The 138,904-nt window shown below is 46.6% G+C and overlaps 1 protein-coding gene across 3 annotated transcripts; it reads right to left on the bottom strand.

Moving 5' to 3' along the window:
- Positions 1–58,791: 58,791 nt before the first annotated feature.
- On the bottom strand, positions 58,792–138,483 carry ZUP1 (zinc finger containing ubiquitin peptidase 1). Of its 3 annotated transcripts, none has more exons than XM_075340028.1 (12): positions 138,411–138,483; positions 124,996–125,663; positions 120,120–120,227; positions 100,505–100,614; positions 95,139–95,307; positions 90,275–90,384; positions 82,633–82,801; positions 80,207–80,395; positions 73,301–73,469; positions 70,006–70,160; positions 66,412–66,632; positions 58,792–59,425 (listed from the first exon to the last, which is right to left on the bottom strand). In XM_075340028.1, the coding sequence occupies exons 2-12, from the start codon at positions 125,597–125,599 to the stop codon at positions 59,378–59,380; spliced, it is 2,052 nt and encodes a 683-aa protein (XP_075196143.1). In that variant the 5' UTR covers positions 125,600–125,663; positions 138,411–138,483; the 3' UTR covers positions 58,792–59,377. The 3 variants fall into 3 exon arrangements, with proteins under 3 accessions (XP_075196143.1, XP_075196141.1, XP_075196144.1); XM_075340026.1 differs by lacking the exon at positions 138,411–138,483 and adding an exon at positions 138,261–138,379; XM_075340029.1 differs by lacking the exons at positions 58,792–59,425; positions 66,412–66,632; positions 70,006–70,160; positions 138,411–138,483 and adding exons at positions 71,378–73,115; positions 138,261–138,380.
- Positions 138,484–138,904: the final 421 nt, after the last annotated feature.

The raw sequence follows: 138,904 nt of genomic DNA, 5'->3' as shown, positions 1-138,904 counted from the left end.
CTGGTGCCACAGCTAAGCACTGATGCACCCCCCTTTGCCCAAGTCCAGGAATGGGTTCGGGTGACGCCCACATGGGCCATGTAAAAAGTTCCTTACCCCGCAGTCCTTGTCACGGGTCCCAAGTCCGGGGACCCCTGGCCTGGAGGATAGTCACCGGTCTTGGTGGTGACTGGGCCTCGGCCTACTTCACTGCAGGCCCTTCCTCCAATCAGCCTTTCCAGGGGCTGTGCTGGTGCTCAACAGGAAGGTGGAAGGGGACTATTTACAAGGCCCAAAAGTTTTTGGGTTGGCCTGCCAGTTCTCGGCCTTGGTCCATTTTAAACGGTAACTTTGCAATGAGGAAAATGCATACAACTGAGGTAGCCGGGAACCACTACCTTTTCTAATCAGGTGAAGTATTCGGTTAATTGGAATTCCTTTTCACACACAAGACTATATACACAGCAAGCGGGCACCACTCACTAGACTACAGTTTCCCTGTATCTGAGCGGTGGCTGACCCAAGTTAGCGCATGTGGACCTTCTTAACCTTATGTCCTCACCTGAGACTGGCGGGGTAGGTTAACTTATGGGTTCCTCACTCCTAGTGTCAGGTACAGCTGGTAAGGATCGACGGGGGTGTGGTGTAGGTGCATCCCTGAGCGCAGGTGTTGGGGTATTGCTGATAGACCTCTCTGGCTCTGTATCTTACATGGATTGTGGGAATATTATAACGGGTACAATCACCGCTCCATTTTGCATGGGCCAGTCAGCTGCAAAATCACCCATCACAGTGTGGATCACCTCTCTTCTCTTCTCCGCACCTGGAGTGGGAGCGGGAACCTTCTCCACTATCTTCAGGGGCTCTGGACACTTCTTCAGATGGTCCCTGAAAACAGTGGCCGTAGTTCTCCCCTGGTCATGACTGACAAGGTACGTCTTCTGATTCTCCCAGTAAGTGGGCTAGATAACATAGGGGGTCCTCTCCCACTGGTCATCCAGCTTGTGCAATCTTCTTTTCCTCTTTAGCACTACATCTCCAGGTTCAAAGGGGGCAGCTTGGGTTTGTCGGTTGAAGCGCTGCTCTTGTCTTTCCCTGCTCTGGCGTAGGTTCTTCTCTACATACTCTTGGATCTGTCGGTACTGCCTCTAACGCTTGACATCCCAATCTGCAGTTGGCGGGATGGTCTCAGACACCTCAACATCCAATTCCAGATCTCCCGGCAGTCTTCCAGGTCTCGCCCTCATCAGGTATGCAGGTGTGCATTTAGTGGAGCTGCTAGGGATATTATTGTACATATCCACCAGATCAGGCAATTTTTTGGGCCACAGGTTCCGCTCTTCGAGGGGCAAGGTCTTGAGAAGATTGAGGACCAGGTGGTTCATCTTCTCACACATCCCATTGGTCTGGGTGTGGTAGGGCGTGGTGCGGATCTTCTTGCACCCATACAAGTGGCAGAACTCCTGAAAGATTTCCGCTTCAAAAGCAGGGCCTTGATCTGTAAGCACCTTCTCCGGGTAGCCATGTGGTCAGCAGAAGTACACTTGGAAGACCTTTGCTGCTGTGCGAGCCATTAGATCCTTGACGGGTACCACCACCATGAACGTGGAGTAATGGTCTACGATGGTGAGGGCGTATGTGTACCCGCTCCGGCTTGGTGTGAGCTTGACGTGGTCCAGAGTGACGAGTTCCAGTGGCTGGTGGGTGACAATTGGCTGCAATGGGGCCTTCTGGTTGGTCCCACCTTTTCTTCTTAGTACACAGGGTCCACAATCCCTACCCCACTCTTCGATGGACTCTCTCATTCCAACCCAATAGAAGCGTTCTCTTAGTAGCTTCTCTAGCTTCTTCCAGCCAAAGTGTCCAGCTCCATCATGATAAGCCTTCAGAACCATGGGTACATACGTTTCCGGTACTACTATCTGAAAGACCTTCTCATGCATCTTGGTGTTAATCAGCACCCTGTATAGTTAGCCCTGCTGCAAGTGCAAGCGGTCCCTTTCTTTCCAAAGCCACTGTGTTTCTACAGGGGCAGTAGGCTCCAATCTGGAATCGGCTCGGTAGATCAGCATCTTGATCAGTCGGACTGCAAGCTCCTTATCTTGGGCTTCCTGCCAACCATGGTGGGGTAATGGGTTGAAGGCTGCCTCCTGTTGACCACTAAATGGCCTTGCATCTTTCACGCTGTCAGGTTGATGGAATGCAGGCAGTTCAATCTCTTCCAACTCATCTTCATCCACCCCTCCATCAGTTGGTGCGGCATCTGGGACAACGCATCGGCATTGGTGTTTTTACGGCCGGCCCTGTACTTGATGGTAAAGTCTTAATTCGCCAGCCGAGACACCCAGCGTTGTTCTAGGGCCCCAAGCTTTGCCGCATCCAGGTGAGTCAGAGGGTTATTGTCCTTGTAGGCCGTAAATTTTACAGAAGCCAGGTAATGCTTGAACCTTTCTGTTATTATAAACAACATCTAAACATAACCAAGTGGGGGAGATTTTTGGTGGTCACCAATGATCACCATAACGGATACAAAATCCCTGATAGTGACTCCATATATACAATTGAAGAACCAAAGAAAAGAGTCAGTAACACTACCTTCATGCAAAGAACAATATTTTATTAGACAATTATATAACAAACACGATTAAAAAGGTTCAAGGTGTGCTGGTAAGGATACAAACAGTAGTGGAACATGCACACCATTGCTGGCTATAAATATATTAGGCAAAGCAGCCTATAGCTGGGACTATGTGTCATAAGTAATAATTTACAAAAAAGCAGCACTCAATGGTTAACCAGAAAGATACATACAGTGCAACGTAGTGCAGAGATGTAATTACTATTAGGCAGACAGTCAGTAAATGATCGCTATTAAGTGGAGCAAATCGCTCACAAGATAAATGAAAGGAGTGAAAAAACATCACTTTCACTCCTGCCCAAACTGGTAACCAAAGGAGGCTTGAAATTACACATAGTTAGGATGACACATACCCATAGTCGCCAAGTCAGCAAGGGAGGTGCAGTTCCACAGACCCCGACGCGTTTCGCGAGGGCTTCTTCACAATGGGGGTCGCAAAGAATAGTGTCATTCCCAGGGTATAAATACCCACATATCAGCTGTTACAGGTTGCGCGCAATGGCGACGCATATAGCGGCGCATGCGCGGTCGGCCGCAGCGAGTCGCCCGGAAGCTGCGTCAGCACTCCAGTATCTGGGTCCGGGAGGGAAAACCCCTTCAGACGTCACATCCGGCCCATTACCAATAGGAGGCATCTGCAGCAACAAGGCGACGCTGGCCAAGCGCGCATGCGCACAGCGTCACCAGTGATAGGAGATGAATCCCACAGCAGCCATCATGGGAAGGTCGTACCCATCACAGATACAAACCGACGCCATGATGGGAAGGTCAAAACTGGGGAACATATAGTGTCAGCCAAAATCCGAGTCCTGGGCACAAATTACATGAATCAGTGCACATATATACAAAGCGAAGTGCAGTACATCATCATGCCTGAAAGTGCATATAACTACAAAAGACAAAATACAAGATACATAATGTTGCACTGATAGTATGCGTCCAGGCAAACGGCTGACATTTCTAGATGGTCCCACAGGAAAAAATGTTGTTGTTCCATCATCCAAAGAATCATAGGCGGAGTCATATGCAGGGGAAAAGAATCCATTGATGGATAATCACAGCACTAAAAACATTAAAAAAACAGAAAATGACACAAAATTAAAATTGTGGAAAGGAGAGACTCAGCATATCCCTAGTGAAATAAGTGCTGAAAGAACACCCTAAGTTTGGGAAAATGAGATCTTACATGTATGTATTAAAGAAAGGACGAGGCAAGACAAAAAGTCAAGACTAAACTGAGGGGAACAATTTATGAAAATCTATAAAAACTTAATAAAATTTTTTTCCTAAAAATTCATAAAAAGGGGGCAAAAGTGAGCTTTCCATTGAGGCCATATGGAGCAACAGATCCCACGAGCACAATCCAGCGGCACTCCATCTGGGCTAACCGTCGTTGTAAATCGCCTCCACGGATGCCTCCATGTAGGCAATCAATACCTCTGATTTTCAAAAATTTAGGATTGCAGTCGTGGAAACTGTAGAAATGCCGGGGCAGGGTTTTCAACGTTGTTACATCTTCAACATCGCGTGCTGCAATAATGTCCCTCACGTGCTCGCGTGTACGGACCCGCAGCTCACGTGAGGTCAGACCAATATATATCAGGCCACAATCACATGTGGCATAATATATTACATAAGTTGATTTGCACGAAATAAACTTATTGATCTTAAACTCACGTTTTCCATCTGATGACGTGAAGGTGGTGGCCCGGATGATGTTCCTACACCCCATACAATCACCACATGGAAAACAGCCCCACCGAGGTTTCCCCACACCAGGAATGCAGGGCTGCTTTACCACGTAGTGACTCCTCACGAGTAAATCCCTCAGGTTCTTACCCCTGCGGGCTGTCATTAAGGGTTCAGATGGCAAAGACATAGCTAATGAGGGTTCAGTTGTGAGGATAGACCAGTGACGTGACATAATCGTCCTCATCTGATCCCACTGATGATTAAATGTGGATATAAAACGGACTGGTGGATTTGAGTCCTCACCCATCCTCCCTTTAAAGTTAGGGTTCAGGAGGTCACTGCGTTGGCATTTCTTAGCACGCTTATAGCCATCGTTAATTGAACGCTTACTATATCCCATTTCTAGAAATCTCCTTCTCAGATCCATTGCCTGATGTTCAAAAGAAGGGTCCGAGGAGCATATGCGTCGCATCCTCAGAAATTGTCCTCTTGGGACTGCCCTGATGGTGGAAGACAGGTGCGCTGAGGATGCATGGAGGAGAGAGTTGACGGAGGTCTCCTTCCGAAAGACATCCGTCTCAATTCTGCCATTGTCCTGAACCGAGAGACGGATGTCCAGGAAGTCAATAGACGATGTATCATACCTATACGTCAATTTGATATTGAAGCTATTGCAGTTCAATTCAGACATAAAATCCTGCAGCTCTGGGATGGTCCCGTGCCACACCATAAGTACATCGTCTATGTACCGGAACCATCCCGCCACCATGGAGGAGGCGTGGGCGCCACCCCGGAATACCTCCCGCTCCCAAAAACCAAGGAACAGGCATGCATAGGATGGCGCACACGCCGCCCCCATCGCGGTTCCACGCTGCTGTAAATAAAAACGATCCCTGAAAGTAAAAAAATTATGAGTAAGAATAAACTGCAGCAGTTCCACGACCAAATCACACAGTGTCGCATCCAAATTACTCATTCTGAGGAAGAAGTCCACAGCCATTACTCCATCCCGATGGTCGATGCATGTGTATAGTGATTCAACATCGACAGTCACCAAAAGTGCACAAGGATCAAGATGCAATCCATCAACCTGTCTTAAAATGTCCATGGTGTCTCTAACATAGGAGGGCAGCGTCTCGACCAAAGGTCTAAGATAGTACTCTATAAATTTACACACGGGATCGCATAGCCCTCCTATGCCAGAGACAATTGGACGACCAGGGGGATTCAGTCGATCCTTGTGCACCTTTGGTAACAGGTAAAAGGTGGGGACAGTAGGGAACTTGGTCACTAGGCCATCCATGACCTTTTTAGTAATAACTCCATCTGTCACAGCCCTATCCAAAATGGCCAATAGATCTTCCATGTAACCCCTCAGTGGGCAGGATGACAGTAAGGAGTATGTGTCCTTTTGCCTCAGCTGTTTAAGTGCCTCCTTCTCATATTTTTCAACAGGCCAGATGACGACGTTTCCCCCTTTATCAGCAGGTTTTATTACAACATTATCCAAAGCTCTAAGTTCGTTCAAAGCACGTCTCTGAGTAGATGTAAGATTATCATGTTTGCATGAATTTTTCAATTTACGAAATTCATTAGTAACCAGACGCGTAAAAATCTCAACTTGAGGACACAAGGAGAGGGGGGGAAACGTCGTACATCTAGGCTTAACACTTGAAGGAAATTTACCTCTTGAGTCGCTTTCAGACTCGCATGCCAGCTCCTCCAGAGTGCGCAAAGCAGTCTGTTCCTCAATTGTATTAAAACCCAGATCCATGGAGGGTCTGGAGTGGAGCTTTTTCAATACGAGTTTGCGCGCAAACAGATGTAAGTCCTTCAGTGCTGTGAAGAAATTGAATTTTTCATTAGGCACAAACGTAAGACCCAAACTCAAAACCTCATGCTGCGCACTAGAGAGGACAAGGGAAGAGAGATTAATTACCTCTAGTCGGTTGGATTTCGAATCATGTGGGGGTGGTGTAATCTTACGTTTGTTTCCCGACTGTCCCTTAAAAAAGGAGGAGGATTGACCCCCATGGTCATGCCGAAACTGTGTAATTTTTGGGGTCTTGGGCCTGACCACCATGGATTCTTCCATGGATGAGATGGACGTCTGAGATTCAGAGCGACTCATGGACATCCTGCGTGGGGGTTGACGAGATCTCCTCCATTTATACGCCATACCCTTCTGAAAATCACCAGAATCTCTCAGAACCCTTAATGACAGCCCGCAGGGGTAAGAACCTGAGGGATTTACTCGTGAGGAGTCACTACGTGGTAAAGCAGCCCTGCATTCCTGGTGTGGGGAAACCTCGGTGGGGCTGTTTTCCATGTGGTGATTGTATGGGGTGTAGGAACATCATCCGGGCCACCACCTTCACGTCATCAGATGGAAAACGTGAGTTTAAGATCAATAAGTTTATTTCGTGCAAATCAACTTATGTAATATATTATGCCACATGTGATTGTGGCCTGATATATATTGGTCTGACCTCACGTGAGCTGCGGGTCCGTACACGCGAGCACGTGAGGGACATTATTGCAGCACGCGATGTTGAAGATGTAACAACGTTGAAAACCCTGCCCCGGCATTTCTACAGTTTCCACGACTGCAATCCTAAATTTTTGAAAATCAGAGGTATTGATTGCCTACATGGAGGCATCCGTGGAGGCGATTTACAACGACGGTTAGCCCAGATGGAGTGCCGCTGGATTGTGCTCATGGGATCTGTTGCTCCAAATGGCCTCAATGAAAAGCTCACTTTTGCCCCCTTTTTATGAATTTTTAGGAAAAAATTTTATTAAGTTTTTATAGATTTTCATAAATTGTTCCCCTCAGTTTAGTCTTGACTTTTTGTCTTGCCTCGTCCTTTCTTTAATACATACATGTAAGATCTCATTTTCCCAAACTTAGGGTGTTCTTTCAGCACTTATTTCACTAGGGATATGCTGAGTCTCTCCTTTCCACAATTTTAATTTTGTGTCATTTTCTGTTTTTTTAATGTTTTTAGTGCTGTGATTATCCATCAATGGATTCTTTTCCCCTGCATATGACTCCGCCTATGATTCTTTGGATGATGGAATAACAACATTTTTTCCTGTGGGACCATCTAGAAATGTCAGCCGTTTGCCTGGACGCATACTATCAGTGCAACATTATGTATCTTGTATTTTGTCTTTTGTAGTTATATGCACTTTCAGGCATGATGATGTACTGCACTTCGCTTTGTATATATGTGCACTGATTCATGTAATTTGTGCCCAGGACTCGGATTTTGGCTGACACTATATGTTCCCCAGTTTTGACCTTCCCATCATGGCGTCGGTTTGTATCTGTGATGGGTACGACCTTCCCATGATGGCTGCTGTGGGATTCATCTCCTATCACTGGTGACGCTGTGCGCATGCGCGCTTGGCCAGCGTCGCCTTGTTGCTGCAGATGCCTCCTATTGGTAATGGGCCGGATGTGACGTCTGAAGGGGTTTTCCCTCCCGGACCCAGATACTGGAGTGCTGACGCAGCTTCCGGGCGACTCGCTGCGGCCGACCGCGCATGCGCCGCTATATGCGTCGCCATTGCGCGCAACCTGTAACAGCTGATATGTGGGTATTTATACCCTGGGAATGACACTATTCTTTGCGACCCCCATTGTGAAGAAGCCCTCGCGAAACGCGTCGGGGTCTGTGGAACTGCACCTCCCTTGCTGACTTGGCGACTATGGGTATGTGTCATCCTAACTATGTGTAATTTCAAGCCTCCTTTGGTTACCAGTTTGGGCAGGGGTGAAAGTGATGTTTTTTCACTCCTTTCATTTATCTTGTGAGCGATTTGCTCCACTTAATAGCGATCATTTACTGACTGTCTGCCTAATAGTAATTACATCTCTGCACTACGTTGCACTGTATGTATCTTTCTGGTTAACCATTGAGTGCTTCTTTTTTGTAAATTATTACTTATGACACATAGTCCCAGCTATAGGCTGCTTTGCCTAATATATTTATAGCCAGCAATGGTGTGCATGTTCCACTACTGTTTGTATCCTTACCAGCACACCTTGAACCTTTTTAATCGTGTTTGTTATATAATTGTCTAATAAAATATTGTTCTTTGCATGAAGGTAGTGTTACTGACTCTTTTCTTTGGTTCTTCAACCTTTCTGTTATTGCCTAGATGAGTGCCAGGAACTCCAGCTTGAAAGAGCTATAGTTTTCAGGGTTTCTTTCCGTCGGCCAGAGCTTCCTGCTTACATAAGCAATTACCTTCTCCCTGCGATCTTGCATCTGGGACATAACAGCACCCAAGCCCACATTGCTGACGTCTGTATATAGAATGAATGGGAGACCATAATCGGGATAGGCTAGAATCTCTTCTCAAGTCAAAGCCGACTTTAGCTGCTGAAAGGACTCGTCCTGCTCTTCACCCCAGGTGAATGGGGGGCCAGGAGTCTTGCCATTCTTGGTTTGTCCCAATATAGAGGTCCTACATGGAGGCTGCCATCTTGGTATAGCCCTTGATGAAGCGGCGGTAATAGCCCACCAGGCCCAGGAACTGCCTCACTTCTCTGGTTGTGGTAGGTTTTGGCCAGCTCTGAATGGATGTAATTTTTTCTGGGTCCGGTGCCACACCGTCGGCACTCTCCACATGCCCGAGGTCCTGTACTTTGGGCTTCAACAGATGGCACTTAGAGGGCTTCAGTTTCATCCCGTATATGGAGAGATCCTCAAACACTTCGGCAAGATGCTCCAGATGTGCTTCGTACATCCGGGAGTAGACAATGACATCATCCAAATACAGCAGGACTGTTTCAAAATTGCGATGTCCCAGGAAGCACTCCATCAGCCTCTGGAAGGTTCCTGGCGCGTTACACAGTCCAAAAGGCATGCTGTTAAACTAGCAGAGACCCATCGGGGTAGCCAAAGCAATCTTCTCCCGGTCCTCCTCTGCGATAGACACCTGCCAGTAGCCACTAGTAAGGTTAAGAGTAGAGAAGTAATTTGCGGTTCTCTGTGCAGCCAACGACTCTTCAATACGGGGGGAGAGGGTATGCATCCTTATGAGTTAATTGATTAATCTTCAGGTAATCCACACACATCCTCATAGTGCCGTCCTTCTTCTTTATCAGGACCAACAGAGCTGCCCAGGGACTGCAACTATCACGGATGACCCCTGCCTCCTTCATGTTCCTCAACATGTCTTTGGCACACTGGTAATGTGCAGGTGGAATCGGCCTATATCTCTCCTTGATGGGTGGATGTGTACCCTGTGGGGATGTGGTGCTGGACTCTCTTGATCCTCCCGAAATCTAACGGGTGTTTGCTGAATACCTGCTCGTACTCCTGCACTACCCTGTACACCCCTCCCTTGTGATGTGCAGGTGTGGAGTCGGTGCCTACGTGTAGCTCTTGACACCAGTCCTCCAGCTACTTTGGTGAACTGTTACTGTCTGACTGTGATGTAGTAATGGTGGAGGCTGCTGGCTGGATGGCATTAGTGTCTACTGTGAACAGTTTAGCGATGGTGGCGTAACGGGGTAGCCTAACCTCTTCCTCTCCGCAATTCATCACTCTCCCGGCACTCTCCCCTTCTGGACATCAATCACCCCTCTGGCTGCCATTACTGTAGGCCAGTTTTCCAAAGGCAGAGGCTCCACTACTGCCAGGTAATCCTGTCCATGGGGACCTACTGCTGCCCTGCACCAAATCATCATTTCACTCTGCGGAGGCACCACAAGAGGCGCTACATCCATCAACTGAACACTACCAATCTCTCCACCTGACATGTTCACCTGTTGCCACTGCAGGAGAGCCCGGATTTCACATTGCAGAGCCTTCTGCTGGCCCTCTCCTGCCGTGGCAGACAGTTGTTGTAATAAATGCAGCACTTCTCCCATGCAGTTCTCAATCACATTTGTCCCTAGGACCATTTTCGGGTTACGCTTACGATCACTAGGGTCATTCTGCACCACAATGAGTCCTTGATGCTTCAGCTCCACTTGCCCCACCTTTAGAGTCACTTCCTTAAACCCTACCTGGGTCATAGGAAGTCCATTAGCCACAATGATAGTCAGGCTGGCATCAGGTGGGGTGAGTTCATCATCGGACCAGTAACGTTTGTATAGTACATAAGGCATTGCTGTTACCTGCAAGTCAGTGTCCAGAAGGGCGAACGTCAGGATACCGTCCACAGGAAGGGAGATGATGGGGCGACCTCCGACATACCGCTCACGCCAATCAGCTGGGCCTTGAGAATCTTTTCCTGAGGATTGGCCCTTGGCCTCAGGGGTTGCTCGTTTAAAGGACACCAGCGGAAAATATGACCGGTCTTGTTGCACTTGTAGCAAATGGGCTGTCCATACCGGTTGTTGTTGTTCCTCCTTTGCATCCAGGGGACGTCTTCCGGGCTGTCGGCGAGCTGGATATTTTCTGCTGGCTTGGTCTTTGGTGGGAGCTGTAAGGCTGCGAGGATCCTCGCGATGTCTTTACTCATGCACTGGACTTGTGATAACTCCTCAGGACTCCCGGGCGCTGCTGCGGGTGCCGGCAAGGCTAACAAAGGGGTTTTCGCTGAGACATGAGCAGTATCAGCCGGCCAGGGTGGTGGTTCAGGGGCACCAGCTTTGGATGATTGTAGGGCTTTAATGGCCCGGTCCTTTAGGACCACAAAGTTTAAGTCCGGATGCTCGAGGACCCACAGACACAGCTGCTTGCAGTCTTCAGCGGACCCCAGCCCTTGCAAGAACTGCTCTACCAGCATTTTATTACTCTCCAGCTCATTAATGGAGTCTGTCTGCATCAGTCTACGCAAGGCGGTTTGCAGCCTAAAAGCGTAGTCCCGAATGCTGTCCTGAGGACGCTCTCGGCAGTTGTAAAACTGCATCCGCAATTCCGCTTCTGTGCGGGTTTCAAAAGCAACTTGCAGCTTGTCAAAGATGGCGGACACCGAGGCCCGGTCAGTATCGGCCCAGGTCTCTACCTCCTGCTTGGCGGCGGCGGTCAGCTGTCCCAACACTACCGATGCACGCTGCTTGCCGGTCATGGCGTACATATCAAGAACGGTACATATCTTCTTCTTGAAAATCTGCAGGGCATCGGGTCGTCCATCATACTGAGGCAACCAGGCCGCTCCGGGTATGTAAGGTAGAGTGATCGGCATTACTTGGGTGATCGCCGGCTCCACCGCTCCTGCGACCGTAGCGGGAGCCGCCACTTCTCCGTCATCCGACACGTTTGCGGGCGCCACCGCTCCACCATCACTATTGGGCACCGACATCTTCCCGCTTTTCCCCCTTGGTTTTTCTGGAGCAAACCTTCAAGAAGTTGTCCAGTTACCAAAACTGATTTTTTTTTCTCATAAATCTTGCTATTATGTGCCTCTCCACACACCTATTATGTTTTTTCAGCAATATTACCTTTTATCGTGCTCTAGCAGCACATCCTCATTGCTGGCTCCAGCTCCGATGGGGTTAATGTATCTTCGGACTTCCTACAACTCCCATAATTCTTTGTGGCTCTAGGGCTGTATCTAACACACCCACTGTGTCTAACACACCCACTCAGCTCTCCTCTCCACCCAAAGTCTCCTCCCTGCCTCTTCCCAGTGTGGATGCACTCAGAGCAATCACACAGAGACAGCAGAAGCTCCCAGCTCTGCACAACCAGGGAAAGAAAGCTTCTATCTTCTGCTTGTTCTCATATAGTTCATAGTGTGTGTGTGCGTGTGTGCGTGTGCGTACAGAAATTATGATTATTAGCCGGCGCAACATGTGAAAAAAATAATTGGGGAAAAAAAAAAGAAGGGGTCATGAGATTGCTTTTTTTCCCTCTTGCATAGTCTCTGTGTGTCGTCCATATCATCCGTGTGGCATGCATTTTGCAGACTACTTTCACATCAGCGTTTTTTTGCCTGTAGGCAAAAAAAATGCAAACCGCATATGACCGGATCCTGTGGATTAAATGTGCAACGCATGGAACCGTTATTTTACCGGATCCTTCTGCAGCGGGACACAGAATTTATCGGCCGGCACTGGAGTCAGCTGACTTCTGATCTTACAGCCCGCACACGCTGCAATGGATGCAGGTTAACAGCAGTCACTGCCTGCTGCCGATCACGTGTGACCGTGTGCGGGTTGTGTGTACAGGATTTCAGCTGAGTTCAGATCAGCTGACTCCAGTGTCGGCCAATTAGGCTGGGGCCACACGGGGATTACTGCGACCCCCTCGCATGACACTCGGCTCATGCTGGCAGTACAGCAGAGCTGAGTGTCATGCGTGTGTCTCTGCGACAGAGGTCTGACTGTGAGAGCGGACCTCAGCTGCGGGGGGCGATCCGGCACTCAGGAGGGGCGGGCCAGTGCTGCGGAGGGGCGGGAGGGCCGGGACAGAGGAGGGGAGGGATTTATCTCCCTCTCTCCTCCGTAGTCGGCTATTGCGATTCTCGCTCTGCACTCGCGTTACACCGATGTACCGCAAGTGCAGTGCGATTTTTCTCTCACCCCATACACATGAATGGGTAAAAGAGAAAGAGTCTTGCATTACAATTGCAGCATGCTGCGATTGTATTCTCTGTCCGATAAGGGCTGAGAAAATAATTGCTCATGTGCGCTGATACACAGGCTAATATTGGTCCGAATGGAATGCGATGCTTTATCGTACTCCATTCGCACCATTTTTCTCGCCGTGTGGCTTAGGCCTTACTTGTTCTGTGTCCCACTGCATCCATCGCAGTGTGTGCGGGCTGGAGTTCAGCTGAGTTCAGATCAGCTGACTCCAGTGCCGGACTGAACTCAGGTGACCTCACAGCCCGCACACGCTGCGATGGATGCAGGGGGACACAGAACAAGTAATCGGCTGACACTGGAGTCATCTGATTAATTGTTCCGCTGGCTGTGTGGTGAGGAGTAGGCATGAGTGAGCAGTAAAATGCTCTGGTGCTTGATGGGCGAAGCCCATGTCGATTTTTTTTTTTAAAAAAAAAATTCATTAAAAATAGGGGTAAAAAAAAAAAAAGTGTGGGTTCCCGCTGCATTTTCTATTGCTAAGGGTAACCCAAGCAGCTACTGGCTGCTAACCCCCACTGCTTGGTGTTACCTTCACTGGCAATGGAAAATCCAGGGAAGTCTTTTTTTTTTTTATATATATATATATATATATATATAAAGGTTTTTGCCTAAAAACATTTTTAAAAAATGACGTGTGCTTCTCCATATTTTTTTTACGCTAGCCAGGTAGAGCAGGCAGGTACGGGCTGCCTATTTGTACCCGGCTGGGAACCAAAAATATAGGGAATAATTTCATGAAATAATTTAAAAAAAAAAGACGTGGCCTTCCCTCATTTTTTTGTGTCCAGCCAGGTACAACTAGGCAGCTGGGGATTGGAATCCTCAGCGCAGGGTGGTCCAAGCTTTCTGGGCCCCCCGCTGCGAGTTGCAGTCCACAGTCGCCCCAGAAAATGGCGCTTTCATAAAAGTGCCATCTTCTGGCGCTGTATCCAACTCTTCCAGTGGCCCTGGTGGCAGGTGGCACGCCGGGTAATAAGGGGTTAATACCAGCTATGTTTTACCAGCTGGTATAAAGCCCGAGATTCTTAATGTCAGGCCAAGTTTGACCCGGCCATTAAGAATCTCCAATAAAGGGTTAAAAAAAAAAGACATCAGACAGAGAAAAATACTATATTAGAAATAAATACACAGACACATTAGAGACTCCATGTTTATTACTCCCTCTCACCCATCCACAATCGAGAGATTTCTGTACTGACCATGCCAGGAGAGAGAGAGGGAAAAGAGAGAGAGAGGGAAAAGAGAGAGAGAGAGAGAGTGAAAAGAGAGAGAGAGAGTGAAAAGAGAGAGGGAAAATAGAGAGAGAGAGTGAAAAGAGAGAGGGAAAAGAGAGAGAGGGAGAGAGGGAAAAGAGAGAGAGAGGGAAAAGAGAGAGAGGGAGGGAAAAGAGAGAGACGGAGGGAGGGAAAAGAGAGAGAGGGAGGGAGGGAAAAGAGAGAGAGGGAGGGAGGGAAAAGAGAGGGAGGGAGGGAAAAGAGAGGGAGGGAAGGTAAAGAGAGAGCGGGAGGGAGGGAAAAGAGGGGAGGGGGAGAGAAGAGAGAGGGGGGAAGAGAAGAGAGGGGGGTGAAGAGAGGGGGTAGAAAGAGGGGGGTAGAAGAGAGGGGGGAAGAGAAGAGAGGGGGGAAGAGAAGAGAGGGGGGGAGAGAAGAGGGGGGGAGAGAAGAGGTGGGGGAGAAGATAGGGAGAAAGACAAGAGGGGGGGAAGAAGAGAGGGGGAGGAGAGAAGAGAGGGAGAGGGAGAGAAGAGGGGGGGGGAGAGGTGCTCTGTCACCAACTTGCTCCACTCTGTGACTTGTGGTGCAGGTGACAGAGTGCAGACAGTTGGTCCCATGCAGCAGGACAGGTGACAGAGCAGAGCGGTGACATGCTCTGCTCTGACACATGCGGTGCTGCATGTCACCAGCTTGTCAGTCTCTTGCTGCGTCTTGTAGTGCTGGTGGGAGGAGCACATGATCACACTGCCCGCTCTCCTGACATCGGAGCAGAGCGGGGCGGGTGGAGAGTGAGATCAGTACTTACGTGACAGGGGGGGTTTCAGCTGATTAAACCCCCCCTGCACTCCACACTGGTGCCCCGTACCTCACCATCTGCCGGATGCTCAGCCCTCTTCACCGCTCCACACCGGCGCCCTCCGAATCCTGTAGCATCCGGTCACCTGTACAACAAGTCCTAGAGTGGAGACAGTTAGTGACATATAGCACACTATGTGTCAGAGCAGAGCATGGCACTAACTGTCTCCACTCTGGGACTTGTTGTGCAGGTGACAGAATGGAGCAGATTGGTCCCATGCAGCGTCTCACCTGTGCTGCTGGTAGGAGCACATGATCACACTGCCGACACCGCAGGCTCTCCTGACAGCTGAGCACAGCGGGCGGATAGTGTGATCACATACTTGTGTGACAGGGTGGATTTCAGCTGAAGAAAACCCCCTGTACTCCACACTGGCGCCCCGTACCTCCCACAGCTGACGGATGCTAAGCGGCGCGCTCTTCACTGCTCCACACTGGCGTCCTTCGGATCCTCCCCTCGATGCTGGGCTGTGACGTGCTGTAGTCAGCACCCACAGCCCTGTCAATCAATGTGAGTGGTGCCAGCATCCTCTGACGTAACCGTCAAGTTTGAGAGCCCGGAACTTGACGGGACGTAAGAGGATACTAGCAGCCACAGCACCAGGGAGTCATTTGACAAGCACTGAGCATGCAGGATAGCGCCGCTCAGTGCCAGAACTGCAAATAGAAGCCAATGAAGAAGTGACCTAAAATGGTAAGTTACACTCATAGAGAATATAAAAAAAATGGGTGAACCACCCCTTTCAGCGCGTCTCTCTGGCTTCTTTTCCAAACTCCGGAGCACTTCCTTCCGCCCGCGTTCCCAGGGGGTGGGGCCTCGTCTTCGTACTCTTTCTTGGGGAAGAAGACGCTGGGTTGTCGTTTTCTGCGCCCAAAAATGGTGGCAAAATGGCGGATTTTCAAAATATTTGCAGCGGAACACCGCTGACAGTCCAGAGTAAGGCGCACTTAAACCAGGTAGGTGGATGGGTTTGAATTCTATTCATGACTCCAAGTTTCGAGGTGTGCCGCCCCCACACCAGCAGCCAAGCTGCTTGGATCCGGATCTGCAGTGTGGCTCGAGGGGTCTCCGGACCCTGGGGGGTCTCGCGGACACTTCGAATAAAAAGGGGATGTTTATGTACGGGGATTTCGGGACGCCACCCACGGTGTGTGGTGAAATGTAGCACCACCGCTGCTGTTGGGGAGCACCCGGGGGCGATGGGCTGGCAGCTGGATGTTAACCCCTCTGTGGGTAGGGATGGATGCCCCGGAGCTCAATGTCTCTGTGCTGAGGATGGTGACTGCAGGGGCCGGGTGCGCCCGGGGGATGTCAATGTACTCACAGTTGGAATAACTTCACACAAGTCCAATCGGTAACCCAAGGTGTTGGTGGCCGGCTGCCACGGCCGGGTGTACTCTGCTCCCAGACCCGGGCTGGTTGTCTGCGTCACCCTCCTCTGCACTGTGTTTGTAGTGTGTGGACTTCCCAGTGTGGAACACGGGAGTCTGCTCCTGATACTTTTGGTTGGGAGACGTGCCCACTGACGCTGACCCTTGGGATCTACGGGCCCTGGCGGATGCCCTATCCCCCTCGGTGGGTGGTTGTCTGCTTTTGGGACTTTGGTTGGGACAGGACCTATAATCCTGCCCTCAAATGGTTAATTAGCTAGGCCATTGGTTCCGGTCCTGGCTTCAGGGTCCAAGTACCCCCTCTGTGCACGGTTTCCGGTTCGGTTCTCCGGTATCGGTACCGGCGGGCGGCGGGCTCCAACTCTGCCCCGGTCCACCTCGGATCTCCCGCAGACGTCTTCCCGTCTCCTGACAGACACGGACCACCGTCTGCCACCTAGCCAACACCTAGTCTAGCCTTCTCCTTCACTTTCTCCTCACTCCACTTCCACCTTCATTTCAACTGCAACTTTTTTCAACAACTGCCTCTTTTCCCACCCCGGGTTCTCCAGACCCCTTGGTCGACATTCTCCATCCGCCTGGTCCTGGCCACTGGTGTGCCTTTCCTACCCTGGGGAAGGGGGGTGACTAGGATTTGGTTGGCTTGATGTAACCGTTTGAGGGAAGGTGTTATGCGGGGAACTACTCTGTGTGCGACACCTGGCGGTGCCAGGGCGTCACAGATATACATTGGTGATAGTGTTATTTCTATATTAATTATATCAATGAATGTCTTATATATGTACTGTATATAGCACCAGTAACCATCTGCAGTCCCTAATCGCCACTGTGATCACTTCCCTCCTTGATAGCGCTCTTGTGTTGCAGAGGTGCGAGGTACTGAAGTAAAGGGAGGCGACTGAAGATAAGTGTGGCATAGTTTTAACACAATCTCATAGTGGTGATAACTGTAGCTGTTTAAGAAGAGAAGAGTCGCCGTAAGCTGATCGATTGCTGGGACTTGCCGGGTCTCGCTGTTTGAGGACATCGCAAAACCTGACGGCGCGCGACTTTCGCCTGTCATACGCTACATCAGCATTATGGAAGAGAAGAAAATCCACATGGTCAACTGCAACACATGCTACATGTTTACGGATCTGCCGCACAAGAAATTCAACTTCACCTGTCAAAAGTGCAAACTTGTTGCCCTCTTAGAGGAAAAGGTGCGGGGACTGGAAGAAAGAATAGCAACTTTGAAGCTAATTAAAGAACATGAGGACTTCTTGGACGAGGCAGAAGCAACAATTCAGGATATGGAAAGTGAGAAAAGCTTCAGAACACATACAGAGGCTGAAAAGTGGACACATGTGACCAAAAGAAGCCAGCGGATCAAGTGGTCGGCACCACCCACACAGCTTAGCAACCAATATGAAGCCCTCATGCTGGAGAACGAAAATGGCACAGCTCAGGATGATACCGTCTCTACAGGAGAAGACACAGTATCATCAAAAGAAGTTACTTTGTCAACAAAAGCAGAAACAAAAGACACTCAAAAGCACTCAGGAGCAACAAGCAGTGCGTCCAGAAAGAAAAGAAGAGTGGTAGTTATGGGCGACTCACTACTAAGAGGCACGGAGGCAACTATCTGCAGGCCGGACATAACCGCACGAGAAGTATGCTGCCTCCCTGGAGCAAAAATCAAGGATGTGGCCAACAGGATACCAACTATCCTCGGATCCAAGGACGAATACCCGTTCCTATTGATACATGTAGGAACAAACGACACGGCAAGAAATGATCTGCCAACTATTTGTGAAGACTTTGAAATTCTGGGGAAGAAAATAAAGGAACGGAACGTACAGGTTGTTTTCTCATCAATCCTCCCAGTCGATGGCCATGGTGTCAGAAGATGGAATAGGATACTAGATTTGAACAACTGGCTACGACGGTGGTGCAGGCAGCAAGGATTTGGATTCTTAGACCATGGAGTGAATTACCTCTACGATGGACTTCTCGCAAGAGACGGGATACACCTCACAAAACCTGGGAAACACACGTTCGCCAGAAGGCTTGCCACACTCATCAGGAGGGCTTTAAACTAGAAGAAGAGGGGATGGGAGAAAAAACAGCAGACAAGAACATGCAGCAGAAGGACAAACTAATCAAGGATACTAGATGCCGTAAAGAGGACCCAAGACAGGGTACTAAGAAGGAAGCTGAGAAAAGGGGAGCAAAACTTCTTTCCTGCATGCTGACCAATGCAAGAAGCCTGACCAATAAGATGGAGGAACTGGAGCTGGTAATGTATGAGGAGAAATACGACATAGTAGGAATAACTGAGACATGGTTAGATGATAGTTATGACTGGGCGGCTAACCTGCAAGGATATGAATTGTTTAGGAGGGATCGTAAAAAAAGGAAAGGGGGTGGAGTCTGTCTATATATAAAGTCCAGTTTAAAGCCCAGACTAAGAGAAGATATTCAAGAGGGAAATGAAGAGGTGGAGTCTCTATGGGTGGAGATACAAGGAGGGAAAACTAATAAAATCCTCATAGGGGTTTGTTATAAGCCACCAAATATAACAGAAACCACTGAAAATGTATTATTGAAACAAATAGACAAAGCAGCAAATCACAATGAGGTGATTATTATGGGGGACTTCAATTACCCCGATATAGACTGGGAAACTGAAACCTGTGTATCTCAGAAAGGAAACCGGTTTCTGTCAGTAACTAAGGATAATTATCTGTCCCAACTTGTGCCGGGCCCAACTAGAGGGGCAGCCCTTCTGGACTTAATTTTAAGCAACAGGCCAGATAGAATAACAGACGTACGAGTGGATGGGCACCTAGGGAATAGTGACCACAATATAATACAATTCCACTTGTCCTTCAGTAAGGTGCCTTGGAGGGGGGTTACAAAAACGCTGAATTTCAGGAAAGCAAAGTTTGATCAATTTAGAGAAGACCTTCGCCAAATTGATTGGGACAATGTCCTCAAAAATGGGAGCACAGAAAATAAGTGGGAAATTTTTAAATCGGTATCAAACACCCACTGCGAGCTAGCCATACCATACAGAAATAAAAGGGCTAGGAACAGGAGAAAACCAATGTGGCTTAATAAGGATGTAAAAGGGGCAATGAATAATAAGAAAAAGGCATTTAAAAAGCTAAAACAAGAAGGCAGCGAGGAAGCATTAAAAATATATAGAGAAAAAAATAAAATGTGTAAAAAACAAATATATTTAGCAAAAGTAGAAACTGAGAGACTCATTGCTAAGGAAAGCAAAACAAATCCCAAACTATTCTTTAATTATATAAACAGAAAAAAGATTAAAATTGATGGTGTTGGCCCTTTAAAGAATAATGAGGGTAAAATCATAGAAAGCGATGTGGGAAAAGCAAATGTTTTAAATACTTTTTTCTCAACTGTGTTCACACAGGAAAAGCATATGCCAGGGGAAATGCAGAGTGATCATGTAAATGCCCCGTTAAGTATGACCTGCCTAACCCAGGAAGAAGTGCAGAACCGACTTAGTAACATTAAAATTGACAAATCACCAGGCCCTGATGGCATTCACCCTCGGGTATTAAGGGAGTTAAGTAATGTGATAGACAGGCCTCTATTCCTTTTATTTAAAGACTCTATAGAAACTGGGTCTGTTCCACTGGATTGGCAGCTAGCAAATGTGGTACCAATATTCAAAAAAGGGTGCAAAAGGGAACCTGGAAACTATAGGCCGGTAAGCTTAACATCTGTTGTGGGTAAAATGTTTGAAGGGTTTTTAAGGGATACTATTATGGAATGTCTCAATGTTAATAACTGTTTAACTCCATATCAACATGGATTTATGAAGGATCGCTCCTGTCAAACTAACCTGATCAGCTTCTATGAGGATGTAAGCTCTCACATGGACCGAGGAGAATCATTGGATGTCATTTATCTCGACTTCGGTAAAGCATTTGACACTGTCCCACATAAAAGACTGCTAAGTAAAATGAGAAAGCTTGGGCTCGGGGAAAATGTGTGTAGATGGGTAGGTAGCTGGCTTAGTGGTAGAAAACAAAGAGTGGTTATTAATGGTGCATACTCAGATTGGGCCAGGGTTACTAGTGGGGTGCCACAGGGGTCTGTATTGGGCCCCCTACTATTTAATATATTTATTAATGATCTGGTGGATGGTTTACAGAGTAAAATATCAGTATTTGCAGATGATACAAAACTATGTAAGGTAGTTAACACAAAGGAGGACAGTTTGCAACTACAGATGGACTTGAGTAAATTGGAGAATTGGGCTGAAAAATGGCAAATGAGGTTTAACACAGATAAGTGTAAGGTTATGCACATGGGAAGGAGAAACAGATGCTACGATTACTTACTAAATGGGAAACTGCTGGGGAAATCAGACATGGAAAAAGACTTAGGCATCTTAGTGAATAAGAATCTAAATTGGAGTGCCCAGTGTCAGGCAGCAGCCACCAAAGCAAATAGGGTGATGGGATGCATTAGAAGAGGTCTGGGGGCACGAGATGAAAACATCATTCTCCCTCTGTACAAATCACTAGTCAGACCACACTTGGAGTATTGTGTGCAATTTTGGGCGCCGGTGCTGAAGAAAGACATTACTGAACTTGAAAGGGTTCAGAGGCGGGCTACTAAAATAATAAATGGAATGGGTGCATTACAATACACGGAAAGGTTATCAAAATTAGGTCTATTTACTCTAGAAAAGAGAAGACTTAGGGGAGACCTAATAAATATGTACAAATATATCAGAGGGCCATATAGAGATCTCTCCCATGATCTGTTTGTACCAAGGACTATGACAAGAACAAGGGGGCATTCTTTTCGATTGGAGGAAAGAAAATTCCTACATCAGCATAGAAGAGGGTTCTTCACGGTAAGAGCAGTGAGGCTCTGGAACTCTCTTCCTGAGGAAGTGGTGATGGCCAACTCACTGAATGAATTTAAGAGAGGAATGGATGCATTTCTTGTTAGCAAAAGTATAGAAGGTTATAAATAGCATAATCTTACAGGTAGATAGAAGAGCGACCAAGATTATTAGAGGAATGGGTGGGCTGCAACACCAAGACAGGTTATTAAACTTGGGGTTAGTTAGTTAGGAAAAACAAAGGCTTAGGGGGATCTAATCACAATGTATAAATATATGAGGGGACAGTACAGAGACCTTTCCAAAGATCTCTTTACACCTAGGCCTGCGACTGGAACACGGGGGCATCCGCTACGTCTTGAGGAAAGAATGTTTAATCATAATCACAGATGAGGACTCTTTACTGTACGAGCAGTGAGACTATGGAGCTCTCTGCCGTATGATGTTGTATTGAGGGATTCACAAGTAAAATTTAAGCAGAGCCTGATCGCATTAATTGAAAAATATAATATTACCAGTTATGTATATTGGATTTTATGACAGGGTGTTGATCCAGGGAACTAGTCTGATTGCCGTATGTGGAGTCAGGAAGGAATTTTTTTCCCCATTGGAGCTTATTTGACACATTGGGTTTTTTTGCCTTCCTCTGGATCAACATGTTAGGCTACGGGTTGAACTAGATGGACTTAGAGTCTCCCTTCAACCTTAAAAACTATGAAACTATGAAACTATGAGGTGACACGTCCCTCTGCTTTCATTCAGGAGCGTTCTCGGTGATGTGTGATCATCTTGACGACAGGCTGGCATGTCTTCCTGCCCAAGGTTTCCCTGTGATTAGATCTGGGTATGACGCCCAGGCTGTGAAGCCGCAACTTGTCACCTTGCCTTCTGCCTCCTTGTGCTGCTGCAGTGGCGGGCGCACGCACGGTGACTTGCGTTGTTTACTCTATCATGTGATCACCTTCCAGGACCTTTTAAAAGGAAGAACTATATTCATTAAGAAACTATGTGCTTAGTGTATAGTCAGTTTGGGTTGACAGACTTTCTTTAGGAGCTAAACTTCACAGGGATCAATTTTAAAATAGGCTTAGGCTACATGCACACGCTGCAGTTTTTTTCTGTACACAAACTGCAACCAAAACTACACCTTGTCATAGAGGGCCTGGAAATGTAAAAAAAAAATGCTTGTAATATAGGTGCGCTCTTGTCAGTGAGTTTTTTTAAAGGAGAAACAAAATGAGATAGTATAATTGATAGCTAGAATAGATAGATAGGAAAAAGTAGATAAAAAGAATAGATAGAAAGAAAGAACATATAGAATAGATAATAAGAAAGAACAGATAGAAATAACAGAACAGCTTGGCCAGCTGTTTTTTTTTTATTTTGTTTTGGTAAAAAAATGATATGGAGTCCTCCCCCCCATTTTTTATATCCAGCAGCAGCTGAAGGCTGCAACCCTCAGCTCTCTGATGTACCTTGGCTGTTATAAAAAACAGAGGGGGTCCCACGTTTGTTTGTTTTTTAAATTTGATTTAAAAAAAAAAAAAAATGACATGGAGGGCCCCCCATTTTTCTAGAACCAGCCAAGGTACAGCAGACTACTGGGGGCTGAAATTATTAGGGTGAGAAGGGCTATGGTTATTTGGCCCTTTTCAGACTAACAATAGCAGCCCACAGCCGCCCCAGAATTGGCGAATCCATAAGATGCATCAATTCTGGCTCTTCCCGATTGCCCTGATGTGGTGGCAATCAGGGTAATAAGGTTTTAATAGCAGCCCATAGCTGCCACTAGGTCCTAGATTATTTCTGGCAATCGTCTATGAGACCCCGACCCCATCACTAATCTGTAAGTGAAAGTAAATAAACATAAACACCCTAAAAAGGTCACAAGGTCCCACGGCGATTCAGCTCTGCTACATCCCTGTCCTGTCAAATCGAGTGCCATAGAACATGACTGCCATCTGTGAGTGAAGACATAGCCCTGCGATCAGAATGAACTAGGGTGAACCTCTGACATTACATTTGCGGGACCCACAATAACGAGTGTGTTGCAGCTGTGACGTCAGGGGTTAATCACTGTGAGGTTCAGGCCATGACTGAAGTGAGCCGTGTGATCAGCGGTGAAGTCACTCAGGTGAGTCCTCCATCTGCGGCTCACTTCAGTCATGTCCTGATTTGCAGTCACAGGTGGAAGACTCCAGCTGTGACCAGAAATCACCTGAGTGTCGGCATCACTGATCGCGTGGCTCAATTCAGTCACTACGGTGGTTTGCTGTCAAGTGTGAAGGACTCCAGATGTGGCAGCAGCTAACCTGAGTGATGTCACCGCTGATAGCTTGACTGACTTCAGTTGCTGTGTGGAGCTCACAGTGGGCAGTCTTGTTCTATGATGCTCGCTGTGAGCTTCAGCTGTAGCAGAGCTGAAAGTGTCTTGGGACCTTGTGTGGATTCCGTTGGACCTGGAGGGGATTTTGAGGTGTTAATCAAGTGGTGAAAGAGGGTGCTTTTTTGTCTTTTATTTCAAATAAAGGATTTTTTGGGTGTTTATTTACTTTCACTTACAGATTAGTAATGAGGGTGTCTCAGATGCCTGCCATGACTAATCTAGGACTTGGTGGAAGCTATGGACTGCCATTAACTTCTTATTACCCCGATTGCCACTGCACCAGGGTAATCGGAAAGAGCCGGTAAAGTTCCAGGACTGTTGCATCTAATGGTTGCGGCAATTCCGGGCTGCTGCTGGCTGATATTTTTAGGCTGTAGGGCTCCCAATAACGTGGGTCTCCCCAGCCTGAAAATACCAGCTCTCAGCTGTAAGACTTTATCTTGACTGGGTATCAAAATTCGGGGGAATCGCATGCAGTTTTTTTTATTTATTTATTGTACTGTACGATGTAGACACATCCACCGGCAGCTGTGATTGGTTGCAGTCAGATACCTGTCACTCAGCATGAGGGCGCATCTGATTGCAACCAATCACAGATGGGGGAGGAGTGAATATGTATGAGCCTAATGAGCGAGTGCAGTGAATATGTAATGAGGCTAATGAGCGAGTCGGGTAGAAGAATGAGAGGCTGCAGGAGCAACAGTGGTCACTCTTCAAGGCACAGAGTTGTATAAAAAAGAAAAGTGTTATCGCTAGAAAAGGTGAAAATTGCAAAATTGCTTTTATTTATCAGAACTATTATTATTATTATTATTATTATTTATTTATAGAGCACCATTAATTCCATGGTGCTGTACATGAGAAGGGGGTTACATACAAAATACGTATACAAGTTACAGTAGACAGACTAGTACAGAGGGAAGAGGGCCCTACCCTTGCGGGCTTACATTCTATAGGATTATGGGGAGGAGACAATAGGTGGGGTGTAGGTCAGGCGGCAGCTCCGCACGGTGGTCGGGCGGCAGCTCCGCACGGTGGTCGGGCGGCAGCTCCGCACGGTGGTCGGGCGGCAGCTCCGCACGGTGGTCGGGCGGCAGCTGCGCACGGTGGTCGGGCGGCAGCTGCGCACGGTGGTCGGGCGGCAGCTGCGCACGGTGGTCGGGCGGCAGCTGCGCACGGTGGTCGGGCGGCAGCGAGTTCATTGTAGATTGTAGGCATTTCTGAACAGGTGCGTTTTCAGGTTCCGTTTCAAGTTTGCAAGAGTAGGGGATAGTCTGACGTGTTGAGGCAGCGAGTTCCAGGAGACTGGGGATGCTCGGGAGAAGTCTTGGAGTCGGTTGTGTGAGGAGCGAATGAGAGAGGAGGAGAGGAGGAGATCTTGGGAGGACCGGAGGTGACGTGTTGGAGTGTAGTGGGAGAGTAGTTCGGAGATGTACGGAGGGGAAAGATTATGCACAGCTTTGTAGGTCAGTGTTAGAAGTTTGAATTGGATACGGTGGAAGATTGGAAGCCAGTGGAGGGACATGCAGAGAGGAGAAGCGGGGTGGTATTGAGGAGAGAGGTGGATAAGTCGGGCAGCAGAGTTAAGGATGGACTGGAGAGGGGCAAGCGTGTTGGCAGGGAGGCCACAGAGGAGGATGTTACAGTAGTCGAGGCGGGAGATTATGAGGGCATGCACTAGCATTTTAGTAGATTGCAAATTGAGGAAAGGGCGGATTCTGGAAATATTTTTGAGTTGAAGACGGCAGGAGGTGGTGAGGGATTGGATGTGTGGTATGAAGGATAAGGCAGAGTCAAAGGTCACTCCGAGGCAGCGAACTTTGGGTACTGGCGAGAGCGTGGTGTTATTTATTGTAATAGATAGATCAGGTGGAGAGTGTAGGTGAGACGGAGGAAAGATGATTAGTTCAGTTTTGGCCACATTGAGCTTTAGGAAGCGAGAGGAGAAGAAGGAGGATATAGCAGATAGACATTTCGGGATTTTGGACAGCAGAGATGTGGCATCTGGGCCAGAGAGGTAGATCTGGGTGTCGTCGGCATATAGGTGGTATTGGAAGCCATGGGACTTTATGAGTTGTCCCAGGCCAAATGTGTAGATAGAGAAAAGTAGGGGTCCTAGGACAGAGCCTTGAGGGACGCCAACAGAGAGATGGTGGGATGAAGAGGTTGTGTGGGAGTGGGAGACACTAAAAGTGCGATTTGAGAGGTATGAAGAGATCCAAGAGAGGGCAAGGTCTCTGACACCAAGGGAAGAGAGGATCTGTAGTAGGAGGGAGTGGTCAACGGTATCGAAGGCTGAGGACAGGTCTAGGAGTAGGAGTATAGAGAAGTGCTTGTTCGCTTTGGCAGTAAGCAAGTCATTTGTGATTTTAGTCAGGGCAGTTTCGGTGGAGTGATGTGGACGGAAGCCGGACTGTAGGTTGTCAAAGAGAGCGTTAGAGGAGAGGTGGGAGGAAAGTTCAGCATGGACATGCTGTTCCAGGAGTTTTGAGGCAAGTGGGAGTAGTGATATGGGGCGGTAGCTGGTAGTAGAGGTTGGATCGAGGGAAGGTTTCTTTAGGATAGGTGTGACTGTTGCATGTTTAAAGGCAGAGGGGAAGGTTCCAGTCGTTAAAGATAGGTTGAAGAGATGGGTTAAGGCTGGAATAAGGATGGTGGTGAGGTTGGGAAGGAGGTGGGATGGCATGGGGTCAAGTGCGCAGGTGGTGAGGTGCGCTTTTGAGAGCAGACGTGCAAGCTCTCCTTCGGTGATGGTGGGGAGGAAGTTTATGGGGGAGGGGCAGTGGTCAGCTACATGAAGGGGTTGTGGTGGCTGAGCAGAGAAGACTTGCCTTATTAGGTCGATTTTTTCTTGGAAATAGGTGGCAAATTCTTCTGCAGAGATGAGGGAGGTTGGAGGGGGCAGTGGTGGGCGAAGGAGGGAGTTGAAAGTGTTGAATAACTGTTTGGGGTTGTGTGTTAGAGAGGATATGAGGTTTCTGAAGTAGTCGTGTTTAGCGGAGGTGAGGACTGAACGAAATGTGTGAATTGCATTTTTGAATGTGGTGAAGTCTTCCTGGGAGTGCGTTTTCTTCCACCGCCGCTCTGCAGCCCTAGACCTTTGCTGCAGTTTTTTAGTGAGGCTGTTGTGCCAGGGTTGTCTATTGATTCGTCTCACTCTGCCATGCACAAGGGGAGCGACTGAATCAATAGCTGATGTGAGGGTGGTGTTGTAGAAAGTAGTGGCGCTGTCTGTGTCGTGGAGGGACGATATGGAGGACAGTGGGAGGATAGAGTCGGCGAGGGTGTGCATGTTGAGGTGTGCAAGGTTTCTGCGGGGATGTGCTAGGTGCTGGACAGGGGGGGTAGGTGAGGAGGACAGGGCTGAAAAGGTCAGAAGATGGTGGTCAGATAGGGGGAGGGGGGAAGTTGTGAAGTCAGAAAGGGGACAGAGGCGGGTGAAGATAAGGTCTAGTGTGTGTCCATCTTTGTGGGTGGCAGAGGTGGACCACTGAGTTAAGCCAAAAGACGAAGCAAGGGAGAGGAGTTTGGAAGCGGCTTGTTGGCGAGTGTCAGTGGGGATGTTGAAGTCACCCATGATGATGGTGGGAATGTCAGCAGAGAGAAAGTGTAGAAGCCAGGCAGAGAAGTGGTCGAGGAAGGCAGTGGTGGCGCCCGGGGGTCTGTATATGACAGCCACTTGGAGGTTGGAGGGAGAATAGATTCGGACAGAGTGCACTTCAAAGGAAGGCAGGTCGAGGGAGGGTAGAGGTGGGATTGTGGTGAAGTTGTAGTTGTTAGAAAGAAGGAGGCCCACTCCTCCACCTTGTCTATTGCCAGGGCGAGGAGTGTGGGAGAAGTGCAGGCCACCGTAGCATAGTGCAGCTGGGGAGGCAGAGTTGGATGGTGTCAGCCATGTTTCGGTGATGCCTAGAAAGGCTAGATTGCTAGAGGTAAAGAGATCGTGAATGATGTGCAGTTTATTACACACTGAACGGGCATTCCAGAGCGCTCCTGAGAGAGGGGGCGGCAGAGTGGGTGAGAGGGGAATAGTTTTTATGTTGGATAGATTGCGGTAGTTACTATTATGTGGAGAGTGGTGGGTGGGTGATAAAGAGGGGTGTACCATCCACGGGGGGCCAGGATTGGGGGCTATGTCACCAGCAGTGAGAAGGAGTAGAGAAAGGGAGAGCAGGTGGGAGAAGGAGAGTGGACGGCATGGTCTGCGCGATATTAGGAGCGACCTGAGGTTCAGGAGTAGGTCAGCAGATGAGGACAGATGAGAAGGCAGGAGGGAGGGGGAGATGAATATTTGCTTAGAGGGTGCTGGGGTGTGGGGATAGTGAAGGAGAGTGAGGAGGAGAGGGGCAAAGACTGTGAGGGCATAGGTGAACATGGTGGGGGTAGTGTGGTAAGTATATGAATTAACAAGTAAGTTGTGTCAGTGGAAAACTTGGTTAGAAAGAGCTGAAGAAGTTTACCTTCTGGTCATGTCTGGTTCATTTCTGGTATATTTCTGACAACTATGAGACAGTACCTACTTATGAAGATTAGTGATGGGCGAAAGTGCTCGGACACACTGAATACTCAATTGAGTATCCCTGTTGCTGAAGCGCCATGCTCGAGTCCCCACCCCGAATGTTTTGTGGTTGCTTTTAATGGGAACATGTCAGCAGAAATTTCCCCTAAAACCTAACAGATTCCCCCTCTGCAGCTCCTGGGCTGCATTCTAGAAAGGTCCCTGTTATTATTGTGCCCCCTTTCTGACCAAAAAAAAGAGTTTATAAAGAGGTACCTTTTTGGCTTCGGATTCTATAAATGTGACACGGGGGCGGGCAGCCTGATGGCCGTTATTCTGCCCCCTGGTCCTGTATGCCGCCCCCATCGCTGATTTCCATACTTTTGGACACCGCCCACTGCTCCAGCCATCCCCGCGCATGCCCAGTGCCAGTCTCACGGGACTGAGCACTGTGACTGCTGGTGACGTGTGCGCAGGCAAGTGATTATGGGCGGGACTGTGACTGTTATCAGCAAGTACCCGCCCATAATCTCGTGAGCGCGCAAACCTCTCCAGCGGTCACACTGTGCTCAGTGTAGATGCTAGACTGTATGGGCTGCTTCCAGGGATGACGTCCCTTTGTCACGTGATAGTATTTTGAACACGCCCCTATCACGTGACAAAGGTTGTTGTTTAGGCTTTTAGACACTGGGTCCGCAACCTGATGGCAGCTGTCGTCCCTTGGTGACCAAAGCAGTTACTTTGAAGGTGCACTTAACCATGAACACATGGATAAGTACTTGTCCTAGGGACACTACATTTCATTTCCCTGATGGTACACTTATTATTATTATTATTTATTATTATAGCGCCATCAATTCCATGGCGCTTTATATGTGAAAGGGGTATACATAATAGGGACAAGTACAATATTCATAAACAATACAAGACACAGACAGGTACAGGAGGATAGAGGTCCCTGCCCGCGAAGGCTCACAGTCTACAAGGGATAGGTGAGGATACAGTAGGTTAGGAACAAGTGAACAAGTCCTGCACCGCCTGCCCTCAGATTACCTCCAAGTTCAGTGGCTCACGTGCTGATGACTGCCATGTAGCGCTGGTTTGCAGGCGCAGCGTGCTGGTCGGTATTGAGCAGCTAGGAGATCCAACAACAGGAAGATGAAAAATCGACCGCAAACAGCTGCTATGCCAAACAATTTCTTTTTTATTCAAGCGTTCTTTTCCCCTTGTGCCTCTTCCTGCCCCCCCTATGGATGCGTTTCCTAAAGGGGCAGGATTTGGCCCAACTTGAGGGGTCACCGTTCTAGAGGGGCCTGGAACCACATCCTCAGAGCCACTGGACTCCGATTCAGTGGTCCAGTACCCTCTTTCCTGGTTACCCAATTTTTTGTTTTTTATATAAGGTTTTCTTTTATAATTTTTAGTGCGATCTTTTGTCCAACAGAAAATTTGTCCCATTTCGTAATCTTTTTTTATCTCTCATGAACTTTTCTCTTTTTTTAATTTTAATCTCTGTCTGAGTGTCAATCAATTTTTTGTCCAAATTCTGTATGAATGTTAACCATACACCCTCAGTGACACGTGAACGAGTGTCTTTTTTCAAAACGTCCAGCTGTATGTTCAGAGCTGAATATTCCTCCTCATTTTTCTTCAAGACCAGCTGTAGCAGCCTCATGGAACAATCATGCTGAATGCTCTCCCATTCTTTAGTAAAGTTTTTATCATCTTGAAAATGGGACAATGTTTTTATCACTCGGAGGCCCCTAGGGACCCTGCCGCAATCAACATAAGACTGTAACGACTTTATAGTCCAAAATAGACGCACCTCTCTGTCAGAGAGGGAAAATATCTTATTTTCGAGTGTTTTAATGCCAAGTACCTCAGTGTCCTTTTTTAGATTGCATTCCTCGAAAAAGGAAGCCGCATCGATCCTCCCCGCCTGTACACCTGGAACGTCCACAGAACTTGCGCTTTCATTGTCCATCAGTTCCATAGTGGCCACCGCAAATGTGATAAAACACACAGTCTCTTGCGAACTTTGGTACTGAGCCCGGCAACAGCGTGCAAAAAAGACTCCAGAAAAGAATCCAAATATACTGTAGCAACAAGTGAACAAGTCCTGCACCGCCTGCCCTCAGATTACCTCCAAGTTCAGTGGCTCACGTGCTGATGACTGCCATGTAGCGCTGGTTTGCAGGCGCAGCGTGCTGGTCGGTATTGAGCAGCTAGGAGATCCAACAACAGGAAGATGAAAAATCGACCGCAAACAGCTGCTATGCCAAACAATTTCTTTTTTATTCAAGCGTTCTTTTCATCGGTGCAGATAAAAATGCGGGAGGTGACTAGGATGCGAGTCCCTCCAAAGGACGACGGCCGTTTCGTCTGTGAGCCAGACTTCTACGGGTCCACGTCGGGGAATGGCCGCACGCACCTTATAAAGGGGAGTGCATCCAGGCCACATCACCGCACATTAAAAACAGAGGAATGCACACATGATAGTGATTAACATAAGTGCAGACAACACATCCCATTTAAAACATGGTCATACAATCAATGTGACACACATTTCAAAAACAAACATGAAAACAGGGGAAAAAAAAGGAAAAAATTCAGGAAAAAATTCACCTGAAAGGTACAGAGGCATTTATCAATGTCATATCAATACATAACTCATTATGTTCATGTTATTCTTTTTAATGACATAACCACTCATTTATCAAAAGATCCAAAATGAATCCATCACTCGAAAATAATTTGCAAAAAATCAGTTTTATGCAAGCCAGTATTATAAGAATACAGCTAGGTCGTTACGGTCATTCAAACCCAGGTTTCCCTGCGCTCCAAATTTTATTATCATACTTGCTTCTTTACGTAGCAATAACTTATGGAGATCGCCCCCTTGTGGAGGCAGGGAAACCTGGACTAGTCCTGCAAAGCGCAAGATGTTGGGATTACCTTCATGTGCTGTGCGAATGTGTTCTATTAGCCTAGGAGAACCTTTACCTGTGGAGATCGATTTATAGTGCTCCCTAAAGCGTATGTACATGCACCTTATTGTCTTCCCTATATAAAATCTTCCACAGGGGCATACAATCACATAAACCACATACTTCGTCTTGCAGGAAATAAACTGCCTGACCTGGTGAGAAAAAGAGCCAATTTGAAGAGATGTACCAGTGAGATGTAAGGCGCAAAACTTGCAGTGACCGCAGCGAAAATTCCCAACAGGCGAACATTTCTCGAGCCATGTGGACTGACAGGTCACCCTGTTTTTCACCAGCAGATCTCTCAAATTATTACACCGTCTATAAGAGACTAGGGGTCCTGCATCTGTCATACTCTTTAGATCCGGGTCGTTGGCAAGGATATGCCAATTCTTTTTTATGGCTTTTTTTACTCCATCTAATAAAAAACTGGTACATCTCTTCAAATTGGCTCTTTTTCTCACCAGGTCAGGCAGTTTATTTCCTGCAAGACGAAGTATGTGGTTTATGTGATTGTATGCCCCTGTGGAAGATTTTATATAGGGAAGACAATAAGGTGCATGTGTGGCGCCCCTGACCTGGTCAGGCACCACTGAGTACTGCACCCATGCTGGGGACAGTACAATACAGGTAATCCAGAAGGCTGACCGAGGTGTGACTACACAGGCGCATAGTGATCAGGTCTCACACATGTACTTTTGAGAGGACCCCTGGGGATCCCAGGAGGGGGAAAAGCCTTCACCTCCACTGGAATAGTGGAGGGGGCCAAAGCCTCCATCTCCTCTCAAGGGGTGTGGTAAGAGAGTCTGGTTGCTAGGTGGCGTAGGCAGGCACAAAAGGGAAAAGAGAAGGAGGAGTAAACAGTCTGCAGCAGAGTGTGGAGGAGTGAGGAGCAGGAAAGTGGAGCTCAGACAGGAGTAGCAGTGAAGGTCCCAGATGTGAGCCGGTTCAGAGCAGAGTCCAGGGAGCTCCGAGGAGAGCTGACCCCTTCCCCTGGGCTGCTGTAGTCTGACAGCGTCCGCGCAGTGGCTACCGACGGGGGAGAACGGTCACCTAGGAGGGCTACCCGAAACCCATCTCCAGCTAGAGAGAGAGCACAGAGTGGGAAGTAAGGAGACTGCTAGGGAGAACCAGGCCCAAACGGGCGGCAGATCCCGGAGCGGGGATAGATCCACCTTTCCCTGCTAAACCTGCCGGTGTGGGGCCCTCAAAGCCCACACCACAACACCTAAAAGCCGCAGCCACGTAGCCACAGTTAGGGCCCACAGTTCACAGGAGGCAAGAAGCTGGAGTGAGCTGGTCCAGGCCACAAGCAAACGGCAAACGAAGGGGAGTGAGGCTTCAGCAACTTCCCTGGGTGACCCCCATAGGGACTAAAAGTCGGGGTCACCCCAAACCACCAAGGGCTAAGGAAGGCGAGTTGGTAGTCACCATCAGAAGTCAGCCTGAAGGATACCTGGTTCCCGCCTGGTTCATCCCAGCTACGCCCGGGTTACTCACCCTGCCACCTGAAGTGAGTAAAAACCCTGAAAGACATTCTGCCTGTGTGGAGTTATTCTGCGCCTTGTGGTACTACGCACCTACACAGGGCCCTGGGGCTTGCCTCACTCTCAGGAGGCTATTCCAACTAACTGCACTCACCATCAGCCCCAGGCGTCCCTCAACCTGCAGTGGCGGTCCCCACTGACCGCAATACTGAGAGTGGCGTCACGACAAGAAGAAGATCTCCTACCTGTGACCAGATCCAGCTGAGTGGAGTCCCTGAAGGTAATGCACCGACACAACACCTGTGGGGCTTCACATCTGGCGTCACGAACAGGATAAGGACTAGACCTGTCCAGACAGGTGACCATGTGCCTGGGCGGTCCGCTTGAAAAATTGGAAGCGCCGCCATATTGCCACCATGAAAAGCGCGCTGAAAAACAACAGCAGCCCGCGCTGGGAGAAGTTACCGCCCACGAAGAGGTGTGGCTACCCAGAGATCCCCTGCAGAGTCCTGACCTCGCAAGTGAAGAGAGCGGAAGCGTCCAGAGACGTCGGGACAGAAAGGGAGCCAGAAGCCTGCTGCTGGGAGAGGAGCTGCTGAAAGAGGCAGAGCGGAAACTGAACAGCTTGCTACTAGAGGCAACGACGAGTCCACTGCTGGGAAATCGTACAGAAGAGGGCGCAGAAGAAATGGCGTCTGACCGCAGAAACCCAGAACCGGGCTCCGCTGCCTGGTGGTATCGGGAGCTGGCCCAGTTCTGCGACCGACTGGAGACCCGGGTCGTGGAGCAGATCAGAGAAGAACGCATGGAACTTCTGGAGATGGCTGCCGCGGTTCAGGCCTATGAAGGGAGAGCCGCGCGCCGAGCGCCAGACCGAGTGGCAACGACTCAGACCCCGATGCTGCCACCGATGGGTGAGTCCAGTATTACCCCTGCCGGCCCGGATGCCCCGACCCCTGCTGCCACGCCCGCGGTCCCTGAAGAGGCGCCCGGCGCGGCGACGCTGAGCCAGGCCGCAGCCACGCCAGGTGCGGCCCGCCAAGCCCAGGCCGCCGCAGCGATGCCCTGCTCGGCCCACCAAGACCCGGTCCCTGCAGCGATGCCCTGCCCGGCCCGCAAAGAACCGGCTGCCACCGCGACCCTCATCCACGCCGCAGGTGTGACGCTGACCCAGGCCGCCGCCATGCTAGGCCCGGCCCGCCGAGACCCCACCGCAGCAGCAACGCTCGTCCGCGCCGCAAGTGAGGTGCTGAACCAGGCCGCAGCCACGTCCGGTGCGGCCCGCCAAGCTCCGATCGCTGCAGCGACGCCGAGCCCAGCCTGCAAAGACCCCATCGCAGCTGCGACGCCGATCCAAGCTGCGCCAGAAACGCCCATCCAGGCCGCCGCCATGCCAGGCGCGGCCCGCCAAGACCAGGCCGCCGCCATGCAGGGCGCGGCCCGCCAAGACCAGGCCGCCGCCATGCCAGGCGCGGCCCGCCAAGATAAGATTGCATCACCATTTACCCCGGCCTGCAAGGCCAGAGCAGACACCGCTCCCCAGTCCAAAGAGGTCCCTGCTGGAAAGCCCACGCTGGGGGAGGACCCCGCATACTGGCAGCTGAAGGCTGACATGGAGGCCAAGTTTCCACAATGGTTGGTGGACCAGTACATACTCCCTCCGCATACCCCCAAGACGACTCCTGCAGCAATCATGCCAAAGAGATCCCTGCCTGGGCCTGCTGAAGAAAGTCCATCCCCAGCACTGCCACCAAAGGGGTGCTCAGAAGAACTAAGGGGGAGGGGAGGCCAGGAAGCTGAGGAGCTGACTCCAGAGCCATCCGCACTGGATCCATACCCAGAGCCGGAGATGTTGCCATATTCCCGCTGGGATGAAGAAGACCTGACACCGTCTGCTGAAGAAGATTTGCCTAAAAGCCTCACCTGGGAGCTTGTAAGCTGTACCTCGCAGAATCCAGTCCGCAAGACACGGCGCCGTAGCAGAACCCAGTCTTTCCCTGCACCGTCATCCCCAGAGCAGAGAGAAGTCACGGCCAGAGACCTACAAGAAAAACGGTTCCTGAGAAGAGCCAAAGCACAGGTCAGAGGACCCCTTTGTAGAGGAATTGTGGAAGATTTTAGCCTAAAATCAGGATACGGATTCATCGTTGCACCTGGTATCAAAGAAGGCATTTTTGTCAATAGGAGAGACGTTAGAGCTAATTTGCCCAGAGGACATCCTGGAAGGAACCTGCGTACAGGAGACTCCGTACAATTTACCATGCATCAAGGAGAAAGAGGGTGGTATGCGCTAGACGTAACACCATGTCCTACAGAAAAAGAAACAGATACAGAGAAAGAAACAGATACAGAAGATACAGAGGGAAGAAAAGAAAAGGAACCCATTGATGACCCAGATGAAGAAAGAGGTCAAGGAAGCAACAGGTGCCGCAGCCCTACAGGCCCAAGCCCTGGTGAGGAGGAATCCACATAAAGTACAGAAAGAAGCATAGAAGTTACCAGTTTGAAAAGTTTGTTTTGCAACGTTTTACAAGTTCAAGAATGTGCCCACATAAACTGATGTGAGAAATAAACCTTAAGGCTATGAACTGGCTATAGCCACAAACTCTCGCAGTGTAAATAGTTACACCAGAGGGCACCACCACCACCAGAGTCAGCCTGTTTAGGGGCTTGGCTCGTCTGCAACCAGGGAGCACGTCCGTATATAGGGCCTTGGCTTACCTGCGACCAGAGAGCATGCCTGTTTATGGGGCCTGGCTCTCCACCACAAAGAGGGTACCTGGTCAGCACCAACTGTGGAGGCCGCCTCTACATCCTGCCAGAAGAGGCTGAAGGCGCGGCTCCACCAGGCCAGGTATACCCTGAAGACCACCAGACCATGAAAGCCGCCTCTACATCCTGCCAGAAGTGGCTGAAGGCGCGGCCAACGTGAGAGGGTTTTGGGTGGGTTAACGGACTTGTGGGTGGAGGGTGGTGATGTATGGTACCTGGTGCTTTTAAAAATGTTTTACCATGTTTTAATGTTTTATGCATTTTAAAATGTTGTCTTGCAGCCCGAGGACGTGCTGGTGATAACTAAGGGGGAATGTGGCGCCCCTGACCTGGTCAGGCACCACTGAGTACTGCACCCATGCTGGGGACAGTACAATACAGGTAATCCAGAAGGCTGACCGAGGTGTGACTACACAGGCGCATAGTGATCAGGTCTCACACATGTACCTTTGAGAGGACCCCTGGGGATCCCAGGAGGGGGAAAAGCCTTCACCTCCACTGGAATAGTGGAGGGGGCCAAAAGCCTCCATCTCCTCTCAAGGGGTGTGGTAAGAGAGTCTGGTTGCTAGGTGGCGTAGGCAGGCACAAAAGGGAAAAGAGAAGGAGGAGTAAACAGTCTGCAGCAGAGTGTGGAGGAGTGAGGAGCAGGAAAGTGGAGCTCAGACAGGAGTAGCAGTGAAGGTCCCAGATGTGAGCCGGTTCAGAGCAGAGTCCAGGGAGCTCCGAGGAGAGCTGACCCCTTCCCCTGGGCTGCTGTAGTCTGACAGCGTCCGCGCAGTGGCTACCGACGGGGGAGAACGGTCACCTAGGAGGGCTACCCGAAACCCATCTCCAGCTAGAGAGAGAGCACAGAGTGGGAAGTAAGGAGACTGCTAGGGAGAACCAGGCCCAAACGGGCGGCAGATCCCGGAGCGGGGATAGATCCACCTTTCCCTGCTAAACCTGCCGGTGTGGGGCCCTCAAAGCCCACACCACAACACCTAAAAGCCGCAGCCACGTAGCCACAGTTAGGGCCCACAGTTCACAGGAGGCAAGAAGCTGGAGTGAGCTGGTCCAGGCCACAAGCAAACGGCAAACGAAGGGGAGTGAGGCTTCAGCAACTTCCCTGGGTGACCCCCATAGGGACTAAAAGTCGGGGTCACCCCAAACCACCAAGGGCTAAGGAAGGCGAGTTGGTAGTCACCATCAGAAGTCAGCCTGAAGGATACCTGGTTCCCGCCTGGTTCATCCCAGCTACGCCCGGGTTACTCACCCTGCCACCTGAAGTGAGTAAAAACCCTGAAAGACATTCTGCCTGTGTGGAGTTATTCTGCGCCTTGTGGTACTACGCACCTACACAGGGCCCTGGGGCTTGCCTCACTCTCAGGAGGCTATTCCAACTAACTGCACTCACCATCAGCCCCAGGCGTCCCTCAACCTGCAGTGGCGGTCCCCACTGACCGCAATACTGAGAGTGGCGTCACGACAAGAAGAAGATCTCCTACCTGTGACCAGATCCAGCTGAGTGGAGTCCCTGAAGGTAATGCACCGACACAACACCTGTGGGGCTTCACACATGTACATACGCTTTAGGGAGCACTATAAATCGATCTCCACAGGTAAAGGTTCTCCTAGGCTAATAGAACACATTCGCACAGCACATGAAGGTAATCCCAACATCTTGCGCTTTGCAGGACTAGTCCAGGTTTCCCTGCCTGCACAAGGGGGCGATCTCCATAAGTTATTGCTACGTAAAGAAGCAAGTATGATAATAAAATTTGGAGCGCAGGGAAACCTGGGTTTGAATGACCGTAACGACCTAGCTGTATTCTTATAATACTGGCTTGCATAAAACTGATTTTTTGCAAATTATTTTCGAGTGATGGATTCATTTTGGATCTTTTGATAAATGAGTGGTTATGTCATTAAAAAGAATAACATGAACATAATGAGTTATGTATTGATATGACATTGATAAATGCCTCTGTACCTTTCAGGTGAATTTTTTCCTGAATTTTTTCCTTTTTTTTCCCCTGTTTTCATGTTTGTTTTTGAAATGTGTGTCACATTGATTGTATGACCATGTTTTAAATGGGATGTGTTGTCTGCACTTATGTTAATCACTATCATGTGTGCATTCCTCTGTTTTTAATGTGCGGTGATGTGGCCTGGATGCACTCCCCTTTATAAGGTGCGTGCGGCCATTCCCCGACGTGGACCCGTAGAAGTCTGGCTCACAGACGAAACGGCCGTCGTCCTTTGGAGGGACTCGCATCCTAGTCACCTCCCGCATTTTTATCTGCACCGATGAAAAGAACGCTTGAATAAAAAAGAAATTGTTTGGCATAGCAGCTGTTTGCGGTCGATTTTTCATCTTCCTGTTGTTGGATCTCCTAGCTGCTCAATACCGACCAGCACGCTGCGCCTGCAAACCAGCGCTACATGGCAGTCATCAGCACGTGAGCCACTGAACTTGGAGGTAATCTGAGGGCAGGCGGTGCAGGACTTGTTCACTTGTTGCTACAGTATATTTGGATTCTTTTCTGGAGTCTTTTTTGCACGCTGTTGCCGGGCTCAGTACCAAAGTTCGCAAGAGACTGTGTGTTTTATCACATTTGCGGTGGCCACTATGGAACTGATGGACAATGAAAGTGCAAGTTCTGTGGACGTTCCAGGTGTACAGGCGGGGAGGATCGATGCGGCTTCCTTTTTCGAGGAATGCAATCTAAAAAAGGACACTGAGGTACTTGGCATTAAAACACTCGAAAATAAGATATATTCCCTCTCTGACAGAGAGGTGCGTCTATTTTGGACTATAAAGTCGTTACAGTCTTATGTTGATTGCGGCAGGGTCCCTATGGGCCTCCGAGTGATAAAAACATTGTCCCATTTTCAAGATGATAAAAACTTTACTAAAGAATGGGAGAGCATTCAGCATGATTGTTCCATGAGGCTGCTACAGCTGGTCTTGAAGAAAAATGAGGAGGAATATTCAGCTCTGAACATACAGCTGGACGTTTTGAAAAAAGACACTCGTTCACGTGTCACTGAGGGTGTATGGTTAACATTCATACAGAATTTGGACAAAAAATTGATTGACACTCAGACAGAGATTAAAATTAAAAAAAGAGAAAAGTTCATGAGAGATAAAAAAGATTACGAAATGGGACAAATTTTCTGTTGGACAAAAGATCGCACTAAAAATTATAAAAGAAAACCTTATATAAAAAACAAAAAATTGGGTAACCAGGAAAGAGGGTACTGGACCACTGAATCGGAGTCCAGTGGCTCTGAGGATGTGGTTCCAGGCCCCTCTAGAACGGTGACCCCTCAAGTTGGGCCAAATCCTGCCCCTTTAGGAAACGCATCCGTAGGGGGGGCAGGAAGAGGCACAAGGGGAAGAGGTCACAAGAGAAAATTTGTCTCATGGAAGAATTAGAATATTTGTCACCCTCTCTCTCTCCTTCTGCCAATAATGTTGTTAACCTGTCTGAACATGTGTTGACCGATGATATGGCAGCCGTCCTATCTAGAGGTTTAAATTTTTGCGTGCCAGAAGAGTTTGATTTTTCTGAATTCAGAATTGATTTATATAAAGCCACAAGGAAAATGCACTTGCATAAGTTTTTTCACCAGACGTCGACCACTTCGACTATAGTCCCTGAGGGTCACCAACCTTGCACAACTGAGGGGTGCGATTGGGATATTACGGGGGCTTTTGACTCCACTGTAACCCAGGCCGCTGGTTTGCTGTTGAGTCTGAATGACCCCGAGGGCGAAAAGCCTTTTGACCCAGGTGGTGACACTAATGAATGTGGTAGATTCACTAAGGGGGTGAAATCTAATTTTTTCCCCCCGGTGGCCCATGGGAATTTAATTGATGTGTTTCAGGAAGCAGTTGTCAAGGATGTTGAGGCATTGCTATATCCCAAAATGGATAATAATCTTAATGAGGGAGAAGCGGCAGCGGTAAAAATAATGCGCACGTGGAATGACACAGTATTCTGCCAAGCGGATAAAGGCGGTAATATTGTGTTGTTAACGCGCACCGCTTATATTAAAGAATGCTTAAGGCATCTGCAGGATCGTGATACATATACTCCCTTACAATCTAACCCCATTACTGAGTATAAGAAGCAATTAACACGCTTATTGGGGAGATATGTAACACTCGGTTTTCTCACTAGCACTCAGGTCGAAAAATTAATTCCAGAATTTCCCACAAAACCCCATTGGTATGCTATACCTAAGATACACAAAGATAGTGTCAACCCCCCTGGCCGCCCGATAGTGGCTGGCATCGGTTCGTTAACTGAGCCGTTGTCCCACTATCTTGATTGGTTATTGAGGCCTCTGATGGAAAGAATCCCTTCCTATGTGAAGGATAGTAACGATTTTATATCTTTGTTGAGAGGTTTTGATTGGCAGGAGTGGTTTAATCTTGTGTCCATCGATGTGGAAAGCTTGTATACACGGATACCCCAGAACCTAGGTGTACAGGCAGTGAGGGAGACAGTGTCTCGCAGTGGGAAAACGCAGTTGTATTGTGATTTTGTAGGTGAAGCTTTGAATTTTGTGCTTTCAAAAAACGCATTCATGTTCCTGGATAAATGGTACGTTCAGTGCGGGGGTACTGCAATGGGTACCCCCGTATCGTGCGCCATGGCTAATATTTTTTTGGGTTTTTTTGAGAGCGTATACGTTTTCGTTAGCACAAACCCATTTCTCAAGCACGTGAAGTTGTTCCTCAGATATGTGGACGACATATTCATGGTGTGGGATGGTACAGAGGAGGAGTTCACAGGTTTTGTCACCTACCTCAATAGTACAAACACCATGAATATGTCGTTTACATCATGTTTTGGAGGCAACGTTATAACATTTTTGGATATAGAGGTAGAAGTGAAAGAAGGGTTAATATTGACAAAGATGTATAGGAAACCAACTGCCTCTAACTCGTTACTGCACTTTCAGAGTGCCCACCCCACTCATACTAAAGTAGCTTTACCCTACTCTCAGTTTTTGAGACTAAGAAGGATCAATAATGTAAAAGAGATTTTTGAAGAACAAGCTGGGGATTTAAGATCAAGGTTATTGGCACGGGGTTACCCTAGTACACTAATTGATTCTGCGTATGAGAAGGCGTGTTCTGAGAGTTCTGAAAATCTATGGGTCAGCCAATCTTTTGGTATTGGAAAATTGTCACATAGTCAGGCAAAGGCAAAAAAGGTGAGGAAAACGAACAATGCCGTAAATAGGTTTATGTTCAGTTTTAGGTTTGGCCCCTTAGATGGAGTAATAAAAAAAGCCATAAAAAAGAATTGGCATATCCTTGCCAACGACCCGGATCTAAAGAGTATGACAGATGCAGGACCCCTAGTCTCTTATAGACGGTGTAATAATTTGAGAGATCTGCTGGTGAAAAACAGGGTGACCTGTCAGTCCACATGGCTCGAGAAATGTTCGCCTGTTGGGAATTTTCGCTGCGGTCACTGCAAGTTTTGCGCCTTACATCTCACTGGTACATCTCTTCAAATTGGCTCTTTTTCTCACCAGGTCAGGCAGTTTATTTCCTGCAAGACGAAGTATGTGGTTTATGTGATTGTATGCCCCTGTGGAAGATTTTATATAGGGAAGACAATAAGGTGCATGTACATACGCTTTAGGGAGCACTATAAATCGATCTCCACAGGTAAAGGTTCTCCTAGGCTAATAGAACACATTCGCACAGCACATGAAGGTAATCCCAACATCTTGCGCTTTGCAGGACTAGTCCAGGTTTCCCTGCCTCCACAAGGGGGCGATCTCCATAAGTTATTGCTACGTAAAGAAGCAAGTATGATAATAAAATTTGGAGCGCAGGGAAACCTGGGTTTGAATGACCGTAACGACCTAGCTGTATTCTTATAATACTGGCTTGCATAAAACTGATTTTTTGCAAATTATTTTCGAGTGATGGATTCATTTTGGATCTTTTGATAAATGAGTGGTTATGTCATTAAAAAGAATAACATGAACATAATGAGTTATGTATTGATATGACATTGATAAATGCCTCTGTACCTTTCAGGTGAATTTTTTCCTGAATTTTTTCCTTTTTTTTCCCCTGTTTTCATGTTTGTTTTTGAAATGTGTGTCACATTGATTGTATGACCATGTTTTAAATGGGATGTGTTGTCTGCACTTATGTTAATCACTATCATGTGTGCATTCCTCTGTTTTTAATGTGCGGTGATGTGGCCTGGATGCACTCCCCTTTATAAGGTGCGTGCGGCCATTCCCCGACGTGGACCCGTAGAAGTCTGGCTCACAGACGAAACGGCCGTCGTCCTTTGGAGGGACTCGCATCCTAGTCACCTCCCGCATTTTTATCTGCACCGATGAAAAGAACGCTTGAATAAAAAAGAAATTGTTTGGCATAGCAGCTGTTTGCGGTCGATTTTTCATCTTCCTGTTGTTGGATACAGTAGGTTAGGGTAGAGCTGATTGTGCGGCGCTGTATCAGACTGAGGGTTACGGCAGGTTGTAGGCTTGTTGGAAGAGGTGGGTCTTCAGGTTCCTTTTGAAGCTTGTCAAGGTAGGCGAGAGTCTGATGTGTTGAGGCAGAGCATTCCAGAGTATGGGGGAGGCACGGGAGAAATCTTGGATGCGATGGTGGGAAGAGAAGAGGAGAGGGGAGTAGAGAAGGAGATCTTGTGAGGATCGAAGGTTACGTGCAGGTAAGTACCGGGAGACTAGATCAGAGATGTAGGGAGGAGACAGGTTGTGGATGGCTTTGTAGGTCATGGTTAGGGTTTTGAACTGGAGGCTTTGGGCAATGGGAAGCCAGTGAAGGGATTGGCAGAGAAGAGAGGTCGGGGAGTAGCGGGGGGACAGGTGGATTAGTCGGGCAGCATAGTTTAGAATAGATTGTAGGCCTGCGAGACTGTTAGAAGGGAGGCCACAGAGCAGGAGGTTGCAATAATCCAGGCGGGAGATAAGGGCATGTACTAGGGTTTTTGCAGCTTCTTGGAGTGAGTACAGAGTGAACCTTGTGAAGGCCATGAACGTGTTGGATAATGGACGGCATACGTGCTACTGATACCTAGAATTGCGGGCCCTAGGTCCATAAGGGCTGCTTCTCACTTGCGAGTTTCTCGCAGTAGAGCAATGCGAGAAAATCTCGCATTGGAATCGGACACATGTTAGTGAATGATTCAGCTCTCATCTGCGATTTTTTTTTCTCTCAGTCCAAATCGGACTGAGAAAAAAAATCGCAGCATGCTGCTTTTTTGCGAGTTTCTACTGCGAGTCTCTCCAATGCATGTCTATGGGAGCGTGTAAATAATCGGATGTCACGGGATGGCACTCACACCATCCTAGTGACATCCGATTTTCTAAATACATTTCTCGCATGTTTCCTAAAACACTGGAAACGAGCGATGTCTCACAATGCATGTCAATCACTATTCTCTGTCAGTCGGTGTCACTGAGGTTAATCGCGGTCACCGCTGGATCCAGTGACAGCGGGTAACCTCAGTGACAGCTCAGCTGATCGCGCTACTCACCTCAGTTGCTGCGTGGAGGTGACAGGAGCGGCGGTGTCTGCTGCAGCTCCTGTCACCTTCATGCTGGAAGCGACGCTGGAGGTCCGTGGATTACGCCGGACATGGAGGGCTTTTTGGGGCTTATTAAATTGGTAATGAGGGAATTTGTTTGTGTTTTTTATTTCTAATAAATTATTTTTTCATGTGTGTGTGTGTGTTTATTCACTGTAACTTACAGATTAATCATGGAGGGTGTCTCATAGACGCCTGACATGATTAATCTAGGATTTAGTGGCAGCTATGGGCTGTCATTAACTCCTTATTACCCCGATTTGCCAACGCACCAGGGTAAATCGGGAAGAGCCAGGTACAGTCCCAGAACTGACGCATATAATGTATGCGGCAATTCTGGGCGGCTGCTGACTGATATTGTTAGGCTGGGGGGCTCCCCATAATGTGGAGCTCCCCATCTTGAGAATACCAGCCTTCAGCCGTATGGCTTTATCTGGCTGGTATTAAAATTGGGGGGGACCGCACGCCATTTTTTTAAATTATTTATTTATTTCACTGCACATTATAGACCCGCCCACCGGCTGCTGTGATTGGTTGCAGTGAGACACCTGTCACTCAGCGTGGAGGCGTGTCTCACTGCAACCAATCATAGGTGCCTGTGGGCGGGGAAAGCAGGGAATAGGAGATTGTTTAATGGGCGGCCGGCTTTTTCAAAACAGTAAAAGCCACCGCAGCAGTGTGAACGCCGTGCAGCGCCGCGGATCGGTGAGTATGAGAGAGGGCTGCTAACTTCAGTCACTCAGGAGATTAGCGGTCACCGGTGAGTCCTTCACGGGTGACCGCTAATCAGGACGCGGCACAGACAGAGCCGCAGCATGACAATGAAGTGGGGTGAAGTTCACCCCAGTTCATTCTGATTGTGCGGCTCTGTCTGTGTCTGCTGTCATCTGCCATTAAGCTCTGCTGCATGGCTGTCTGTGTCTGCTGTCAGCGGCCATGTAGCAGCGCTGAATGGCAGATGACATAGTAAAAAATACGCATTACACACGCTAGTAAAATCATTAATTTATTCAGAAAAAGCATCGCACTTGCGTTGCACTCGGACCTAACGTGAACTAAAATCAGCCGAGTTTTTTTCAGCCCAGTCGGACCGATTTTACTCGCATAGATGTGTTTCCACCCTTAGTGTTTCCCTCACCTCATACACCAGTTGCTGCAACCCTTCCTCATCCTCTTCTTTGAATTGTTGTCCATATCAGTCAGAAGCATGATAACACATGCGGTCTTGATGCGATTTTTTCCAGGAGATGCAGATTTTGTACAGGGATTTGGTGTATAACTTTCAGCAATAAATCCACATCTCTTGGTAAAACAATACAAAAAAACAGTTATGACGCCATTTAGGTGCGGTGTTCTGCCAGGAGATGCGAATTTGGTGCAGCAATCTGGTGTAGACATTTCAGCACTAAATTTGCACACCCTGGCAGAAAACATTTTTTTGTGCATTTTTTTGCTAAGAGATGCAGACTTAGGCCCGCTTTACACGCTCCAAGATGGTTACCGATATCGTTAGCGTGGGTACCCACCCCATCGGTTGTGTGACACGGGAAAATCGCTGCCCGTGGCGCACAAAATCGCGCGGACCCGTCACACTACTTACCTGCCTAGCAACGTCACTGTGACCAGCAAACCGCCTCCTTTCTAAGGGGGCGGTTCGTTCGGCGTCACAGCGACATCACTAAGCGGGGTCACATGGAGCGATGTGTGCTGCCGCAGGAACGAGGAACAACATCGTAGAAGCAGCAGCAACGGTAATTTGGATGAGGGGGGCATGTCACGGATGAGCGATTTTGCACGTTTTTGCGACGATTCAAAATCGCTCATAGGTGACATCGCTAAAGCGGCCGAATTTATTCTTTTCACTTACCTATTAGTAATGGGGGGGATCGCATAGACCAGAGGTCTCAAACACGCGGCACCTGAGGCTGCTTGTTGCGGACCGATTGCCCACAGACCCAGTGATGATCGCGTTACTATGCAGGGGGCTGGCGCTGACATGGCTTTACTACAGTTGATGCATTTGCGGCACAGCGTGGACTAGGAGCTCTCTGCACTATACCAATCAGGACCGGAACAATCACGGCCGCAGGGGTCGCGACACAGGAGGCAGCAGCTGTTCTGGAGCTCACACATGTTCCGGCTACTTAAGTAATTGCTTATTCCCTGCTCTCCATGCCCATAATCCCACCCACCGCTTTCCACTGAAGCCGATGCTAAGAGGTGGGCGGGATTATGGTCACAGTGATCACCCGGCCGCTGGCTTTGAGCATCTGCTGGGCGATGGATATCCCATCCCATGTGCTCCTGACAATCTCTCCTACAGCGTATATGCTGCATGTTCCATCCATCAGAAGAGGGGAGAAATGCTGAGCACAGCCATCCCCGCACTTACTGCTCCAGAGCCTCACAGGAGTAAGCCCTGCCTACTGGGAGTAAGCCCCGCCCACCAGCATGGAGCTGCTGTGGAGTCTCAGGCCTGTGCAGGGACTGCTGCAGAAATATGAGAGACTTCTGAGGAGTTTGTATCCCTCTCTCCTGCACTGCCATTGCTCTGTAGTCGGCTGTAACAGTAGGCTCCAAAGGACACAATGCGACCTGAAGTGAGTACTAGAGCTACCTGAATGATGAGTCCAGCCCCACTACCCTCTTTTATCCCCCTATTTGCCTCTCACAGCTGCACTATCCTGCTCCCCTTCTCCACAGCTGCAGGCTCCTGCCACCCTCCCCCACAGCTACACTTGCATGCCCCCTCTACCACAGCCCTGTAACTGATGATATGCCTCACCGCTGTCCTGTGAGGGTGGCCCACCCTCCTCATCTTCTTGGTTTGCTGTCAGACATCCAACTTTCTTATTTCTTTGTATATACAGTGTGCACAAAATGCTCACATATACAGTATATAAAGAGAAAAGGTGTATATGGCTGCATCTGTGTGAATGTGTACACGTGTGACATTTTTAAAATTCAGATACTAAAAAAGCAGAATTAATACTAAAAGGGCCAAAAAACCGTCTTAAAAATACCAAAACTTGTGTACCATTAAATAAACAACTACCATTTTTAGATGCAACATGAATAAATCTATAATGTTATTTATAGCACAAATATAATGTATAAAAAAAAAAAAAAAAAAGATGGATAAGGCTATATACCAGGATGGGGGACAAAGATACAAGCATGGGATGGGAAAGCTGGGTGCTGAGGGAAAGAGGCTTTCTAAGCACCCAGCTTTCCCATGCTTTGCTATACATTTTTCCCTCAGCACTCAGCTTTCCCATGCTCCGATATCCCTCAGAACCCAGATTTCATATATTCTGATATCTATCTTGTCCTCAGCGCCCAGCTGATGCTGAGTGCTGGGTCACCCACCCATGCTCTGCTATACAGCTTTCTCTTAGCACTCAACTTTCCGATGTTTTGCTATACATCTTTCCCTCACCATCCAGCTTTCCCATGCTCTGATATCAAGGGCAAGCTGGGTGCTGAGGGAAAGTTGTATAGCAAAGCATTGGAAACCTGGGTGCTGAGGACAAGATGGATATCACAACATGGAAAGCTGGGTACTGAGGGAAAAAGGGATATCAGCACATGGGAAAGCTTGGTGCTGAGGGAAAGAGCCAAGTGTCAGCGTAATCATCCTGTACCCCAAGCGGGAGCCCCGGTCTTAATTTTGCACTGTTGCCCATCGAACTCTAATTACGCCACTGATACCAATGTCAAGCAGGTAACATTGCTGTATGAAGTCACCTGCTTGCCTGTGATTGGTATAGTGCAGAGAGCTCCTAGCGTGCGCTGCGCCACAAATGAATCAGTGTAGTAAAGCCCTGCGGCGCCGGCCCTCTGCATAGTAACGCGATTGTCACGGGGTCTACGAGTCTGCAGGCCACAACAAGCGGTTAAGAAAAAACATAGAACGGAGAAAAGGTGAGAAGAATTCTTTTTTTTTTTTGTGTATATCAAGAATGGCATATTAGGGAACTAGGATGAGGACTGGAGACATTACTACTTGGGCACAATGCTAGAAGGATGGGCACAATGCTATAATGATGGGCACAATGCTGCAAGGATGGGCACAATACTACAAGGATGGGCACAATGCTACAAGAATGGGCACAATGCTACTCGGCTCAAGGATGGTGGACAAGAATGGGCACAATGTTACAAGGATGGGCACAAACCTACAAGGATGGGCACAATGCTACAGGATGGGTACAATACTACAAGGATGGGCACAATGATACCAGGATGGGCACAATGCTACCAGGATGGGCACAATGCGACTCGGCACAAGGATGGTGGACATTACTACAGGGGACAAGAATGGGCACAATGCTACTGGGCACATTACTACTGGGCACGAAGATGGGCACATTACTACAAGGCACAAGGATGGGCACAAGGATGGGTACATTACTACTGGGAACAAGAAATATAAAAAAAAATTTTTACCATTAAAAGAAGGGAATTTTGTTTACTTACCGTAAATTCCTTTTCTTCTAGCTCCTATTGGGAGACCCAGACAATTGGGTGTATAGCTTCTGCCTCCGGAGGCCACACAAAGTATTACACTTTAAAAAGTGTAACCCCTCCCCTCTGCCTATACACCCTCCCGTGCATCACGGGCTCCTCAGTTTTGGTGCAAAAGCAGGAAGGAGGAAACTTATAAATTGGTCTAAGGTAAATTCAATCCGAAGGATGTTCGGAGAACTGAAAACCATGAACCAAAAGAAACGATTCAACATGAACAACATGTGTACACAAAAGAACAAACAGCCCGAAGGGAACAGGGGCGGGTGCTGGGTCTCCCAATAGGAGCTAGAAGAAAAGGAATTTACGGTAAGTAAACAAAATTCCCTTCTTCTTTGTCGCTCCATTGGGAGACCCAGACAATTGGGACGTCCAAAAGCAGTCCCTGGGTGGGTAAAAGAATACCTCAATAAAAAGAGCCGAAACGGCCCCCTCTTACAGGTGGGCAACCGCCGCCTGAAGGACTCGCCTACCTAGACTGGCGTCTGCCGAAGCATAGGTATGCACCTGATAGTGTTTCGTGAAAGTGTGCAGACTCGACCAGGTAGCTGCCTGACACACCTGCTGAGCCGTAGCCCGGTGCCGCAATGCCCAGGACGCACCCACGGCTTTGGTAGAATGGGCTTTCAGCCCCAAAGGAAGCGGAAGCCCAGAAGAACGGTAGGCTTCAAGAATCGGTTCCTTGATCCACCGAGCCAAGGTTGACTTGGAAGCCTGCGAACCCTTACGCTGGCCAGCGACAAGGACAAAGAGCGCATCAGAACGGCGCAGGGGCGCCGTGCGAGACACGTAGAACCGGAGTGCTCTCACCAGATCTAATGAGTGCAAATCCTTTTCACATTGGTGAACTGGATTAGGGCAAAATGAAGGTAAGGAGATATCCTGATTGAGATGAAAAGGAGATACCACCTTAGGGAGAAATTCCGGAACAGGACGCAGAACCACCTTATCCTGGTGAAAAACCAGGAAGGGGGCTTTGCATGACAGCGCTGCCAGCTCCGACACTCTACGGAGCGATGTAACTGCCACTAGAAATGCCACCTTCTGCGAAAGACGTGATAAAGAGACATCCCGCAGCGGCTCGAAAGGTGGTTTCTGAAGAGCCGTTAGCACCCTGTTAAGGTCCCAGGGTTCCAGCGGACGCTTGTAAGGTGGGACTATGTGGCAAACTCCCTGCAGGAACGTGCGGACCTGCGGAAGTCTGGCTAGACGCTTTTGAAAAAATACGGATAGCGCCGATACTTGTCCCTTGAGAGAGCCGAGAGACAAACCCTTGTCCATTCCGGATTGAAGGAATGAAAGAAAAGTGGGTAAGGCAAAAGGCCAGGGAGCAAAACCATTATCAGAGCACCAGGATAAGAAGATCCTCCAAGACCTGTGATAGATCTTGGCGGACGTTGGTTTCCTGGCCTGTCTCATGGTGGCAATGACATCTTGAGATAACCCTGAGGACGCTAGGAGCCAGGACTCAATGGCCACACAGTCAGGTTGAGGGCCACAGAATTCAGATGGAAAAACGGCCCTTGTGACAGCAAGTCTGGGCGGTCTGGGAGAGCCCACGGTTGACCCACCGTGAGATGCCACAGATCCGGGTACCACGACCGCCTCGGCCAATCTGGAGCGACGAGAATGGCGCGACGACAGTCGGACCTGATTTTGCGCAGCACTATGGGCAGCATCGCCAGAGGAGGAAATACATAAGGCAGTCGAAACTGCGACCAATCCTGAACTAATGCGTCCGCCGCCAGAGCTCTGTGATCTTGAGACCGTGCCATGAATGCCGGGACTTTGTTGTTGTGCCGTGACGCCATGAGATCGACGTCCGGCGTTCCCCAGCGGCGACAGATCTCTCGAAACACGTCTGGGTGAAGAGACCATTCCCCCGCATCCATGCCCTGACGACTGAGAAAGTCTGCTTCCCAGTTTTCTACGCCCGGGATGTGAACTGCGGAGATGGTGGAGGCTGTGGCCTCCGCCCACAGCAGAATCCGCCGGACTTCCTGGAAGGCTTGACGGCTGCGCGTGCCACCCTGGTGGTTGATGTACGCGACCGCCGTGGCGTTGTCCGACTGTATGCGGATCTGCCTGCCCTCCAGCCACCGATGGAACGCCTTTAGGGCTAGATATACTGCCCTTATCTCCAGAACATTGATCTGAAGGGAGGGCTCTGTCGGAGTCCAGGTTCCCTGAGCCCTGTGGTGAAGAAAAACCGCTCCCCACCCTGACAGACTCGTGTCCGTCGTGACTACAGCCCAGGATGGGGGCAGGAAGGATTTTCCCTGCGACAGAGAAGTGGGAAGAAGCCACCACTGAAGAGAGGTTTTGGCTGCAAGGGAAAGAGAGACGTTCCTGTCGAGGGACGTCGACCTCCTGTCCCATTTGCGGAGAATGTCCCATTGGAGTGGGCGCAGATGAAACTGCGCGAAGGGGACTGCCTCCATTGCTGCCACCATCTTCCCCAGGAAGTGCATGAGGCGCCTCAAGGGGTGTGACTGGCCCCGAAGAAGAGATTGCACCCCTGTCTGCAGCGAAAGCTGTTTGTCCAGCGGTAGCTTGACTATCGCTGAGAGAGTATGAAACTCCATCCCGAGGTAAGTCAGTGATTGGGTCGGTGTCAACTTGGACTTTGGGAAGTTGATGATCCACCCGAACCGCTGGAGAGTCTCCAGAGCGACGGTCAGGCTGTGTTGACACGCCACCCGGGAGGGTGCCCTGACTAGGAGATCGTCTAAGTAAGGGATCACCGAGTGGCCCTGAGAGTGTAGGACTGCCACAACGGATGCCATGACCTTGGTGAAGACCCGTGGGGCTGTCGCCAGGCCGAAAGGCAGTGCCACGAACTGAAGGTGTTCGTCCCCGATGGCGAAACGCAGGAAGCGTTGATGCTCGGGTGCGATCGGCACATGGAGATAAGCATCCTTGATGTCGATCGATGCTAGGAAGTCCCCTTGTGACATCGAAGCGATGACCGAGCGGAGAGATTCCATCCGAAACCTTCTGGTGCTCACATGCCTGTTGAGCAGTTTGAGGTCCAGAACGGGACGGAATGATCCGTCCTTCTTTGGCACCACGAACAAGTTGGAGTAGAAGCCGTGACCATGTTCCTGAGGGGGAACGGGAATCACCACTCCTTCTGACTTCAGGGCGCCCACAGCCTGAAAAAGTGCGCCGGCCCGAGATGGGGGCAAAGATGTTCTGAAGAAACGAGTCGGAGGATGAGAGCTGAACTCTTTCCTGTAACCGTGAGACAGAATGTCTCTCACCCATCGGTCTTGGACATGTGGCCACCAGGCGTCGCAAAAGCGGGAGAGCCTGCCACCGACCGAGGATGCGGTTTGGGGAGGCCGAAAGTCATGAGGAGGCCGCCTTGGAGGCAGTGCCTCAGGCAGTTTTTTGGGGACGTGACTTAGACCGCCACGCATAAGAGTTCCTCTGGCCCTTCTCTGGCCTGTTGGACGAGGAGGATTGGGACTTGGCTGAGGGCCGAAAGGACCGAAACCTCGATTGTATTTTCCGTTGCTGAGGTCTCTTCGGTTTGGACTGGGGTAAGGACGAGTCCTTTCCCTTGGATTCCTTAATAATTTCATCCAATCGCTCGCCAAACAATCGGTCGCCAGAAAACGGCAAACCGGTTAAGAACTTCTTGGAAGCAGAGTCTGCCTTCCATTCGCGTAGCCACATGGCCCTGCGGACTGCCACCGAATTAGCGGATGCTACCGCTGTACGGCTAGCAGAGTCCAGGACGGCGTTCATGGCGTAGGACGAAAAAGCCGACGCCTGAGAAGTCAAAGACGCAACTTGCGGAGCAGAGGTACGTGTGACCGCATTAATCTCAGACAGACAAGCTGAGATAGCTTGGAGTGCCCACACGGCTGCAAAAGCCGGGGCAAAAGACGCGCCCGTGGCCTCATAGATGGATTTCACCAGGAGCTCTATCTGCCTGTCAGTGGCATCTTGAGTGATGAGCCATCTGCAACTGATACTACAGATCTAGCCGCCAGTCTAGAGACTGGAGGATCCACCTTGGGACATTGAGCCCAACCCTTAACTATGTCAGAGGGGAAGGGGTAACATGTGTCATTAAGGCGCTTAGTAAAGCGCTTGTCCGGAAATGCTCTGTGCTTCTGGACAGCATCTCTGAAGTTAGAGTGATCGAAAAACGCACTCCGTGTACGTTTGGGAAACCTAAACTGGTGTTTCTCCTGCTGCGAAGCCGACTCCTCTATAGGTGGAGTTGGGGGAGAAAGATCTAGCACCTGGTTGATGGACGCTATAAGGTCATTTACTATGGCATCCCCTTCAGGTGTATCCAGATTGAGAGCAACGTCAGGGTCAGAGCCCTGAGCTGCGACGTCCGCCTCATCCTCCAGAGAGTCCTCAAGCTGAGACCCCGAGCAGCGTGAAGTCGGGGAAGATTCCCAGCGAGCCCGCTTAGCCGGTCTGGGACTGTGGTCCGTGCCGGAGTCCTCCACGTGAGACCTAGGGGCCACCCCGGGAGCATGCTGCGGCGCAGACCGAGAGGGGCCTGGAGGCGATGATCCAAAGTGCCCGGGGCCTGTGTAAGGACCGATCTGGACTGCAAGGCTTCTAGTAGCTTGGCATACCATTTGTCCATAGACTGAGCCATGGATTGTGAAAGTGACTCAGAGAGTTTCTCAGCAAAAACTGCAAACTCTGTCCCTGCCACCTGGACAGGGGAAGCAGACGGGTCTGCCTGAGCCGAGGGTCCCACTAGTGCCCGAGGCTGCGGCTGAGCAAGTGCAACAGGGGCCGAACATTGCTCACAGTGAGGGTAGGTGGAACCTGCAGGTAACATAGCCGCACAAGAGGTACAGGTTGCAAAATAACCCTTTGCCTTAGCGCCCTTGCTCCTTGTGGACGACATGCTGTTGTCTCCTAGGAGAGTGATCACTGAGGGTATATAGCCAAAAGCAAAACAACTCGGCCGAACAGAGAAAATATATACAAATATATATATATATATACACTTCGGCACCCTAGGGGGACCAGCACCGGGTGACCGGTGTGGCTTACCGACCGCCCAAAGCGGTGTGTGTCCACCAGATTCCCTGCCTTGGGTCTCCCAGAGCTGCAGAGCTCGTTCCTGAAATCCTCCACCGGCAGAATGTGTTGTAAAAATGGCTGCCGGAGCTCTCAGGGGAGGAGGGAGCCGTGGGCGGCGACTAGTAAAGTGCGGGAATCTGGTGCCCCACAGTGATCAGTGAGGGGGGGGGAGGAAACCTAAAAGTATGCTCCAGCCCTCACTGCCGACGTCAGGTCGACCGTCCCGCCCTTACCCCTGACTGGCAGGCCCGGGGGCGGGAGTTATGGTACTAGGCCGCATGAAGCCGGGGACTAAATTTAATACCGCGGCCGACAAACAGGCGCGGTCGGCGCGGAAGTCCCGGTCGTCACAAAACCAGCAGCAGCTGCAGCGTCTGTGAAACGAGCGCTCCATGCACCATCCCCATGGGGACACAGAGTACCTTTAGATGTAGGGCCCTGTCCCTGATGATACAAATCTCTTGTCCGGCAGATTCCCACAGGGGCTGCGGAGGGAGCCCGGTCCCAGTAAATGGATGACCGGTTAGGATCCCACTTCTCCCAGAGCCTCTAAGGGATGGTGAAGGAAAACGGCATGTGGCTCCAGCCTCTGTACCCGCAATGGGTACCTCAACCTTAACAGCACCGCCGACTTAGTGGGGTGAGAAGGGAGCATGCCGGGGGCCCTGTGGGAGCCCTCTTTTCTTCCAACCGATAAAATCAGCAGCTGCTGCTGACTAAAATGGGAGCATGAGTGGATGTGTGCCTCCTTCCACACAAAGCATAAAACTGAGGAGCCCGTGATGCACGGGAGGGTGTATAGGCAGAGAGGAGGGGTTACACTTTTTAAAGTGTAATACTTTGTGTGGCCTCCGGAGGCAGAAGCTATACACCCAATTGTCTGGGTCTCCCAATGGAGCGACAAAGAAATGCTTTTTTACATATAAAACTTAACAAAGGAGTGCAGGTTTGTTTTAATAAACAAGCAAAAAATGTTCACAAAAAGTGATCCAAAAGATGTATGGAATAAAATACATGGAATCACTAAAATGTCATTTGGCCCTGTAAAGAATTCGGCCCCCCAAATAATTTTTTTTCTGTGTGCGGCTCATACACCCAGCTGAGTTTGAGACCCCTGGCATAGACCCTTTCCACGAATAATCTAGGGCTTAGTGGCAGCTGTGAACTGTCATTAACCTCTTATTTCCCCCAGCTTCTTTAGCAATTACCTTTTGTGGCTTACGCTCCTTGTGGAGTGTTTCAATGACTGCCTTCTGGACATCTGTCAAGTCAGTAGTCTTCCCCATAATTGTGTAGCCTACTGAACAAGACTAAGGCACCATTTTAAACACTTAGGAAGCCTTTGCAGGTGTTTTCTGTTTATTATTCTAATGTTCTGAGATAATGACTTATGTTTTCATTGGCTGTAAGCCATTATCATCAACATTAACAGAAACAAACACTTGAAATAGATCACTGCTTGTAATGACTCTATATGATGATAGGTTTCCCTTTTTGTATTGAATTACTGAAAAAAATAACTTTATGATGATATTCTAATTTGAGAAGCACTTGTATACAATGGCACATGGTACCTTGTATTATGACACATGTCGAAATGTATTATGGCACGATGCATTATGGCTTGATGCACAATGACACATGGTATAATGTATTATGGATCTTCTATTTCAGTGCAATCTCTTTCTTGGACAATGTTTGGCCTCTAATACATACATGCCTGGATTAAAGAACACCTCTTGAATTATTAACTTTTTTTGGGGGGGGGGGGGGAGGAGGGGGAGAGGGGGATTGAGAGCTTAAGGGGGAGCATTCAGATGTTTGCTATGGGCCCCATAATTTCTATGTACGCCTCTGCCCACCGGATCTGTTCCTCGTGCCAACAGTGGATGGACGTAATTAGTTACACAGCGGAAAAGCCCAGCTCAGTCGATTACAGTTGTTGCCATGGGGTTCAGCAGATTCACCCCTATTCACTTTAAAACGGGTGGATCTGCACAACCTTTATGATTTTAATGAGAATGGAAAACGGTCCTGGTGATTGGGATTTGTCCTCTGCCATTTTTACAATTGGCTGCATCAAGCTTCATCTCTGCCAGTGACTGCTGAAAGGAGAAATGTACTAGGCAATATCATTTATTTTGAATTATTGTGATTTGTAATTGGTCCCAAGATTTATGGAACCTCTGTACATGTTTTTCATTGCACATTAAAAGGGGTGACCGACGAACAAATTAAGTACATTTTATACACCTTGAGCCCACTTTACACGTTGCAATTAGTTGTACAATCGCATTTGCGATGTGACACGCCCAGGTTGCATACGGGATCTATGAGATTTCACGTTGGTCGTTCATTTGCTGTCACACGAGCGTTAGTAGTCTATGTTAAATTGGTCAATTGTGTGTGCGATCCTTTAGATCATGTGTTCTGTGACGTATGCATTGAGCACCTTTTTTTTTTTTTTTATTTATTGACTTGCCAAGCGTGTGTAATGCGTGTGTAATGTGGGATGCGTTTTTACTATGTCATCTGCCATTCAGCTCTGCTACATGGCCGCTAACAGCAGACACAGACAGCCATGTAGCAGAGCTGAATGGCAGATGACAGCAGACACAGACAGAGCCGCACTGTCAGAATGAACTCGGGTGAACTTCACCCGACTTCATTGTGATGCTGCGGCTCTGTCTGTGTCGCGTCCTGATTAGCGGTCATCTGTGAAGACTCACCGGTGACCGCTAATCTCCTGAGTAACTGAAGTTACCAGCCCTCTCTCATATACTCACCAATCCCCGATCCCCGGCGCTGCACGGCATTCACACTGCTCCGGCGGCTTTTACTGTTTTGAAAAAGCCGGCCGCCCATTAAACAATCTCGTATTCCCTGCTTTCCCCGCCCACCGGCGCCTATGATTGGTTACAGTGAGACACGCCCCCACTCTGAGTGACAGGTGTCACACTGCACCCAATCACAGCAGCCGGTGGGCGTGTCTATACTGTGTAGTGAAATAAATAATTAAATAATTAAAAAAAACGGCGTGCGGTTCCCCCCATTTTTAAAACCAGCCAGATAAAGCCATACGGCTGAAGGCTGGTATTCTCAGGATGGGGAGCTCCACGTTATGGGGAGCCCCCCATCCTAACAATATCAGCCAACAGCCGCCCAGAATTGCCGCATACATTATATGCGACAGTTCTGGGACTGTACCCGGCTCTTCCCGATTTACCCTGGTGCGTTGGCAAATCGGGGTAATAAGGAGTTATTGGCCGCCCATAGCTGCCAATAAGTCCTAGATTAATCATGTCAGGCGTCTATGAGACACCCTCCATGATTAATCTGTAAATTACAGTAAATAAACACACACCCGAAAAAATCCTTTATTAGAAATAAAAACACACACATATACCCTGGTTCACCACTTTAATCAGCCCCAAAAAGCCCTCCTTGTCCGGCGTAATCCAGGATGATACAGCGTCGCTTCCACCGCAGCTGCATGGAGGTGACCGGAGCCGCAGCAGACACAGCCGCTCCGGTCACCTCCATGCAGCAAATGAACACAGCCGCGCGATCAGCTGCTGTCACTGAGGTTACCCGCGGCCACCGGTGGATGCAGCGGTGGCCGCGGGTAACCTCAGTGACAGCAGCTGATCGCGCGGCTGTGTTCATTTGCTGCATGGAGGTGACCGGAGCGGCTGTGTCTGCTGCGGCTCCGGTCACCTCCATGCAGCTGCGGTGGAAGCGACGCTGGATCATCCTGGATTACGCCGGACAAGGAGGGCTTTTTGGGGCTGATTAAAGTGGTGAACCAGGGTATATGTGTGTGTTTTTATTTCTAATAAAGGATTTTTTCGGGTGTGTGTTTATTTACTGTAATTTACAGATTAATCATGGAGGGTGTCTCATAGACGCCTGACATGATTAATCTAGGACTTATTGGCAGCTATGGGCTGCCAATAACTCCTTATTACCCCGATTTGCCAACGCACCAGGGTAAATCGGGAAGAGCCGGGTACAGTCCCAGAACTGTCGCATCTAATGTATGCGGCAATTCTGGGCGGCTGTTGGCTGATATTGTTAGGGTGGGGGGGGCTCCCCATAACGTGGAGCTCCCCATCCTGAGAATACCAGCCTTCAGCCGTATGGCTTTATCTGGCTGGTTTTAAAAATGGGGGGAACCGCACGCCGTTTTTTTTAATTATTTAATTATTTATTTCACTGCACAGTATAGACACGCCCACCGGCTGCTGTGATTGGGTGCAGTGTGACACCTGTCACTCAGAGTGGGGGCGTGTCTCACTGTAACCAATCATAGGCGCTGGTGGGCGGGGAAAGCAGGGAATAGGAGATTGTTTAATGGGCGGCCGGCTTTTTCAAAACAGTAAAAGCCGCCGGAGCAGTGTGAATGCCGTGCAGCGCCAGGGATCGGGGATCGGTGAGTATATGAGAGAGGGGGATAGACTGACATGGACAGAGAGTGAGGGACAGAGATAGTGACGGACTGACAGAGATTAGTGCATGACAGACATTGTGAGGCGCTTCAGAACGCAGCTTTTCAGCTGCGCTCTGAAGCAGACCTTTTTTACGCTGCGGTGCAGAGCGCACACCTGCGCACATAGCATCAGACAACAAAATCGTATGAGGGATGTCACACGTTACAATTGACTAGGTTCTTGCAACAAAACGCTCAATTCTAGAGAATGATATGATGTGTTTGCGATCAACGGTTTTGCGTTCAATCCTGATCGCATGTAGCTGTCACACGCAGATACGTCACAAACGATGCCGGATGTGCGTCACTTACAACTTGACCCCAACGACGGATTGTGAGATATATTGAAGCGTGTGTAGCGGGCTTTGGACTCATAAATTTCACAATTGGTTGCATAAAAAAAAAAAAAATGTTCCCATGCGGAGATAACATTATAAATGTGCCCCTGCTATTTAATGTGTAATGGATTGTCTGATTGTGCAAAAATATGGGTGGCAAATGGCACATCTCCAGGGCAGAGGAAGCAAAAGAGTACATAAATAAGACACCATGGGATCACGGCTGATTTTTTTCTGAGGCTCAGTGGCTAGCACTGCAGTCTTGCAGCGCTGGGGTCCTGGGTTCAAATCCCACCAAGGGCACCATCTGCAAGGAGTTTGTATGTTCTCCCCGTGTTTGCGTGGGTTTCCTCCGGGTACTCCGGTTTCCTCCCACACTCCAAAGACATACAGATAGGGACTCTAGATTGTGAGCCCCAATGGGGACAGTGTTGCCAATGTATGTAAAGTGCTATGGAATTAATGGCGCTATATAAATGAATAAAATTATTATTATTAAATTATTATTATTACCTTGCGTGTTTTAAACATTTTTTACCTCACAGAAAGCAGTAGTTGCTGCAGTCCCATGCTGAAATGTTTGTATACTTATTTCCTTGTCTACTCAGGAGATGTGGTATGATCAGACCATGTCCCTGTACGGTCAGACACAGCCATTACACAGTACACAGCAGGGACACATTTATAAGATTATCTCAGCATAGGAACATTTAACATCTCTAATTGTGGAACTTACTATTCCAAGATCTATTAATTAAAGTATACTGAGAAAAAGAAAAAGATAGCTTAATGTACATAGGAAATAAGACCCTTTTTTTATCTTGATGGGTGTTATTCCAATACTGTTGACCGACAGAGGAAAAAAAGTATAATGAAAAATAGACAGTAGAAATGGCACGTCCACCTTGAATATAATATATATATCTTCAAACTTCATTAGATTAAAATCCACATGGTGGTTTTGGAAAAACACTAACGTACTCCTGGAGCTACCTGTTCCCTTAGGTCATGGAATACTCTATGTGCCACTCCCCTCTTTTTTTTTTCATTATATGATTAAAATGTACATTGCTCATAGGTCAACCCTTTTATAGGGAATCTGTCAGCAGGTTCTTAATATGTACTGTAAAGGCAGAAGGAGATTGGGGCTGAAATACAGATTCACAGCTCAGCTACATTGAACATCTCTGTCTTAGACGCTTCACCCAGTAAACCAACTGATACATTGATGGAATTAGGGCATTTTTGCCTATATTATGCTACTCTTGAATGAGCTGGAGAAAAAAACCTGGTGACAGATTCCCTTCAACATTGCAAGGAGAAAACCCACTCTAAGTAGTAAATCAGACATCCCAGCAATTACACTCCTATACAAAGTGATCACGGTTATAATCTAAAGAATAGAAATACTCGAAAACCTTAAATAAAATAAATGACTTCACTAGGATATAATAAAAATACTTTTACTTAATGATTTCATTTTAATATTAAATCATTTAAAAAATCCTTTTTACAAGAAAAAAAAAATATTAACACATCATACATTACAGTACCTGAGTTAACAGATTTTTAATACCCCAATACAATCTGCTAATAACATATCATACATTTTAAATAGGAAAAAATGGTTATTAAAGGGGTTGTCTGGGACTATTTTCAACTGGGCCTTATAACTAACAAGGCAGGCAGTTCCTAACCACCTGCCTGTTGTACCCGGCGCCAGCTCAGAGCAGTGACAAACGCTCCTGCTGGCGATGTTGCTGCTTCATGTTAACACAGCAGCTCTGTCAAAATGCCAATGTCATGTTAACTGACAGCCAACTCAATGCAGTTAGACTGCGGGGAGCTAGCTGTCAATCATGACATCGACAGTCATGCCCCATCAACACAACAGAGAGAAAGAGAAGCAGCTGCTCTGTCGATGTGACATATCTCTGAAAGCTGATTCATGCCTGCAACTGGACAAGTTCATTTTAAAACTAGAATAGACCCATCAGAGAAGTTCGGGGAGGTCTTTCCTTTGTGAATTTATTGCACATATAAATCATGAATCATTTTTCTTCAAGGAATTCTTTCAGCACGGAAGACTTTTGACATTTGTAAACGGCCCTATAAAAAAAAAATAATCACATTAGATTTGGAGTATTTATAACGATGTCAGTACAGAGATCTATAGGGAATGTATCACTGTGCTCAGTAAAAGAATCAACAAATGGTGTTAGTGATGGGTCGTGTAGGATCGAATTGTGGAATCAAACAAGCAAACAATAACAAAAAAACATAATGTGTCATAATGTGTGTAATTTTGCATCTCAGTCCCATTCACTTCATCAGTGCTCATGTGCAATACTAGGCCACACATGGACAAGGTTGTTGGTCCTGGAAAAAAAGATATATTTTCATAATTCTGTTTTCAACACAAGTAGAAATTGACTAAAATGCATCAACTTTTGGTGCATGTATAAGAACTGTACATAAGGCAAGAAGAATGATTGATTTATATAAGCCACCCAAAACCTATAAGTTCAGCTGCAGCTTACCAAACATCTGAATGGGATTTCTTTTTTTTTTTAAAAAAAAGGGTCAAAATTTCAGAGATGTTGATTTCTGCAAGCAATGCAGATTTCAGATCCCTGTACGACAATTTCACTAGTACTAATATACTCATGGCCTTATTTCCACATACCGTATTTTTCGGACTATAAGACGCACCCTGGTTTTAGAGGAGGAAAATAAAATTTTAAGCAACAAATGTGGTCATGACAAATTGTTATGGGACGAGGATCCACTGCTGACACTGTTATGAGGGAAATGTCCCCAAATTCTCTACTAAGGTACTCCATCCTGTTAATGATTTTTCTGCCTTGTATATTATCCCCATCCTTGTATATATGTCCCCCTTCACATAAAAACCAACGTTTAGGCTATGTGCGCACGCTGCATTTTTTGCTGCGTTTTTCCGCATTTTTTGGGGCAGTTTTGGTCTCAAAACTGCATGAATTTCCTTCCCCAGCAAAGTCCATGAGATTTCATTTTTCCAGTGCCTTCCAGACACTGTTCCGAGAGGTGTACTGTTTTCCGTCCCTGTAGATCTCACATTTTATGAGGGACCACAGGTTCTCTATGGGGTTCAGATCAGGTGAACAATGGGGACATGTCATTATTTTTTCATCTTTTAGACTTTTACTGGTCAGCCACGCTGTGGAGTAGTTGGATGCATGTGATGGAGCATTGTCCTGCATGAAAATTATGTTTTTCTTGAATGATGCCGACTTCTTCCTGTACCACTGCTTGAAGAAGTTGTCTTCCAAAACTGGAAGTAGGTCTGGGAGTTGAGCTTCACTTCATCCTCAACCCAAAAAGGTCCCACAAGTTCATCTTTGATGATACCAGCCCATACCAGTACCCCACCTGCACTTTGCTGGTGTCTAAGTCGGAGTGGAGCTCTCTGTCCTTTACCGATCCAGCCTCTGGCCCATCCATCTGGCTCATCAAGAGTCACTCTCATTTCATCAGGCCATAAAACCTTTGAAAAATCAGGCTTAAGATATTTCTTGGCCAAGTCTTGACATTTTATCTTATGTTTCTTGTTCAAAGGTGGTCGTTTTTCAGCCTTCCTTACCTTGCCCATGTCCCCGAGTATGGCACATCTTGTGCTTTTTGATACTCCAGTAACGTTGCAGTTCTGAAATATGGCCAAACTGGTGGCAAATGGCATCTTGGCAGCCTCACGCTTGAGTTTCCTCAATTTATGGGCAGTTATTTTGCGCCTTTTTTGCCCAACATGCTTCTTGCGACCCTGTTGGCTATTTGCCATGAAATGCTTGATTGTTTGGTGATCACGCATCAAAAGGTTTGGCAATTTCAAGACTGCTGCATCCCTCTGTAAGACATCTCACAATTTTGGACTTTTCAGAGCCCGTCAAAACTCTCTTCTGACCCATTTTGACAAAGGAAAGGAAGTTGCCTAATTATTAAGCACCCCTTATATAGGGTGTTGTGTCATTACACCGCACCCCTCCTCATTACAGAGATGCACATCACTTGATTTACTTAATTGGTAGTTGGCTCTCAAGCCTATACAGCTTGGAGTAGGACAACGTGTATAAACGGTATCATGTAATCAAAATACTCACTTGCCTAATAATTCTGCACACAGTGAATAGCCACACATGATCACTCGAGGCTGTAGGAGCCACGGATTATCACGTATGCCAGCTCTTTACTATGCGTGCACCCCCCCGCCCACCTGTCAGCGCCGGCTTCAACGTGGAGAGATGATGGGCAGGATGATGGGCGTGCATATGAACTGAGGCTAATGAGCAGTCCCATGTGTTCACGGTAGGTGCTGCAACAGCCTTGCTCCTGCCTCTGATGACCCGCTCCACCACCACCGCACCATCCCCTTCACCAGCTCCATCACCACCGCACCGCAGCCATCGGACTACTGTATAAGACGCACCCCCCAGTTTCCCCAAACATTTTTGGGGAAAAAAGTGCGTCTTCTAGTCCGAAAAATACAGTAGTATGTGCTTTTAAAGATTTAAAAAAAAAAAAAAATAAATTCTTCTTAGGATTTTCATAGAATTGTTCCCTTTTTTGTGATACGTGAGGCTCCAATTTTTATATTCCTTGTTTTTCCTGATATCACTAAAAAAAATATAAAGACTAGAAAATAGGTGTTTATTCGCGAATTTTATTTTTGTCATGTCCACAAAGAAACCCTTAAAACATTTAAAATTAAGTTTACCCTTCTATACAAAATATTTACATATATTAGACTTTTTCCCTGACAAGTGTTGGGGCCAGAAACGTCAGCTTGGACTTGCAGTGTTTTTTTTTTTTTGTCTTGCTTTTTTATTTTTTTAAAACACTCTGACCCCCATAATGTGTTAAAATATTAATACATTCTTATTATTGTAGATTGTCCCTGTAACTGGAGCTGTTACATTTGCCCCAGCTATAGGTGAAATTCAGCCTCCTGTGTGCATAGCAGTGTTTACTGTGTCTCCTAGAATCCAGCAGCTCCTGCACTCTCCTCACACCTAGCGATCACATGTCTTAAGAAGGAACCACTGTCAGGGCTTCCTATACATTATATACAATGTTGTGTAAAGTCATCAGGAAAGCAGAGATGGTAATAAACCTGCTCTGCTTCTTGTGCAAGTAGCTTAATCTCCATTAAGTTTTAGAACATCAGTGCAAAGTAAAGTGTGGATCACAAGGATGTTTAAAGTCAATGGGTGGTCCCGAAGTAGTTAATCACCATTACGTAAAATGTAGGCTTCACGTAAATAAGCCCTTATTAGCACATACAAATGATTACGATATTCACCGTTATTTGCTCAATGAAATTATGTGTGTAGGTATGGTCAGTTTTGTTTGCAGTCTGTAAAGTTACACCCTTTAAAGGGGTTGTCCGATCTAAAATGACAAGTCTGCAGTCACTATGTGATTGCAGACTTGTTATTCCTCACAACGCACGCCAGACTTCAAACTCATGGCCAGAATACAACTAGATCAATTCAAGTGTATTGAACGAGGTCTCACTCATCTAGACGGGAGTATGCATATCGCACACTTGCGGTTATATGACCATCATTCTAGGCTCTTGACACCAGAGAATCCTCAAGGTGCACAGTGCGTAATGTGAGGATTCACAAGTTCACAGTCAGAGTGACTGCAGACTTGTACTTTTAGACTGGATAACCCCATTAAATCAGATTTTAGAAAATATTTAATATTTGTCTCTACTTTTTGCATACAGTTATGTTTGCCTATACAGTATGTTTCAGCTTCTATGCATATCAAAAGCCTCAATACACTGCCAAAGCATCATACAAAAATTTTACTGATAAATGATGGACCCCATTTACTTATAATAGGGTCTGTTATTCTCCAACAGTGTGTCTGCTGTATTGATGAGGGAATATAGATACTCTGAATGCAAATATAAACACAACCTAAAAGGCTCCCATACACAGACTAATATCGATAGGTCCAGTCGACACTCTAATGTGCATGGGGGAAGGGAGGATGCACCAGCCAAAATATCTGCAAAGAGGTTGATGGGAATGTCCCTTTTCAAACTACCAATCACTTTGTTCTGAAGATAAGTTGCCGGCAGAGATCTCTGTTGGTGGCTTTTTCAGAGAGCACATGAGCGCTAGGCAAAGCGAGCACTCCTGTGTATGGGAGAGAAGGCTAAGGCGGCTATTAGCTGAACAATTGTCCACAGTATCATTTGGACAATAGCCATGTAATATTTACGGACAACTTTAAATATACATTCATTTTTTATATACAAACTTCATGACATTTATCAGAATAATTGTATGCAATAGATTATCATATTTACCTACTTCACATTTTAAATTAGAAGAAATGAAAAATAAAAGCACTGGACCTTAGAAAACACAAAGTCTGTAAGAAAACAAAATCGAATTTGAAAAAAAAAAAAAATTTTATGCAAGCGGCGAATTTCAAGCTCTTCTAAACATTCCAGAATGACTAGTTAATATATATATCTCATGACTAGTAATGAATGAGCATGCTTACCACTGTGTAGGGGTGTGTTCCGGGTTTGTGGACTAACCAGCAATCACCTCTGATCTGTGCAGTTGTACTAACCCTGTGCGGGAGGCTGAATGCCATTTCACACATCCGGCATTTCACCGGATTTCCGGATCCATCACACTCCAGTACAGTGTTAATACTGTACAATGGCATTGCAGCAAGCTCCGGTCACATGCTCCTGTCACATAACAGCATGTGACCAGAGGTTGCCGGGATGCTATTGTACAGTGGTACACTGTATTGGAGTGTGACGGATCCGGCAATCCGGTGAAATGCCGGATGGGTGAAACAGCCCTGAGAAAGAGCGGGAGGTGGGTCTTCACGCTCCACTGCACTGCGTCCCAGGTACCTCTGTCGGCCGCAAGCAATAGGTATCACCGGCTGGTGTGTGTGTGTGTGTGTGTGTGTGTGTGTGTGTGTGTGTGTATGTATGTATGTATGTATGTATGTATGTATGTATATGTATGTATGTATATGTATGTGTGTGCATGTGTGCGTTTCACTGCAGGTCCTCGATGCGTTCCACGATAGGTCCTCCCGTACAGGGTCTGGTGAGTATGATTGCGGGGTCTTCTCTCTTGGTGGTGTCCTAGTTCTTTAATGAAGTATCCTGCACAATTCTTTAATTATTTTTTTAGCTGTATGGACAGTTCATTATTGAAGCACAACTAAGATTTACTTTCGGGGAGGGGCTTACATTTATTCCACATACTCTCCACTGATGTCAACACACTTCTTACATCGGTATTCCAAATTCTGTAAGCCTAGCAAAAAGAAGGATTTCTGTTGTGCCTCAAACCAGGCACCTGTAGCAGCCATGGCATCAGAAATGGTGTGAAATTTGGTACCCTTGAGATGTTTCTTCAGGTCTGGAAAAAGATGATGGTCAGAGAAGGCTACATCTGGTGAATAAGGTGGGTGGTCAACCAGCTGGAAGCCCAGCTCTGCCAGTTTTGCCGTGGTCACTTGTGCAGTGTGAGCAGAGGCGTTGTCTTGAAGGAACTAGATTCCTTTGGACATTTTGCTGCGCCTTTTGGCCTTTAGAGCTGCCTTCAATTGGTCCAAAAGTTCAATGTAATACCTTTCATTGATGGTGGAACCCTTTTGAAGGTAGTCCATTAGCAGCACGCCCTCCTTATCCCAGAACACAGACGCCATCACATTAGTGGCTGATTTTTGCACGAGGAGAACCACTGTGCCTCCACTCTTTTGACTGCTCCTTGTTTTCAGAGTCATACAAATAAATCCAGGTCTCCTCCACAGTGATCAGTCGATCCAGAAAGTTCTTATCAGTCCGGAAATACTGACAAATGAACCGGGAAGTTTTCACTCGCATGCTTCTCTGACCTGTTGTCAAACATTTGCAGATAGCTTCCTTATGTCCATGGATAATGACACCAACATGTTTACGGGAAATCCCCTTGATGTCTGCTATTGCTTTAGCTGAAATTCGTTGATTCTCCAGTATGAGGTTGTGCATCGATGATCTCTGGAACAACAACCACCCTCAGTCATCCAGGACATTCCTCATCATTGGTGCTGAAGTGACCTGTTTTAAATTTGGCAACCCAGTTCTTAATTGTGGAATATGAAGGGCATTGATCCCCCAATGTCTGCGACATATTACCATGAATATCCTTCATTGACTTTCCTTGCAGAAACAAGAATTTTATCACTCCTCTGCTCTCAGTTGCTGTGAATATCGCATTAGACTCCACCATTTTGTTTTCCCGCATGCGTAGAACACTGTTGCCATAAGCAACAAACACAAAAATTTGAAAACATATCAGACACAAGGCTTTCATGTGATGTAACATTCGTTACCATAGAAATAAAAAAAAATCACAAAGCCAAAGATTTATCAGCAGCCCCTATTATATCCTCCACAATTCTTTCATTTTTTAGCTGCATGGAGAGTTCATTATTGAAGCACATCTCGGGTTTATTTTCGGGGAGGGGCTTATATTTAAGCCTTACACCGAAACGGCTGAAAACTGCTAGGGCTCATTTTCGGGGAAACACTATTTATATATATTTTTTATTTTTATATATCGTCCAATTTTTAGGTGCACATGGATGATACGTGTGCTGTTTTTTTTTCTCGCAGCCAATGACTTGCATTGTCCTGTCTCAGCCGATATAAGTGGCCATACGTAGTATTCTGCAGATGAACACTACTTCAATGAATAACAATGGTGCGAGTGCAATACGATGTTTTAAATCCCCCCACACACTTTTTTCCTTTACCAATTATATTAGTGGAATACACTTCAGATGAGCCTTATTTATACTGACAATTTATGAGACATAAATGCCCTCATGTTATTCTTGATGGTTTATTGTTTTATTCCGCGTACATTGGAGTGAAGCCTTTTTCTGTATAGGAACACACCTAATTAACAGTTAGCTATTATATTTTAGGAGCAATACCCGAAAGGGCACAGCACAGAGTTCTGAGGAACAAAAATGTCAGCAGTGTTATTTTCGGGAGTGGTGACAAGTCATTCCAAAATACTTACTGTCTTTTCTTCTGGGGAGAGAATGCCCTCTACAGCCACAATCTGGTACTGCTTGTGCCTTAGACCACCTGCATATCTGCGCAGGCGTTTTAGATCAGCACCTTCCAAACGCTGTCTAGTCAGTCTCTTCATGGATTCTGGAGGACATCCAGGATCGAATAATAATAGACAGTAGGACTTATTTTTCCGCTCTTCAATTCCCACAATGGTTCGACTGTGACCTGTACCAAACATATTTAACAAAACAAGTAGAATAAGGTTTATGGCACACTTAGAAGTCATTAGATACGAGGGAACTTGGCACACCAAAACATAATATAAGGACTTTATTGTATAGCCAATCCAAAAAAATGTAACGCTTCGACCCCTATATTGGGTCTTCATCAGACACAACAGATTCTTGTGTAGGGACATGCCTTTAAGATGATGATATTGTCAAAATCATGGTGAAATTTATGGAAAAATCAGATTGCTGTAATGTATAGATGTGATGGCACAGTACAGCAGGGTGCCCTTTAACAGTGTGTAAGACACTCTGCTATACTGCACCATCAAATCTATACAGTACAGTAATCTGATTTTCCTATACATCTCACGGTGATTTTGACAGCATCAACATATTAGATGCATATTCCTACACAAGAATTTATTGGTGTCTGAAGACCCAAATATAGGGATTGACATTTATTTTTTTTGTGATTGCCTATACAGTAAAGTCCTTATATTCATTTTTTGTGGTGTATATTCTCTTGTGTCTATACTTAACAGAACAAATATACAAATATAATTTTTCTAAACATTTACCACATATGTGAAATGTGAAATGCACTAGGATTTGAACACGTTATCTTCGAGCAGTATAATGTAGAGACAGAGACCCTGATTCCAGCTATGTGTCACTTACTGGGCTGCGTAGTCTAGTTTTGATAATTACTTCTGATTTAACAGTGATTTTATCTTTAGAGAACTAGTTGGCATGCTGTCAGGTAGTCCACCATATTCATGAGCTCTGTGTAACTTCTAGATTTGCAGCAGAGAAAAAACATTGATTTTGTCAACAAGACACCTCAGTAAGCGACACATTCCTGGAATCATGGTCTCGTTCTACATTATGCTGCTCTCAGCTGGAGTAGCAAAAACCTGTTGACAGATTCCCTTTAATCTCTTCCTGACATATTAATATGGCCATGGTCGAATCCTTGTGTACGATGCGGGCTCAGAAGTCGAGCCTGCGTCATACGTGGGAGATGCAGGCTATATTACACAGCCAGCATTTTCTTCTACTCCGTGAGCATGGATCACTTTTGTTAAGCCTTCAAATGTTCTAGTCAATCTCTGACAGTAGAATTTTAAAATGTATAGTGTGTGTGTGGGGGGTGGGGGGGATCATTCTAGGGTTCTCGGGAGTACAATCGCAAGTTGCTGGGGTTCAAAGAGACTGTGATTTTCTCTATATAACACACTACTATGGTATAGCAGTATATACCATATTTTTCGGACCATAAGACGCACTTTTCCCCCCCCCAAATGTTGGGGGGGGGGGGGATTGTGTGGGGTGAGTCTTATGGTCTGAATATAGGGCTTCGGCCGGGAATGAGGGTGCTGCGGTGGAGCAGGTCATCGGCGGGACGATCAGGCTGTAGCAGCGCCTGCCGTGACCACGTAGGCCCGCTCATTACATATGCACGCCCATCATCCCGCCCATAATCTCAGCGCTGAAGCCGGCGCTGACAGGTGGGCGGGGGGTGCGCGCATAGTAAACAGCCGCTCGTGATCACCCCTGGCAACTACAGCCTGGAGTGATCATGTGCGGCTGTATTCACTGCTCCCCGCGCATCATCATCAGCACGGGGGGCAGTGAATAAGTACACTCACCATTCCCCTGCAGCTTCGCGATCTCCCGTCTGCCGGTCAGCTGATCTGTGTAGAGAGCGGTGAGCACAGCGATGACGTCATCGCTGTGCGCGCCACTAGTCACGCAGGTCAGCTGACCGGCAGATAGGACGACGTGCAATGCTGCAGGGAAATGACCGGTGACTGCTCCACACAGATCAGCGGCGCTGCTGCCGCCACAGAAAGGGGGAGGAGCAATGCTGCATGGAGCAAAGAAAAAAGAAAGGTGAGCATAAACGTTTATTTTTTTTGTGTGATACAGGATACAGGCCATATAGCAGGATGGGGGTATATAGCAGGATGGGGGTATATAGCAGGATGGATGGGGGTATATAGCAGGATAAGTGCATATACCAGGATGGCAGTATATATCAGGATGGGGACATATAGCAGGATAAGGGCATATACCAGGATGGGGTACATATACAAGGCAGGAGGATCATTACCAGGATGAGGTACCTTAGCAGAGAATTTGGGGACATTACCCCCATAACAGTGTCAGCAGCAGATCCTCGCCCCATAACAGTGTGTCATTACCACATTTTTTGCTTAAAAATTTATTTTCCTCCTCTAAAACCAGGGTGCGTCTTATGGTCCGGTGCATCTTATAGTCCAAAAAATACGGTATAACAAATGATCAGATAATCACAGGCACAAGTAGTAGGGACAAATAAAGTACAAAGAAAATTATATTTTTTTACAATTCCAAATCCCCCCTTTACCCTCATTTAAAGAAAAAAAAAATATTGGTATCACTATAGCCTGGGTCCAGAACAGAATTTATCTAAAGTCCAGCTGAACCTGCCGAACCAAACTTCAAACGGTCTGCTCATCTAGAATTCTGATATGAAAAAATAAATAAAACCATACCCCAAAAAATGTTCTGCAGCAGTTAAAGAGAACAGTGAATGCAAGTTTTAAATAGAGTTCCCCTTTATGTGAAAATTTCCATAGAAATGCCGCACTTCGCTAAAAGTGTGATATGTTGCATCTGGCTGCACTGCCCTAGTGCCGCTCACCTGCAGGCGACCAATGGCCACACAATTATGACGCCACATTGTGGGGCAGGCAAAGTCTGGGCCACATGCAACCTGGTTCTGCATGTGGTCTCAGGTTAAGACAATATATGTTAGGTGAACATCAGTGACACCTGCCAGTTTCAGAGGGACTGGCCAATGGCCTAACGTGCATGGTGGTGTCCTTGCTAGATTGCTTCCCCTAATGTAAATATGCAGGATCTACCCCAAAATTCATTATACAAAGCCATCCTTAAGGCTATGTGCGCACAGTGCGTTTTTCGCAGCGTTTTTGCGCGTTTTTCGGGTGCGTTTTTGGCCTCAAAACTGCAGGACTTTGCTTCCCCAGCAAAGTCTATGAGTTTTAATTTTTGCTGTCCCCACACATCTGGTTTTTTTACCTGCGTTTTTGAGTTAAAAAAAAAAAATGGACATGTCAGTTCTTTCCTGCGTTTTTCTGCGTTTTCCCCCCATGCAATGCATTGGAAAAACGCAGCAAAACGCAGAGATCAAAAACGCGGCAAAACGCAGCCAAAAACGCATGCGTTTTTTGATGCGTTTTTTCTACGCAGGTGCGTTTTTAGCGGCCAAAAACGCACAAAAACGCAGCGTCAAAAAGACGCAGTGTGCGAACCTAGCCTTATAGAGGAGAAGAAGAATGTTTTCATAGAGAGCTGGACATTACCTTGGTGCTGAAGGTAAATGGCTGGCTTGGAGGAGCACACTACCTTGCCTCCAGCTCCTCTAGGATCAGATGCGTAATAGTTCAGAACCCATTCAAACAAGAGGGGATGTGTCCCTGATGGGCTGCTAGGTGTGTGAAAGTCAATAATTCGACATCTGTGAAAACAAACACATTGACACAAATATACCCTGCACAATAATAATAATAACATGAAAACATTTACATTCTAAAATTTCATTCAAAATTAAAAAGTTTTTAGTCACCCAAACCACATATATGGGGGATCGAGGACTCTGAAAGCTAAATCCATTCACAACATCTATCTGTTTTTCAGCATTCCAAAGCATTTAGCGCTTTGATTCACATGCAAACAAGATCTATGGACAGGACAGCAGTATCCGAGTCTCTGCCTCCCTATCTTTGTTTCCTCGTCCAGAAGCAGCCTCTTTAGCTTGATTGATCACTGTGTGATGCCAGACATCAGGCAAGGAAATCAGACAGAGCGCTATCAAATCAAGCTTAAAGGGGTTGTCCGTCCTAAGGTGAAAAGTCTGCAGTCACTCTGTGACTTCAGACTTCTTAATCCTACCAGCACGCACAGTGGTGTGCAATTTTCAAATTTTGATGCCCTTAAACCAAATACTTACACCACAAAAATAGTTAAAGGGAACCTGTCAGGTCCAATATGCACCCAGAGCGACGAGCAGTTCTGGGTACATATTGCTAATCCCTGTCTAACTGTCCCTGTATACACTAGCATAGATAAAGAGATCTTTAGAAAAAGTATTTCTAAAGATCTTTTACAGTATGCTAATGAGCGAGGGGACTAGTCCCCTGGGTGTTAGTTCCCCAGTCAGTTGTCCCCATTAGCCTGTTAGCACGCCCCCTGTGGGTGTGCTAACATGCTAATGAATGTGCAGCGTCACAGGATGATCAAACTCACCTCTCCACCGCCATCTCATCCGACAGGGGATTTCGGCTCAGTGCGCAAGATTCCAGAGTTTGAGTCATGCGCACTATGAAGCCGGGTATACGTGTACTGGCTTCAAACTAAAGTAGTGTGCATGACGGGAAGTCCGGGGTGATGCGCACCGAGCTGAAATCCCCGTCAGACGCGATGGCAGCGGAGAGATGAGTGAGATCTCCCTGTGACACTGCACATTCATTAGCATTTTGCACACCTACAGAGGCGTACTAACATGCTAATGGGGGCAACTGGCCGAGGAACTAACGCCCAGGGGACTAGTCACCGCGCTCATTAGCATAAGATAAAAGATCTTGAGAAATACTTTTTCTAAAGATCCCTTTATCTGTGCTACCAGATGCACGGACGGTTAGGGAGGGATTAGCAATATGCACTCAGAACTGCTCATGACTGGTTCCCTTTAATAAATAACATTTCCCACATCTCTACTTTACATCAGTGCAATTTTTTAAAACCATTTTATTTTGTTACAAAGTTAGACAAGTTCAAAGTTTAATTAGCATTTTAATTTTTCCCTCAAACAATGTTACTTTAGCCCCAAATGTTTCCTTTTTACTAGGGTAATCAGAGAAAATGGTCCATACAATGGGTTGTACACCAATGCCACATAGCGGCATATTGAAAATCAGGTTTTGCTGGAATGGTTTGTGGGTGCCATGTCACATTAGCAGTGCCCCCGAGGTACCAGAAAAGCAGACCTCCCATAAGTCATACCCTTTTACAACCTAATTAATCTAGGGTGCAGTGAGCAAATCTACACCACAGGTGCGTCACAGAATTTTATACCATGTGATGAGAAGAAATAACATTTTTTCATTAAAATGTTGTTTTTGTCTCAAGTTTTTATTTTTTTAAAAAGGGTTATTAGGAATAATTTGACTTCACACTTTTTTGTACAATTTCTCAGAAGGGAAAAAGCGCCATATTGGAGTGCAGATTTGCTGTTATGGGTACCATGTCACATTGGCAGATCCCATGTGGTGCCAGAATAGCAGGACCCTCCAATTCATCCAGTGGTGTAGTTTGTAAAATGGGGTCACTTATTGATCTAGGGGTGCAGTGACCATATTGACATCACAAGTGCTTCACAAAATTTTATACCATTTGGAAATAAAACCATCATATTTTTACAACTTAAAATATTTTAGCCCCAGATTCTACCACTTTACAAGCAGCAATATACAAAAATGTCACCAAAATGTGTTAGAGTTTCTGCTGAATGTGGCAAAAGCCCATACATGTGTAGAGTTTAGCCGCACCACAGGGCTCAAGAGGGAAGGAGCGCTATTTGACTTATGGAGAGCAGATTTTCCTAGAATAGTTGAGGAATCCATTTGCAGAGCTGCAAAGTGCTAACAGAGAAGGATCCCCCATGTAGACACTGACCCCATTTTGGAAATTACACCCCTCCTGGAATTCAGCTACAGGTGTAGTGACTAGTTTGACTGCATTGGTGATTTCCAGAAACCCTTTTTTTTTTTGTTTTCTTATGCTGTTCACGGAAGATGTTAAATAGTGTGACTGTTTTATAGATTGGGAAAGTTGTGGTGCGATTACACCGGAGTACGGCAATGCTCCATATGTGGTGGAAAACTGCTGTTTGGGTACACAGTAGAATTGGGAAGGGAAAGAGCATCAACTTGAATTTTGGAGTACAAAATTGTGTGGAATAGAAAGCGGACGCCATGTCAGGTTTGCCTAGCCCCTGATGTGCCTAAACAGTGGAAACCCCCACTAGTGACCCCATTTCGAAAAATACATTTCACAAGGAATATATCTGGAGGTGCAGATAAATTGAACCCCCAGATAGATTGGGACCCCAAATGCTGCAGAAGACCTAAAGCAGCAGGTACTCACCCTACATAGATCTGTCAACGGCTGTCCTCAGCTGCACCAGTATCAGTGTTTTGGCAGCAGCGGTGAAGTCATATTGGTAGCCTACATCGTTGCCCCAAGGCGGAGCGATTGAGTTCAGTGATTGGCTACTACAGCGAGATGTGCAGCTGACATGTCACCACTGCAGCTAAAACACTGAAAATTAGAGGCAGTGGAGAGTAGTCACTGGACTCAGATAGCACAAGTACCTGCTGGGTTTGTTAATTTAAGTATCTTACAGCTGAAGTTTCTGAAAGTGGGAAAAAATATAAAACATTAATATTGTAAAGTACTATAGCGCAGCAAGGAGTTAAAAAATAAGTTATTTTTATTTTTTTTATTTTACAGCTTTCACTAAATTCAAATAAACTACTCCCAATGATAAAACAAGCAAAAACAAGAACAACGCACACATACATAAATAACTTCACTTACTTTAACCTCAAGGACGTTAGAAGGCAATATATTTCAGATGCCCCAATCCAAGCCCTGGTGCCTAGGAGTTTGCTATTGAAATGAGAGGCACCTTGAGGATCAAAACCTTCCTTCCAAGCATCTTCAATTAGTGCTTGAATCTTAGGGATACAGGGGATGTACCTATTATCTAGAACAATAAAAGCCACAACATAAGCATTTCATGGGAATTTCCTTATGAGGTATTAGACAGCGGATTTGGAAGTCTATAGATACTCATTGTAGCATTTGTCTATCTGGCTATAAGGAGTAATAATTCAGAATTGTCTAATTGTGTATATGTAAAGATTTTGTAAACAATTAGGCAACCAGTGAGAATCAGTTGACCTTGTAATGTGTCCTAGATGTTCATTGTCCTAGATGGAGATAAGAAACTTTATTCGCATCTGCCCATAGAGAACACATGAACTCTCAGGCAAACTCAGTAAGCATTTGTATAGGAGAGTCGGGGGAAACCGCTGTTGGCCAAGGAAGGGTTCGGAGACAGCTAATAAAGGCTTTTCCACTACTAGGATACCAATAAGCTATTGCGAAACGCGTTGGGGGGTGGGGCAGTGTGACCTGAGACCTGGCACGGTAATATTGGGTAGCTATCCCAGGAGATGTGTCCCTATTACTGCATATAGTGGTGGTTGTCTGTTCTAATTGCTAGGCTTATTATGATTGCCCATACATGCTGCAATTCTCTCCATTCAATCTGCCACTAGGAGTTACCAATCATCTTTGCATTTAGTTTGAGCACTAATTTTTGCTAACAAGCCATTCTATGTTTTCATGTGTCCAGTTTAATTGTGGATCAATTTTGATGGTTGGGATATGTGCAATATGATAAATGTGCAATATAATATATAACTAGCACTATAATGAAGCACTTTATCCAACCTATTATTTGCAAAGTTTGCGCTGGGATATGTGCAATATGACTAATATGCAATATGACAGTATATGGGATTGATTATTAAGCACTATAGCAAAGCACTTTATCCATCTGTTTACTTGCAAATATACTGCTGTGTACACATATATATTTAGGGTGCTCCCTGGATACTGAACAAATTTTTAATATGTGCATTAATATATATTGGTTTATTTAATTGCCGTGCGTGATCTTAGGTCACACTGTCCTTTGTTTTTGTCACCTAAACGTATCTGTGCTTTTATATTGCACTCTCTGCACTGCGTGTATCCAAAAAATATATATCAAAAAAAATAATTTAATAAAGCAATATATTGAATCCACTTGGAAAGTACTCTTATTATATAAAAACTGGAGGACAAGGAGCACAGTGCAAATTTGTTTAATAAATGGTAACTGGCACAAAAAAGATCAGCGGCAAGCAGGCCGGCAGGTAAAATAATTGTACATAATCACCAATATATGTTAAATACATATAGAAAAATAATGAGTCACAGGCTGGGTCAATGTTAATAAAGTTAATAATGTTAAAAAAAGGCATCCAGCACAAATTGGGCATGATATAAAATTTTGACAATTGTTACATATGGACAGATGATAAAAACCAGCATAGATAAGGACTAAGGTACAAGTATGTACTCTGAGGTAGCAGGGATACATTCAATATATACAATGAGGCCCAAACATCACTAATAAGAAGCTACAGGTGCTGGTAGAAAGCAAGCTCTGCAATAACAGAGTGAATAGTTAAACAAAAGTCAAGGCTAATAGTCAAAATGGACAGGTTTAGCCACCAAGAGGTGCTAAATGGATGCACATAAACAGTCAGATATAGGTATGAGACAAACATTGAATTAAAACCCAGCCGATTGAGTAAACATACCCATAGAATGCACAAAGCCGGCCTGATAACAGCAGAGCGGACCCCCCGGTGAGAGCCCCAATGTATACGTTTCACAATCTCTGTAATAGGATTATTTCATCAGGGGGAGGTGGAACGCTATGAGGCAGCCATGTGTATTTATACATGGCGCCCGCACGCTCCAGCTGCTCCACCCCCTCATTGTCAGCGCGACCGAGCCAATCGCGGCTGATACCCGGCGCCATCGGCTGTCAACGCCCTTTAAAGGTAGCGCGCATGCGCGGAACATGGGGACGCGTCACCCGCGAACCGCGCACGCGCGCAGGCGATAGTGACGCCGACAGAGCCGGGCCAGCAGGCCACTGACGCAGCCGCGCCGACAGGGGGAGGAGGAGCGGGAGCGAGCATAAAAGACACAGATACATAGTTATGAATGGTATGACATGAGTAGGAGAGCCTATACTATGACACAAAATATGCAATATTATACCCCAGTCGTGGCACAAGAGGGAACAATCAATGAATAACCATAGCACAATGTCCATGATGATAATCAGAAATATATATATATGAGTAAATATAAACACTGTGCCACTAATGGGAAGACAGATATTATAACACAAGGTATTTGGTAGCATTTCAAAGTGTCCCAGTCGTGGCACAAGAAGAAAAATTAACCCATAAGTATGATAGTAGAAATCTGGATTTCCTTGACATTGATATTCAAATTGATGAGGGTAGGAAGATCCAGACCAATGTTTACCGTAAGACAACTTCGGTTAATTCCCTTCTTCATGCCTCGTCGTCCCATGATCGGTGCACCATTCGGGCCATCCCCACCGGTCAATTCTTACATATGAAACGTATCTGCTCGTCTGACCCTCTTTTTGAGGAACAGGCGGCAGATTTAAAAATTCGGTTTCAAGAGCGGGGCTACAGTAATAGGAGTATCAAGCGGGCTTATCTACGAGCGAAGCACACTCCTCGATCCACTTTACTATATAGTAGTGGGGCTAAAACCGATGGTTCCTCAAATCCTGGCAAAATCCGTTTTATTTCCACTTACAACCATGAGTGGTCCAATATGCGATCTATCTTGAGCAGGCACTGGAATGTTCTCCTGTCTGATTCTATCTTATGTGATCTTTTACCCAAAAGCCCTCTGATGACGCCTCGTAGGTCACGCAATTTACGTGACATGCTTGTACGGAGCCACTATGTTCCAAATCAACCTACCACTTTTCTGGATCTTGGTACTCCCCTCAGGGGCTGTTTTCCCTGTCGCCACTGTCTGGCCTACAGCAATGTCCTTCGGATTTCCACCTTCCCCTTTGCTGACGGTCTGCGCAGTTTTGATATACGCCACTACATATCGTGTGGCACCAGCAATGTGGTTTACTATGCCACGTGCGGGTGCCACATGATATATGTGGGCCTCACCAGTAGGGAACTGCGCAGACGTGTGAGGGAGCATGTGAGGGACATTGCTGCTGCCCGGACAGTGGTTGACACTTCCACCCTGAAGACCCTTCCCCGTCACTTTCGTGCTTTTCACGATTGTGACCCAACGTCCCTGAGCATCAGGGGCATTGATGTTATACATGGGGGGGCGAGGGGTGGTAATGTACGCAAAACACTTGCCCAGCGTGAAACACGCTGGATTTATACTTTGGGAACATTATCCCGGAGGGGACTTAATGAGCATCTGAGTTTTGCGCCCTTCTTACGATGACTGCTCTCTTCTTTGTTCTCCCTGGTTTTTGTGCCTTGTTTTTAATTATATACTTTTGTATATTTTTTATTTTTTAGAATCACTGATTCAACTTTGCTGGCACTCTTTTGGAACCACACTTCTGACACCGAACATCGACATGGAGCTTTTCATACATTGATTACCTTCCTCTCTATGCCACGACTGGGTTATTTGTAGTAATACTGTATACTCTGTGTTTTAATATATGCTCTTCCATCAATGTCATATTTTTTATCTATATACTTTTCTTACTGATTACGGAGTTGTTACATGTTGAATATTTCCCTCCCGTGCCACGACTAGGACTTTTGAAATTATATTGAATGTCCTTATTATAGTATATGTTCTCCTTCAGTGTGGCACTGTTGATATTTACTTAGCTATATTTCTTATTTTGATCATGGATATGGAGTCAATGTACTATATCTTGATATGTCCCTCTTGTGCCACGACTAGGGATATTGGCTGTAATATTTGATACTTTGGGTTATAGTACATGATCTGTCTTCAGTGTCACACTGCTTATATCTATTTACTTATACTTTTGATTTAATCATGGATGTGGAGTTCATATATCATATATCGATTATTTTTCTTCTTGTGCGACGACTGGGACACTTTGAAGTGCTACCAAATACCTTGTGTTATAATATCTGTCTTCCCATTAGTGGCACAGTGTTTATATTTACTCATATATATATTTCTGATTATCATCATGGACATTGTGCTATGGTTATTCATTGATTGTTCCCTCTTGTGCCACGACTGGGGTATAATATTGCATATTTTGTGTCATAGTCTAGGCTCTCCTACTCATGTCATACCATTCATAACTATGTATCTGTGTCTTTTATGCTCGCTCCCGCTCCTCCTCCCCCTGTTGGCGCGGCTGCGTCAGTGGCCTGCTGGCCCGGCTCTGTCGGTGTCACTATCGCCTGCGCGGTTCGCGGGTGACGCGTCCCCATGTTCCGCGCATGCGCGCTACCTTTAAGGGGCGTTGACAGCCAACGGCGCCGGGTATCAGCCGCGATTGGCTCGGTCGCGCTGACAATGAGGGGGTGGAGCAGCTGGAGCGTGCGGGCGCCATGTATAAATACACATGGCTGCCTCATAGCGTTCCACCTCCCCCTGATGAAATAATCCTATTACAGAGATTGTGAAACGTATACGTTGGGGCTCTCACCGGGGGGTCCGCTCTGCTGTTATCAGGCCGGCTTTGTGCATTCTATGGGTATGTTTACTCAATCGGCTGGGTTTTAATTCAATGTTTATGTAGCATACCTATATCTGACTGTTTATGTGCATCCATTTAGCACCTCTTGGTGGCTAAACCTGTCCATTTTGACTATTAGCCTTGACTTTTGTTTAACTATTCACTCTGTTATTGCAGAGCTTGCTTTCTACCAGCACCTGTAGCTTCTTATTAGTGATGTTTGGGCCTCATTGTATATATTGAATGTATTCCTGCTACCTCAGAGTACTTACTTGTACCTTAGTACTTATCTATGCTGGTTTTTATCATCTGTCCATATGTAACAATTGTCAAAATTTTATATCATGCCCAATTTGTGCTGGATGCCTTTTTGTATGTATTAACATTGACCCAGCCTGTGACTCATTATTTTTCTATATGTATTTAACATATATTGGTGATTATGTACAATTATTTTACCTGCCGGCCTGCTTGCCGCTGATCTTTTTTGTGCCAGTTACCATTTATTAAACACATTTGCACTGTACTCCTTGTCCTCCAGTTTTTATCTGATGTCTTGAGTGTGCTACGACAGGTGCCATGCTTTGGTGTTTCTGTTTTTTTCTGCATTTTTGGTCTTCATGTATACTACTCTTATTATATGTAACTATGAGTCAGTTTTAAGATTTTAGTAGTTTTTTTGGGGACCATAGTCATAAACCATGTTAAAAGCATAATATGGATCTGGTGATTCTAATTTTTAGGTTTATGTCTAATATAGGTTTTCAAAATTTTGCTTTTGTTGCTTATGGCAACAGTGTTCTATGCACGCGGGAAAACAAAATGGCGGAGTCTAATGCGATATTCACAGCAACTGAGAGCAGAGGAGTGATAACATTCTTGTTTCTGCAAGGAAAGTCCGCGATAGATATTCATGGTGATATGTCGCAGACATTGGGGGATCAATGCCCTTAATATTCCACAGTTAAAACTGGGTTGCCAAATTTAAAACGGGCCACTTCAGCACCAATGATGAGGGACGTCCTGGACAACTGAGAGTGGTTGTTGTTCAGGAGATCGTCGATGTTGTACATAACCCTATACTGGAGAATCAGCGAATTTCAGCTAAAGCAACAGCAGACATCATGGGGATTTCCTGTGATCGTGTTTGTGTCATTATCTATGAACATTTAGACATGAGGAAGCTATCTGCAAAGTGTGTCTCAAAAATGTTTGGCAACAGATCAGAGAAGCATGCGAGTGAACACTTCCCTCCCGATCCATTTGTCAGCATTTCCGGACTGATAAGAACTTCGTGGATTGACTGGTCACTATGGATGTGACCTGGATTTATTTGTATGACCCTGAAAACAAGGAGCAGTCAAAAGAGTGGAGGCACTGTGGTTCTCCTCATCCAAAGAAGTTCAGGTTGCAAAAATCAGCCACTAAGGTGATGGCATCTGTTCTGGGATAAGGAGGGCGTGCTGCTAGTGGACTACCTTCAAAAGTGTCCCACCATCAATGCAAGGTATTACATTGAACTTTTGGACCAATTGAAGGCAGCTCTGAAGGCCAAAAGGCGTGGCAAGCTGTCCAAAGGAATCTTGTTCCTGCAAGACAACGCTTCTGCTCACACTTCACAAGCAACAACGGCAAAACTGGCAGAGCTGGGCTTCCAGCTGCTTGACCACCCCACCTTATTTACCAGATCTAGCTCCCTCCGACTATCATCTGTTTCCAAACCTGAAAAATCATTTCAAGGGTACCAAATTTCACACCATTTCTGATGCCATGGCTGCTATGGATGCCTAATTTGAGGCATAACTGAAATCCTTCTTTTTGCTAGACTTACAAAACTTGGAATAACGATGTAATAAGTGTGTTGACATCAGTGGAGAGTATGTGGAATAAATGTAAAGCTTAATCATCGTATCTCGTTTCTTTCTGGGTAAAGCCAAACACTTATCAGCAGCCCCTGATTTTATATATATATATATATATATATATATATATATATATATATATATATATATATATATATATATAATATAATATATTATATATATATATATATATATACATAATATATATATATATATGATAAATGCGGTGTATTAGACCATCATAGCTGAATGATAAAATACCTGGCAAGAAGTCCTTGTATGTGTCACTCAAAAAAACTGAAGAGAAAAGCATCTGAAAATTTCGAAAGCCGCAGCCCCAACCTTTGTCCCCACCAGAACTGCTGAGGTGGTCCAACGGAGAACAAAGCCACACACGATGCACTTCGGGGCCAGCAGTACTGTAGTATCGGTGTAACGCTTCCATAACTCCTTAGTAAAGAAGATCAGAGACAAATCATCTGCTTGTACATATACAAACGTATGAAATCTATAGCTGAACCCTGGCAATCAGATGTGATCAAAGAGAAGAAGCGGCCAGTCTGAATGATTTCTTAGAGTGCCCACTCTATGATATTCATATATTTTAATCGGGCACATGGAAGGGGCTATCCTAGGGACACACTCATTAGTGCCTCTGCAATTCAGATATTACCTTACTTCCACCTGAGGGCTTGCCACACTTGACCATTAAAACTGACAGATAACATCATTATGTGCTCCTGCTCAGTTTCATCAGTCCAGAGCTGCCTGACAAATGTTAGATAACACATTCCAGGATTGTTCGGCAGCTTTTTTTGCAAAGGATCTTTTTTTAAGATACTAAAATCAGATCCTTAGCCTGTGCCCATTAGTCTTGTTCTGCAGTATGCAGGTCAGTTGGTATATTCTAACATTACCCTGATGACGATGTCCTCCATATGTCTTCTGATGCACCCAGCCTTAAACAGTGTCTGGTGAAAGTGTTCACCCACTTGGCTTTTTACCTATTTTGTTACATTACAATCTGTGTTTAAATATTTTTTTAATCTGATTTGTGTGTGACGCATCAGTACTAAATAATCTAAGTTGGGAAAGTGAAGTGAGAACAATATAGGCCAAAATTTAATTTATGGGATAAAATAAATAAAAATTGCTATGTGTATATGTATTCACTCCTTCTGCTATGAAGCCCCGAAAAATTCTGGTGAAAGCAATTACCTTCATAAGTCACATGCTATATGCTTAGTGAAAGGGAGTCCACACGTGTGCCATCTAAGTGTCCCATGGTCTGTCAGTATATACACACCTTTCTGAAAGGCCACAGAGGCTGCTACACCATTAAGAAGCACCACTAGCCAAACAATACCATGAAGACCAAAGAGATCTTCAACCAAGTCAGACAAAGTTATTGAGAAGTACAAGTCAGGGCTGGGATCTTAAAAATAAATAAATGAAAAGAATCCCATTCTCTGATGAACCCCAAGGCACCATCACATCCATTATCATCAATGGAAAGAACGTGGTACCACAACAAACCTGCCAAACAGAGGGCAGCCCACTAAAACTCTCAGCACGGGCAAGAAGGGCATTAATCAGAGAGCACAGACACCAAAGGTAGCCATGAAGGTGCTGCAGAGTTCACAAGCAGAGACTGGAGTATATGTCCATAAGAACATAATAAGCTGTAAAATCTATAGAACTGGCATTTAAGGAAGAGTGGTCAGAAAAAAATCTTTTACTTACAGCCAGAAATTGGTAGACTCGTTTTGATTTTGCCAAAAGACAAACTTCAAAGAAATGGCGTCTGGAGCAGCGCATGCGCAGATGGAGCTCTCAGCCGAGAACTCCATCTGTGCACGCGCTGACTCCAGGTGCCAGTATTTGAACCCAGAGCATCTCGGATACCCACCGCACTGGCCTGCTCCATACAGCCACCGCAGCCTGCACAGAGAGGCAGCCTGCCGCCTGTCTGCACGGAAAGGCAGCTTGCCACCTACCCGCACTACTAATACACCATTTGACGTCTAATTGGGTTACTCCTTGGGACTAGCAATAAACCACACACCCATCATGAAAACCTCACAAAAAAAAAAACAAAAAAAACAAACGAAGGAAATTATATAACTTCCTATTTACAGCAAGTAGTGGATATAAAAATTGTACCCGCTGATAATCATCAGAGGCCATTGTATTTGCTTGCATCTTCTCCCCATCTGCTAATCACCATTTGCCCATGTAATGTACATATTAAAAACAGCTTTGTCACTTAATATCTAATAAAGGATATCCATATTCTTGGACATCTGCGCTTGTCATAAGACCATAGAGAGTTATGACTGAGCACAGCTGTTCCCAGTTACTTGGGCCATCATCTACTTCTTTAGGCTTGTGCAGGTGACCGTATTTTTGACCTGAATTCGATCCAACAAAACGTCGGATGGCACTCGGACCAGTGGAAAAAAAAAATATTTATTTATATATTATATATATATATATATATATATATATATATATATATATATATATATATATATTATATATATATATATAATATATCTCAAACTGCACTTAGATTTGTCTTTTTTTGCAAGTGATATATCAGAAAACATTTTTATGTCTATGAAACTATAGAAACCCTATTTTTCGCTCCATACAAAATGTCTTACAGCAGGATTACCAGGACCAACCTGAAGTCTTTGTTCTGCCATCGTCTACACCCGTTGCTAAAGACTCCATCATTTCGGCTTTTTGCATGTGAAATTCAATAGGATGCATTCGTCCTCTTGCAACTGCCTGTTCTAGATTCTGCACAGACTGCTGTCGATAACCTCCTGAATTATCTAGGCCAAATTGTCTCTAATGAGTCAAGGAAAACAATAAAATAATATCCGAGTATACTTAATATTCAATTGAGAATTCAAAAGACATCTAACATTGAAAAATTAAAAACAAAAACGTTCCATAGTAAAACTTGGTTTAGTTGGAGAATTTAAAAAGTGTCATTCCCATCTCCAATATCCTATCCCAATTTGTAGTAGGTGTAAGAAAAATAATATTAGCAAATATCTTGAAATGTAGTAGAGTTCTCCCGATTTCTGTCATTTACCTCATGTGCAGGACATTGCTGTTCTTCACCTTACCTTACCATCTGTCAGGGTGCGGTTTATCTTTAACATTACAGTGGGGAAAAAAAAAGTATTTAGTCAGCCACCAATTGTGCAAGTTTTCCCACTTAAGGAGATGAGAGAGGCCTGTAATTGACATGATAGGTAGACCACAACTATGAGAGACAAAATGAGAAAACAAAGCAAGAAAATCACTTTGTGTGATTTGTCAAGATTTTTTTTGCAAATTATGGTGGAAAATACGTAATTACTTACCGGTAATGTGTTTTTTCCGAACCAATGATGGCACCACGAGAGAGGATCCGCCCATCAAGGACAGGAAACCTACAGGATAAAAATAGGGCGGTCCTCTCCCCGCCTCAGTTGATTACAGAGCATGAGAGGACCTCAAAAAAAGAAAAACAACAGGTTAATATAAGGCCACCACCAGAACATGTGTAATGAGGATAAGGAAGGTGAACCAACCAACAACACCCAGTGCAGGGAGGGAATATAAGGGTGCCGTCATGGGTTTGGAAAAAACACATTACCGGTAAGTAATTATGTATTTTTCCCTCACCCTAGGGCGGCACCACGAGAGAATTACAGTGAAAAAAAGAGTTAGGGAGGGACCACAGCCTGTAGAACACGCCTCCCAAAAGGTGAGGTCGGAGAAAGAAAAATCCAACCTATAGTGCTTATAAAAGGTTGAGGGTGACGACCACGTGGCAGCTTTACAGATTTGTGCAATTGAAACATCTGCCCGTTCCACCCAAGAAGGCGCTATTGCCCTCGTGGAATGGGCTTTCAGACGCACAGGAACCTCAGAACTCTTAGTCGTGTAAGCTAACGCAATGGCATCCCTAATCCACCTGGCCAGTGTGGATTTAGAAGCCTTAATCCCTTTCTGAGGCCCCTGGAAAGAAACAAAAGAGGGACTTGTCCTTCCTCCAGGAACTAGTGACTAGAAGGTACTGGATGAGACAACGGCGCACATCCAGACAATGCCATCGCCTTTCCTCAGCACGTGTCGGGTTATCACAAAAGGAAGGCAGCACAATTTCCTGGGAGGTATGAAATCTAGAAACCACCTTGGGCCGGTATGCAGGGTCAGGGCGCAAGACTACTCTATCATCCAATATTTGAGTGTAAGGAGGGTTGATAGAAAGCGCCTGAATGTCACTGATCCTACGGACCGAGGTCAGAGGTCAGAGCCACCAACAGGACTGTCTTAAGGGAGAGACATTTAACAGAGATGGAGTCTATAGGTTCAAATGAAGGACCTGTCAGGGCCGCTAAGACCAGGTTAAGGTCCCATGGAGGAAGGGAGATGATACGTTTAGGACGCTGACGAGAACTGGCCCTGATAAATCTAGCCACCCAAGGGTTCCCCGCGACATCATAATTGTAGAGAGCCGCCAATGCGGAGACTTGGACTTTGAGAGTACTAACCGCCAACCCTTTGTCCAACCCACTCTGTAGAAATTCTAAGATGGGACCTATTGGAACCTCCCCTGTGACACTAGCCCCTGATGAAGATAAAAACTTTCTCCAAGTCCTACAGTAGATCTTTGTGGTCACAGGCTTTCTACAACGTGACAGTGTGGAAACAAAATTGTGGGAAAACCCCTTACTGATCAGTAATGCCCTCTCAAATTCCATGCAGTCATGTGCAATTTGAATGTGGGAGGATGGGACACTGGTCCCTGGGACAGGAGATCCAGAATCTCCAGGAGGATCCACGGGTCTGTAATGGACATCTGAACCAGCCAAAAAAATCATGGCCGCTTTGGCCAGAAGGGAGCAATCAGAATTACTCTCGCCTTGTCGTCCCTGATGAAGAACCAGCGGGGGAAATGCATATGCCAGGGGGACGTCCCACTTGGTCGACAGGGCGTCCACTGCGAACGGTTGCTCCTTGGGGTTTAGAGAACAGAATTGAGGGACCTTCCTGTTCTGTTTAGTGGAAAAAAGGTCGATGACCGGAGTCCCCCACCTGGCCGTGATGAGGTCGAAGACTGACTGGTTGAGTGCCCACTCCCCTTGGTGCAGTCTAGTGCGGCTCAGGAAATCCGCCATGTGGTTGTCTTTTCCTCTGATGTGGACGGCTGTCAGGGATAGAAGGTGAGTTTCTGCTAGTAACAGGATCCTGTTGGCTACAGTCATAAGGGACCTGGATCTCATGCCCCCTCATGGTCCAGATAAGCTACCGTCACCTGATTGTCTGACAACACCCGGGTATGTGACCTGTCAGTGAAGGGAGAAGACATGTCGGCGCCGTTCCACAGCCAGCAGTTCTCCGATATTAGAAGAGGAAGCTGCCTCCTGGGGCGACCAGAGACCTTGGATCGGATGGTCCAGTACGTGAGCCCCCCATCCGGACACACTGGCATCCGTGGTCACAATTCGGGACACAGGGACAGACCATGGGACTCCCCTTGTGAGGTTTGCGGGAACCAGCCACCAGTGAAGGGAGGTGATGGAGCTTGAGCGCAGGGTTATCTGACTGTTCAACCTGTCCCCCAAAATAGTCTGGTTTTCTAAAAATGTCCCACTGGAGGGCCCTGGTATGCCCCTGGGCCCATAGGACTGCGGGAAGAGTGGACGTCAGCGAGCCCAGGAGAGACATAGCCCTTCGCAGGGACTTGCGTGGAACTGACACTGCATATTGCACCAGATTGCGAATCTTCTCCACTTTGGAAAGTGGAAGACAACACTCCTGTAGAAGAGAGCCCAAAGTAAGTCCCAAAAAACCATGCACCGTGGCTGGATGGAACCTCGACTTCTCCAAGTTCAAGATCCAGCCTAGATGTTCCAGTTTGGAGCAGACAGTCTGAAGCACAGCAGTACAATGGCTTGCCGAGTTCCCTACCACGAGGAAGTCATCGAGATACAGAATAATGAGAATCTTTTCCTCTCGTAGATGAGCTGTGATTTCCAGGACGAGCGTCGCGAAGATTCTGAGTGCAATCGCCAGGCCAAATGGTAAAGCTCTGTACTGCAGGTGTCTTATCTTCCCATCTACAAGCACTGCCACCTTGAGATATTTCTGGAAACGAGGATCTATGGGGACGTGATAATACGCGTCCTTGAGATCCAGGACAGCCATATGGCAACCCGGGAAGAGAGACTTTATCGTGGACTTCATTGATTCCATCTTGAAGGATAAGACTTGCAGGTGGCTGTTTAGTCTTTTTAGGTTTATAATGACACGAAAGATGCCGTCCAGTTTCTGGACCAAAAAAAAAGAAGAGGGGAATAAAACCCTTCTCCTATTTCTGCCACTGGGACTTCCGTCAGGACCGCCTTGTGCAACAGGGCCTTCACTTCCACTTCCAAAGCTTGTTGTTCGCTTGGAGAAGCCCTCGGGGATGTCAGGCGAAAACGCCTGGGAGGAAGACTGCGGAATGGGAACGTCAGACCTGATTGGATGATGTTGAGAATCCACGGATTTGATGACATTCGTTCCCAGGCTGGAAGAAAGTAGGTCAATCTCCCCCCAACCTGGGGAAGGGAGTCATTGTAAAGATTTCTTGGATTGGGAAGGGCCCTTGAACATGAAACCCTTATCTTCCTTCTTTCGATCCGACCAGGTATTCCTACTCCTGGGTAAGAACTTTGGGGTGTTTTGTTTTTTACAAAAGGACCGTTTGAAGGAGGGAAAGGACGGGGCCGGAAAGTTCTTTCTCTTGTCCCCAGCCTTCTCTAGAACATCGTCCAGAACGGACCCGAAGAGAAACTCGCCCTGACAGGGAATGGAACACAGCTTAGATTTGACTTGTATATCCCCTGGGCAACATTTTAACCATAAGGCCCGACGTGCCGCAATAGAAAGAGCTGCTGTTTTGGCCGCCAGTCTAGTGGAATCCGCAGACGCATCAGAGATAAAAGCCGCAGCTCCTTGCAGTCGGGGCAGAGAAGAAATAATATCCTCACGTGGAACCTTGTTCCTCAGCTGATCTTCAAACTCAGACAATCATACCGCCAGGGACCTTGCAGTACATGCAGCTGCTATGGCAGGACGGAGAGCACCCGCTGACGACTCCCATGCAGTTTTAAGGAAGACATCCGCCTTCCTATCCATAGGGTCCTTTAAGGATCCCATGTCCTCGAAGGGAATAGAAAATTTCTTAGACGCTTTAGCCACTGCCACGTCCAACTTGGGTGCCCTATCCCAGTGGGAACAGGTTGCCTCCTCAAAGGGATACTTGCGCTTGAAGCCGCCAGGAAGAGAACCCCGCTTATCCATTTTTTTCCACTCTCTGGAGATCAACGCCTGTACCCTGTCCACCACCAGGAAGGTTCTACGCTTTCTATGTTCCAGACCCTTAAACATGACGTCCTGGACTGAAGGCTGCCGTTTCTCCTCAGTAATGCCCATAGTGTCCCTGACAGCCTTAATCAGTTTGCTCATGCCTTCTACAGGGAAGCACTAGTGTTCTTCAGCCTCACTGTCAAAGGAAGAGGATGCAGAACCAGAAGATCCACATTCCCCCTCAGACCTGCTGGACGGCGAGACCGAGGAGGCATTCCTATGCCGCTTACGAGGAGGCTCCTTCAAGGACTGCAGAGCTTTGAACCTCGGACCGGATAATGGCGCGAAGATCATTGGCAAAACCAGGGGTCTCATCTGAAATGGTCTGCTGGATACAGTCCTAACAGAGCCTCTTGGATCAGGACTGAGCCAGTCCCCGGTTACAGAGGGCGCATTCCCGGTTATTCGACTTGGAAGTACACTTTCTTGGCTTTTTCACCTAGGCATGACAGGGACGGGGGGAGACACAACAACAGGAGAATAATGAACAAACAGATACACATGCCCGAAGATCACTCACCCATAAGAAGATGAAGGGCCGGTACCGGTTCTGGGGAAGGAACTTTCATCATCAAAGGCTTCCCTCTGGAGGCATCCTTGCCATCAGACTTATCCCGGGTCTGTTTACTGGACCGGGTTCAACGCTTACTGGACAGACTGGCATCCGAACCAGAGTCGCTCCTGTGATGCTGAGGTTGCTTTTCCACCTTTTTATAGGCGGGGGGGATGAGGACTCCCGCACTGAGCGTTGTTCCTCATCACGGTGCACATCTTTGTCCATGTCTGCATTAGGAGAGGTCTGGAGCACCGCCACAGCCCAGAGGCTCAGCTTTTCATCTGAGCGCGGCACTCACAGCCCCCTCCCGCGCCTCCTGACCCACTTCCGGGTATGACATCACGAACGACGTCAGCACAGGTTACAGCAGGCACCGCGCATGCGTAACGCCCGCACACCATGACACGCCCCAAAAAAGATGGCGCTGCACACGCGACCGTGAGCAGCTCCGTCGCCATGGAAGGACCGGAAGGCTGCTGCCACTTACCTGCCGCTTGGTGCATCCCGCTCCCGCTCATGGACGCAAGCCCCGGGGGTCCGCCATGGCGCTTCCAGGAACCCAAGCGGAGCGAGGCAGGACCAGTGCCGCCGCCAGAACCGCCCGCCGGGACCGGGTAAGGAACTTGATAGAAGAAAATCCAAAGCCCTCCAGGGCAGAATCCTGAGGTACCCGTCAAGGACAGGAAACCAACTGAGGCGGGGAGAGGACTGCCCTATTTTTATCCTGTAGGATTCCTGTCCTTGATGGGCGGATCCTCTCTCGTGGTGTCATCATAGGGTGAAGGGAAAAATAAGTATTTGGTCAATAAAAAAAGTTCATCTCAATATTTTGTCATATATCCTTTATTGGAAACTACAGAGGTCAAACGTTTTCTGTAAGTCTTCATAAGGTTGGCACACACTGTTGGTAGTATGTTGGCCCATTCCTCCATGCAGATCTCCTCTAGAGCAGTGATGTTTTGGGCCTGTCGCTTGGGAACACGGACTTTCAACTCCCTCTAAAGGTTTTCGATGGGATTGAGATCTGGAGACTGGCTAGGCCACTCCAGGACCTTCATATGCTTCTTACGAAGCCACTCCTTTCTTGCCCGGTGGTGTGCTTGGGGTCATTATCATTCTGAAAGACCCAGCCACATTTCATCTTCAATGCCCTTGCTGAAGGAAGGAGGTTTGCACACAAAATCTATCGATACATGGCCCTATTCATTCCTTCATGTACACGGATCAGCTGTCCTGGTCCCTTTGCAGAGAAACAACCCCAAAGCATGATGTTGCCACCCCCATGCTTCACAGTAGATATGGTGTTCTTTTGATGCGACTCACCATTCTGTTTCCTCCAAACACGACAAGTTGTATTTCTACCAAACAGATCTACTTTGGTTTCATTAGACCATATGACATTCTCCCAATACTCTTTTGGATAATCCAAATGCTCACTAGCAAACTTCAGACGGACCCGGACATTTACTGGCACTGCAGGTTCTGAGTCCCTGGCGATGTAGTGTGTTACCGATGGTTGCCTTTGTTACGGTGGTCCCAGCTCTAAGCAGGTCATTCACTAGATCCCCCCCGTGTGGTTCTGGGATTTTTGCTCACCGTTCTTGTGTTCATTTTGAACCCATGGGGTGAGATCTTGCATGGAGCCCCAAATCAAGGGAGATTATCCATTGGCTTGTATGTCTTCCATTTTCTTATTATTACTCCCACAGTTGATTTCATCATACCAAGCTGCTTGCCTATTTGTTTCTGGTGTCGTTCAACAGCTCTTTGGTCTTCACCATAGTGGAGTATGGAGTGTGACTGTTTGAGGTTGTGGTCACGTGTCTTTTATACTGATAACAGGTTTACTATAGGTAATGAGTGGAGGACAGAGGAGCCTCTTAAAGAAGAAGTTACAGGTCTAAGAGAGCTAGAAATCTTGCATGTTTTTAGGTGACTAAATACTTATTTTCCAACTTAATTTGCAAAAAAAAAAATCTTGCCAAATCAGAAAAGGTGATTTGTTTTTTGGATTTGTTTTCTCATTTTGTCTCTCATAGTTGTGGTCTACCTATGTCGTCAATTACAGGACTTCTTTTTGAGTGGGAGGACTTGCACAACTGGTGGCTAACTAAATAATCCCCCCCACTGTATATGGCACTTGTCCATTTAATGTGTATTTCAATAAAAACAATTTTTAGGCATATGTTCCTGCGACTCCCTTTGTCTTATCGGAGTAGTTACATGGAGTGGCTTATGGGCCTTGATTGTTCACTTGAACTTTATTTGGTTCTATAATTTCATGTGATTATGTGTCCTTTGGAATTATTGTTGTTGTTCATGATTTCATTATAAGACCAAGGAAACCTGAATACCTGTAATTTCTGGAATTCTGCTTTTTCTCGCTCCGACTCCTCTACTCTTCTCCTCCTATCTTCTTCAGCCTGAAGCTGCCGGGCTAACACTGCATCACTGGTAATCTTGGCTGTTAAAAAACAAAAAGGCAATATAACTTTCCAAACATCATTGAAAACCTAGCTGTTTACTTGCTATTATATATAGTTATCAATAAATACACTCAAAACAGGAGGGACTGGACAGGGCTAAGGAAATGAATTGAAATGAGTTTTTCAACAGATTCTGCAATACATGTGGCGTGCCAACAGAGAAAGATGATGGATCGGAGGAACCATCTGCAACATTGATATTGGGGGATGAACAGACTGCTCTCAGTCTCCCAAAATGATGCAAGGGGACAATTTAGGAAACTAAAAATAGGCCAAGCAGTGGAGCCTGACAGACTCAGTCCATGTGTTCTTGAAGTGTGTGTAAACTGTACGGTCTTTCTGTACCTATCTATCCGGAGCATACAATCTCTGGTGTTTTGGAAGACTTCCTGTCTGGTTCCGGTACCTAAGGGAATGTGCCCACATAGCAGATTTTTTTTCTGCACATAAGGCTGCATCTCGTGACAGGAAAACCGCTGTGGCAAAAATCTGCATTTTTTGCAGTGTTTATATGCACTGAGTATAGGGACAACACTGGGAGAAACGCTGAAACAATTGACATAAATCTGTACAAACATCTACAAGGAAAAATCTGCAACATTAGGAATCTATAGACTATGCTGAGATATGTTTTTCCTTGCAGTATTGATTAAAATCTGCAAGAAAAAAAACGCAAAAACAAAGAGTATGTATCCAGCGTAATACTACTTCTCCTGCATCCCTAAAATGACTATAGTGTTTTAGCCTTAACATCGCATGCTATGTAGTTCTGGAAAGATTAGTACTTGCTCACTTGAGTCTCAGGGATAGGCCGGGGCCACACGGGGATTACTGCGATCCTCGCATGACACTCGGCTCACGGTGGCAGCACACCTGAGTATCATGCGAGTGTGACTGCGACTGAGGTCCAATCATGCGATCGGACCTCAGCTGTGGGGGACGGGCCGGCACTGAGAAGGGGAAGAAGGGACTTATCTCCCTCTCTCCTCCGTAGCCAGCTATTGCCATTCTTGCCCTGCACTCGCAGTACACCGGTGTACTGCAAGTGCAGTGCGATGTTTCTCTCGCCTCAGACTCACATTGTACCCGCAGCATGCTGCAAATGTTTTCTCGGTCCGATTAGGGCTGAGAAAATACTCGCTGATGGGTGCTGGCATATAGGTTAATATTGGTCCAAGTGGAATGCGATGTTTTATCGCATCACACTCGCTCCGATTTTCACGCCGTGTGTCTTAGGCCTAAGGGCTTCTGCTGACCCCCCTACAATTTGCTTACCAGAATAGATTGGGAGTGGACGATGCTGTTATATCTCCGTTACATACAGTACATTCATTTGTGGACAATGATGGAACCACTTTGAGCACAATGCACTTTTTCTCTAGTGCGTTTACTACCTTACAGCCACTTTTACTTTGCAGAAAGGTGAAAGATATGGAGGTGGAGGAGGGGATGACAAAGTGGATAACTGACTGTCAGACAGGCCGCAGTTTGTACAGATAAGAGCGACTGTGTCTGGCAGATTATTGAGCTGGTAGGTGCCCATCAGGGAACAGTGCTGGTGCCCTTTCTATTCACGCTATATGCCGCAGATTTTCAGTATAAGGCTGCTTTCACACTTGCGTTTTTTTGCATCTGTCACAATCCGTCGCCTTGAGGATATACGGCATCCTGCAAAATATTTTGCAGGATTCATTTTTTCCCCCATAGAGTTGTATTAAGGACGGATTGTGACTGATGGCCCTACATTGCATCCGTCGTGCGACGGATCAGTTCTGGAACTAATGACTGCCAGGCGGAAGCAATGCAGAATGTAACGTTTTTTGTGGTCGTCAAAAAACGGACAGCGATTGATCTGTGTCTCTCTCTCTTCCCGATGTGTTCATATGGTTTTTCTATAGTGCATAACCTTTCCAAGGTAAAACAAAAAAAAAAAAAAAAATTGTACAACGGATCCTTTTTTTCACAGGATCTGTCGCATCATTTTTACCACTATATGCGAAGGATCAGTTGCATCAGTCATAAAATGAAAAAAGTCGAAAACGTGATAGTAGCCTTAATCTGATATTTACCGCCTTCAAAAATTCTCCGTAGTTGGATGTGTTATGGAGGGCAGAGTGATGAGGAATATAGAAGGGTGGTGTCGGATTTTGTGGGTTGATGCCATGCTAACTAGTTACAACAAGGTCATTTAATGTGTACAGTAAAATGTTAGAAATGTTCCACCAGTCCGTAATGGAAAGTGCCATCTTTTTTTAAATCGTATGCTGGGGAAGTAGTGATGCTAATAAGCTCATCAACAAGGTAAGCTCGGAGGTGGGCTGCCATCTTGACACTTGAGGAGGTAGTGGAGAAAAGAATTCAGAACACATATACGGCGATAATGAACAATGCACACCCATTATAGGAGCTGCTCCTCATGAGACACAGGAGCACCTTCAGTAACCGTCTAATACTACAAGGTGTAAGAAGGAAAGATACAGGAAATCGTTTGTGCCAACTGCTATGGGCATAACATTTAGCCAAATGTGAAATCATCAAAGTGAATGTTGTTTATTGGTTTACCATTTCTGTATGACCCGTCATTAATATTAGTAATGTCTGACATTCTTCTGTTAATTCTACTGTTATGTTAAATTAAACATTTCATGTCTATGAGTGCTGCTGTGGTACAATTTCCCTTGGGATCAATAAAGTGTATCATATTGTATCTAAGGGGTTAAATAGCCATGATATGACTGATGCAGCATTGTGTCAGCTGTAGTATACAGCTGCTGCATTTTCACCCATTGGAGGATGCTATTCACTTATACCTCTATATAAGGTCAGTTTTAAGACACATTGGTGGTCACCAGGGGTGTTGCAAAGGTCATAAAAAAATCAGAGGCCCAAGCCCCAAAGTACATCTCACCATCCGACCTACCCACCACTTGAAAAATGACCTACACATTATATAATTATAGTATACCACTGCCAACCCTAAAACGCACTATACAAAGACCAATACAGTGGAACCTCGGTTTACCTTAGTGTGCGAGTATTTCGCTATATGAACAAAGCTTGCTGTAAATTTGTAACTCTGTTTACAAGCAATGCTTTGCTGTACGAGCAAATACTCATCGCACACACTTCCAGTTCCGTACTTTCACCGCGCTCTGAACCGCTCTTGCAGTCCGCACAAACACGAGCACATTATGCTCACCTACCCTCTGAACCCTCAGCGGCCTCTTCCCTGGTTCTTGTAGTCCGCAGGTATGTGGATCCGGTAACCATTGCGACCGACGCAGGTCAGGAGCTGCCTCTGTCAGTGCTTCCCAGAGGCAAGCGGCTCATGCATATGACGTCAGCTGCTGAAGCGCTGACAGCGGAAGCTCCTACATCGGTTGCGATGGTTACCGGATACACATAACTGCGGACTACAAGAATTAGGGAAGAGGCCAGCGAGGAAACAGAGGATAGGTGAGCATAATATGTGTGTTTGTGTGCGCATGTGTGGAATGGCACAATAGGGGACCAGGATAGGGCATTGCTACAAGTTGTGGAACGAATTGTCTGAGTTTCCATTATTTCCTATGGGGAATTTTGCTTTACTAGACGAGCAACTTTGTTTACGAGCACACTCTCAGAACGGATTATGCTCGTAAACCAAGGTTCCACTGTATTACTAAAATCACTACTATACAAAACCATAATAATATCGTTACGCAATGTCCACTACCATTACCACAACACAGTGAATAAATAACATAATATGACCTTTATCGTTATATAACATATAACCTTTAAAAAGACCACTAAAATCTCCTTACACTGTCCACTACATTATTTTTTATTTATAAAGCACCAATGATTCTATGGTGCCGTACAAGAGAAGGGACCACATAGATGGTTTGCTGAAATTTATATCTGTATTTTCTAACACTGATAGACTGGTACAGAAACAAGTTAAGGGCTCACAGTCTACAAGATAATGGGGAGGACACAGAAGGTCGGGGATACAAATGTATAACAATCAACTTTACAAATGAATACGTAGAATTAAGCCACATTGGCGACAACTTTTGCACCAGAAAACGCTTTAGTTGTTAAAATTGTTGAAAAATTGGATTTCTGCATTTACCATAAAATTTCTCTTTTTTGATGACTAATTGGAGGACATAAGAGCATGCATATATGCTCTGCAACTAGAAGGCATTAGATCTGGTTGCTCCGTGATGTACCAGGGTTAGGGAGGTGGTGTCAGTGTGAGCCATTCAGATCTCCCTGCAGGAGAGATGTCCCCCTAGCTGAAAAGATGAAATGACATGGGGCGTGTATTTGTTTTTTTCCCCATGTATGAATAAAATGTTATTTTATTTATTTCCAAATCTTTACTGTGGTACAGAATATTTCTTCTAAGGTTAATTGTATCTGTATAAGGCAATTCTTCCATGCATTTTATGCATATCAACACTAGTTTTTTGATAAATCAATGATGTGCTTTTTGCTTGCTTAATTAAGCTCTAATTTTAGCTGAAGAGGGATCTATTCACTCTGAAATGTGTAGAATAATAAAATCACATTATTGCTCTTCAATTGATCTTCATTTTATATAACTCGGTTAAGTGGTATTTAACCTCCTTCTCTCCTTTTTTGCAGAGTAATAGAGCTGAAAACATTTTTATGTCTATGAAACTATAGAAGCGCTATTTTGGTTCCCCAAAAAATGTCTTACAGCAGAATTACCAGGACCAACCTGTAGTCTTTGTTCTGCCATCGTCTACACCCGTTGCTAAAGACTCCATCATTTCCGCTTTTTGCATGCGAAATTCAATAGGATGCATTCGTCCTCTTCCAACTGCCCTTTCTCGATTCTGCACAGACTGTTGTTGATAACCTGCTGAATTATCTAGGCCAATCTGTCTCTAGTGAGTGAAGGAAAACAATAAAACAAAACCTCAGTATACTTAATTGAAAAGATATCTACCATTGTAAAAAATCAATACCGTATATTATATGCAACTCCTCTTTAAAGGGATTCTGTCACCAGGTTTTTTACTATAAGTTGTGGCCACCACCAGAATACTGTATATAAGAGCCCAGGCCAATCTGTATAACATAAAAACTCTTTTTTATTATAATCACCTGCGGGGTGGTCCGGTCCGATGGGCGTTGCTGGTCTAGATCCAGCGCCTCCTCTCTTCTTGTTTCATGTAAATGAAGGGTTCTACATCAGCCACACAGAGGCTTCCATTGTCTACTGTGTACACGCACTTCTCTCTGCCCTATTCAGGGTAGAACAAAGTATTGCAGTGCGCATGTGCAAAGAAAAGTCAAAGACCGCCTGCGCACTACAATACTTTGATCTCCCTCAGAGAGAGAAGTGCATGTATGCAGGAGCACAATAGAGGACACTGGGTATATGACGTAGGAAGAGTTATCCACACAGAGCAGGTAAGGTCAGCGATGGCAAGAAGAGAGGAGGCGGCGGATCAAGATCAGAGACGCTCATTGTACCCTACTGCCCCTTAGGAGATTTTAATAAAAGATCTTTGCTATACAGAGCGGCTTGGGAACTCATATAAACAACATCTTAGAATACTGTATATAAAGGGTATATAGGTGGTGGCATTACTTTATATGGGAAAAACCTGGCGACAGGTTCCCTTTAAGTACAACTACATTTTTTTGACGCTCTAGCATTAGCCTATTCACTAAGGATTTCTAACATCTCTCCTAGATTCACCACCAAGCCATGCCCCCAATATTTTAAGATGTTCATAGTAAAATTCTACAACTAAAAACAAAACCAAATTTAAATTTTTAAATGGATGATCCGCAATAACAGACCTCCAAAACTGCTACTAAAACATGGATTTTAGCAAATTACAAAGGAGGAAAAATGTGTTTTCTGTTGATAACTTAGTTATTTTATCTAGATGCGCTTAAAGGGAACCTGTCATGTGCAATATGCACCCAGAACCAGGAGCAGTTCTGGGTGCAGATTGCTAATCCCTGCCTAGCCATCCCTGTAACTAGTAGGATAGATAAAGGGATCTTTAGAAAAAGTATTTCAACAGATCATTTACAATATGCTAATGAGGCGAGGGACTAGTAACAAGGGCGTTAGTTCCTGCGCTCAATCCACCCTCTTAGCATGGTAGCACGCCCACAGGGGCGTACTGACATGCTAATCAATGCATCATCCCCAGCAGTGCCGCACGTACCAGTGACCGCTGTCACCGCTGATCTGAATACCTGGCACTTCCGGTCATGCGCAGTAGACCTCTCTGAAGCTGGGACTCTAGTGTGATGACTATTTTAAAAATTTTGCAAAATGAAAATGAAACCCCTTACATTCGAGGAACAATTGCATTCAAATGACATTAGTATCATCAAATTTGTAAAATATTCAAAAAAGTTCCCCCTTTTTTTCATTTCAAAATTTAAAAAAAAAAAAAACGATTTTTTTGAATCCAAGTATTCCATATGTTGAAAAGCTCTCCAATGCCCCGCGGATGCCAACGAACTGCCAAATTCTTGGAAACTTCAGTTTTCTGTTCAACAGCGAGAAACGGCGACTGGATCAAATAAAAAATATGATAATGGATATAGAATTGCTCTGGAGGGAAACTCTAGACTTCCCACTTTTATCCAGTGCACTCATCAGAAAGAAACTCAATCGTCTGATTGATCTAAATGACAAAAACAAAAAGAAACCTTCTGATAAATTCACTGCAACACTTTCTCAGTTATTTGATGTCACCAACGTTAATGGAGAATGGAAAAACTCAGAGGATAAAGAGCTCTACCTGAGGCAAGTTGAGAGTGGAGGCAAGGTTGGTTATTCGACGCTCAAACAAGCTCCTTTGGAATCAATTCATCCAAGAAAACGAATCCGACTATTAATATTTCAAGCTCAAGCCAGCACTTCGCAATCGCAACCCATGCATGATACTGTCTCTGAATCTTTATCCAAGACTCCAAAGCCAACCTCTTCTTCTGCGTCATCTTCTCCTGAACGCACACCGAAATACAAAAAAAAGCAAGCACTACAACAGTGAGTTTACTGGTACTGAAAAACAACATTTCGACACAAAGCAAATAAAGTGCGTTCAACCATTGCTGAACAAGGTCATGATGTACCGGTTCCAAGTCAGTCGGGTGTCTGGAGACGAATAATCTCAGAAGGATAGAAAATGAAAACCAAAATTTTTGAAAAACTTCAAAGCAAAGATCCTTATTGTCTCCACTTCGATTGTAAAAGAATCCAAGGGGAAGAGTATCATTAGTTCTGCTGAAAAATACCACAACCGAAATCAAACTCGGTATTCTGAAATGTGAGAATGGTTCTGCCATAGCTATTCACAAGGAACTACATCAGCGAATTGATGAATACGACGCTTGGGAAAATATTCGCATGATAATCTGCAACACGGCAGCAGTAAATACTGGTCGTTTGAACGGGATTGTAACGCTGATACAGGATGATGTCTTGAGAAAGGGCTTTCAGAAGCCAGAATACATTGGCTGTCAACATCATGTACTCGACCTTCTACTGAAGCACGTCATGAATTTCCTTATTCCAGAGTCAACGAAGAAACCAGAACTCAATTCTTTCTTCATTGACAAATTACCAGAAAACTATGCCTCACTTCAGATTGATTACCACCAAGTTGCAACAGATTATGAGAATCCTGAATGGCGAGATGATTTCAAGTTCTTATATGAACTATGTCAGGCATATCGTCATTACAAAACAACATCACGTTGGCCTCGAATCAGTTGGAAGAAACTCCCAAACCTACACATGGCAAGATGGAACTCGCGAGCTGTATATGCTGTAATAACAGTTTTTCTGATACCAAAGTGGCGCCACGTCCTCGGTATAGCATGCGACTTCATCTGCTATGAATGGGAAAATGCCTGGTTCCAGTCGCAACACTACAACGAAGCGTCCTTCAATGAACTGTTAACCTCACTCACCAAGACAAAGTGCAAGAAGCCAATTAAGTGTTTGAAGGCGCACTGGTTGGTCGAGGAGTCATTAATTGACATTCACAGATCTAACCAAAATGCTGAACGTGCTGTAAAACTGATGGAGGAACTACATGCGAAATCGAAAAAAATTTAAATTTTTGAATCTAAAATTCATAGGAAAAAATAATTTTTAAACACTTCTTTTGCACATATTGTACTTATAATTAACTGTTTTATACCGTATTTGTTAAAAAACGAATAATAAAAGTTGCTTAGTTATTACTATTATCATTACAATAATGCAAAATTGCATGTCCTTTTTTTTGGGGGGGGGGAAATAATTGTTGCCTTATTTCATTTGAATGAAAGGGGGAACTTTTTTTAAAAAACAAAAAAAAAGCAATACTTATTCTTAAATTACCCATAAAAGTTCCTCGATTGCACATGGTTTCATAAAAAAAATGTTTTTGTCATTACACTACTGGGACGCTTACACCCGGCTTCATACTGCCCATGACCGAGAGTGCCCAGCATTCTGATCAGCTGCTCGTGGTTCTGGGTGCATACTGCACCTGACAGGTTCCCTTTAACAACCATCACAATCTTTAGATCAGGGGTCACCAAACATTTTACACGGGGGGCCAGTTCACTGTCCCTCAGACCGTTGGAGGGCCGGACTATTAAAAAAAAAAATATATGAACAAATCCCTAAGCACACTGCACATATCTTACTTTAAAGTAAAAAAACAAAACGGGAACAAAAATGATATTTAAAATAAAGAACAAGTGAATTTAAATCAACAAAATGATCAGTATTTCAATGGGAACTATGGGCCTGCTTTTGGCTAATGAGATGGTCAATGTCCGGTTCCATATTTGTCACTGCTAGCCGTAAGAAGTGATGAAAGTGTGCATCAGTTAGTATAGATCTGGTTGGAGATTTCAGATGTTTCATTCTGGAAAAAGTCTGTTCACAGACATATGTGCTGCCATAGATGATTGCCATTTTGAAGTGCATGGTTCTTGAGATTATGTCTCAGAGGGGAGAGATGCAAAGAAATTAGGCAAACTGCTTGACTTGAATGCGTCTTTCAGAGAGTCACAATTCTACAATTCAGCCAGGTCCATTTGGTAAATTGTATCCACATTTTCAATGTCAATAAAAAATGGGTTACGGAAAAGCTGTATGTCCTGATCATGGAGATGAAGCTTCTTTAAATCTGAATTGGGACTCCTTTTGTAACTTTTCCAGTGAATCCACACATTTCTTTTGGGAATGCAATCAAGGTTTTTCCACTAACAGATTTGAGTTAAGGGGAGATGGCAGGAATTTTCCGCCTTCACTTGTTTGATAAGGAGGCCTAGTCTTACTTCAAATGCTTTCACATGTGATTGCATATCACAGATGAGCTTCCCTTTTCCTTGAAGTTGCACATTGAAACTGTTGAGTTGCTCTGTTACGCGTGCGTCCTGCGTCAACGAAAGTAGTACTGCACGTGAGCGGCGCTGTCACATACTGTACTCCAGGAGCAGTGGTGTAACTAGAGTTCAACGGGCCCCGATGCAAAGTTTGGAACTGAGCCCCCTTCAGGGTGCAGAATAATTACACTGACACTTGGCTCGCCTCTTTCCCTCAGCACCCATCTTTCCCATACTCAGATATCCCGATGATATAATATCCATTATAATGCATCTCAATCCTCTATACATTAGAATACACTCCCCATAGTTCTCCATATATTTTAATACACTCCCTATACATTATAATACACATATATTATTATGTACCCTACGATGCAGATAAAATTGAAAGTGCAATCCCCGGCAGGGGGCCCGCTGGGGGGGGGGCCCGATGCCAGGCTCCACAGCCTCCACAGGCCTGCAGCCATTGCTGATGTGCCACTGGCTGAGGTCCTCAGGCCCCCTGAACCCACACAGCCGGTCACAATGGTGACCCCGATTGTTCCGCTACTGTCCTGTGCTTCTCTCACTGACCAAAAAGGTGCCCCTCTCTGGAAGTGCGGCGGAGGCTAGATAAATGGCCTCAGGGGGCTGCATGCGGCCCGCAGTTTGGGGACACCTGCTTTAGAGCTTATTAATTCATGATTTCATTATAATATAAGACTAAGGAAACCTGAGTACCTGTAATTTCTGGAATTCTGCTTTCTCTTGCTCCGACTCCTCTACTCTTCTCCTCCTATCTTCTTCAGCCTGTAGCTGCCGGGCTAACACTGCATCACTGGCAAGCTTAGCTGGTGTAAAACAAATATACAGACACGCTCATTACTAACTCAGTAATAAAGAAAAAAAAACATATTTCAAATCAATACTCCCTGAAACTTTCCCACTTAAAAAAAAAACAAAAAAAAAACAAAACAAAAAAAACCACAAACCCAAAACATGCAGCTTGCCATAGTCCAACAAAGCCATCTTTTTTTTTTTTAATATCTGGGGGGAAAAACTCAACAGACACAGAGAATTAAAACAAAACACTTACGCTTGTTCACAGGGGGAAGAAGACACATGTGTTGGGGTTGTGGCACTGCTCTCCCTGATACAGATATTGTTATTTAATTTATTGGCTGTTACTTCGTGTGTTATGTATGATTAATTGACTGCATGGTTTTCTCATGCCATATCCAAAATGTATTCATACATTTGCCATTAACTTTATATTACAACCAATAAGTATTCTGTATCATGGTCATGTGGTGCCACCTAGTGGCTATTTGTGTGTAGTAATTAAACAACTTTTTACATAATATATAATAATATATATATATATATACATACATACATATATACATACACATACATATATACACACACTTACATATATACACACACACACACACACACACACACACACACACAGACACAGACACACAGTGGAACCTTGCTTAACGAGAACAATCCGTTCTGGGACTGTGCTTGTTAATCAAGGTATTCGTTCAGCAGAGCAAGATTTCCCATAGGAAATCATTGCAATGCTGACGATCCGTTCCACAACTTCTAAAATGTCCCATCCTGGTCCCCTATTCTATCATTCCACACATGCACAAAGACACACAAACTCACATGCACGCATGCACACACACATATTATATGCTCACCTTACCTTCCGTTCCATCGCCGGTCTGCTGGGACTTGTTCTCTGGTACGGGGCCGGGCTGTGTAACGCGTTACCATAACGACGAGGCAGGAACTTCCCGGCCAGAGCGCTGACGTCAAAGGCAGAGCCGCTTGCCTCTGATTGGCCAGCACTCTGCCTTTCATTAGTGGTGACAGGAAGTTCCTCCCTCGTCGCTATGGATGCAGAAACACAGCGTGGACTGGAGCGCAGTGGCGCACTACAGCACCCAGGAGGCCGGCGATGAAATGAAAGGTAAACATATTATGTTATATTATATGCCCACCTTACCTTCCGTTCCATCGCAGGCCTCCTGGGTCTTGTAGTTCGCCGCGAGGACATCACAATGTACCCGGGAACTACAAGAACCATGAGGCCGGCAGTGGAACGAAGGTAAGGTGAGCATAATACTGTATGTGTGTGCGTGCGTGTGTGTTTGTGCGTACATGTGTGTGTTTGTGTGGACTGCAAGTGCGGGTCAGAGTGTGGTGGATGGACGAAACCGGAAGTGTGTGAGGTGAGGATTTCGCTCGTCCAGCAAAGCTTTCTTGTAAAGCGGGTTACAAATTTACAGAAAGCTCTGCTTGTTAAGCGAAATTCTCGTTAAGAGGGTTACTCGTTAAGCAAGGTACCACTGTATATGTATATGTATATGTATATATATATATATATACATATATATATATATATATATATATATATATATATATATATATATATATATATATATATATATATATATATATATATATATATATATATATATATTACACACACACACACACACACACACACACACACACACACACTGTATATTTTAATGAATAATTCAGTAAAATAATATTTTAAACAACACATTACGGTCTCAATTGTACTTCTATATATAAGCTAAATATTTTATGGTTCTTGACCATTCATTCTTAATCCATCTAATTTATCTTTTTCACCCCTAGGCGATTTTCCATTTCTTTTCCTCCCCCTTCTCCCGAGAGCCATAACTTTTTTTACTTTTCCAGCAATATTGCCGTATGAGGGCTTATATTCTGCAGGACGAGTTGTACTTTTGAATGAAAGCATGAGTTTAACCATATAGTGTACTGGAACACAGAAAACAATTTCCAAGTACTGTGAAATTGCAAAAAAAAGTGCGATTGCACAATTGTTTTGGGGATTTTTTTATTCAGTGTTCACTATATGGTAAAACTGACATGTCATTGTGATGACTCACATCAGTACGAGTTTGCAGGTACCAAACGTACATTTTTACTGTTATCTAAGAGGTTAAAAAATTCAGAAGTTCATCCCAAAAAAAAAAATTAAAAAAAAAATAAAAATATATAGAATAGTGCTTTTGGCGCCATTTTCTGAGACCCACGACATTCTCATTTTGTCACGATCTGGGGCTCAATGACTGCTTATCTTTTGGATCTTGAGCTGACGTTTTTTACCATTTTTGTGGAGATGCTGCATTTTGATCACCTGTTATTGAAATTGCAGCAACCAAAAACATAGTTTTGGTATTTGGTAAACGGCGTAACGAGAAAATAATTCCAATCAGATTAAGTAAGTTAATATTTTGATAGATTTGGTATCACTGCATTTAGAAATGCCCAATGTGTGTATATTTTTTTAACGATTTTAATTTTCAATGGTGCGAAAGGGGGGTAATTTGAACTTTACTAGTCACCCTAGTGGACTTTATCACCGCACAGCCCAATCGTCTTTGCATTTCTCCTGATCAGAGCAGTATCACTCTGATCAGCAGAAGTGCTGCTTTCCTGTGAGTGCCAAGGCTCTCTCGGCTCTCACAGGAAGTGAGTCATGGTAGTATCAGGGGTCATCAGCCTAGCCCGCGCTAACATGGCAACACCAAAGCATTGCGCTACAGGGCTGATGATGGTGGCAGGGAACAGCGCGATCCCAGCCATGGCTAATTAAATTGTGCGGTCAGTATTTGATAGCGTGATCTAAAGGGTTAACAGGCATCTGTGGATCTCATGACGATCTTGGGTCACCATGACGACGATCCGGCCTGTGAGATTACATCGCGGGGGGTCCTGATTGGAGTTGAGGACACAATCCCTCTCCCAATCCCCTAAGAGCTGTGATCTATATTACTCACGGCATTTAGGGAGTTAAACAGCCAGGGACCGCATGGGCACTGTGAGGTCCAGGGCTCAGCTGTTGGTAAAGCTGAATCCCCAGGGGCAATTGCAACTGGAACAGTGCCGATGACTAGGTGATTGCTAGGATGTACATATACATCCTAGGTTGGTAATTACCTTCAATCTAAGATGTATACACTACCGTTCAAAAGTTTGATGTCACCCAGACAGTTTTGTCTTTTCCATGAAAAATCATACTTTTATTTATCAAATGAGTTGCATAATGAATAGAAAATATAGTCCAGACATTGACGAGGTTAGAAATAATGATTTGTACTTGAAATTATAATTTTCTCCTTCAAACTTTGCTTTCGTCGCAGAATGCTCCTTTGCAGCAATTCCAGCTTTGCAGACCTTTGGCATTCTAGCTGTTAATTTGCGGAGGTAATCTGGAGATATTTCACCCCATGCTTCCCCCCTTCCACAAGTTGGATTGGCTTGATGAGCACTTTTTGTATACCATACTGTCAAGCTGTTCTCACAACAGCTCAATAGGGTTGAGATCTGGTGACTGGGCTGGCCACTCCATTACAGACAGAATACCAGCTGCCTGCCTCTTCCCTAAATAGTTCATGCATAATTTGGAGTGCTTTGGGTCATTGTCCTGTTGTAGGATTAAATTGGCTCCAATCAAGCGCTGTCCACAGGGTATGGCATGGCATTGCAGAATGGAGTGATAGCCTTCCTTATTCAAAATCCCTTTTACAAATCTCCCACTTTACCAGCACCAAAGCATCCCCAGACCATCACATTACCTCCACCATGCTTGACAGATGGCGTCAGACACTCTTCCAACATCTTTTCAGTAGTTCTGCGTCTCACAAATGTTCTTCTATGTGATCCAAACACCTCAAACTTCGATTTGTCTGTCCAGAACACTTTTTTCCCAATCTTCCTCTGTCTAATGTCTGTGTTCTTTTGCTTATATTATTTTAATCTTTTCCTTTTTCTTTGCCCCTCTGCCCTGAAGGCCAGCATCCTGGAGTCGCCTCTTCACTGTAGTCGTTGACACTGGCGGTTTGCGGGTACTATTTAAAGAAGCTGCCAGTTGAGGACCTGTGAGGCGTCGATTTCTTAAACTAGAGACTCTAATGTACTTGTCTTGTTGCTCAGTTGTGCAGCGGGGCCTCCCACTTCTCTTTCTATTCTGGTTAGAGCCTGTGTTGCTCTCCTCTGAAGGGAGTAGTACACACTGTTGTAACAAATCTTAAGTTTCTTGGCAATTTCTCACATGGCATATCCTTTATTTCTAAGAACAAGAATAGACTGTGGAGTTTCACATAAAGTTCTCTTTTTCTAGCAATTTTGAGAGTTTAAGGGAACCAACATATGTAATGCTCCAGATTCTCAACTAGCTCAAAAGGAAGGTCAGTTTTATAGCTTTTCTAATTAGCAAAACTGTTTTCAGCTGTGCTAACATACTTGCACAAGGGTTTTCAAGGGATTTCTAAACATCCATTAGCCTTCTAACACAGTTAGCAAACACAATATACCATTAGAACACTGGAGTGGTGGTTGTTGGAAATGGGCCTTTACACACCTATGTAGATATTGCATTCAAAACCAGACGTTTAAAGCTAGAATAGCCATTTACCACATAAACAATGTATAGAGTGTATTTCTGTTTAATTTAATGTTAGCTTCATTGGAAAAAAAAAATGTGCTTTGCTTTCAAAAATAAGGAAATATGTAAGTGACCTTAACCTTTTGAACTGTAGTATACGTCCATGGTAGGGAAAGGATTAAGTGATCAGAAGAACACAGTTTCAAATAAGATATTAAAAAAAGGAATCGGTCAGCAGATTTTCTACTATTTAATCTGTGAGCAGCATAATTTAGGGCACAAGAGCCTGATTCCAGGGATGTGTCACTTATTAGCCTGTGTGTTGTAGTTTCAATGCAATCAGCATTTTCCCAGCAAGAGTACAGGGCAACAGTGCATGCAAAAGCCACTAATCTGTGTTACCCCACCCACAACACTGATTGGCAGCTTGCTCACAATGTACAGTGTACACAGGAAGTTGCCAGTTACGGGTGTGGGCAGGGTTATCACACAAAACAGATACTCTATGAAAACTACACCAAGCAGCCCAGTTAGGCTAGGTTCACATTTCCGTTGTTTATGATCAGTCACAATCCGCCGCTCTGATAAACAACGCAATCAGTTTGGCGGATTCCATTGTTTTCCATATACTTGTATGAGCGGCGGATTGTGACTGATGCCCTTGAGTTGCATCCGCCGCCCGAATGATCAGTCATGGAACGAGTGACCGTCGGGGGCCAGGAACGCAGCATGTAACGTTTTTTGAGCAGCGGAATCCTTTTGATTTCGCTGTGCAGGCTCTCTCTCGGCGGCCGAACGATCAGCTGATCGCCTGGCAGCCGCCTTCTGTGAGCGATCAGCTGATCGTTGACAATAGCCAACCACCGGGAGATCATCTGATCGCTCTCATTAGCCGGCCGCCGGGAGATCAGGTGATAGCTCTCAAAAGCCGGCGGCCGGCAATTGTGAACGATAAGCTGAACGTTCTCTTTTTCGTTTTACAACGGAAACCGCTTTCTCAGGACAATGAATTCCAATTCTTGTCACCCGTTGTACAACGCATCAGTCACAAGCGTCAAGCAACGCATGTGACTGATGCAAAACAACGGAAATGTGAACCTAGCCTAAGTGATACACTGCTGAGATCAGGCTTTCTTGCTTTATTTAGGCTATGTGCCCACGGGGAAAGTGTCCTGCGGATATATCCGCAGGAGCTCCCAGAAAACCGCAGCACAACTTTGTCTGTTTCAATGCTGTGGTTGTATTACAGAATGTCCTGCGGTCATTCTGCATTGAGGATACAGTACCATGGCTTCGGCACTGCATCCTCAATGCAGAACAAGTGCTGAGTGATCGGGGAGTTCATACTTCCATCATGCAGCACTTCACTTTCCGGCCGTGTCTGCACTGTGCAGGAGAAGGTGGGCGGGCCTGAACTAGCTCCGGCTGTCACATGACCAAAGCTTGTGCAGCCCCCGCCCACCTCCTGCTCCTGGCTCCACCGCGCTCCTCTGCACCGGAAGAAGTGACTCCGGTGTCTGCTATCAAGGCAGGTAAGTATGGGATCCTGCGGAAAAATCCGCAGGAATAATTGACATGCTGCAGATTTTTCTGCAAGGAAATCTGCATTATTTCCGCTGCGGAAAAAAAACGCAGCATGGGCACAGCAGTTCCAAAATGCCATAGAAATGGCTGGGGACTCGCTGTACTGCGGATTTTTGAAAAATCTACGGAATTTCCGCAAAAAAAGAAATCGCGGCAAATTACGCATATGTTCCACAGCGTGGGCACATAGACTTATGCTTCTTTCAGATGATATAGCAAAAAACTGCTGACAGATTCCCTTTACCAATATAAACACTGAGAAACCTCCCCGCAAAAAAGAGAATTTTGTTTACTTACCGTAAATTCTTTTTCTTATAGTTCCGACATGGGAGACCCAGACCACGGGTGTATAGCTACTGCCTCCGGAGGACACACAAAGTACTACACTCAAACGTGTAGCTCCTCCCTCCGGGCTATATACACCCCCTGGATGACAATCTAACCAGTTCAGTGCAAAAGCTGAAGTAGGACATCCACCCATAAGTAGAGATAGAGTAAAACTCGGAAAAACCGGAACCTCTGTCTACAACAACAGCCGGTGAAACACACGGAACAAGAACTGCCAACAGGCAACAGGGAGGGTGCTGGGTCTCCCATGTCGGAACTATAAGAAAAAGAATTTACGGTAAGTAAACAAAATTCTCTTTTTCTTCATCGTTCCTTATGGGAGACCCAGACCATGGGACGTCTCAAAGCAGTCCATGGGTGGGAAATAACCAAAACTGAGAAGTAGGCAAAACCTATCTTCACAAGTGGGCGACAGCTGCCTGAAGGATGCGTCTGCCCAAGCTCGCATCTGCCGAAGCATGAGCATGCACTTGGTAGTGCTTCGAAAAGGTGTGCAGACTAGACCAAGTGGCAGCCTGACAAACCTGCTGAGCCGTAGCCTGGTGCCTGAAAGCCCAGGAGGCACCGACAGCTCTGGTCGAGTGCGCCTTAATCCCTGGCGGTGGGGGCACCTGAGAATGCTGGTAGGCATCGGAGATGGCCAACCTAATCCAATGAGCTAGGGTCGGCTTAGAAGCCGAGAGACCCTTGCGCTGACCCGTGGTTAGTACAAAAAGTGAGGTGCACCGCCTAAAAGCGGCGGTGCGTGACACAGATTCGGAGCGCCCGCACCAAATCCAAGGTATGCAACGCCTTCTCAAAGCGATGCACAGGGGCCGGACAAAGGGAAGGCAATGAAATATCCTGGTTAAGGTGGAAAGGAGATACCACCTTAGGGAGAAAGTCCGGAGTCGGACGGAGAACCACCTTGTCTTGGTGAAAAACCATAAAAGGTGACTCCGAAGAGAGCGCAGCCAAATCAGAGACTCTCCTGAGAGAAGTTATGGCCACCAGAAAGACCACTTTCTGTGAAAGTCTAAACAAGGGAACCTCCCTAAGAGGCTCAAAGGGGGGTTTCTGTAAAGCCGTGAGGACCAGATTAAGATCCCAAGGATCCAAAGGCCGCCGGTAAGGAGGAATGATGTGAGATGCGCCCTGCATGAAGGTGCGCACCTGAGCCAGTCGGGTGATACGCCGCTGGAATAATACCGACAGAGCCGACACCTGTCCCTTGAGGGAATTGAGGGACAGTCCTAGCTGCAGACCGGACTGTAGAAAGGACAGGATGGTCGGCAAGGAGAACGGCCAAGGAGCATGGCCGGAAGAGCGACACCAGGACAGGAAAATCTTCCAAGCCCTGTGGTAAATCTTGGCCGAGGAAGACTTCCGAGCCTGAGTCATAGTGGAGATGACCTCAGAAGGAATGCCTGAAGCCGTCAGGATCCAGGACTCAAGAGCCACGCTGTCAATCTGAGAGCCGCAGAATTCTGGCGGAAGAACGGACCTTGAGAGAGAAGGTCTGGGCGGTTCGGGAGATGCCACAGCATTTCTACGGACAGACGGAGCAGATCTGGGTACCAAGCTCGCCTGGGCCAGTCCGGAGCAATGATTATGACCCGACGGCCCTCCATTCTGATCTTGCGCAGAACCCCGGGCAAGAGAGCTAGAGGGGGAAACACATAGGCCAGACGGAACTGGGACCAATCTTGAACCAGCGCGTCCGCTGCGAAGGCCTGAGGATCGTGGGAGCGAGCCACGTAAACCGGAACCTTGTTGTTGTGCCGGGATGCCATTAGATCCACTTCCGGAGTGCCCCACTTGCGGCAGATTGACCTGAACACTGCCGGATGAAGGGCCCACTCGCCGCTGTCCACGGTTTGACGGCTGAGATAATCGGCCTCCCAGTTTTCTACGCCTGGGATGTGGACCGCGGATATGGTGGACTTTGAGTCCTCCGTCCACTGAAGGATTCGTTGAACTTCCAACATTGCCAGGCGACTGCGAGTCCCGCCCTGGTGATTGATGTAGGCAACCGCTATCGCGTTGTCTGACTGGACTCGAATGTGCTTGCCCGCCAACAGGTGGTGAAAGGCCACGAGAGCTAGAAGAACAGCCCTGATTTCCAGCACATTGATCGAGAGGGCTGATTCGGACGGAGTCCAAGTGCCCTGTGCTCGGTGGTGGAGAAATACTGCCCCCCAGCCGGAAAGGCTGGCATCCGTGGTGAGAATCACCCAGGACGGAGTCAGGAAGGAGCGTCCCTGTGACAGAGAGAGGGGCCGAAGCCACCACTGAAGAGAGCTCCTGGTCTGCGGCGACAGAGCCACTAGCCTGTGCAAGGAAGAGGTCCGCTTGTCCCAACAGCGGAGAATGTCCAGCTGCAGAGGACGCAGATGGAACTGGGCAAAGGGAACCGCTTCCATTGACGCCACCATCTGACCCAGCACCTGCATGAGGTGCCTGATGGAATGACGGCGGGGCTTCAACAGAGAGCGCACCGCCAGATGAAGGGACTGCTGTTTGACTAAGGGCAGCTTCACAAGTGCCGGCAGAGTCTCGAATTGCATCCCTAGGTACGTAAGTTCCTGGGTCGGGGTCAGAGTGGACTTGGGCAGATTGACAAGCCACCCGAATCGAACAAGCGTGGCGAGAGTGAGCGAAACACACCGCTGGCAGTCTGCACTGGATGAGGCCTTGACTAGAAGGTCGTCCAGGTAGGGGATTACTGCCAACCCCTGGAGATGCAGGACCGCAACCACTGCTGCCATGACCTTGGTGAATACCCGAGGGGCTGTGGCTAACCTGAAGGGGAGAGCCACGAATTGGAAATGTTCCTCTCCGATTGCAAAGCGTAGCCAACGCTGGTGTGAAACCGCAATAGGCACATGCAGATAGGCATCTCTGATGTCGATGGATGCTAGAAAATCTCCTTGGGTCATTGAGGCAATGACCGATCTCAGAGATTCCATGCGAAAGCGCCGCACCTGAACATGCTTGTTGAGAAGCTTGAGGTCCAGGATGGGCCGGAAGGAACCGTCCTTCTTGGGGACTAGGAAGAGGTTTGAGTAGAAACCTCTGAACCGTTCCCGGGCGGGAACCGGAACAATTGCTCCGTTGGCCTGCAAGGATGCCACGGCCTGAGAGAAGGCAGCGGCCTTAGAGCAGGGGGGAGTGGACAGAAAAAATCTGTTTGGCGGGCTGGAAGAAAATTCTATCCTGTAGCCGTGGGAGATGATATCCCGCACCCACTGATCGGAGACGTGTTGAAACCACACGTCGCCAAAGCGGGAGAGCCTGCCACCGACCAAGGACGTTGCTGGCGCCGCCAGATAGTCAAGAGGAGGCTGCCTTAGTGGCAGCGGCTCCTCCGTTCTTCTGAGGACGCGGTTTCGCGCGCCAGTTGGGTTTACGATCCTTGGCTGAGGTAGTGGACGAAGCTGAGGGCTTAGAGGATGACCAGTTAGAGGAACGAAAGGAACGAAACCTCGACTGGTTCCTGCCCTGGACAGGTCTTCTGGTTTTAGTTTGTGGCAGGGAAGTACTCTTCCCGCCAGTAGCTTCCTTAATAATTTCATCCAGTTGTTCACCGAACAGCCGGGACCCAGCAAAGGGGAGCCCAGCAAGGAACTTCTTAGAAGAAGCGTCTGCTTTCCACTCTCGAAGCCACAAGATCCTGCGGATCGCGAGAGAATTAGCGGAAGCCACCGCCGTGCGGTGAGAGGCCTCCAGAATGGCAGACATGGCGTAGGATGAAAAAGCCGAAGCCTGGGAGGTCAAGGCAACCATCTCGGGCATAGAGTCCCTAGCGAGGGAATGTATTTCCGCCAGAGAGGCAGAGACTGCCTTAAGAGCCCATACTGCTGCAAAAGACGGGGAGAACGAGGCTCCTGCCGCCTCATATACAGATTTGGCCAGAAGGTCAACCTGGCGGTCAGTGGGATCTTTAAGAGAGGTGCCATCGGCCACAGATACGACTGTCCGGGCTGAGATTCTCGACACCGGAGGGTCCACCTTTGGGGACTGAGCCCACTCCTTAACCACTTCTGGTGGAAAGGGAAAACGGTCATCAGAACTACGCTTTGGAAAGCGTTTGTCAGGACAGGCCCTGGGCTTGGTAACAGTGGTCTGAAAACTGGAGTGGTTAAAAAACGTACTCCTAGCTCTCTTAGGAGAGGTAAACTGGTGTATTTCTACCAGAGAGGCTTGTTCCTCTGACACTGGCGGATTGAGGTTCAGTACGGAGTTAATGGATGCAATCAAGTCACTAACATCCGCATCACCCTCAGATAAATCAATGGGGTACATAGAGGTAGCGTCTGAGCCCACAGTAAAGGTATCCTCCTCGCCTTGCACCTCAGCTTGTGAATCAGAGCCGTGGGACGAGGAAGGAGAAGGGTCCCTGCGTCTCCGTTTAGGAGGACGGGGTCCTAACACCTGCTCTGAGAGTTCTGCAGAGCTCGGAGCAGCAGAGGCACCCTGAGAAGGGGGCTGATGCATGGTCAGCAGAGTCCGGGACAGCTGTCCCATGGAGTCGGCAAAGGACTGTGAGATAGCCTTAGAAAACGATGCTACCCAAGCCGGGGGTTCAGCCACCGGTGCCGGAGCAGCCTGAGGGACCCCTGAGAAGGCTCCATGCTGAGGCACCACCATGTTAGAGCAGGCCTCACAATGAGGGTATGTGCTCGGTTCTGGCAGAATGAGCTGACATGCAGTGCATATAGCGTACAGCTTAGCAGTCTTCTTGCTCCTAGTGACAGACATGCTGCTGAGGTGGAGGCTCTGCAGTAATAATAATAATACACTCCTGTAGAATGACCCCTGAGAGTGTATAATAAAAGCCCACAACCAGAGGTTGTGGCTTACCAGACCGAATGACCCCTGTGTGTGCCCTCCGGATTCCACAGCTCGGACCCCCAGTGAAGCGTCTGCCTTCCAGGATGCAGAGCTGCAGCAGCCAGCGCCGATCAGTGTGAAGACGCTGATAAAATGGCGCTGGAGTGAGGAGGGGGGGCGGGGATTAGCCCAGGAGCGGGAAAACGGAGGGCCAAGGAGAGATACAGGGGAGGGAAACATCTCCTCAGAGAGGAGTGTCCTCCCCTCTGCTGAACGGCCGGTGGGCGGCGCCACACTTGTCCCCTGCGTGAATCATGCAGGGGAAGCTGAAAACGAAACTAGGCCGCAACTGAAGCCGGGGCCTAGATTTTTACATGCGGCCGACGAGCAGGCACCGTCGGCGCGGTTCTCAGGAAAAACCCAGAGAACCGGCCGGAAATCACAACAAAGTAACAAAACACACTCTCCCCACAATAAATGTACCCGGGACCCCTGAAAAGCGTCTCAATACTTAGCTTTGAGGCGCAGGGCCAAGTCCCTGGGAGAGGGGCTGTTAAACGCTCCGTCCGACAGGAACCAGACAGGGCTGCGGATGGAGACCGGTCTTCTGCAAGGCAGAAAGAACCGTGATGGCTCCCACTTCAAGCCAGAGCCCATAGGATTGCGAAGGAGCACGGCATGTGAAGGCTCCAGCCTTGTAAAGTCAACCTTAACAGCACCGCCGACACAGTGGGGTGAGAAGGGACATGCCGGGAGTCCAGACTGGACCCGCTTTTCTTCCATATCTTTGAAATCAAAAATCTTAAAAATGAAAAATCAGAGAATGCATGTGTGTGTGTGACCTCCTGGACACAAAGCATTGAACTGGTTAGATTGTCATCCAGGGGGTGTATATAGCCCGGAGGGAGGAGCTACACGTTTGAGTGTAGTACTTTGTGTGTCCTCCGGAGGCAGTAGCTATACACCCGTGGTCTGGGTCTCCCATAAGGAACGATGAAGAAATGCACTAAAAAGCAATCAAAATAAGTATCCGAAACTAACAAAACCATAAGCTCAGTGCGCAAAAACAAGCCCTTACACAGCTCCACTGTTAGAAGAGTAAAACAAAGTTACGGATTCTAGAAAATAACCATAGCTATCAGATATAGCTGTGTGCCAACAATTGCCTTTCTGGCTCAGGCTAAGTTCACACATCAGTTTTTTTCCGTCAGGCAGAATCCGGCGTTTGTGTCCCGCAAAATGTGTGAAAAAAACGGATGCACCGGACTGTTTTTTTTCTGGATCCGGCATACCGGATCAGGTGCATCAGTTTTTCATCCGCCACATCCGGTTTTCTGTCCGTTTTTTGCCAGATCCGTTTTTTTCGCGATTTTTTTTTTAACCCTAAACCTATACATGTTTGGCATCTACGAACTCGCACTGACCTGAGGCATCATACCCACACATCAGTTTTACCATATAGTGAACAGTGAATAAAATATCTCAAAAACAATAGTGCTATCGCACTATTTTTGCAATTTTTCTGCATTTGGAAATTTGTTGCCGTTTTCCTGTACACTATATTGTAAGACTTATGGTTTCAATTAAAAGTACAGCTCAATCCGCAAAAAATGAGCCCTCACATGACCATATTGGCTGAAAAATAAAAAAGTTGCGTCTCTCAGAAGAAGAATGGCGAAAAAAAAAAAAAAACAGAAAAAGAGAAATCGGCAGTAGTGAAGGGGTTAAATCCCTCAATCCCTCCTTTTATTACATATGTAACACATTTAAGTTTTTAAAAAGCCTTAATTTAAAAAAAAAAAAAAAGAAGAAGATCCCCCCCATTTGTACACACCATGTTTTTTTAACCCCTTAGTGACGGAGCTAATTTTCACCTTAATGACCAGACCAAATTTTGCAATTCTGACCAGTGTCACTTCATGAGGTTATAACTCTGGAACGCTTCAACGGATCCCGGTGATTCTGAGAATGTTTTTTCGTCACATATTGAACTTCATGTTAGTACCAAATTTAGGACAATATTTTTTGCGTTTATGAAAAAAATTGAATTTTGGCAAAAATTTTGAAATTTTAGCATTTTTCAACTTTTGAATTTTTATACCGTTAAACCAAAGATTTCTGTGACAAAAAATAGTTAATAAATAACATTTCCCACATGTCTACTTTACATCAGCACAATTTTGGAAACAACATTTTTTTTTGTTAGGAAGTTAGAAGAGTTCAAAGTTTATCAGCGATTTCTCATTTTTACATTAAAATTTACAAAACCATTGTTTTAGGGACCACATCATATTTGAAGTGACTTCGATAGGCCTAGATGACAGAAAATACCCAAAAGTGACACCATTCTAAAAACTGCACCCTCAAAGTACTCAAAATCACATTCAAGAAGTTTATTTACCCTTCAGGTGCTTCACATGAACAAAAGCAATATGGAATGAAAAAAAGCAAAAATTAAATTTTACCTAAAAATGTTGCTCTAACCTAAATTTATTCACTTTTAGAAGAAATAACACAACAAAATGGACCTCAAAACTTGTTCCCCACTTTCTTATGAACGCACGGATAACCCACATGTGGTCAGAAACCTCTGTTTGGATACATGGGAGGGCTCGGAACAGAAGGAGCAATATTTGAATTTTGGAAAGCAAATTTGGCTGAAATAGATTGCGGGCACCATGTTGCATTTACAGGTCCACTAAGGTACCTAAACAGAAGAAACCCAGTGACGCCATTTTGGAAACTAGACCCCTCAAGGCTTCTATCAAGGAGTATAGTGAGCATTTTGGACCCACAGGTACTCCACAGATTTTGTTAACGTTACGTTGTCATATTGAAAATTTTAATAATTTTCTCAAAAATGTTGCTTTAGCATCAATTTTCTCACTTTTTCAAGAGGTAATTCCAAAAATTTGACCTGAAGGTTTGTTACCCACTTTTTTATGAGTGTGGTGATACCTCACATGTGGTCTGAAACCTTTGTTTGGACAAACGGGAGGGCTTGGAACGGAAGGAACAATATTTGAATTTTGGAAAGGAAATTTGGCTGAAAAAGATTGCGTGCACCATGTCGCATTTGGAGGTCCCCTAAGGTACCTAAACAGCAGAAACCCCGCACAAGTGACCCCATTTTGGAAACTAGGCCCCTCAAGGAATTTATCTAGATGTTTGGTGAGTACCCTGAACCCCCAGGTGCTTCACAGAATTTTATAACGTTGAGCCATGAAAATAAAAAAATAAAATTTTACCACAAAATTGTTATTTCAACCAGGTAGCTTTTTTTTCACATGGGTAACAGGAAAAAAAATCACCATGAAATTTATTGTGCAATTTCTCCTGAGTTTGGCGATACCTTATATGTGGTGGAAATCAACTGTTTGGGCACACGGCGGGGCTCGGAAGGGAAGGAGTGCCATTTGACTGCAAAATTGTCTGGAATCAATAGCGGACGCCATGTTGCATTTGGAGAGCCCCTGAGGTACCTATACAGTGAAGCTCCTCAACATGTGGCCACATTTTGGAAAATAGACCCCACAAGGAATTTATCTAGATGTTTGGTGAGTACCCTGAACCCCCAGGTGCTTCACAGAAGTTTATAATGTTGAGCTGTGAAAATAAAAAAAAATACATTTTTACCACAAAATTGTTACTTCAACCAGGTAGTTTTTTTTTTTACAAGTATAAAAGGAAAAAATTCAGCATAAGATTTATTGTGCAATTTCTCCTGAGTATGCTGATACCTTATGTGTGATGAAAATCAACTGTTTGGGTGCACAGCAGGGCTCAGAAGGGAAGGAGCGCCATTTGACTGCACAATTGGCTGGAATCATTAGCGGACGCTATGTTGCATTTGGAAAGCCCCTAAGGTGCCTATACAGTGGGGGTCCCCCACAAGTGACCCCATTCTGGAAACAAGACACCTCAAGGCTTTTATCTAGGTGTATAGTGAGCAGTTTGAATCCAAGAGTACCTCACAGAATTTGATAAGCTTAGGTTGCCATATTGAAAATTTTCATTTTTTTTCACAAAAATGTTGCTTTAGCATCATATTTCTTACTTTTTCAAGAGGCAACAACAAACCGTGGACCCAACAGGTTGTTATCCAATGTCTTATGAGCACAGGGATACTCACATGTGGCCAAAAACCTCTGTTTGGATAAATGGGAGGGCTTGGAATGGAAGGCGCACCATTTGAATTCTGGAAATGTTGAAATAAATTGCGGGCACCATGTCACATTTGCAGGGCCCTTTGGGTACCTATACAGCAGAAACCCCCCACAAGTGACCCCCATTTTGGAAACTGGATTTTATTCAGGAGTATAGTAAGCATTTTGAATCCACAGGTAGTTCACAAAAATGTTGCTGTAGCAACAAATTTCTCACTTTTAGGCTATGTGGCCATGATCCAGCGACACGGCGTCTAGTACACAGTGTCAGCCTTCCTGCAGAGATGTGAGTGTTGTCCACGGGAGAACGCAGCTGCCCATGCCCACGATTTGCCTAAAATGCTACAATGGATGAATGGATAGATGTCAAACAAATATAACGTCCCACCCCCTGCATATTCTAAGCTGGCACCCTTTAGTGCCTTTCATGTGGCACTAAAGGATGCCTAGCCTTGTATTTAGCCCCCCAAAAAATTAATAACTAAAATAAACGACGTGGGGTCCCCCCTACTTTTGATAGCCAGCTAGGGTAAAGCAGACAGCTGTAGCCTGCAAACCACAGCTGACAGCTTCACCTTGGCTGGTGATCAATTGGAGGGCTCCCCAGGCTTTTTTTTAAAAAACAAACAAAAAAAAAACCAAACGTGGGGTCCCCCCGAAATTACATCACCAGCCAAGGTGAAGCGGACAGCTGGGGTCTGGTATTCTCAGGGTGGGAAGAGCCATGGTTATTGGACTCTTCCCAGCCTAAAAATAGCAGGCCGCAGCCGCCCCAGAAGTGGCGCATCCATTAGATGCGCCAATCCTGGCACTTCGCCCCAGCTCATCCCGCGCCCTGGTGCGGTGGCAAACGGGGTAATATACGGGGTTGATACCAGCTGTAATGTCACCTGGCATCAAGCCCTGGGGTTAGTGATGTCACGGCTTCTAAACAGATACCGGACATCACTAACCCAGTCAGTAATAGAAAAAAATAAAGACAAAAAAAAAAATTTATTTGAAAAAAAACTCCCCGAAACATTCCCTTTTTCACCAATTTATTGAAAATAAACAAATTCCGGTCGCTGTAATCTATTTTGGAGGTCCCTCGACGACTCTGGACCTTCTACAATATGGGGGGCAAGTTCAGGGAACGTATCCCCCATTTTCTGGAAGAGCAAGCTCTCCATGAGCAGTGTGGGTGCAGTAATCTGAGAATACTGCACTCACACTGCCCCGGTCCAACCAAGGGCTGAGTGACCTGCAGTAACCTCATTCCAGAATATGAGGGGCATGCTCACAGAACGTACCCCCCCCATTTTCTAGAACAGCAGGCTCTCCATGTGAGGAGTGTGGCTGCAGATTACTGCACTCACTCTCCCCCGGTCCACAGTGCAGCAGCATTAGCAGCAGCGATGTCAGCGTCCCTGCTTGCAAGGATCCAGCTGACAGCCGCTGTCTGCACATGCGCCGCCAGCTTTCCAGAAGGAGGAGGAGTGATCGCGGGGACGGAGCAGCAGCCAGGTAATGGGGAAGACCGGGGGCTGACGGGGGGGTGACGGCAGGACCTGGGGACAACTTTTCTGTCGCATGTGATGTGTCACATGCGGCAGAAAAAGCAGGATGAATGCGGCCGCGCGCTACTGTGCGCTGCGCGCCGCCATCTTGCATGCTCCGGAGAGGAGAAGGGGGGGGCGGCTCTGCAGAACCGGAGGGGGCTCCGGGGGACCACAGGGCTCCGGTGTCCCGGAGGAGGGGTCAGGGGGAGGACATTCCCCTGCGATCTGAAATGTTTCATCATTTCAGATCGGAGGAAGATGAATGCAGAGCCGGCGGGTGGCGGCAGTTTTCGGCGCGCATCGGCGCCATTTTGAATGTTCCGGGGGGGGGGGGGGAGGGGGGGTGTTGATTTCTCCAGTACAGGGGGCTTTGGGGGCACTAGGGGCTTATATTTCTTTATCATCTGACATGTTTGATCATGTCAGATGAGAAAGAAATCAGTAATATTTGCCATTTTTTTTTTTATGTGATTGGCGGTATACGGTGTATACCGGCGATCACATTATGGGGGTCTAAAAAAAAACACCCCCGATGCATAATCTTGGGGGTCTCAGCTACCTCCGGTAGCTGAAACCCCCGAGATTTTCCGTCACTGGGAGGCGCTACAAGCTTTTTCCGGCCTGACGTCTCAAAGCGTCGGAACAGAATAAGTACCCTGTTTTTCCGACGTCTTGAGACGTTAGGCCGTCGCTATGGGGTTAAACAAAGACCCCCAAAGTACCATAAGTGCTTTCCTTTGAGAAATAACCCAATCATGTAAAGTTACCTTAAAAATGACACACCAAATACAAAAGGTTTTGGAACAAGTTTAATATTTCTATTTTTAATCTTTTTTTTTTTTTCTGATATGGAGGAGTTACATAGCTTTATATAGCTATTTTGTGCCAGTCTGAGCATGCTCAGTTTAAAAAAAAACGGATCCGTCCATGTAATCCGGTTTTTGCCGCATCCCGCCGGATCCGGCGTCCATAGACAGCCGATCCGGCGGGATGCGATTTTTCTCATGACACAAAAAACGTCTAGGTCTGCGTTTTTTCCGGCCGCCGGATCAGACAATTACGCCGGATCCGGCAAAAAAGAGAGAGAACACACGGCCATGCGGCACAATCCGACGCTAATGAAAGTCTAGGGAAAAAAAACGGATCCGGCAACAGCTGTCGCCGCATCCGGTTTTTCAGAAATGCGCCAGATTGTGCCGCACAGCAAAAACCTGACGTGTGTCCTTAGTACTCCAGTTATACCTGTACATCTGACTGTCAAAAAAGCTGCAAACAGCTGACCAGTGTGGGTGCCAGTTGTCAGAACACCAAAAAGCTAAGAACACATCCGATTGATAGGTGTGAACACCTCTGTAAAGGGAATCTGTCAGCAGGTTGTATGATAATATAGGAGCAGAGACCCTGATTACTTATTAAGTGTTGTCGTTGCAATACAATCAATATATTATTAGCAAGTGATAACTACATCTCTTGTGCACAGCAATACGGCAAATTGATGTAACCCCATCCCCACCACTGATTAGCAGCTTCTTTGTATACATTGTGACTGGTCGGCAAGCTGCCAATCAGGGGTGTGGGTGGGGTTATACACAGCCCAGAAGTCCTTGCTCTGTTACATCTACATGAGACAAACAAGGATTCTACCAAAACTGCACCATGATATGCACCATAAATATATACAAATAACTCTCCATTGTATTTCTATATACAGTGGAACCTTGGATTAAAATAACTTGGTTTGAGAGCGTTTTGTAAGACAAGTAAAGCTTTTTAAAAATGTGTAACTTGGTTTAAGAGTAATGCTTTGCAAGAAAAGTAAATCCTCACCGTGTATACTTCCGGTTCCGTTCTGTCTTCGCGCTCTGACCCGCTCTGGAGGTAACTTTCTGTATATATTTACTGTATACTGTATACCATTGTACAGTACAGTATATATTATATAGCATGTCTATCAATCTGCATTTGTGGATACAGTATTGTACTTATTGATATCCAGTGCAGCACATTGCTTATACTGTACCTCTCGCACACCAACAATTCTATTGTAAGCTAATGTGCAGTTTAATTTGCTTTATATTTTTTTACTGTACTTTACAGTATTTTGTATTAGTGTACTGTAATAATTGTATATGAATACAGGACATTATATTGTATAACTGTAATAAGTTTGAATAAATACAGTAAATATTTTGGGGTCATGGAACGAATTGTCTGCATTTCAATTATTTTCTATCGGAAAATTCGCTTTGATAAAAGAGTAACTTGGTTTAAGAGCTCACTCCCGAAACGATTATGCTCTTAATCCAAGGTTTCACTGTATACATATATACATTTTTCCATGTCTATCCCAGTTTAGCGAAAAATAATTTATTATTATCAGACACTATTTTTGTAGTAACCAGGAAGATGGGAGAAAGGCAGTAATAAGATTGGGTGGGGGAGGGGGTTACCTGGATCACAGTTTTCCTCCAAGTGCAGATTCACGTGTTCTTGTAGAATGTCACTATTGGCACACACCAGAGAACACATGGGGCATTCATACTGCTGGTTGGCCCTTCCTAAAGGAAACAAACATTTCACAATCAAGGTTTTCTTTTTTTAAGATCTACCAGTGAGAAAAGTCCTCAAAAAAATACACATCTAAGTGCAATTATCAGCAGCAGTGAGGATCTGTACATAGTAATCCTCAAAGCCCCCGCTTTACTGGCCGAGTCGGTTAGACACGTGCTCGGTCACTTCTGATTGCTGTAAATCAGCACTGATGGCTGCATTTATTGCCTTTACGTGTTGTGGACAGAAACGCATCCAAGGCCTTATTCACACTGCTTGTTCTGTCCACAGTGTTTTTCATGTTATTACTCAGTGAGGCTTTTTTTTTTTTTACATTCGTTCGGGGAGGGGGGGGGTGGGGGGTCTGAGCGATGATCCACAGAATAATAATAATAAAAAAAGAAGAAGACGTCCACTTTGGTTTGATTTACCCCCCATTGTAGCCCATTCAGTGAATGGTTCATTAAAATAAATAATACTATAATATCTATCATTTATCTATCAGCACACCGATGCCATTTGCGTGCTGTTAATAGCTTTACATATTTCTAGTCAGATACGGAAGTAGACTTTCAAAGAAATGGTCAAATGGTGAGGCTTCACTGTCTTAAAAAGGGGCTTTCCGAAGAACAAACTTAATTTTAACCAGTAGACCTTAGAATAATAATAATTTATACAACTGGATGTTTAAAAAAAAAACAAACAAACCTGTTCCTGTGCTGATATATATAGATACATACATACACATATATAATATATATTATACACACACACACACACACACACACACACACACATACAGTGCTTTGCGAAAGTATTCAGCCCCCTGAATTTTTCAACCTTCTCCCACATTTCAGGCTTCAAACATAAAGATAAAGATTTTAATGTTATGGTGAAGAATCAACAACAAGTGGGACACAATTGTGAAGTTGAACAAAATGTATTGCTTATTATAAACTTTTATAAAAAATAATAAAATGAAAACTGGGAGTGCAATATTATTTGTCCCCTTTAAGTTAATACTTTGTAGCGCCACCTTCTGCTGCGATTACAGCTGCAAGTCGCTTGGGGTATGTGTCTATCAGATTTGCACATCGAGAAACTGAAATTCTTGCCCATTCTTCCTTTGCAAACAGCTGGAGCTCAGTGAGGTTGGATGGAGAGCGTTTGTGAACAGCAGATTTCAGCTCTTTCCACAGATTTCTCGATTGGATTCAGGTCTGGACTTTGACTTGGCCATTCTAACACCTGGATACGTTTATTTGTGAACTATTCCATTGTAGAATTTGCTTTATGTTTTGGATCATTGTCTTGTTGGAAGACAAATCTCTGTCCCAGTCTCAGGTCTTTTGCAGACTCCAATAGGTTTTCTTCAAGAATGGTCCTGTATTTGGCTCCATCCATCTTCCCATCAATTTTAACCATCTTCCCTGTCCCTGCTGAAGAAAAGCAGGCCCAAACCATGATGCTCCCACCACCATGTTTGACAGTGGGGATTGTGTGTTCAGGGTGATGAGCCGTGTTGCTGGTACGCCAAACATATCGATTGGCATTGTGCCCAAATAGTTTGATTTTGGTTTCATCTGACCAGAGCACCTTCTTCCACATGTTGGGTGTGTCTCCCAGGTGGCTTGTGGAAAACTTTAAACAACACTTTTTATGATTATCTTTGAGAAATGGCTTTCTTTTTGCCACTCTTCCATAAAGGACAGATTTGTGCAGTGTACGACTGATTGTTGTCCTATGGACACTCTCCCACCTCACTACTGTATATCTCTGCAGTTCATCCAGAGTGATCATAGGCCTCTTGGTTGCATCTCTGATCAGTCTTCTCCTTGTTTGAGATGAAAGTTTAGATGGACGGCCAGGTCTTGATAGATTTGTAGTGGTATGATACTCCTTCCATTTCAATATGATCGCTTGCACAGTGCTCCTTGGGATGTTTAAAGTTGTGGAAATCTTTTTGTAACCAAATCCGGCTTTAAACTTCTCCACAACAGTATCACGGACCTGCCTGTTGTGTTCCTTGGTCTTCATGATCCTATCTGCGCTTTAAACAGAACACTGAGACTATCACAGAGCAGGTGCATTCATATGGAGACTTGATTACACACAGGTGGCTTATATTTATCATCATCAGTCATTTAGGACAACATTGGATCATTTAGAGATCCTCAATGAACTTCTGGAGTGAGTTTGCTGCACTGAAAGTAAAGGGGCCGAATAATATTGCACGCCCCACTTTTCACTTATTTATTTTTAAAAAAGTTTAAAATAAGCAATGAATATCGTTCACCTTCACAATTGTGTCCCCACTTGTTGTTGATTCTTCACCATAACATTAAAATGTTTATCTTTATGTTTGAAGCCTGAAATGTGGGAAAAGGTTGAAAAATTTAAGGGGGCTGAATACTTTCGCAAGGCACTGTATATCCCTGCTATGTACTGTGTAATGGCTCTGTTTCACTGTACAGGGACATGGTCTGATCATACCACATCTTCTGGGCCGGGAGGAAGTAAGAGTATAAAGACATTACAACACAGGATGGGAGTCTTTTTGTGAGGTAAAACATTTCCCTGCCTGTTTAAGAAATTAAGAAATGTTTTACCTCAAAGAAAGAATCATTTGCAATCCTGTGCTGTAATGTCTGCATACTCTCTTTTGCTTTGTCCCCTGCCCAGGAGACGTGGTATCATCAGACCACATCTCATGTACAGTCAGACACGGCCATTACACAGTACATAGCAGGACACATATACAGTTAGGTCCAGAAATATTTGGACAGTGACACAATTTTCGCGAGTTGGGCTCTGCATGCCACCACATTGCATTTGAAATGAAACCTCTACAACAGAATTCAAGTGCAGATTGTAACGTTTAATTTGAAGGTTTGAACAAAAATATCTGATAGAAATTGTAGGAATTGTACACATTTCTTTACAAACACTCCACATTTTAGGAGGTCAAAAGTAATTGGACAAATAAACCAAACCCAAACAAAATATTTTTATTTTCAATATTTTGTTGCGAATCCTTTGGAGGCAATCACTGCCTGAAGTCTGGAACCCATGGACATCACCAAACGCTGGGTTTCCTCCTTCTTAATGCTTTGCCAGGCCTTTACAGCCGCAGCCTTCAGGTCTTGCTTGTTTGTGGGTCTTTCCGTCTTAAGTCTGGATTTGAGCAAGTGAAATGCATGCTCAATTGGGTTAAGATCTGGTGATGGCCATTGCAGAATGTTCCACTTTTTTGCACTCATGAACTCTGGGTAGCTTTGGCTGTATGCTTGGGGTCATTGTCAATCTGTACTATGAAGCGCTGTCCGATCAACTTTGCGGCATTTGGCTGAATCTGGGCTGAAAGTATATCCCGGTACACTTCAGAATTCATCCGGCTACTCTTGTCTGCTGTTATGTCATCAATAAACACAAGTGACTCAGTGCCATTGAAAGCCATGCATGCCCATGCCATCACGTTGCCCTCCACCATGTTTTACAGAGGATGTGGTGTGCCTTGGATCATGTGCCGTTCCCTTTCTTCTCCAAACTTTTTTCTTCCCATCATTCTGGTACAGGTTGACCTTGGTCTCATCTGTCCATAGAATACTTTTCCAGAACTAAGCTGGCTTCCTGAGGTGTTTTTCAGCAAATTTAACTCTGGCCTGTCTATTTTTGGAATTGATGAATGGTTTGCATCTAGATGTGAACCCTTTGTATTTACTTTCATGGAGTCTTCTCTTTACTGTTGACTTAGAGACAGATACACCTACTTCACTGAGAGTGTTCTGGACTTCAGTTGATGTTGTGAAAGGGTTCTTCTTCACCAAAGAAAGTATGCGGCGATCATCCACCACTGTTGTCATCCGGGACGCCCAGGCCTTTTTGAGTTCCCAAGCTCACCAGTCAATTCCTTTTTTCTCAGAATGTACCCGACTGTTGATTTTGCTACTCCAAGCATGTCTGCTATCTCTCTGATGGATTTTTTTCTTTTTTTTCAGCCTCAGGATGTTCTGCTTCACCTCAATTGAGAGTTCCTTAGACCGCATGTTGTCTGGTCACAGCAACAGCTTCCAAATGCAAAACCACACACCTGTAATCAACCCCAGACCTTTTAACTACTTCATTGATTACAGGTTAACAAGGGAGACGCCTTCAGAGTTAATTGCAGCCCTTAGAGTCCCTTGTCCAATTACTTTTGGTCCCTTGAAAAAGTGGAGGCTATGCATTACAGAGCTATGATTCCTAAACCCTTTCTCCGATTTGGATGTGAAAACTCTCATATTGCAGCTGGGAGTGTGCACTTTCAGCCCATATTATATATATAATTGTATTTCTGAACATGTTTTTGTAAACAGCTAAAATAACAAAACTCGTGTCACTGTCCAAATATTTCTGGACCTAACTGTATAAGATTATCTCAACACAGGAACATTTTTTTAAACATGTTCAATTGTATAAATCATTATTATTCCTAGATCTATTGATTAAAATGAACTTTGTTAATGGAAAAAAAAAACCAAACTATTAAATATCATGTGTCCAGTATGATGGAAAAAATCATATATGATTACTAATGCAATTTTTTGTTAACATTCGGGAATATGTTAGTAATAAAATATTATATCCACTATCACTACAAATTGACAGGGCACACAAAAATGTGTATATTTGGAGTTGTACCCTATAGCATCTAAAAGGCAGCCATTCAGCGCTAACTGGTACAGATACAAGCAAGTTTCAGACTAAATATAAAGTCTGCTCATGCAAAACACTAACCTTTATTAGGGGGTGACGCCAGGAGATCCGCATGTTCCGTGCTTACATGTAGCTCTAATCGGTCTATAGAGTTTTTAGTTTTACAGCAAAAGGGGCACACCACAACGAGGTCTCCACCGCCAGCAATGTAGGCTGCAGATGCTGTAGGTGGAGTATAGTCATCTATAACCATAGCACCGCCAGCTAAAGGCTCTTCTGATGGTGGTATTTTATACTTGGAGACCACATTTCTGGGGATGTCCTCCTCTTTACTGCTGCTTTGTCTTTCAGTACTCTTCTGTTCTGCATCTGGATCACCCGTGCATCCTTCAGTTGTCATCCCATGGTTTCCTGTGCCAAGTTCTTGGCCTGATGTACTGTTGGAGCTGCTGGTGGAAGACGTTGTCTCGTCCAGGACTTCATCACACTGATCTTCATCACTGCTCCATGGCTCCAGGGTGTCTGCATGAGCAGCTTGAATATGATAGCTCACGTCATCATATGTGAGACCAGTAACTGCACAAAAAGGACAGCAATGTTCTTGCTCCATGTGTGCCACAAGCAAATGGCTCTTCATGTCATCTTCACTGGTCACCTCCTGCGTACATATGTCACAAACTAACATGTTTGAGCTCCTCTTTGGGTCCACGCTCAATTGAATTCTTACAGGTGGATACAAGTTCCTGAATCTGGCAAAAACAAACAAACAAGAAAACAAAAAAGGTTAATACTAGTGATGAGTGAGCACTACCATGCTCAGGTGCTCGGTACTCAAAACGAGCAGGTTGGAGGCTTGGATGGGTTCAACTCGATTACTGAGTATAATGGAAGTCAATGGGAAACTCAAGCATTTTTCCAAAAGATCTTCAAGGAAAAATGTTCAAGTTTCCCATTGACTTCCATTATACTCTGTAATCAAGTCGAGCCCGTCTAAGCGTCCGAACTGCTCATTTCGAGTACCGAGCACCTGAGCATGGTAGTGCTCACTCATCACTAGTTAATACACATAGCATCAAAGCAAACCTTTGCTGTACACCACTGTTGTGGGCTAAAACGTCTCATCCACATCTAAAATAAATAATCAATCAGATAAGTTATCAATATAGTACTAGGGGTTGGGGGGGGGTCACACACTCAGCACCCCCACTAATCAGCTGTATTCACCTCTTGTGGCGACCGGATTTAAGCAGGGTGCGGTGTAGAACATCACACCTCAGTACACGGTGTACTGGTCACAACAGGGTACTGCATAGAAGGATCTGCCTTAGCTACTTGACAGCCTCCATCATATCCATAACATATAGAAGCTTCTTTAATAGGGCAGGAAAAATGTAAAATTTGATGATAATATACATCCTCTTCTCAAAAATGGAGGAATTTTTAATGTTATTGTTTAGTGTTTGTTTGGCAACGTGATCTGACCAACTTCAGAGTCAGAAAGCTCACAGTTCGGGCCAGCGGTGGAACTCAGCTATGGGTCCAAACTGTTAATCAACAAGATCACACCACCCGTCAGAAAGCAGTAAGCCAGGAGGTGGAGGAGACATGCACCTAAAGAAACAGCAAACCCTTTAAACAGAACTGGACGTCAGGTTCTCCCTATAATAGCCGTTGCCGCCAGCACATCCATGTTTTCTAGCCTTTCAATACAGAACCCCCAGGCAGCACCCTACATACATATATATATATATATATATATACACATACATACATACATACATACATACATATACATACATATATACATATATGTATATATATATATATATATATATATAGCGCCCCTGAGGCTTCAGGCGCCACAGGTTACTGCACCTCACTTAAGATGCAGTATTCTTGAGTACAGAAGAGGTCGTTGCCTGGAACAACCACAAACACACTCATTGAACACATAAACATGGGAGCTTTTCCACTGGGACCGGGCTGGGGTAGGTGCTGGGGTGGCCATCACGAGGTATGTAACCTCTCGCCCACTAGTCCAGGAACCCGGGAGGCGGGGCACCAACAGGGGAAGTTAGGATCCATCTCACTTCGACACAATTCAGTTGGAGTTAGTCAAGGATTCCGGCAGGTGCAGCAAGCATCCGGGAGGACTTGGGAACAAGCAAGCAGACACGGACAGTTCAGGGCCTGAGGTCTGGAGCTGGAAGCTTGACACGGGTTCTTAGGCAAGAAGGGGGATCCCAAGGTTCGCGGGGAGTGCAGAAGGCACCCGTGACCCATTCCATGGCCCAGAAGTTGGGGTGGAGGGAGACCATCGAAAGGCGACACACACAGAAGGAAACACCGGCCTCGACCACCAAAGTATCCGGGATCGGCTGAGGCCCATGACAGTAGCCCGATACTCCAACGGCAGTGTGCTTCCCGTGAGTAAAGAACTTAAACTGCACCCTCTGTGTCGTCTCATCTCTTGCAGCGCTCTCATCATCATGCCCCTGCGCTATAGGCGACTACTACCACAATCATCCTCCCAGACACTGCCATCGGATTGCTCAGTGCATATCACAATGTATCAGTGCACAACCTTTGTTTTCCGCTCTTTTAATGGTGTAAGGCTGCTTTCACATCAGCGTTTTTTGACGGACGTCAAAAAAACGGCAAATGCATGTGACCGGATCCTTAACAAATGCGTTGTCACTTCAATGCATTTTCAATGGAATCGTGGTAAGATGCGCTTGAATGAGTCATATACCGCATCCGTTGGTTTGCTGTTTTTTACCTTGCTAAAAAACGCTACTTGTAGTTTTTTTGAGCTGCATCCAAATACAGTCAGGATCCAGTGACATGCAGTATCACAGGCAACCACATGTGAACGGTGGTCTCTCTCTCGTCGAGTTCCACTGACTCCCGATCACATGACTCCAATACCCGCCCATAAATTGCAAGTGAAAGGATCCTGTAAAATAAGACTTGCATTTATATGCGTTCAACACTGAATCAACAGGATCCAGTCTTATGCGGTTTGTGTTTTTTTTATATGTGGTTTGATACTGAGCATGTGCAGTTAAAAAAAAAACGCATCCGGCGGCCGGATGCGGTTTTTGCCACAGGATGGCGCATCCGGCGTCGAGAGAGAGAGAGAGTGAGCGAGAGAGACCACCGGTGGCGGGGGAAGCAGTGAATACTAGATGGAATAATGAGCGGCCGGCAATTTCAAAAGAGGAAAAGCCGCCGGAGCTTTGTGACAATTGTGCAGAGTCACACCCGTGATCGGTGAGTATGAGAGAGGGGGAAGGATAGGGGGGAGAGAGACCAGGAGTGATTTTAAACAATTTCGATCGCTCTGCTGGACATGCTGAGCATGCTCAGTAGAACGTGACAGAATCAGTCAGCGGATTCCACCGCTTAGCGCATAGCGGCGGAACCCGCCACCATAGACAATCATTAGACACCTTGGCGGATTCCAACGGAATCCGTCAAGGTGCGATATTTTAACAACCCAAAAAACGCTACATGTAGCGTTCCCTCCGCTCGACGCTGCGTCAAAAAAACGACGCAGCGTCGTCCAGCGGATGAAATGCAGACACTTGCGTTACAGTACGTCGTCAATACAAGTCTATGGAGAATAGCACAGTGCAGTGCGTCGGATTGCGCTGAACGCAAGTGTGAAAGCAGCCTAAACGATTTTATCTCATTTTGATATATCATGTTTAAATAAGGCTTCTTTGTTTTTGATACTTCCTGGTATTTGGCTTTGACAAAACTTTATTTATATACTTATGTGCAGATAACTCACACTTTTGATGTGTTTCTACTGTGAAAACGCACTAAAAATGCATCTGCATTTTTTTACCTGCAGATTTTTTTTTTTATCTAATGCAAATCTAAGAGGAAAGTATCCACATAAATCAGAGCGTACCCCGCAAGAGCAATTGACCTGCCGTGGATATGAAACACGCACAGCAGGTCAGTTTACACCCAGTAAAAAGAAGCACAGAGGACAGGAGATTTCTAGAATCCCATCCACTGAACTATACTACTTTTTGGACACAGCAAAAAAAAAAAAATCACCAAAAATTAATCGTGGCAGAAGGTATAGCACCAGCTTTTATAGGAAAAACGTGAGGACTGCTCCCTTAAAGGGAACCAATCACCAGGATTTCCGTATATAACCTAAAGCCAGGGCTATACTGGCACTATCAGGCTGATTCTCTATATACCTTTAGTGGTCAGCTCAGATGTTTAGGCTTTCAAATCCAAGAAAGTAAAGTTTATAAAATCATCAGCTTCTTGAGTGACAGCAGCTGAGGATCAGATAATATCTGGGGGGAGGGTGTTCATCGTTATTTCCTCCCCTGTTAGAATTAGCATAAGTATGATACAATTGATTTACTTTTTCACTTGCAGGACCTGTTTGAGGTCTTACCCATGTGACCAGAAGGGGCGAGGCCTCCGCCAACAGAAAAATATTGCTTCCTGGTTTCAGCTTTCTCGGCTGAGGCCCCGCCCCTTCTGGTCACATGGATATGACCGCACACAGGTCCTGCAAGTGAAAAGTTAAATAGATTGTACAATACTTATGCTAATTTTAACAGGGGGAGTTGAAAACTATGAATACCCCCCCCTGTTACGAGGGGGACCCGGGGAAGCGTGCCAAGATGGGAAATGGACTGCTTCCGCCGGTCAAGGTCCACTGTGCGGTGTAAGGGACAGCCGCTATGGTGGGTGAAGAGTGAGCGGGTTGCTGCTAGCGATCGTCCGGAATGTCACAGACGATCTATGTACACCGATCTGCCCTAACCCGTGAGGGTTGTATGGCACAGATCTCACGGCTCGGTGTACCTGTTGCACGGGGAAGCACAGAGGTGCCCACGCACGTGTGCCAGTGGAAGTCACGAGAATATGGCACAAGGGTAGCACAGAGGTGCCCACGCACGTGTGCTTTCAATAACCAGGTGAGTCCAATGGAGACTTGAGGAGCTCACCTGGGACAGGAACACGGCCTGTTGACGGGGGTACTGCCGGAGCAGCAAGGCAGGAACACGGCCTGCAAACGAGGTACTGCCGGAGCAGCAAGGGCCAAGCCCACAAGAGACAGTAATGCCTGAGCAGTGGCGTGGCAGCACGCTGCCAGACATCCAAACATAGAAGGACGGTCGCGCACCGCCATGATGGCAGGGGGAGCTTTTAAGGAGGTGCAGCTCCACCCGAGGGCGGGCGCGAGGCGGAGATGACGGACTTGACCCAATCAGGGTCCACGACGTCCCAGCCTGGCCAGTCAGGATTCACCACGTCACCAGCCTTGTCATCAAGCCGTGTGACGTCAGTGAGCGAATCAGGACCCACCACGCATTGCACATGCTCACCCTCCTGCCTCTGGGAAATAGAGGCGGGATCCTCGGTCTCACAATGTGGAGAGATAACGGGAATCTCACTGCTTCCCTGAGCAGTAAACCTCTGCACATTGCGCAGCCTCGCAGACCTTCGGGGCCGCTAAGCAGGAGAGTCTGCGGCAGGCCAGGAATGGGAGACCGCTTCACTCCTTGTAACAGGAGAACCACTAGGTGTCACCCTTCTGCTGCCTCTCTGAGAAGGTATCTCCTGCACACTGCGCAGTCTGGCAGACCTTCGGCGCTGCTGAGCAGGAGTGCTCGTGGCAGGCAAGGAACGGGAGACTGCCTCAGTCCTTGCCTCAGGAGAGCCACGAGATGTAACATTACCCCCCCGTCTAGGCCCCCCCCCTGTCCGTGCTCGAAGGCCGCTATCAAACCCGGGGCACGGATATGATCCTCCAACTCCCAGGATCTATGCTCCGGACCACGGCCGGCCCACTCCACGAGGTAGTACCTCTTGCCCTGTATGACTTTTGTCTCCACAAGTTTTGCCACCTCAGGGTCGTCGGACGGGGAGTCGGTTTGAGCCGGCAGGGACCCCGAGAATTTATTAAGTCGTACGGGTTTCAGGAGGGACACGTGAAAGGTGTTGGCTATAGCCCAGCGTGGAGGGAGCTGGAGTCGATATGCCACTGGGTTTACCTGCTGTAGTACTTTAAACGGACCCAGATACCTAGGGGCGAATTTGGCTGCCTGTACCCGTAGGTTAACATTCTTAGAGGACAGCCATACTAGGTCACCAGGGGCGAAGGATGGTGCTGGGCGGCGGCGAACATCAGCCGTTGTCACCATCCGGTCTTTAGCCCTTTTAAGAGCCTCTTGGGTGTCATCCCAGATCTCCCAGGCCTTGGTCGCCCAATCCTCCACTCTAGTATCGGGTGACGTAATGGGCATCGGAACCGGGATTCTGGGATGTTGTCCGTTATTGAGTAGGAACGGAGTCTGGCCAGAGGATTCATGGACCGAATTGTTAATGGCAAATTCGGCCCAAGGAAGGAGGTTAGCCCAGTTGTCGTGGTGCGCGGATATAAAATGGCGGAGGTAAGTTACCAAGGTCTGATTAGTCCTCTCCACTAGTCCATTGGTCTCGGGATGGTATGCGGAGGAGATGTTCAGCTCTATCTGCAGGAGCTTACAGAGCTCTCTCCAGAAGCGAGACGCGAACTGGGGACCCCGGTCGCTCACCACCTTGTCAGGCATGCCATGCAACCTAAATACATGCCGAATGAACAAGGTGGCGAGAGCACGTGACGTCGGGAGTCGTGGGAGAGGCACCAAGTGGACCATTTTAGAGAAGTGGTCCGTGATGACCCATACGACCCTGTGCCCTGCTGACTTGGGCAGATCTCCCAGGAAGTCCATCCCCACCACTTCCCAGGGACGATCCGGCACTGGCAGTGGGTGAAGAAGACCTGCCGGTCTCTGCCGGGACGGCTTATTCCGAGCACACGACATACAGGCTCCCACATATTCCTGTATGTCCTGGGGTAGTCTCGGCCACCAATAATGCCTGGTCACCAGGTCTCTGGTCCTTTTGACCCCGAAGTGACCCCCGACCTTGGAGGCATGGGCCCACGATAGCACCTCGTTCCGTAGTTCAGGGGGAACGAGGGTTTTGCCAGGTGGCACCTGGTCCAAAGAAGTGGGAGTGACCATCCTCAAGCTGTCCGGGGGTAGTATAAGACGAGGCTCCTCCTCGTCCTCCTCCAACACAACCATACAACGTGACAAGGCATCAGCCCGTACGTTCTTCTCACCGGCCAGGTGGCGGATAATAAAGCGGAACCGGGAGAAGAATAAAGACCAACGGGCCTGCCTTGGGTTCAGGCGTTGTGCTGTCTGGAGGTATGTGAGGTTTTTGTGGTCAGAAAAAACCTCAAATGGATGCTTCGCACCCTCCAGGAGATGCCGCCATTCCTGGAATGCTAGTTTCATCGCCAGTAACTCCCTATCCCCTATGGAGTAGTTCCTCTCGGCCGGAGAAAAGGTCTTGGAGAAAAAGAAACACGGATGTTTCCTTCCTCGTTCGTTTTTCTGGTACAGGACTGCACCTGCACCGACCGAAGAGGCGTCTACCTCCAGTAGGAAGGGTTTGGAGATGTCTGGACGATGAAGGATGGGAGCTCTGGAGAAGTGAGTTTTGAGAGCGTGAAATGCCTCTACCGTTTCCCGTGTCCATGCTTTGGGATTAGCGCCCTTGCGGGTAAGGGCAATGATGGGTGCTGCCACCGTCGAGAAGTTGGGAATGAACTGGCGATAATAATTGATAAACCCCAAGAATCGCTGGATCGCCTTCAGCGAGCGGGGCTCAGGCCAGTTCATCACTGTCTCCAACTTCCCCGGATCCATTGCTAACCCCTGACTGGACACTATGTACCCCAGGAACGGCAAGGATTCCTGTTCAAAAACGCACTTTTCCAGCTTAGCATATAACGAATGGGTGCGGAGCCTCTTAAGTACTCGGATGACATCCCTCCGATGGGTGGTAAGATCGGGGGAGAAGATAAGAATGTCATCCAGGTATGCAACCACGGAAAGATACAAATCCCGGAAAATGTCATTCACAAAGTCTTGAAATACGGCGGGGGCATTGCAGAGTCCGAAGGGCATTACTAGATACTCGTAGTGACCGTCCCTGGTGTTAAAGGCGGTCTTCCACTCATCGCCCTTTCGGACTCGCACTAGATTATACGCCCCACGTAGATCCAGCTTTGTGAAGACCTTTGCCCCGCGGAATCGATCAAATAGCTCAGTAATGAGGGGCAAAGGGTATTTGTTCTTGATTGTAATTGCATTTAATCCCCTGTAATCGATACAGGGGCGCAGATCCCCTTCCTTGTTCTGCACAAAAAAGAACCCTGCACCAGCCGGTGAGATAGACTTGCGAATGAACCCCTTCGCCAGGCTATCCTGAATATATTTGGACATAGCCTCCGTCTCTGGAGCAGAGAGTGGATACACTCTGCCCCTAGGGGGCTCGGAGCCTGGCTTCAGGTCTATTCGGCAATCATATGGCCGGTGGGGAGGAAGAGTATCTGCGGCCCTTTTGGAAAAGACATCCCTGTAGGCCTCATAAGGTGTCGGTAAACCCGGCCCCTCAGTATTCCCTGAGGACCCAACCGACCTAATGGTAGCGGGTGGTTCGGTAGTCACGAGGTGCTCTCTACAGGATCCTGCCCAGGATGAGATCTCCCCTGTTGCCCAGTTGAGTATAGGAGCATGCTGTCTCAACCAGGGAAGGCCCAGTAGGATCTCATCCGTCCCCCCTGGAAGCACCAGGAAGGACACCTGCTCATGGTGTCCCGGTGGTACATCCATCCTGAGAGGGATGGTGATCTGGGTGATAGGATCGAGTAGTATGGACCCGTCGACTACCCGGACCCTGAGTGGCTTGGGCAACAGAACCAGGGGAACTGAGTATCGGGTTGCCAGGGAGGTCGAGATGAAATTGCCTTCAGCGCCTGAGTCCAAGCAAGCCAGGGCAGAGAAGAGAGTAGTGCCGAACTGCAACTGGGCGCTGATAATCAACCTAGAGGGAGAAGTAGCGTCTAGAGTCCCCCTCTGATAGAAACTAGACGCTGTCTTTTCCCGACGGTTTGGGACATAGGGTAGCTATGTGTCCCCTCTGCCCACAGGAAAAGCAGATGACACAAGACCGAGAACCGGGGGCAGAGGAGACCACCTTGGACACCTCCATTGACTCCACGGAGTCGCCTACAGGACTGGCTGGGGGACCTGTCTGATGGAAGATGGGAGTCAGACGCTTTTTAGGCCGAGAAGACGTGGGTGCTGAAGAGACCTCGAGCCTTCACTCCGCCTGGCGGATGTCTATGCGAGAGGCAACCTGAATCAAGGACTCTAAAGTGGCAGGCACCTCACGTGTGGCCAGTGCGTCTTTGACAAACCCTGCCAGGCCCTCCCAAAACACAGGGACAAGGACCTTATCCGGCCAGTCCAGCTCTGCGGCCAGTGTCCTAAAGTGTACAGCAAAGTCCCCGACTGAAGCAGACCCTTGCCGAAGTCGTAGGAGGCGCAGCGCGGAATCGTGGGTGACTTGAGGCCCGAGGAACACCATTCTCATGGCCCCAAGATAAGCTGCTAAGTTATTCACCACACGATCTCCGCGCTCCCACAACGGCGTGGACCACTTCAGCGCTCTCCCTGTGAGCAGGGACTGGACGATGGCTACCTTCGCCTTCTCGGTAGCGTAAAGAGTCGCGGACAGCTCTAAGTAGGTGGTAACCTGGTTTATAAAACCACGGCACTCAGAGCTGTTGCCGCTAAAGCGCTCTGGAAGCGCAAGGCGAGGAGACCTTCCGCCCAATAGCACAGCCTGGGTAGCCGCCTGGGTGGCGACTGTCGTCAGAGTAGTCTTATCGGAGGAAGACTGCTCCACTGCTGCCAATCGTGACTCCAACTGCTGCACATAACGCAGCAACTGCTGCTGCTCTTCAGCCATAGCCAGACCTTTGGCGCGACCGTAATGTTACGAGGGGGACCCGGGGAAGCGTGCCAAGATGGGAAATGGACTGCTTCCGCCGGTCAAGGTCCACTGTGCGGTGTAAGGGACCGCCGCTATGGTGGGTGAAGAGTGAGCGGGTTGCTGCTAGCGATCATCCGGAATGTCACAGACGATCTATGTACACCGATCTGCCCTAACCCGTGAGGGTTGTATGGCACAGATCTCACGGCTCGGTGTACCTGTTGCACGGGGAAGCACAGAGGTGCCCACGCACGTGTGCCAGTGGAAGGCACGAGAATATGGCACGAGGGTAGCACAGAGGTGCCCACGCACGTGTGCTTTCAATAACCAGGTGAGTCCAATGGAGACTTGAGGAGCTCACCTGGGACAGGAACACGGCCTGTTGACGGGGGTACTGCCGGAGCAGCAAGGCAGGAACACGGCCTGCAAACGAGGTACTGCCGGAGCAGCAAGGGCCAAGCCCACAAGAGACAGTAATGCCTGAGCAGTGGCGTGGCAGCACGCTGCCAGACATCCAAACATAGAAGGACGGTCGCGCACCGCCATGATGGCAGGGGGAGCTTTTAAGGAGGTGCAGCTCCACCCGAGGGCGGGCGCGAGGCGGAGATGACGGACTTGACCCAATCAGGGTCCACGACGTCCCAGCCTGGCCAGTCAGGATTCACCACGTCACCAGCCTTGTCATCAAGCCGTGTGACGTCAGTGAGCGAATCAGGACCCACCACGCATTGCACATGCTCACCCTCCTGCCTCTGGGAAATAGAGGCGGGATCCTCGGTCTCACAATGTGGAGAGATAACGGGAATCTCACTGCTTCCCTGAGCAGTAAACCTATGCACATTGCGCAGCCTCGCAGACCTTCGGGGCCGCTGAGCAGGAGAGTCTGCGGCAGGCCAGGAATGGGAGACCGCTTCACTCCTTGTAACAGGAGAACTACTAGGTGTCACCCTTCTGCTGCCTCTCTGAGAAGGTATCTCCTGCGCAGTCTGGCAGACCTTCGGCGCTGCTGAGCAGGAGTGCTCGTGGCAGGCAAGGAACGGGAGACTGCCTCAGTCCTTGCCTCAGGAGAGCCACGAGATGTAACACCCCCCCCCCAGATATTATCTGATCCTCAGCTGCTGTCACTCAAGAAGCTGATGATTTTATAAACTTTACTTTCTTGGGTTTCAAAACCTATACATCCGAGCTGCCCACTAAAGGTATGTATAGACCCAGGCTGATAGTGCCAGTATAGCACTGGCTATAGGTTATATGCAAAAATCCTGGTGATTGGTTCCCTTTAAAATTGTGCTGAAGTGAATGTAGAAGTTGAGCTGATTGGACCCAAGTTGCACACTAAAATCTCAACATTAGGGCAGCTTTTCTTAGTGAAATGTGTTGTCCAGGTGTGGCAGCGCATGCTTTGAATGGAGTTGGAATGTGGCTGGGAGTACGCATCTCACATCCTTAATGTCACATGACCGCCTGCCCCGCAGAATCCAGACAGCGCACACTGTGAATGGAGTCTGAATGTGGCTGGGAGTATACATCCCATACCCTTACAGTCACATGACTGCCTGCCCCGCTGAATCCAGACAGCGCACACTGTGAATGGAGTCTGAATGTGGCTGGGAGTATACATCCCATACCCTTACAGTCACATGACTGCCTGCCCCGCTGAATCCAGACAGCGCACACTGTGAATGGAGTCTGAATGTGGCTGGGAGTATACATCCCATACCCTTACAGTCACATGACTGCCTGCCCCGCTGAATCCAGACAGCGCACACTGTGAATGGAGTCTGAATGTGGCTGGGAGTATACATCCCATACCCTTACAGTCACATGACTGCCTGCCCCGCTGAATCCAGACAGCGCACACTGTGAATGGAGTCTGAATGTGGCTGGGAGTATACATCCCATACCCTTACAGTCACATGACTGCCTGCCCCGCTGAATCCAGACAGCAAACACTATGAATGGAGTCTGAATGTGGCTGGGAGTATACATCCCATATCCTAAGGCCGTCGTCACACTGTACGATCCATCGTGCGATCGTACCTGCCCCCGTCGCTTGTGCGTCACGGGAAATTAGTTGCCCATGGCGCACAAAGTCGTTTACCTCCTGTCACATGCACTTACCTCCCGGACGACGTTGCTGTGGGCGGCGAACATCCACTTCCTGAAGGGGGTGGGACGTTTGGCGTCACATCGACGTCACACAACGGCTGGCCAATAGAAGCGGAGGGGCGGAGATGAGCGGGACGTAACATCCCACCCACCTCCTTCCTTCCGCATTGCCAGCGGGTGCTGCGGGATGCAGGTAAGCTGTGTTCGTCGTTCCTGGGGTGTCACACAGAGCGATGTGTGCTGCCTCGGGAACGAGGAACAACCGGCGCGCAGAAGGAGGACCGACATTTTGAAAATGAACGACATGTCAACGAGCAACGATAAGGTGAGTATTTTTGCTCGTTCACAGTCGTTCGTAGCTGTCACACGGTGCGACATCTCTAACTATGCCGGATGGGCGTCACGGAATCCGTGACCCCCGACGACATATTGTCCGATATATCGTAGCGTGTGACGCAGGCCTTACAGTCACATGACTGCCTGACCCGCTGAATCCAGACAGCGCACACTGTGAATGGAGTCTGAATGTGGCTGGGAGTTTACATCCCATACCCTTACAGTCACATGACTGCCTGCCCCGCTGAATCCAGACAGCAAACACTGTGAATGGAGTCAGAATGTGGCTGGGCGTACGCATCTCACATCCTGTCACGTGACCGACTGCCCCGCTGAATCCTGACAGCGCACACTGTGAATGGAGTATACATCTCATACACTTACAGTCACATGACTGCCTGCCCCGCTGAATCCTGACAGCGCTGTTATGATTCAGAAGTCGCAGTCACATAGGGTACTGGTCTCATGGTATAAATTAACTTTAAGTGTCAAATTCAATGAATAAAAAAAATCCATCTCTTTGTCTCTATTACTTTTTTGTAAGTATCTAGGGCAAAAAGTTACAACCCAGACGAACTTGTAGACCCCAATCACTGTGTGTGTGTGGGGTGTGGGGGGGGGGGGGTCTGGAGTAAAAAGGAAGTGGAAATTACTGAATCTGCTAAAACCATCTGCAAACTGCAGAGATCGCTGACTATGGCAAAGAAGCAAATAGAAAGAATAAGGCACGAATGAAAAACAGGACAACCTGCGCAAAAAGGGGCAAATACAGTAATGAATGGGAGCCATGGAGTCTGTGGGGACATGACCCGGAGACCCTACAAGAGCCCCCAATGAGGTAGGAAATAAATGTCCCCTAACGTCAACCTCCTGCTGGTAAATGTACAGACACTACATCTGTGGCCACTAAGTGTAGGAGCGGATAAGCTACACATAACTCCTGACATTATACATGTTCCCGGGTGCCCACCTCATCTGTCACAGGCATGTCACTCCATTACATAGCCCCTATCAGCATCAGTTACCTGCGCTCATGCCGCTGCACACATACGGAGGCAGAATCCCCTGCACTGTTCAGTTTCTATTTCCCTCTAAATACAAGGATTACACTATGGCAAGAAAACCAGAGAAGCCACGCCCACAAGTGACGTGTTTTCCGTACAAAACCTACACACCGGGTTCTCTTGTGATAGTACTAGGAAAGGGATACACACGGCCGCTGGTGACGTATCATTTCTGCGCCGCTGTACGGAAGTGTCGCAAAGGAGACGGCCATAGTGTGGTTGGCTGAGTAGCTCAGTAATGGTCGCGTATATAGAATGGAAATGCATCTGGGAAGCATGATGTCAGAGGAAGGGGCGGAGCGTCGTGGATTATATCGCTGGGCTCTTTAGGGAGCAAGTGGACTGTCTGGTACACACACAGAGAATAGTGATGGGCTGCTATAAGGGTGATCTCCTGCAGGAGGCTGTATACAGGGGCTGACTGGAGAGTTGTACTGCAGGATGGGGCTTGAGAAGAGTGATCTGCAGGAGGCTGTATACAGGGGCTGACTGGAGAGTTGTACTGCAGGATGGGAATGAGAAGGGTGATCTGCAGGAGGCTGTATACAGGGGCTGACTGGAGAGTTGTACTGCAGGATGGGAATGAGAAGGGTGATCTGCAGGAG

This window comes from Anomaloglossus baeobatrachus, chromosome 3, assembly GCF_048569485.1.
Source record: "Anomaloglossus baeobatrachus isolate aAnoBae1 chromosome 3, aAnoBae1.hap1, whole genome shotgun sequence".
Lineage (NCBI taxonomy): Eukaryota > Metazoa > Chordata > Amphibia > Anura > Aromobatidae > Anomaloglossus > Anomaloglossus baeobatrachus.
The sequence above is the reverse complement of the archived record's forward strand: the minus strand, read 5'-3'. Positions and strand labels throughout refer to the sequence as shown.

What these genes read in the sequence shown, in the direction of transcription:
- ZUP1 (XM_075340028.1), bottom strand. Translation starts at nt 125,599, where the DNA reads ATGTTAGTTTGTGACATATGTACGCAGGAGGTGACCAGTGAAGATGAC. An exon ending in GGCGTCACCCCCTAATAAAG is followed by an intron (nt 120,228 to 124,995) that starts GTTAGTGTTTTG and finishes TGTTTCCTTTAG; the next exon opens with GAAGGGCCAACCAGCAGTAT. An exon ending in TGGCAGAACAAAGACTTCAG is followed by an intron (nt 80,396 to 82,632) that starts GTTGGTCCTGGT and finishes TTCTTTACTAAG; the next exon opens with GAGTTATGGAAGCGTTACAC.